At 46.6% G+C, this 144,179-nt stretch overlaps 2 protein-coding genes across 2 annotated transcripts; one reads left to right on the top strand and one right to left on the bottom strand.

Moving 5' to 3' along the window:
- The first annotated feature begins 38,993 nt into the window (after positions 1-38,993).
- LOC131272633 (hemicentin-2) lies at positions 38,994-103,150 on the top strand. Its single transcript, XM_058274451.1, has 15 exons — positions 38,994-39,351; positions 65,638-65,673; positions 69,021-69,371; positions 69,641-69,751; positions 75,041-75,253; positions 75,479-75,648; positions 75,837-75,972; positions 78,686-78,822; positions 82,698-82,836; positions 87,330-87,629; positions 88,212-88,414; positions 89,235-89,412; positions 91,666-91,876; positions 95,113-95,276; positions 101,738-103,150. Exons 1-15 carry the CDS (start codon positions 38,994-38,996, stop codon positions 101,797-101,799), a joined length of 2,769 nt encoding a protein of 922 aa, XP_058130434.1. The 3' UTR covers positions 101,800-103,150.
- Positions 103,151-112,692: 9,542 nt separating this feature from the next.
- On the bottom strand, positions 112,693-131,243 carry LOC131272623 (uncharacterized). Its single transcript, XM_058274440.1, has 7 exons — positions 130,872-131,243; positions 121,323-121,581; positions 120,678-120,990; positions 117,559-120,600; positions 115,126-115,405; positions 113,404-113,524; positions 112,693-113,261 (listed from the first exon to the last, which is right to left on the bottom strand). Exons 1-7 carry the CDS (start codon positions 131,241-131,243, stop codon positions 112,693-112,695), a joined length of 4,956 nt encoding a protein of 1,651 aa, XP_058130423.1.
- Between the last annotated feature and the right edge of the window lie 12,936 nt (positions 131,244-144,179).

Genomic DNA, 144,179 nt, shown 5'->3' with positions numbered 1-144,179 from the left:
AAACTTCAAAGTATTTCTTGTTCAAAATATACTGTGGCATACATATACTGTGTTATCCGAAAGTCAAACAAAATATCTGATTTGTCAGCAAACGTGTTTGATTGCGGTAAAATTATCGTTTGACGCATGGGAAAATGTTGTGGAAAAATAAATTACCCATTCTGATGTATTGTTTATTTACCGACGGGGAAGCGTTCGCTGTGCGAGCTTCCGAGATAGGAAACGGACAATTTTCCACCCCATAGAAACCTGTCAGCTCGCATTCCCGTCCGGCGGCCTACCGAGGCGAAGAAGTTTCCCGCCCCCGGGGAAAAACCCCCCTTCAAAGCCTTCAAGGTGCCGTTCGTTTGCCACACATCGGTTTTTCCTCTTTCGACCGCTCGGTTGGGTTATTTTGAAGTGCGCTAACGTTGGCCATGGAAAACCGAAAACTGCTGGCCCTTCTGTTTGATGTTTTTGGAACACACATCGTACGGGTCGAAGTCGTTCTCGAACGTGACATACTAAGTATCCGTGTGTATGTGGTTTTTTTGCTGGTGAAAAAGAGAATCATTTATTGGAGCATTTGATCGTGAACGTTATTGGAAATATGATACAGGCGATGAAGGGCGCATCGAGGCCACAACGTAGCAATGGTGGAAACCGCTGCTGTCACGCGTACGAAATGCGTTTACGGGGCAGGGTCAGTCGGACATCGCTCGCCACTTTATTCGACCGCCGCTTCCCGCCATCCTCGCGGGGTGAATTCGGCTGGGGAAAACTAGCACCCTTAACCTCCTCCACCGTCCGGTGCTCCAGAGCTCAACCCCGCTAAGTCGCTAGCAAGTGGATAATAATAATTTGCACCGCGTCGCGTCGAACCGCAGTCCAATAAATACATCGCCGGTGGGATAATTTCGTAGCGTTTCGTGGCGAAAGGCGCTTGATTATGATGATTATTTTTATACACTCCAAACCCCGCAAGGCCACTCCCGCGTGACGCGCCTGTTTGCGTAGCGTTTTGCCCCTCTAGTTTGTCTTCCCTTTTCCTTCGTTTTCCTCCTCTCTCCGCCAACACAAGGATAGGCCTACAAAATGGAGTTTATTTACAGCAGACCCATCGGACGGAGAAAGGGAACCAGTTGGCCGCGATCGGGTGCGGGTAGAACCTGCGAAATCGGAATGGGATATAGTGCAACAAAATATGGGACGGCCCGTAATAGCGTGGGCCTGTATTAGAAAGGCTCGCGCTGGCCGGCACGAAGGCTGAAGGGCGGCAAGTGTAAACAATGGTGTGCGGCTTATTTGATTATAATTATGGCAGTGCAAATAAAGATTGATTGAATGATTAATTGTGTTTGTACAACTTAACCTCCCACACCTTCCGCCGGTTCCCCCTTCCTGCTTCCCCTTCCTGTAGCGTCGGGGTTCGATGGGCGATGGGTGGGGCAAGCTTTCCGGTCAAACGAGTAACGCGTAACTGCTCGCCGAACGATTTTCGCTAATTTTGCTTCCTGCCTTCGATGAGCTGAAGTTATGGCGGCCCGCGGGACGGCGAGGGGCAGCTACCGGGGACTTTAAGCCCCTTTCCGCCGGTAGGGATTGGAACAGATCACGAATGGTTCAACTTTCTTTCCCCGTGATAATCCACGCAACGGTCTTAAACACACCTCAACGGGTTTGCACCCTCGCCCTGAGGGTGGTCCGCCATATTTCTCAGATCATTAGCCCAATTAGCCGTAATTATGCGTCGGAAGCGAACACAGCTCAATTAAGAGACCATTTAACGTTCTTTGCGGCCGTCGTAGAATGTGGTGAACGCGTGGTTTTATTAGGATAATAATCAGTTTTCATACCTAACCATTTGCCCATTTCGAATAATTCAAATGATCTTATGAGAAGATAAGGAAAAAATCCTCGCTGCTGTGTCCATGGTTGCAATCGGCTAGGAAAGTTAACTATGATGTTGACCTTTGGGCTGATACTCTTGTCAAGTGTTACAGCTCCATGTCACCGAAAACAAGATTGTTTTCGTTCCAAACTCGCAACGAAATGGAACACCTTTCTTTTTATAGCAAACCGGTGGGACGGGGGCCAAAAAATCCCAACAAAAAACGCGTCAGTTTTCCTGCGCGATGTTTTCCTATTACGCAGCGCACGAAAATGGGAACATAAATTTAAAATATGTTGTCACTCAAGGCGCTAAGCACGGTCAACGGCTTCATTTCGTCATGGAAAACACGCTCCGCAAAGGCGCGCTATTTTTAGTGTGTTATTTCGTTCACCTAGCCGTGAGTGCTTGTTCGTTTCGTAAACTGATCGCATCCATATTTTTTCACGCGATCGACATGGTGCGCTTGACCGTGGCCAAATGCCGCTTGCCCCCGTGCGGCTCACCAGGCCATTTCTCGTTCGTTGGACGCTGACCATAGCATGGATATTTCCACAAGTTTTGTGTATTTTTTTGTGTTTTCAGACGTTTGGACCAATCTCACAGTCACACGTACGGCCATTTTCGACCCCTTTTTTTCCAAACTCTCATGTTTTTAAAATTGAGTTCAGGTATTTTTTTATTTTCTTTTTGAAACGGCCATTTTTTCCCACCACTCCACTACGACTAACTTCCATTTCCACATAAAAATATGCTCACTCACCGAAAATTCCTTTGGGATGGAGCGCAGAAGAAATTCTTTTGCTAGAGAGTAGGACAAAAAAAACACGAATATTTTCAAAACGTTCCCTGGTCTGTGTTTGTGTATCCGTGCGAGCAGCGTGGTAGAAGAAAGCGATTTTCAAAGAAAAAAGAAAATAACATAACGAATAAAGCAAACTCACGAACGCAAACCGCCGGCAGGCAGTTTTTCCCAGGGACCCCAGCTTTCGGACGTTTGTTCGGCACGGGCAAAAAATAAAACAAGAACGCTAGAGATTCAGAAGAAACAAATATCTGCCTGTTCACGTTGTGCATCGTTACGATTCTTTCTGCTCGAAAACTCCAAACATCGAGCTGGCTAGGCTTTGGGCGCAAAAAACAAACAAAAAAACAAAACTGAAACTGTTCTCGCCTTGATTTCGAGAAAAAGGGCGTCCGCAAAAACTGGGCAGGACATTTTAATCCATTTAGAACCCGCCCTCCACCCTCCAGGCGCCTGCCAACGCGCCCGGCCGAGCATTTTATGGGTATGGTTGGTTTTCTTTTGCGTTTTGTTTATTAAATTTCTCTTAAAATAATCAAATTTCGAATCTTTTCGAGCCTCGTTCCATTTGCACCACGGCAAAAAGGGTTTTCCGAACAAGAAAAAGTGGGCCACGGGGAAACAGAAAAGAAAAGCATAAATATGTACGGTAGGAAAACTATTGGCTGACGCTCGGTAGGGCAGCCTTGTACCCGAAGTCTGGCGAAGACCGGTGGACGGAGGCAACCGTTGGCCAGTTGACAAACACCCGGGATAACAAGCAACGATCATTTTACGTTCGGTGTGAACGAGATTTAATTTGAATCCCTGCGGTAGGAAAGCATTTCGCTTCACTGGTTGCTCTGCATCGGCTCGTGAGCACCGCTTTCTTGGGAAAACCCTTTTACCCCGGGGGGAGAGGGTGAAAAAATCCCCATACTGGAGAAACACAAACACATGGGCACACAAAGAATGCTAAGCAAAATGTATACATTCGCATTCCGGTCCACCGGTTGCAGTGGGAGGAGGACTTTATTGTGACCGAACAGCATCCAACCCTCGTCGAGCCGGAGTGGGTCGTTTCGAGATGCTAAACATTCGGTGAAAGCATGAACAACGCAAAAGGCAACCAGTAGCTATTGAGGAAGAGAACTATATAGCACGTGAGGGAGAGGGAAAGTACACATTGTTTGGGCATCGCCTGGATCCCATTCTCGAGGTAGTACACGTGCAGAATGCTACACGAGAATCTGTGGCCCAATTTTACCGGTTGTCGATTTCACTGGCATCCTCCCACTCGCGGGGTGGTGGATGAAAGGAATACGGGTGGGTTTTCTCACACAAAGATATAAAAAAGTAAACCCATCGAATGACCACACCGTAAACCCGGCTTGATGGGAAGGGTTGAAGTGTATTTTAAAATTCATCCATCGTCCGAAAATGACCACGGGTGGGCTCACCGCAAGGCAAGGCGCCTCCACCAAGAGCAACATCAACCGATGCACCACCGGGCAGAATGGGAGGACGTGTCCAAGATTTTAACCACGGGCCCGAAAACCATAAAGCTGTGAAATAAAGAATCTTTCCGGACGGTCTCAGCGCAGGAAGCAATTCCCGAAGGAAGGCTGTCACAAAGGAGATGAAGGAAAAGTATTTGAAAGAAAACTATTTTATTTCTTACTTGGAAAGCACCATTCTCAGACATTTTTACGTTCTATATGACGAACACACAACAAAACAAAGTTTGTTTAGTTGCACTAGATCTGTTCTTTCGAGAAAATGTGAGGGAATGCAAATAAATCGACCGGCAGCGAAACAACTCGTTACGGGTTGTAAATATTAATTTGTTTATAGTACCAGTATTTGGAAGGAAAAGGCAAAATATCCACAAATATTCCACAAACACCGAAATATACCTTTTCCCAGCAAAAGTTTAAGAGAAAAATATTTAAATGATCTTTTCTGAGTCGTTTTGTGTAAAAAAAAACACATGACTAAGAAACGTACCACTTTCTCGGTGGAACATATTTTTCGGAAAGATAAGTTGTAATGCTTTAACATTTAACCAACGACATTTTTGCTGGGGAAAAAGAAAACTTCAAAATAATCTTCGCAATGCAAGTATGTTCATTTACACAGTAGGAAAACATCAAGCTGAAAAGTAGTAATGTAAAATCTACTCAACTCTAGGCAAAAAACCCTGAATCAAAGGTTCTATGCTGCTGCTCGGTGTTGAGCTCAACTTGGAAAAGTCATCTCTTCCCTTGGAACGATGGTAAAAAATCTTCCAAAAATTTCCACCATTTCAGACCAGAACCAAGCAATTCCGTTTCACGATATTGCCACGTTCGGCTAGCAAACTGTTTGGAAGAATTTTCCTCAAATCGTTTCTATTTCTTGTTGCTCGTTTTGTCGGCGAAAGCAATTGCTCGGTGGAAGATTTCCCAGTCTTAACTTTTTTCATCGAGGTGTATTTTTCCGACTTTTTCTTTTTGGATAATTTTTCATCTTTGTTTTTTCGCTGTCCGCTCTTGCAATCCAACGGTGTCCATTTCCCGGGTCAGTTTCCCGGAATGTGCATCGTTTTGTCCGATGTGCATCGTTCGGCGAATTCGGCGCTTCAGTGGTAAGTTTTTAATTTATAAAAGAATGAGCATCTGACCGCCGCACTATTTGCCATTTGGTGTGAGGAACATCCCCCTACCCCCACTCTCCCTGCCCCTCCACAAGGGAAACTAATGGGAAAATGCTCGCCCCGGTTTCAATGCATTGCTCGACCGAAAACAACCGATTTTGGGGCCGAAGAAGCGCTTACGCACAAAGCAAGCAAAAGAGTGGCATGAAATGAAAAGCGTGCAGTAAAGAAAACGGACCAATGATTTCCGCACCACTGACACCGACCGGAAACTTCTCGGAACGGCAGTTGGCATTGCGATGGCCGCCGTTCGTCGGTTTGGAAACGGCTTGCCTAAAGCGCCGGCAAAAGCGAAAGGGCAAATCTGTGGCCGAGCAATTTTGCAACGGTTTTTTGCAGAAAGGGGTTTTGTTTTCCATGTTGCTTCCAGTTTGGGTGTTCGTTGCCTTTCAGTTGGCTGGAAAATTCCTTTCCATCAACCCCAGGCAATCGTAGAAAAATGGCACAACCTTAGTTGTTGGCCAAGCTCAAACTTTCCCTCACGGAGCTGGCGCCGAGTTACGCCGCAGCCCGATTTCCGCGACGGATGGGAACTTTGGGTGACGGATTGGGTCCCCGGTACCGCGTTCGTTTTCGGAGGGGGTCGTTTGGAAAAACACTTTCCGCGCTCTGGGGTTAAGGAAAATGAAACGAAAAATCACAATCAAAGCACACGCGTGTGCCAGCGTCGCTAACCTCGTTTTTCTCGGGCTGGCAAAGCCGGGTAGCTAAAAATAAGCGGCACTCTCATTTTCGACCGTGCCCTTTTCGGGCCGGTCCGGGTGTTGGCCGAGGGTGTTGCGGTGCTCGGTGGAGCTACTGGGTGCAACTTCCATTCCGAGAGTCGTTCCGAGTGTCGCATGATTTTTTTTGTAGGTTGATTTTCGTATTTGAGACTCCCCTTCCTTGAACCGGTTTGGAACCTGCGACCGAAATTCGGACCCGAGAAAAATACAATTTCGGCCCTACTATCGGACCGGCCCCGAGGTAGCGGCAGGAGATGGAACGCATAAAATATTCGCTTGCCGCTTGTTGGAGCTGATGCTCATAACTGGCCACACTGAACCCCCCCGGTCCCTCCATCGAAAGAGGGGATCGGCTGAGGCGGACCGGTTCGTCGTGAGCCAAAAATTTATGATTTCTGTAATGCTATTGCAACGGGGTGGGAGGTGATGGTCCCATTTTGGTCGGTCCACCCGGCTAGGGAAATGGTACCGTCGGTCCGAAGAACGCGCGTCGGTGTGTCCGAACCGAAAACCCCCCCCGGTGATGTCTCATTTAGTGTGTCATTTTATGAAGACGGAAGATGCATGGCCGGCATTCGGGTATGTTTACTTCGCCTTTCAGATGAGAGGTTGCTGCTTCGCATCGCTCCGTGCGTGTGCGTAGCTGGTTGGCGAGTCTTTTTATTTTTACTACAGCAACATCTACGGCGCGCGTGGGCACGTGGTTGGGGTGGAGCTGGCATTTCAAGCGGTTCAGGGGGAGGGGATTGGATGGCCATTTGTACTTTTATGAATATCTTTCCATATCTACCCTACAGTGAGGATCGTCGGCTCGTTTAGTCTGCTGTTTACAGCGACTGTGTATGTTCATTTGGATTGCGGTGAAATTCAATTTCGAACCCTGCTCAACACTGGACAAAAGGCTGCCATTTCGGTTTGTTTTGCATGCTTTTCAGAATACTCTTTTTTTGTTTGGCCGAAAGGTTGTTATGTTTATGCCAATAAAGTTTCAACTAAATCACCCGGATCGGTTGAAAAAGTGATTTCCTAGCTTGTGAATGGTACACTTGAAAAAAATATTAAAAATATTCAACTATGGTTTTGGATAGAAAAAAAAGAATATGAAAAATAAGTAGGAAGGCTTTAAGCATATTAAATAGAAAAAAATAAACTCGGCTACCAACTTGCAGGAAATTTTATCAAATACTATCACAATCATGTTAGTTAAGCAATTTGAACATTTCAAATAACTCAAAGCCATTTCACATAACTTAGATTAGAGAGAGATGTTGTAAGTTTTGTTATTTTTGTACTTTGTTTTGAGCACTGGATAGTTTTAGTTAAATTATATTTTCAAGCAAAATTTTACAAATTTGTACAGATTCATATTTTGAATGGATTTTGATTGTTGTAAGTGATTTAAAATCAATTAAGAATCATCAATTTCTGTATTGCAATGATGTTTAATATGTTTTGAATATAAATTCAAATAAAAGGCCAGCAAATCCAAGAACGCCAATACAGTTATGATTATACGACGCATGTGTTTTGAATTCATAAAATGCGCAGCAATATCAAAGTGTTCTGGGAACGAATATTTCGAATGGAATGGAATAACGATCCGCGTCCTATTTGAGCACTGGAGGATTAAATTTAATTTGGCAGTGAAATATTAGGTCCACCAAAGTGCAACCGCTCGTCGGAAGGAAACGCAACACACGTGTTGCAACTGGTACCGGCTGATTTTACCATCATTTTGTTTGCCAATTTCCGCCAAATACGCGGCTGGAAGTAATGCAATTACAAAATTATAAATGCTTCAGCGAACGAACACGAGCTCAGCCAGCCGGTTGGGGGGAATTCCTTGCAACCCTTCGGAGAGGAGGGTGTCCGTGGGAGGGTGGCAGGACTGCAAGTATTCCACATCGCTCACAGTTCGTGGAACATTCGTGGCGTGGCCACCGATTGCCAAAGACACAAATATATCCGGTTATCCCGTTTTTCGGAGCACCGGGTCCTCTACCAACCCCCTCGCCCCCGAAATGTCCTAGTTCCGGGTGGGTGCCAGCTCGAACCATTCGTGGAAAACCCAAGATCAGCACCAGCGTTCGCCCGATGATGGCGTTCGCCGCAAGTCTGTCGCCAAACGGGCACGATTCATGGACTGCCAAAAGTCGTGGGACAGTTGAGGAAGTGAAGGCAGGGTGATGTGAGTGTGTGTATGTGTGTGTCACGTCGCCACGACATGCACCGTTACGCTTCGGTGGCCGCGAGACGCGAAATCTCCGTGCCGGTCGCAGTTTTCCCGGGAATTTATACGTCTCCTGTTTGCCATAATTCCTCATTTTCATATGGTACTCGGGGCCCGGGCACTTCCGCTTTCCACCGCAGCCGACCGCAACGACCGATTCGTCGCGATTTTCGTCGTGGGCGGCCCGAAATCATTGCCCGGAATGGTGGCAGCGGAAGAATAAAAAAAAAACGGGGTGATCCTCGCACAAGTTCCACGAGCCGTCCTCGCCGACGGCAGAAATGCCAGCCAGTTTTTGAATAATTTCCGCAGCATTCATTTCCTTCCTGTTTTCATAACCGTTCGCTCCATTTGCCGCCGGTTGCCGGATTCAGCCGGTGCTTCCTTCCCGCCGGCAACCCCGTCCCGGTCGCCCGCTTCCCTCGTGCACTTTGTGGAAAATTTACTTTCCGTTCCTCCCAAATGGCCGCTGTTCGAATCGACCGGTAAAGGTGCCAGCTGGCCAGCCCAACCCTCGTGCACCGCCGCCCGTTACCCATTTTCCTTTTCCTTTCCGTTTTCTAGTGCCCACCAAATGTCGCCAGTAAGAGCCCTCCGAACGTTTGGCGCTGGCTTCTTTTTTCTCCATAAATGTTAGATTAGTACATCGCAGGCAATGGCGAAACATTACGTAACACACTCACTAACACACCATCGTTTCGGTGCCCATTCCCGATGCCCAGCATCCCGCAGGAGAAAAGGACGAAGAAGCAGTCGTGTTAAAGCCAGCGCTGCTCGTTGCGAGCGTGAAGAGGGTCAGGAAGCTGAAATACTGAAGTTGACTACGACGACGACGGCGACAAGGACGAACGGTTGTCCATCGCTAGGCGCTCTGGATGACACTCCAGAGTCAATCGCTTTCGCTTGGGTCCCTTCGCCCGGATGGGTCGATTGGCGTGGGGAGAGGGAGAGGGTAGGGCTAGCGAACGCTCCGGAGGGTGTGAGAAAAAGTGAGCAAAAATCCGAAAACCCCCGAACCAACGCCGGATTCCGGGCGCCAAAGGAAATGAGATGGAAATAACCAATTATTCTGTCTTGTTGAACGTGTCCCGGGTGTCGGACGGTTGCCGGCCGGGGTTTCTGTCGGTAGGGCTATATTTTTATTCTCCCATCCCGCCTTCTCCCAAAGGCTTCCGTCTACGCCTTCCTCCGTCCGCTAAGGCGCGAGGAACAGGCGGCTCGCTTAACTCGTCCTGACGTTTCGGTGACTCGCGATGGCGTTGCAAAGTGGTTGTAGAAGGGGAAAAAAAGTGAAGGAGGAAGAAAACAAAGCGAGCAATAGTTACGCCACCCAACCACCGACCCGCCCCCGGCCATGGGGTGGTGGAGCTGTGAGTACATTTTTATTAATTGTAACTCGGTTCCACCAACTCTTCGCCTCCGACGGCTATGTGCAGTACGATGTCCTCAGTCACTTAGCCTACCTCATTATTCTCGTCCATATCTTCATCAGAGTAAAGCTCTGGGCAGTGGACACGAGAAGGAGAGAGAAGAGTGATGGCTAGAGTGGAAAAAAGCCACTAGAGAGAAGAACTAACGTTCCAGCACGATAGTTAGGATCGGGTCAAGTGAAATTTTGATGATATCATTCTGGGTGGATTTTTTGTGGTTTCGCACAAAATTGCCATCCCTCCGAGGCAACTTACTCCAAGGCCCCCTGCTACTGTTTCCCTTTGGCATTGTTGTTTCCCCAAACCCCGCCGCCCCACTTCTCATCGGCTTGAGGTTCATGAATCTTTGTCGCATTTTAACACCCTCTTGAGGCGGGCGAGCGAGTTGAAGCTAAAGTTAACACTACGGTCTCCAGTGAATCAGCTCGTGACTGGGGAATCCTACTGCTTCCTGCTCAATTTGAACACACACGCACACAATGGTGGCATGAGAAACGCACGTCCGGCCACTGGACCGTTTTTTTTTTGCTCTCGAGGGACAGTAATGAACGTGGGACGAAGCGTCATGAGTCATGATGAATCGCTGGAAATCGTTTCCCGGCGTGTGTTATTGTATGTGTGCGTGTGTGTGAAGAATGGGATTCCAAATGGTTTTTTATTCCGCCTTCCGCCTTTTTGTAATGTTCAATTTATGCTTTCATCCCGTTTGGACACTCGATGGACGATGCGCCTTCTTTACGCAGGAACTACGTCACCCGAAGGCTGCAGGATAGCATCCTATCCCCCAGCTTCCCTCAGACCATTGTTTCATTCCGGCGGCCTCTTAATCATTTCGCCATTTCCACCGAACATTGTAAGGTTTCTTGAGGATCTCGAACTTACTGTTCTCTCTTTTTTTTTGTTGCTCTCATCTCATCAGCATTTGCGAAGGCTTTGCGCTCACTCCAAATGCGTTTGCGGAAGGCGACGTGAATGACTCAGCGACAAAACGATGGCGTGACACAGAAAAGTGTCAATCGAAATGTCAATTAGCGTGAAGGAAAAGATTGATGGAAGCGGTTGCCGGTACGACGCGCCAGGATACCGAAGAAAGTAGACGCTTAAATTAAGGGAAAAAAGACAACAATTGGGCCACAAACCGACACAGACAGTGGAAGAAACGAATAAAGCTTTCCTTTCAAATTTTAAAACCTATCGATAATGACAAAAAAAGCAATACGAAACAACTGTCAAAGAACGTACAAAAGATTGAGCCTGATGTTACATATAAGTCATTTGAAGCAGCAGCAGTTGATGGGAACATACCAAAACTTCAGATCATGTGGAGAAAATTGATGAAAATGTTTGCAACAAACTTAAAAAAAAACCAATTAAATTAAAAATTTGATTAAAAAAAACTGAAAATAAATAAAATAGAATACTTAAAAGGAGATTTACACAAATTGTAATACAACTTTCTGGTTTTTGAAATTACAAGCTTCACGAATACTATACACAGAAGACTAGATGTTGAGACACATCTATGTATGATTTGTCCATACTATGAGAATCTGATTTAACTATAGTTAGTAAAAGCGTTAAATGAACATACTTAACGCTTTTACTAACTATAGTTAAATCAGATGAACCTGTTTCCTTCCCATTTATTAGATTAGGTACTAATGTACCATCAGAGATATTGTTCATTCTATGAAAATGAAACGAAAGTATCCTTGTGGAATACAATTAACTAGTGCCAATATTTCAATGTAATTTATTCAATCATATTTTCGAAGATTAACCAGCATTAAATTGATGGGACAATCAAATAATCAATAAATAACATAAACAACATAAACGCACAAACAACAGCAGCACAAACCCCTTCACGGTGAAATCATTAAATTCTTACGGGCAACGTCTTTCAGGGATCCGCCTGGCCTAGAGAGGGAGAGAAAAAGTTTGGACAGAAATCACACGGAAATTAGACATGCGGGACTCGTTCGGACGAATCTTCGGCGAGTGAAACAATTTGCGATAAATTTTGTCGGTGTATTAAATACTTCACCCCCAGCAACAGCCATTGCCAGCGTGACCATCGGCCGTAGCACACCGTTGAGCCGCCGGTGGCCGGTGATCATAAGCTGGCGGAAAATTGGTTGTGCACATGCCTAAGCAAGCCCCAGACCGCAAGGAAACCACAGCATGTTAACGATCGAAAGGCACGCACGCTCGCATCTCCGATCGTTGCGTATCGAATGTGTGCTCCGGGGCAGGTTCGCGCGTGAATATAAATAAATTAACTATACACAAAGGACAAGGCGGAAAAGTTTTCGCCATCGCCGCCGCCTTCGTCGCTCCAAATCCTCGCCTCCGGGGAGGAAAGCTCCACCGAGGCAAAGTTATGCTCGGATGTCCAACCGAGAATCAGTGTCATTTGTTGGGGTTTGCTGCGGGAAATCGGTCCTCCGTGTATGCTGTGCGCTCGATGGTTACGTGCGAGTCGTAAATACATTTTCCAAACCTTGGCCCGCATACACTCGTACAGCTTTCGAACGGGACGGTTACTTCCGTCAGGGCAACACCGGCTAAGGCTAAGTACTTGAAGACTATTTGCTCACCGAATGGAAATACCGTGGATTTTCTAAACCGCCAACCACCGCTGCTTCATCTCAGGCAGCATCCGGAGTGGATGCTGGCAAGACCACCGGAAGCCGTAGATTTAATTTCCCCCACCACCTTGACGGAGACCCTGCCAGCAAGTCGCAGATTTTCGCCGATGATTCCAACTCAATAAAGGAAAAAAAAAACGGAAGAGACAACCGAAAAGATTTCCACGGAGCAGCCGCTTGCAGCGTTTACTGCTCAATATTTTTATTTTCCACGTTTGGTGGCTCCCCAAAGCGGAATGATCCTTCTTATCAACCGAACGCACTCCGCAGGGCGTTTCCGCAGAGGATTTTGAGCCCATAGATTTTCTCTTCACAGACCCGACGACTTTCACGGCGGGACGATCGCAAAGCCTAACGACGACGATATGTGCACATACACGGTACGTGTACGTTTGTGCCCTGGTTTTTCCGCTACCGCTGCGTTTCCTTATGTCCCCCTCCCCCCACGCCACGCACGACGGTAGTGCAAAAGGGTGGTTTGGAGACGGAGAAGCTCTTTATTGGTTTTAGCGAAAGGTAGCGGCCTTTTTCTATTCCAGTTGACTGTTATCCTTTTTTCTCCTTTTCGTGGTATTTTGCTCGTTCTACGTTTCACAAAACAACAGCGCCGGCGTTCGTGGAAAGCGGCAAGATTCGACGGCAGAGCGGGCGCAGAAGGCAGCGTGAGAGCTTTCGCCTCAGATTGCCCTGTTGGGAAAATGGTGAAAAACTTTGCCCGGCTGCAATATTCATCGACATCGGTGAACCGTTCCGAGCCGTTTCCGAGGGGCACATGATTGAGCGAAGTATGAACAAAGAACAATTTTCACCAATTTAACGAATCTCTGCCCCTCCGGCGGGCTCATCTTCTGCCCACCCGCGGAAAGCAAAAGGGGCCGGGAAAAGGCCGGCGGATTACGTACGTACGTGAAGGGCCCCCCGGATGCCAACTGGCAATCATAACCCACAACGCACCGAGCGATAGCACAAGGAAACTCCATTGAACAGCGAGCAAAAAACCGGCTCCCGCACATGATAAAAATATGCTTTAGTACCGGTGGCGTTAAGCGGTGCCGAATGATGGGGCGGGGGAGGGGTGAGTCGATCTTCTTCGGTCTATTTCAAACCCTTCCCCCCCTGCTCCGGGACCATCCGCCCCGGGTTCGACTCCCGTCGGCAGAGCGATATTGGGCAGAGGCGGATGAAAATCAAATGGCAGTGACAATCTCCGGTGGATATTTGCTTCATCTTGTGGCACGACTGAGTTGACGGTTCGCACCGAGGGAAGGGATTAGGAACGTTCATGGTGAAGCCCCGTAACAGCGGTGTGCGAGTTTGGATCAAAAGTGATTTTTTTATATACTTTGATCATAAAATAAGATATTTTTTTTTAACATATTTGTATGCCACGGATGATCCCGTTCAAATGTTGCGTGAAGTATGGAGAGATTTGCCATAAAGCGATAAGTATTATTGTAAAATTATGGACAATTCGTAGGTTGAGATATCTGTGAAGTAGAAAATAGGATTGTAATAACAGTTTCAATAATAATTCTCATAGAAAACCGCTTGACATAGGGTTCAATTGTTTTTAAAAAATAACTCGAAACCTAACATCGAATGGAGAAAATAACATTAAAATAAAGTGCACGTATTCCTTTGCAGTTGGAAATAATGAAACTCGCTTTTGAAACGGTAAAGATCAAAGAAACTTACACGGTATGCGGTTTCATTGCATCGGAAACGAGCCCTGTTGAATTCATACAGAGAAAAGTTCTGCTAATTTAGTTCATCATAAAAATGCAAAGAAAACAAACCCCGCCGAAGGGAAGGCAACGCAAACAGGGTAAACGATGTGAAAGTTTCACCCAAATAAAGAGTTCGGTAAAGGAATCCACAAGCACCCCACTAAAGAAAGCAATACCGTAGGGAAGTAAAATTGTTCCACTTTAAACACATAGGCACTGAACGGTTGGCTTTTGATCCTGTACCCCTGCAGCTGCAGCTGCCTCGGTACGCTCCGCAGCCACAAGTGGCAAAGTGAGCCTGTGGGGGATCGTTTTCACACCGGCTGCAACACATACAACCAAACCTCATTCCTAATTGAAAGCCCTTTCAAATCAGTCCAATGTGGTCGCCCAGGGAAAAGTTGTTTGCTGGGGCCCTTTCCCAGCTCATCCCGTTTACAATCCCGCCTTTCGGTGCCGAGGTATTGCTCCGAATGCTCTGGACACCGTTTACAGAGATGGAGAGGGGACGGGGGGAGGACCTTCTGGTTGAGTAAAGCTTTTCATCCTCCCTGGTTGGTAGGCACAACCATCCGAAAAGTGTGCCTTTTGAATAAAGGATTGAACTTTTTAAACCTACTGTTTGAACTTCTTTACCCGAGTCAACGCCGGTGAGTTGGTCGTTTGGCATACCTCCCTCCATGTAATCCGTTTGCACATGCCACTGAAGCGACTGGAGTGCACAATTAGTGGAATGGAGCAACCCTCCCCCCCGGAAAACCCTTTCTGTTTCATCACTGTAAATTATTTATTCCATCGAAATCTTATTTTTGACCGAAACGACTCGAGAAAAGAGTTCTGGCATGGTTGGCATATGTACTGTACGGAAAACACTCCTCTGAAGATCTGGCGAAGTACGAAGACTCTCGGGCAAAACCACCATCAGGTGGGTAATCTAACCTCATCGTCGTGCGACCGAGGATTTCTCCCGTACCGACAACGAGAAATGATGAAGTCCTCCGTTTGAGCTGGCACACATTCCAGGACCTTCTGACGATGCTGAAAGGAAAGGGCGAGTGAGGCCTTGGATGGGGGTGCTTGTGGTCGTCTTAAATCTTATATGTACATATTAAAACGGTACCATTTCTGCCTCTACAAAAACCCGTTCCAACCCCGCAATATAGGACAATCCTCTGTTCTCGCATAGAGCGCACAGCTTGAGGTTTTCGTTGATTTTGTGCCAAAATATCATCTACAGACGGAATGAACATACACTCGGTCGTTCACGAGCGGGGGAGAACGACAGCACGGGGCGAGCATGCTCCTCGGTAACACATCAGCAAGACTCTGCACAAGTTGTTTACGGAACTGCTTGAGGGTGGAGTGTTTGAATTGGAAGCCCCCGGTAGGGCTTTTCCTTTTAACTTTTCCGAGAACTACTGCTTTGAAAATGGAAGCGTTGATGAGGGGTTATTTTTTAATAGAAGTTTTTAACTTAATTTAATCAAACCATTCATATCGTCTCACTTTTCTGGATAAATATACCGTGAAGTGTGAGGGTAATAAATTGCTAATGAAATATTTTCTTGATAATTTTAAACGGAAGAATCACCTCTAAACGTTCACAAGAGCCTATCGCGCTCATTTTGCCATGTAAACAATGTTTTTGGTTGACCTCCTCTATTTGATTGCAATGGTTTGTAGAGGCACACGTTTTACAAGAACAACCGGGTTTTTTTTTTTTCATTTCGGATGTTGTTCACATCGTTCCATGCCCTACTTCCGCATAGAGGAGGTGTTTTTTGATGCAGCATGTACCAAGCAAAGGATCTGCTTAATATTGCAAACAATTCCAGCAGTCAAGGGTTGCACCTTTTGCATGCCGGGTCGCCCGTCCGAAACACCTCTCATGACCAAGTTTGGTAGGTTGCAGCCGAGTGCACCGGATCGCTTGCTCGGGCATGTTTTATGGTTGCACCACTGTTCGGCAAGATGTTGACGCTCCGGTTGTACGAAGTGCGGAATCTCTCGAGGGTGTGGGATGAAGGATTTGGATACATCTTTCCACCCGTATCTTACCGCAGTACCAAGTGAGGGATGTGTCGGCAGGCTTATATATCTATGTCGTACAAGTGGCCTGACTGATCCTGCTGGTTAAATGATTCTTTATAAAATTATCATTAGATTCGTTACCTTTCTGATGGAAGGAAACTTATGCTTAAGTGCATAGCTTTCGACATTATGTTTTGCTCTTGTCCGTTATCGTTTGCGAAACGAGTGTCAGCAAGTGACAAAACACAGAAGTTTCTTGTTTCTGTTTGATGTAACATCAGGAGTAGGCAGCAAGACCACCTCGCTAGCTCTTTATTAAGCTTCACCGTTGTGTTACGGCCGTCGTCAGCCGGCAAGATAAGATGACGGATAGAAAAGGTGACGATAATGGCAGAGTAGTTGCCGTGTACCGGCAGGTGTTCCATTTGAAAATTATTGCCACATGACAAATTATGGTGCCATTATCAAGTGACGGTGGCAAGCCCGGGGAACCAGGGCGGACCGATGCAGAACCATTGGGTGTACCGGCGGCCGCCCGGTACGTCATTTGTCATAATGCGCCCGATGTTATCACGTTCAACATCGCTTTCCTTAAATCACTACTAATTTCATTAGAGCTTCCAATCGCACCCGAGCATCCCTGTGTCCATGGTGTCCCTTGGTTCCGGGGCGATCCGTATCGCTCGCACTCCCCACTCCGCGGAACCGGACAGGACGATGGACCGATATCACCAGTATCCTCACCGAAACTGTAGCATTTCATCTCAGCTCCGCAGTCTTGCGCTTTCTCTTGGAGGGACGTGTCCCAACCATCGGTGACCGCAAGGCTCACCGACCTCACTCGCCCCGTGCGTTCCCCCTATTCCGTGACGGAGTGCTGCAAGCATGATTTATGATCATTTCCTGGCCGGTGGGGGAAGGCGAAAAGCTAGCGCGTGCGGGACCGACGGTGTGCGCCGTGTTTTGTGGCTTCCTGCGAGTTCATGTGGCCTTATGGCCGTCATCATCTGTAATGATGGTACCGATCGCCGTTTCAGCCCACTGTCAGTGTGTCGTATCATGGCTGATTCATATCACGAAAAATTGCTCAATTTTGTGTGTCCCTGTGTGTGTGTGTGTGTGAGCGAGTGGTATTATGCTTACTGCGTTGTTTCTTTTTGGGATTCTTTTTTCTTTTCGTCCCTTTTCATTCAAACTTTTCGCGTTTTTCTTTCGGACAAGCTTTCCCCTTCGGTGTCCAATGGCTGCCAGTTGGCTTGTTTGTTTTTCCTTCTGCGCTTCCGAGCATCCACTGTCAATATTTGCAGTAGGACATTCTCTTCTCTTCATCTTTTTTTTATTCTTATCCTACCGAAATATGATTCTCCTCATCCACGAGAAAAATACACGCATACACACACGGGTGGGATACCATGTTTTTCCGAGATCACACTTCAAAGTGCTGGTGAGTGTATCACGGTCGGTGGACCGGAGACGGGGTAGTGGGGTACCGACTGCTTGGATTACATTATGTTTGGCTTTATCGGTGCGGCGACCGCAGCGTTGTTTTTCTTCCTCGAATGTTGCCAGTGAAAGTTCGTCAGCCTGCTTGTTGCCAGGGGTAACAAGGGATGATGATCTCTGCTGAAATCCAAGCTGGGCCTTTTTCCACTTTTCCCTTCCTCGTTCTTGGGGGGAAAATTTTTCCGCCGGACCACGACATAAAGCGGGTGCTTTATGGGGTATCCCTGTTCGATGCCACCTTTAATGTGCTTGGTGTATCTTTTTAAAGTACTAACTAGCTCCGTTCCCTTCCGGTGGGGTTGGAAAAACCCGGTCGGTTCGCTTTTTTTCTCCTGTTTGCCCTATGTTGTTGTCTCCTTTGTATTCCCGAACCACTTACTTCCATTCCGGCAAAAAAGGGCACCCTTTCCTCTCATCCCCTTCCGGCGAATGACTTCATGCCGCCGGGCAAGGACGCCTGGGTGAGAGAAAAACAATAATTGGCCATCGTAAAAATGATCTAGGGGAGCTTTGCTTTCAATTTTTGGCCTTTTACACCACTGTCCCGAACGCTTTTCCCTTTGGAACGTGCAGTTAGCGGAAGCGGATGAATATGAACCTTTTCAACCCGCCCCCCTGGGGGGGTTGTCGATGCTGCACGGAGGGACTTTTAGCGTCGCCCAATTGAGATTGAGGCCCGCGGGGAACTTAATTAAATTGACGGAAGCTCGTCTGGTTAGGCGAAATGGAGAAAGACTGGCTGGGGAGCCTTTTTCAAGATAATGGTCCTGCCACGATCCTGCGCGGAGGGATTTTGGGGTGGGTCAGTCGATGGCCCTTCACCCTCCCAAGCAAGTTTCAGCACCGCAGATTGTATGATTCTCACACTCACACGCGTTTTTTTTCCTATCCTTTCCGCATCTCTTCATTTCAGGTCAGTAAATTATGCAACATCCCCAACGGCGTACGCTTCTCGGATGGCCACATTATCTGCCGGATGCGGCTCTATACGGTATGAATGGTACCTCAGCTTGTTTTCACCCCTCCCCAGCATTGCATCGCATCGTATGCGTCCCAGCCTGTCATTGCGGAGCCAGGGGGAGCCAGAAAATTTAATACCCTGCACCATCAGCATGGTATTAACCAAGATTATCCGGCCGATCAAACCGCGGAGGCATCATTACATCATCATTGCAACCGCATTCGCGTATTAAAAGAGGTCTGATTTGCGATATGATGAATGTTGCATCATTGCGCAAGGTTTGTTTTATCCGGGGCTTTCGATATACTCGCTTGGTTGGTTGGTTGGTTGGGTTTACGTTAATGTGGTTAGCATCTGCTTTTAATTATGCAATACTTTAAAACCTTGCCATCAGAAGAGATGTTCTTTAATGTACGAATTTATTTTAAGTTAAAGTTTCTATCGTGCAGCTCTTAAACTAATAGTTCGGAAAATATCAAATACATTTTTCATTAAACTTCTATTGATTCCTATTGTTTCGAAGCAATCATGAATCAATCACGATTCTCGCCGCGCGACACGAGAGTACAATCGATTTTCCCCCTTCGGATCGTTAGCGCTGCAGTTTCCGCGTAACTAGCGCACATTCCCAGCGTCGATCAATTAAAAACGATTTCACGCCCGGTGATCACTCGTCCGGATGGACTTTCCGGCAACGAAATCAACCGTCCAACCATGGGACGGCCGGCCGTGGTGGAACCCACTCGGGCCGAGTGATTTATGGGCGGCAGCGGCATCCATCAACAAGTTTCTGCTGTGTCCGTCCTTCGTGCCGCCGAGAGTGTCCACGGTCGAGTGTCCTCGGATTTATGGGTATCGCAGTCGGAATTGATTTTTTTCCCAAGGACGGCTCAGTTTTTCCATTCTTCGGTTCCGATTGTCACAAATGTTCCGGTCCGGTGACAGTAAAAAGCTTGAACGGTGAGATGGGTGGAAACAGGAAGGCGAAATAAAACACACACACTCACGAAAACCCCTTGTAACGATACGGTCGTGTCCGGGTGGAAATGTCGATAGGAAGTGAAATTCGTACTTCCAAATGCATTAATGTGAAACGTCGGTCCCAGATCCCGACCGCAACCAGATCTCGTGGGAGCGGTAGGCTTGGGCAGGAGAGGAAAAACACAGGAACGAAATGAAACACGCGCAAAATAAATAACACGCACCTGGGCCGGTCGGGTGTGTGATGCTGCAGATAGCATTTCATTTAGAATGACTATTTTTAACACGAACATGCCAACTGGTGGCTGGCTTATCTTTTGCTACCACAAGGATTCACATTTTTTTTTTATACACTCACTCTTCCTCCCCCACCTCTTTTTGCTGTCTTTTTCACACCGTGTCAGAAGGTGTTAGTCGCGTGTGGTTTGTGAGTTTCAATTCGATAAATGGAACGTGCCCACCGACTCGGTCGGACATGGGACAGGTTACACAGATAGTTGAACATTGCCAGCTCTGTCGAAGTCGATGAGGTTTATGGGACATAATTTATGCCGCAATTTAAGGCTTATCGTTTGGTTCGCGAGCATAACTATTGCAAATCTAATGAAATATGCTCTATAAAACAGTTGTCAAGTAAACAGACAAAATCGAAAAAAGTAAAGTATGGAATTCTTAGTGAAAGCTCGAAACATACTTCCATCCATAGCTGACAATGCATTAGTTAAAACAGTGGAAAAATAAGGATCTCGACGGAACTTGCCAAGACAACCGGTTGTCAGCTTGTATTATAACCTAGATTTCTTACATGAGTTTTATTGAAAATAACCGAGCGCCAGCGAGCGTTACCATTTTCCCAACATTTTTTTTTTTGTCATTTCCATCACTGTTCATGTTAATATTTTCCTGAACCAATAACAAAGCGGAAACGAAATTGGTTGCATCCCATTTTTACAACTGTCACCCGGCAGAAGAAACATTTCCTACAAGAAAAACAACAGAAAGGGGGGGAAACAACAAGCTGCGACTGGTAGAGTTGTTGGATTTATGATGTTTTATGACTGCGCTTTACTTAACCAAACCGTTCCTGTCCTTTCCTTCCTCCCTCCCGGTCTCGCTTAACCGGCAGCAGCTGGCTGAGTTGTGGCCAGTTTCGGAAATAAATCTATTTTTATTCACAAATGATGATCGCTTCGCCGCTACGCCGTTTCCCAACCGGACGCCGACGTTTCCCAGGCGCTTCGTTCGCAGCATTCAAAATGGCATTACCTTGACCGATGCCGGGGCTGCAAAGGGGCGCCATTTTGCTTTCTTTCCGGGCTGTTACTATTGCCATTCGTTATTTTTGCTATCGGAAAGTTTGCCAGAGAGCAATAGAAAAAGTTGCAGTTTTAGTGTTGCCTTCGTACTCTCCGCTTTTTTTTTCGTCAACTCGCCTTGAAGGAAGGTTTTTCGGTTACCCTACCGGTTGGCTCGCGCATTTTCTTGTTCCAGCCATATATTTTTTACCACCAACCGAACCTCGCACAAAGTTTTGCATCTTTCGGCACGTTTCGCTCCGGCGCTCCGTCTTCCTTGCTAGGGCGTGTGAAAGAAAAGTTGTTTTTTTCGTCCCCGAAAATCCTCTGCTTAAGATAACGCGAAGCTACCGCTTGCAGGCTTTCCCCGGCGTTAAATTATAGGCTCCATTATCGGCCGCCAAAAAACTTTTGGCACCTTGAAAGTGCCACCGCCGTTGCGAAGGCTAGAAAACTTAATTAATTTTTCGCTTTGCGGTAGTTCGCGAGTGCCTGTCAAGGGCTGTTAATTGTCGTCAAAGTGAGTCAAGCCCGAGTTAAGATTTCTCCCACTGTGTAAGCATGGCAAAAATGGTTATCCAACGGCATGTCCTGCAGGAGCGGTGTACACCAGCAATCTTGCTGAACGAATAAACTTTTATGACGTGATAAGGTTGTCTCGAAAGGGTAAGCAGGATCTAATCGAGATATAAATTGCCATCGAAACCGATGTTGAACAAGGTGTTGCAGTGGCACACCAAGTTGAAAAGCTACAAAATACCCGCCTGTCATCGTAGCACTTTAATGGAGCAGTTCAGTACAGGGCAGCGTGTCGGATGCTACCGTTTTGCTGCCGTGTTGCATCCATTCTTTCCAGCCGTTGGTCAGTCCAGATCAATAATATCCTGCCAGAGAGTCTATTGCCTGCCGGAGGTCGTTTAGTAGTTGGTTCGAGTTTGTTCCCTACGTTGTACGGTGCATAGGGTGTGACAGTGTAAGGAAGGATGCATTCTCAATTCTGGTCCGCTTTGTCCAGTGCAAGAAACTGTGAGCTGGATCGGCCCGGGCAACTGCCATAAGGCCGTTGGGAGTTTGCTTGTTTACGAGTAGTTCAAGTTTTAAACCCTTAAAACACAGCAAGCAAACAGTGGAAGAGGTCTTCAGCAATATTTTTATCTGACACTGACTTAATGGCGAAAGAGGTTGGGTTACGATATATTTCAGGAAAATATAAAACATTTCGATTAACATTTAAGACGTAGCATCAATCAACTCGCAATAGTTTAGATTTTCCGATTATAACTCTACCACAAAATGTAAGGAAATCCAAAAAAAGTTGGACAACCTGCGACATAAACTAAACACTACGATACACGACCCAACTGGACATTATTCCCTTTTGTGGTTTACTTTTTTGGCACATCAGCACTTCAACCGACACCGGGGCCCATCTTTAGTGGTTTCCGTAGCCCTAGAGGCGCTTATCCTCGAACTACAACGGTGCACTTGTTATTTCATTTCATTTCCGCTCTCCAGAGGGAAACGAAACGAACCGTGACCACACCCTCCCCTAACCAGGCATCCTCGGGGGAAGAAAATGTTGTCCTTTTTCTCCGCCCGGGATGTCAAAAGTGCAAAGGATCTACGGCTAGTCACGTTCATGATTTTTCGCTGGCCACATGCCACATCCGCAAAACCGAAGGCGAAAAATCCTTTCCACAAGTGCAAGCAGAGGGAAGAGAGGGAGGGAGAGGAGAGTGAGGGCGAAGTGGTGAGTTTTCTCCTGCACTGAAGAGGACGGCTGCTGACGGAGAAGGGATTACTGGTAGAAGGCATCAGGTGAAGAGTAAGTGCCTCTCAACTCTCAAGGATCCGTAGCCTCGTACCAATGACAGCTTCGAATGCTGGATGCAGGACCGGTAGACAATGAGGAAGTACCTTCTCCCGACGTCTTCCACGTCGTTCCTAGCCTTCCGTTTCAACAGAACGAGCTTTGGCTTAGTTCGCCATGGAAAAGAGTTCTGAAGATTGTGCTCTTAAAAATTCATCTCCGCCAAACGACGGCCAAACCGCCCGGTGATTGTGTGGGTGTTTGCCTCCTGCCATCGTGTAGGTCATGCAAGAAATCGTCCCGATATGGCCACTTACCGTCCACCGTGCGCCCAGCATCGGGTGTATTGGGCTTTAATGTTGGATCTCGTTCGTGGGCGATGAATTAAATGGAAAACCGGAAGCTTGGCGATAAAAGATTTCCACGGCACGTGCTTTGTGCGTTCGGTGCGTCTGGGAAACAGTGAAATTCAAAGCAAACGAAAAGATTACCGGCAAGCAGGGACCGCCGGTTCTGAGGCAAACAAGTTTTCGGCACCCGATCCCGCTTTTCCCTTCGAACCAGAATGACACGGGCAGAATAAACAGTCCGCACTTTAAGCTTGATCCTTAGGGAAAGATTACAGCTGAAGTGTTTGTTGCCAATATCACCTCTGTCTGTTGCTCCAGAAAACTTGATGGATGTGCAAAACTCTCCGCAAGGAAGTGCCTTGACATTCCCGTATTGGAAAATGTAGCACATTACCGATGCGTTGCTTTTCCTTCGGGCTTTGGGGAATGAAAGGGAAATCATTGCTTTGGTGTATGGAGAGGGAGGTTGTTTGGAAAGCAAACACCCGACGTGTTGTTGTCTTGAAGAAAACATGTTAATTTACCAGCATGCCCGGTGTCGGGCTGCCGAGGCATGTGTGAAAATGTGCGAATCGTTTGCGACTGCTGCCGGGTTACGATCCGAGGCAAGATTCATTCCGAAGGATTAGGTCCATAATGCTGTGAGAGGATTATGCAAATTGCCTTTTAATAAATAAATTTCATCTGTCCATCCAACCATCCATCCATCCCGGGCCGATGTCTGAAGTACGCTCCCGGAGCAGCTGCTCGAACCGATTGCAAAGTTACAATGACCACCGTCGTGCAGTGAGCTTTTTCCATGCTCGGGAAGAGTCGAACTTAAAACATTGTACCCCAAAATGTGGAGAGGGTAGGTGAAGGAAAGGGAGGAAATTGGTCAGTGTGAGGGGTGGCTTAAGTAAAAATTTAATTGAAAATCCATTCGCCGATGCGTTCCGAAAGATAAAAGGCTTTCGGGGCTATATCTGAACGCTGCTCAATGCAGTCCACAATCTGCTTCCCCCCCCCCCCCCCCAAGCCCTCTTCACCCCTTTTGAGTTCCTTTTTGTGTTGGCATTTGTTTTGCTTCGTTGAACCACCGGAATGGCTTTCAAGGGGATAGTAGCAAATCGGTTCCACTTCCACCAGAAACACATATTCATAATCAGATTTGAAGATTTCATTGCAATCAAACCCCGGCCTACCCGAATCCCTCGTGGGTGGGGTACATGAGTTGGTATCCGGAAGTTCTGAGAGCTGCTGATAGGTTTGGATGGAATTTTCGATTGTAATCAGCACAAGGCCGGGGACGTGTAGTACGTCCGACATGCGTCGTCCTCAGGGCAATCGTTGTGGATCCTTTCGTTTTCGACAAGGATTAGTATGGAAGTCTATTTTTCTGTGCCTTCAGGGACACATGCCCCGAACGCAATCACGTTGAGTAAGAACTTATATTTTTCCTATGAAAATCATTCCATTACTCCCTGCTGTCGAACGAGATGTATGCAAAAATTGATGGAATACATCCGTACGCTGTGGTCTTAAATGGAAACCTTCGAAAAAAAACTCTTTGATTGAAGTGGAGTATAAATTAATGCTTAGCTATTTCCAACCAACGCCATGATTATGATAACAGGAAATCGGCAGAACTCGTGGGGAGGAAAAGGACACAACGGGCATAAATGTGCTAACCCCGATTGGCTAGCATCGATTTGTGTGTCGGAAATCATTTTCAGGCACAGAAAAATGGCCCAGACAGACATAAGGAGTTCACGGGGGGAGGAGCGAAAAACAAGGAATATATTAAATCCTTTATGATAATGAAAATGTCCCTAGCATAAAACTTCGATACATTCGATAATGTGAGTTTCCCATTCCGTTCGATCGGCTCTTCCCGGCTGGTTCCGATCGACTAATCTACTCCGGTACGATCGATTGCGGCTTGTGTGTTCGTATGTGTGTCTGCATGGCTTATGAGTAAAAGTTGCGCAGTCTTTGAAATTGTTTCCAGTTCGCCTGGTTGGGCTTTCCGAGGCACTTTCTTTCGCTTGCGGCAACGGCTACGAGCGTTCGGTTCGGGTTTGCCTGAAATGGGTTGGTAGGGTTTTGAAAAGTTTTGACCCCTTCTGCTCGGACTCGGTGGAGTCTGCTGTGTTGTTGGCGAAGACTTTCTGATTATTTCCGGCCTATCGATCCGATCGGAACGCAGTGTGGGTGAACCGGAGCCGACGGCCCGTAGTCGGTCAGCGGTCGATGACAGCAAGCAGGCATCGCATAAGTTTCTGCTTCTGGACGTCGCTCCCCCAAAGGAGTGCAGGGCGGTGAGGTCGGCAGGAAACCATGCGGATGCACCATCCAGGGACATGAAAGCCAAAACCGATACAAGGGAAAAGCATTTATAAGACGGAGATAATTCAATTTCAAAACTTAATTTATCTAACAACCACCAGTCGCAGCAGTCGTCGTCGGAACTGTCCTCGTCATCCTTATTGAAGACTTTTGGGGGAGTTCGAGCGAATTGATTGGGTAAGGAATCGATTCGAAAAGGAGCCATTCGGTCGCCCACTGTTCGGTGCTGCCTTCCACACTAATCTACCGTAGTGTTTTGGCTCGGTTCAACATTGGCGTTAGCGTCGGTGCGGCGTTCACACGACTCCAGTTTGGTCGGGTGGCAACATTTGTTTTCTAGTACCAACATGCAAGCAACATGCTGCGACACGGGTGGCGCCTAATGAATAGAGTGCCAAAAAGCCCCCGAGTGTTCCAATAAGCTAGTCAATTGAATCGCTGGCGGATGCTTCGGTCGGGCGATTAGTGCACAATGGGGATTGAGACAATCGATAGCATCTTTAAGCGGCTGTGCTAACGGGTCGCTTGCGGAGGAATATGTTCGAATTGTAGGCCGCTCGTTGAATATTGATGTGTTGCAAACCGATTAAACAATTCCGCCCGGATGAACTATTCAACAGCAAGACAATGAATAGTGCAATTAGCAATGAGTTACGTTAGTTTACAAAGATGGCTTCCCGATGTAAAATGGTAATTAATGTTTTATAATTTTAATTGTGCAATGGAATTTGAATGTGAAAAATAAATTCCTACAATGTTCGCTACAGAAGAATGGAATAGAAAACAAGTATTTGTTCGCCATTTAATTAAATTCATGCGATGTTCTCATTTGTATTGTACAAACATTGGTTATATTGTTTTCTATTAGCTTGCTAAAATATGCTTTTGCGGAAATAAATTCAAAAGCCATATTTGTACCAGTAATTGATGTATTCGCTAAAAACATAATAATAGAGCTAGTGAGAGGACCACATGTCGATAGATATCATGCAAATATAGGGCATTTTTGTGCCAAACGAAAAATGTTTGCATTGTGTTTTGATGGAAGAACAATGGAAAAATTTACCTCCAATTATGTTTTTTCTTATATTTCATGGTGCTCAAAAAACATACGGAACGTGCGGTTGTACCTTGTACGCCGTCTAAAATAATTCACAGCACGATCAAATCCACTCCAGGCCAACAATGGACCGTTCCGGTAGCAAGCGAGAAAACTCGGTACATTTACCGGTCGGTCGGTTGCATAAAAGGTCCTCTACAACCAAAGACCACCCGTCCACCCGGCGACCGGTCCGAGCGCTGGCTAGTTAACGGATGGAACAAGTTTTAAGGCTGAAATTGAAGCCGGAAATGAAGTAGCTGTCAACGCCTCAACGTCGCCCATTCAGAGAACGGTTGACGTTTACGCGGAACGGTGCGCTTCTCGATTGTGGGCGCCACACAGAAAGACAAAGCGTTCACCCGGCGGTGGGGGGTGTTGCGAAGGGGCGGTGGTGGCCAAGGTGGTGGATTTCTTCTCGAGGTCAAAGTTGTCCACATGTCACACGCCCCATGGCGGGGGTTTCGTTTGACGCTCAAGAGGGCTTGCGCGAGCGAGACGCAGAGTGAAGGTGATCGCCCCGGGGTGTCTCCACAATCCGTTCGCCGAACGCTCGATAACGTTCTGCACTAGGCGATCAACTGCAGAGCCCGAAACGGCCGATAAGCTGCCGGTTATTTGAAGCGGCTTGCCTGAACCAGCCTTTACCGGAAGCCCAATCAGCGAAGCCGCGGCCCGGGCGACTTCATCAGGCGAAGGTGAGCCTGATTTACAACGCCAGTCTCGTCCGAGAGCAATTTATCAGAGGATTTAGCTGCACGGAAGCGGTGCGTGACACGGTATGCCGGCGTGAATGGCATGGCGTGGCGTTGACGACGTGCCCCGAAAGCGCCCCCATTCAAACCAGAAATCGCCGGTTCTGGCGGAAAGGACTTCTTTTGCTGATTTGAAAACAAAAAGCAATATCGAATACGTTCTACACCTCCAACGTCGAGGGCAGGGAAAGTGCGCCGAAAGTGGGTGGATGGGTGGGTGAGTAGGTCATGAAACTTCTCCGGAATTTGCCGATAAATAATAAATCGTTCGCGTACTCGAGCGGAACACCGGAGGGGAGTATCATTGACGCGCTACAAAGCTGTCATGCGTCAGCTCGGGAAGCAAAGGCAGACCCGTTTGACATTACGGCAGGACGTGGCTTAGAAATCGGTACCAATCAACCCCCACACACACATACACATGCGTACTCCCTTGCGCCCCCCCAACTAGAGTTCCGGACGGTTTTCTACGCGAACAGGACGCTTCCAGAGCGATGTAGACAAGTGATGGGAAAGCAATCACGCTCATAATGACGCGTAATGATATAATATGAAAATGTAATTACGTCAGATCTGTCAATTTATTTTGATTAATGCGACGACTGGTACGTCGGCGTACATAGTCTCCAGCGTAACATGGAAGCGGCCCACTTTCGCATCCGTGCATTAAAGCGAATTTGTCCGAGCGCTTTGGTGAAGCGTCATGTATCAATCCCATTCTTTGCTGCTGTCGATATCCTTGTCCTTCGCGTTGGATTGAGATAGAAGTCTAAAATCTGAATCAATACACACACTTGCTGCCTACACACTGTCTTGGGTAAATAACATTACGCGCTACCCTTGGGGCGTTGTTCTCCCATATCGAGCGAATTGCTCGTTTGTTGAACCTGCCGCCCATTAGCTCCCTCTGCGTCTTGGGAGGAAAACGATACGTTCGTCTACTGATCCATGCCGTCGGTTGATTGATTCGAGTTTCTGACAGCATTCAGGGCGGATAATGAAGTGTAGGTTACAGATGTGCCACTCCGGTAGACAATGGCGTCGCGTGGTGAGGATGTGCATTATATGGTGCGGACTTTAGGATCCCTATCGTCGACCATCAAATAATATTAATTGCATGACATTAACTCGGTGGAGCAAGGGAAATTAATTCACGGGCAGAATAAGTTCGACTGTTTGCATACAGAGATTTTATTTAGAATTTCATTTTGTATTTTGCATCACCATTTTTTCATTGCAAAAGACATGTAATAATATTTATACCAAAACCAAAATTAATGGTTCTAAGAAATGTTCTTCCCTTTCTAAATCTGATCTGATATTACATGCAACGTTTATTTCATTAGTATTTTGTTTCTAGACCATTTTCATTTGCATCCCCAAGAAAGAATTAAAAACTCTAATAGGCAACTTAAGTACGCTTAAAGTCAACGCTTACCCGTGCTTCATGTGGTCGCTGGAAAAGGGTGGAGTACGAGATTCCTCCTTTTTTTTCCTGTGGTCTATTAATTAAAATTGTCAGACAAGACACAGATGCACACGCACCCGGTATCCGGTGGGATTATTAACAGTGCTACATTCTGTTCGTGGCCTCGCAAACACTGTCGTGCTCTTGTAACACTATCGTTTCTGCCACGGGGAAACAGAAAACGTTCACCTACGTTCAGGGCTAATAGGAATGCTCTCCAGCCGTGGGTCGGGGGCAGGGGGTGGGTGGCGAGTGAGCAAAAGCGCGCGAAGTGCGCTATTCCCCGAAGCAATTTCTGGTCCGTTTCAAATTCAATTTTTAATTAAAATTAGAACACGAGGTATGCGGCATCAGCATCGCGCGACCAGCATGCATCCATGCACCAGTTGCATGGAAACCATGGAAACATATGCTGGGGCATATTTTGTGCTCCACTGTCCGCCCGGTGCAAGGGTGAGACCGGCAACCCGCAAAGCAGTGGAGCGGCCTGGGATCGCCAGGCGGGAAAAATATGTTTCCCATGCGCTACTAGCCACCAGTCGAGATGTTATTACAAAATGCAGCCGCTTAAGGATCAACCCTTGCATTTGTGAATGATGAAAGCGCTGTGCGAGATGCAGCAGGCAAGGGCCCTAGCAGAGGCGGGTTCAACTCGACCATTGCCATGGCACATCTGCTAACCGGAGGGATCGTTGCAGTAAAATGAAACCATAATTATGACGTGTCAACTAGATAGAAAGCAAAAAAGTAGCTCGAAGTGGAAACGCAAAAACCAAAGTAAAACTGGACTCCAATTGTTGATGCCATGGGTAGCGCTCGCCACCGGTTTCCTACCTTACTCCCGAGCGATTGTCAAAGGAAAACCTCTCTAGTGGTCGCTTTTAATTTGCAACCAACGTGCCTGCATCAACTTCCTCTTTTTCAAGTGTTTGCTGATTATTTTGCAACGCAATGCCTTTGAGCAAGGTAATTTTTGCCACCACTGCGTACAATTTATTTTGCGTCCGGAGATTTTCTCGAAAGGTACGTGTATCATAATACTGAAACATTATACTTTTATGCACTTTCATCTTTCATGGATAACATAGGAAAGTAGATCAGAGGCGCTACCATTGGAAAACCAAACTGGTTGATAAACGAGAAGTTTAATCATATGGTTGATATAAATAAAGGCAATTGATTTTTTTTTGTCAGTGTCAATCAAATTATCTGAAATTATTAATTAATGAAGACGGTTGAACTAAAATAAATCATTTTGTGTTCACCAATGGAAAATTTATATTTGTATATTATCGATATCCAAATTTAATTACGAATAACTGTTCTTATTTACATGTACATAGGAATAAATGTACATAGGTTGTTCAATACTTGCAACAGACGGATTCTCATAGTTGGGACATTTTATTATACAGTGGTTCGCGTGCGAATCCCACAAGGATGAAGGACCAAAGAGAAAAATATGCTTCCATCTGTCCTACTCAACATTTTTTCGCCCGAGCGAAAGTGCTTTGAAAAATGGCAGCGACAATAATGATTTTTTTTCTCCCCCGCAATATTCGTAACCAACGAGTACCGTTTGATGAAAATCATAATGAAAAGTCCACAGCGCCACTACGGTGGAAATCAAGGTGTGTGTGTGTGGCAATGACGGTGTCGATCAATTTATTTATTCGATTTCATTTGATAGTTTAAATTAATGAATACGCTTCGACAGCTACGGCGAGGTGTGACGTTTCGCCCCCGGAACGTGAAACATGAAACGTTACATGGCCATCCATCCAGTCATCGTTCAATGGGTTTAAAAAACAAACAAAAAAATCCACTTCCACGTGTGACAGCACGGGATTGCACGATTGTTAATATGCCCCGACAGCGGCTCGTCATTCGTTCATCGTTGTTGCTTTGATTCAATGTGGCAAAATCAAGGCTCGGAAATGATGAATATGTGCCACGTTTGGTAATTGAATAAAACGCTGTGGGTTGTTTGGTTTTGCAAGGATTGATTCATTCAATAAACAATGCTATCGATTATGAGGGCAATTTGAAAAATTTGATTTTTACCATTGTTTGATAAATGGCACTAGTTCATTTAATGACAGGCGTTAAAATTTTATTTGCATGCTACTGGTATTGCACTCGATCGTTCAAACGTTCTTTTTCATACGAGCGTTGAAGCGTTCTCCGTCCGTCCGTTGAACATCCGGTTGTATAATCCGATCGGATTGGCGTTTGGCCACCACACCCCCTCGTCTCGTAGCAACAGCAACAGCATGGGTGCATAAACAATGACAAAATTGAAACAAAAAGTAATTAACATGAGTGTGTGGGAAAGCGGTTCCGCGGTAGCCGTCGCGTGCAAGGGGTGTCGGTTTGGTGTGTCATGAATGTATATTACTTCTGATGACGCCCCGGCACATGGCCGTCAGATGTGGGATCGGTGCGCACTTGAAGTTCTCCGTGTCCGCGTCCGTGTCGTGTTTTCGTGCGCCGCCCAACATATGGCCAGATGGTATTCGACATTCCCCAGCTTGATCGAGCGTCGACGGGTTGGTTGCGGCACCGGGAAGGTTACCATGGCTTCCAGCTAATAATATATGCTCGCACCCTGACGCTGGTGGGACAACATGCCACCCGAAAGAACAAAGAGCTGGAGCGTTGAGAAGCCATCCGAACTGTCGTCAGCGAGCAGCCGAATCCATCAACCGTTCTCTTACTGATCACAATTCTCACGATGATCCATTACCGTGGCGTTTGCGTCTGGGTGTGTGTTTTTTTTTGTGTCCGTCTCGGTTCGTTTTAGGATCGACGGAATGTCCTACTGGTTACCTCTAAGGGCTGTCTTGTATTTTTCTTCACCCCAGAGTAGCCACCCTTTGTCTGCCTCGCCGAGAGGGCAATCTATAAAAAAATTGGGTTACTTTGATATTTGCTCCTGAAATGACGACCCGGCAAGTTTTACGATAGTAGTTCGTTTTCCTTCCAGACCGCCTGCAGATGATCGGTACGGTTTCGTTACGGTTGGTAAGTTTGATGGCCCAGTCTGGCCGACGTTCGTTAAAGTGAATTGAACGGAGTACGGGACGGCTTCTTAAAGCATAGTTTCGATGACAGTCGGTTTGCCGAACCTGGTGTTAACCTTCATCGTGACCTTACCTTGAAGATGTACTTTCTTTTTTTTCTTTCTGAGGCAGTATTAGGGTAGTGATGCTTTGTTACCAAGCATCAATCTCAATTTAAAACGGATACGCAAAATGAGATCAACAAAATCGATCGTATCACACTTGAAATGAGGCGCGTAAAATGAAGCATCGGGAAATGTACGCCAGCCCGTGCCACACGAACCGTCCGGAATGGATGTGTTTAATTAATTTTTATTTATCATCAACACTTGCGGCCGTTGCGCCCGAGATGACTGAGTGGCTCCAGCGCCGGGGATGCAAATATGACGTCTGACGGATTGCAAGTGAGCGTTCAACTGCAACTGGTTGGGAAGCGGGCGGGGTGCAGCCGTGAAGTGGTGAATCGATACTCAATTGAATTGTTGCTGACCGATGAGGTCCACGCGGTGGTTCGAGATTGAACCGGCTACTTAAGTCCGGCCTCAAGGGGGGGAAGGGGGAGGGAAAAATACAACCACGCCAAAGCCTCGGGCTGATTGGTGAAATATTGTTTTGACACATGGCGCACCGGGCAACGCATTGGCGAGAGGCGTGAAGTCACCGGCCCAGATACATTAATCACAATTTATGTGCAGCATAAATGGCAAGTGGCGCACCGAGTGTCCGGAGTGGGGGCCTGGGGAAAGGCCCTGGCGAGGGGCAGACTGCGTCCACCAGTCTTCGTTAACTCAATTATTGTCTTCCGCACGCTGGCCAGCGGGCTCCGGTAGGTCCCGCGTGGCTGAAATAATTAAGTCGACAGCTTCTCGGAAGCCCGCTGACGACTGGTGAGAGCCCTCGTGCGGTGCCTTTTCATTATCTGTAGCTGGAAGCTGGAAGCTGTCCACTTTGAGTGAGAGTGCGCCGCATCTTCTTATCAGCGTCGAGCGCTAGTGAAGGATGAAGCTGTGAAGGATTTGCAAACTAGAATTATGACAACTGCATTCATCGACTGAATAGGTCATGTTCTTTGATCTTCACACCCGTTTATTTAAATGTAATAAATAAACGCGACTAACGAGGAATGCAGCTCTCCGGTATTGCGAAACCTTCGCGAAAAGTCCCGATTAACTACGAGTGTGAGGATGATCAAAAGCAGGCCTTTTAAAAGTCGTATATCATTGTCAATCAGTCCAATCCAAGACCCGGCCATCGTCTTGCATTTGTGCGTGCCAAATCAACCGCTAAAACGCGTCCAATCTTAATGCAGCAACCATTCTCTTGACACCCTAGATCCCGTTTTACGTGCCCGGGTGGAGAAATCATTCCGATGTCCCGATGTTTCCTCCGCTTGCGCGAGTGCAAGGGCGCTGCGAACCTGAGCCCGGTTAAGCGGTGCAGCATAAATCCGCTGCATCCGCTGCATTTGCAGGGTTTTGTCGATAATTTACTGAGCGGTCGAGGACTCTAGTGCGGGGCCAGCCGAGGATGCGGGGACTCGCGTCTTGCGGCATCATTTGTCACGACGTACGAAACCGTCGCATGGATGAAAATTTGCGATGCATTTCCTTATTGCATTTCAAATGGCTCAAAGGCTACCGTCGATCGTTGGTGGTTAGAGCGGAGAAACCCCGCATCGAATTGAACCGATGGCGGGAGGAAGAGAAGGACGGAACGTGTGAGTGAGTGAGTGAGTGGGAAAGCGATGGAGATCTGGGAGCCAACGGTAACGGCAAAGATGGATTGATATTAGGGCAAGATCCGGTATGCAGCGTGGAGTGAATGCATTTCCAGCTCACTCGACGAAGCAAAAGTCCGCCCGGTTTCGCACCATCGTGCCTTGGTGGAGCGCTGCCGAGACACCAACACCATGCGCTGGCGTTGAAATGTCCACCGCATTCGCTTGTCACACGCTGTTTGCGATCGGATCAACGCTATTTGCTAATTAAGAACTTGCTTCCGTCGAAATGCGTTTGACGAAATGCGGAATGGAGCAACGGTTTGGAGATGAAAGGGGTGCTAAAATTAGATATGACCCGGAATCCGGAAGGAAAGTGTTCGGTGGACAGCTTGAGGAAGCTATTTAGCTGGAAAGATGCGTGGCTACATACAAACAACCATAAATAAACGCATTACTTTTAAATTACGTTTATGAAAATAAAAATTTAAGATTTTATATTTATTTGTAGGATTAAAAGTAGTGTTGTGCTTTCTGAATCCTCAGGTGAGATTTATTCGTATGAATCCTTCACCTTGGATTCATTTAGATTGATTCATGAATCTTTAGGGTTTCGAATCTTCAAACGTCGATGAATCTTACTAAACCTTAATGAATGTTCACGAATCTTTCATAGATCTTTACCTATTTTTTTATTTTTTAGTTTACTGTTCTTTTAACATTAATGAATCTTTAAATGAGAGATTCATGAACCACTTAAACGATGCAAAAAGTCATTCAGATTCTTGAACCTGAATCGGAATTACACAACTTTAGTTTAAAGGCATTTTGAATCGTACTTGAATGATTTGTTTATTTGTTTTGTTCAGTATGATCGCCGCAAATCATTAAAAAAATTGATTCCATACTTATTCATTTCTTCTGAACGTTTATGCAAAAGTTTTTCACCAGTAACTCCTGGAATAAGAATTTTCCCTATGTTCAGGAAAACGTTGGAAAGGTCAAACGGGAACTGTTTTCCAATACACCGAACAAATGAGTGTTTCCGAATAATCGTTAGGTTGGTAAGGACAGCGAGTTCGAGGTATTTTCTAATGGTTCACCGTAAACGCCCAACTCAACATCCGTGTTCGACTGAATTTCCATCCCAAACCTGGATTTCACTCTCGCTCGCCAGCGCTCGTTCGTCTCCGTCGTTGCCAATTAAAATTTGACAGCAAGACAAATTGTGCAGAGTGAACAATTCCAGCACTCGTCCGCCTTCCAGCTCCCTGTCCAGGCATCCCGGTGAAAAGGGTACTTCAGGGATTACGCGCCAGGGATGGTCTATTTCTTTTCGTGTTCGGATGTTTTTTTACATCCGCAAGGGAAGGTTTCGAAGCAACCAAAAATGAAAAAAAAAACTATCCAAAGCTCAGAGGGCCAACGCCAACATTCATTTCCGCTCGGACGGCTAGCATGGTGAAGCGAATGCGATGAAAAGTCGCCGGCGTACCTTTTGCCTAAATTAACTTTTGTTCGTTAAAAAGCTCGAACCGAAGTTTCATCGGCCGGAAATGAGTCTTTGATTACAATTTTTCCAATCAGATTGAAAACCAGGGGTTGGCAAGGAAAATCTGGGCAAATATAGCAAAAAAGACACCGAAAGGAAGGAAAATGAAAATGCAAATAAAGAAAAGATACCAGCCGCCGGTGGACAAGTTGCTTCGTGCTCGTTTCCCAACTCGCTAATCAGTGTTGACTCGTGCCGAGCCGTGAGGTGAAATAAGAGATGAAATAAATTCATGGCTTCGGAAATTCGGTTTCCGAACGGTCGGTAACAAATTACGCCGGTACGGCAAAAGGGGGCATTAAAATTACAAGTATTCGAAAGAAATGCCAAACGAAAGGGTTCTGTAATTAATCTGCTGACGTGCAGCCAAGCCAGTAGCTGGAAGCGGGTGGTATGTTTTTCCCAGCCCCTAAACGGGCCAGCTATTTCGAGTGAATGGCATTCTTCTGCGGGATTACGTTTCGATTCCGGGCAACGCTTGTTATTTTTCGCCGCATTGCCGGGTACGGGGGCGAGTTTTAATTATGTATTCCGCTTCGGTTGAGTTCATGCCGCTTTAACAAGGATCACACGGTGCTAATCAAATCGGGGAAAATAGGGAAATGAGGAGGGCAGTGGGTCTACCGGTGCCAGGACAGCTTTTGTTTAAGTGTCAAGTTACGAGATGGAAACTTTATTTGCTTTAGGAAAGAGAATACTTTTCTTGCAGAAAGTTCGTTGTATGTATATTGAAAATTAGGTCCTTTGACAGGATTTCCTAATTTTTACATTTTTGATTCCCTACGTCGTAGCATCCTTTGCGCAGGAATCCCATCAGGATGTTTGGGAATTAGTTTTAACGTCACGTTTCCAGGTCTGACGCGTGTCTATGATGCTCTCGCGATAGTCTTCACAAGGGTAGGGCTCCCGATTCTAATACTCAACAACAACCGAAGCACACAGACGCCCAAAGCACACAAACACCCGCAGCAATGCGTGGGAAAACTTTTGCGAGAAACGTTCACCTACACCATCTTTCGTCAATGAAGCTCATCAGCATTCAAAACAAAAACCATCATTATCCACCAAAAAAGCTGGAAATGGTATTTTCCGGCACCATTCCGGCACCAATCGATATTGATCCCTTTGCCATGGGAAAATTGGTGCCGAAACCGAAAGCCTACGAGCGTGGGAAGTTCGTGCAAAATCGAAACACCCGCCCGACCTTCCCCACCACTTCCCCACGTGCGAGAGCGAAGGAGTGGAGCAAGAAAATCCTTGAAAAAGGGTCCCATTGAAGCGGCCCGCGGGCACGCCCGGGGGTTTACGGGACAGGCTCCGCCGATATGATAGCGCAGGATTCGCTTGGTTTGCAAAACAGTGGGCAAAGTTGAGAGCAAAAAACTAAAGGGATATAACTTTGTTCCCTAATAGAGTGTCGGCATTTGCACAGCGGACGTTTATTTTCTCTCCGTTCCTTCTGTGAACCGTTTTTTTTTTAGGTGCATACTCACGGCGTATTATAGGCCCCACCGTTTCGCTAGCTGGGAATGTAATTTCTCCACTCACCGTAAATCATAGTGCGCTGGAAAGTGGGTCAACCCACGTCAGCCGGACCCGGGGTTAGGACCTAACGCGAGACATGAGCGGATTTCGCCCCATCCGAAGCCGCCCGGCGGCTAGGCGCCTATGCGAGCCGCTACTGGCGCCGGCTAAATGAGGACAAAATGTTAAATGAATCAAATTTACACCAATTATGCGGCCATCATCATTCGTCACCGTGGAACCCCGGTGGTGGAAGGTGTTGGAAGCTGGCAGAAGGTGCGCTTAGTCACAGGAACAGTGTGGGATGATAACGCGCGAGCCCGTGCCACGGTTTGTTTAGCTCAGCGGTCCAACGATCTGTCACATTTTAAAGAATTTAATAGAGCGTGGCTACATCTGGAAATAACAAGAGGTTTTCACGCACTTTCATAATAAAAATAAAGGTTGGCTTCATTACAAAAACAAAAGGAATAACATTTAAAGTTTGGAAATTGCACCGAATAGAATGGATGAATCCATTTGCGTAAATATAAGCGCTCATTAAATAAATGTCTTTGGGGGTGCCCATGGCGCAGTGGTAGCGCCAGGAAACACCACGCCTCAGATGCGGAATCGAATCTCGAGTCTGGCACTCTCCGGTATTACGAACGACTAACCACAAATCCAATAGTATAATCATCTTTCGGTCACAGAAACTCTCTTCGGAGAGAGGCCTTGTTCCCACCAATGCATGTCGTACTTGCGACCAAGCAGGTTGTGTACTTAAACTCCAACCAATCGGGAATAATTTCTCAATTGGAATGATGTTCCAACATTTCTACGGACTGAATCAATATTTCCAACCAAGTGCGATGCTCTTTTTGGTCCACCGTTTTAACTCGAGTGCGGTTGGCATTAAATTTCGGAGAGAACTCAAGCGCCCGACTAGTATCAATAACATCCGACTAAATTCACCCCGGAATCGGGTATCATTCACCGCGATCGGAATGCTGTTCCTTGGCCGACCAGCCACTTTTCTCCCTTTCCATTGGCCCCCTTTCCCTTCCGTGGAACGCTCGGTTCGGTTTAATTTGTTTTTGATGATTTTGTGGCTGTAAACAGTGACCGTGCTATTACCACAGTAGCCAAACAACCATCGCGCTCGGCGGATGGCCAGGAATAGTTGTATTTATTTACCCACCTCCTCCTCCGGCAGACCCACCGTTTAACCTGTCGCGTGACGTGCCGTAGTGTGTTGTGTCCATATCGTGATTGTTACCCATTTACATCCTCCCCTCCCAACGCCGGGGTTTCCAGCTAAACCTTCGGGCACCCGACGAGCCCGATGACTAATCGTGACAACCAGCTGAGTGTCAATCAGCGCCCAGCTAATGGTTTCCCTGTTGTTTTTCGTTTCCGCTTACCTGTGTTTTTTTTTTTCTTGTCCCTTTTTTTACAGAAATGAGTCACCGTGCGGGACGGCGGAAGTCCTCCCAGGACGAGGCCTAACAATCGAACGCTCCCGGTGCACCTGAAACGGCGTTGGAGTGGCAGCAATCAAAAGTGTTTGTGTGATTATGTGTGTTTGAAACGTTAAGAAGTGCTGAAGGAAAAACGGAAAACTCAACGTCATCAAGCGAAGGGTCTTCGGCTGAAAATGGCAGCTGGCGGCAGCGGTCCCTTTAATGAGCGTGAATGAGCCACATCCCTCGGCCTGTCGAGCGACGGACGGATAAAAAGTGTTCCGCACCGAGTCCCCCTATTCCCCTTTCGCCATCCCCTTGCACCGCGTGATCGTGCGTGATCGAGAAGCGTGAGTCGCGCGAGATTCGACCACCGTGGACGATCGCGTCGTTTTCCGCCTGATCTCTGGCCGGGGTCGGGCCCCAAAATGGGGCCACCGGTAACAGTGGCAGCTGTTCCGACTTTATGGTGCACGACGTCGTCCCGCGACCACCGTTCCCGCTTCCGCCGCCGTTGTGAGCGCGGAGCTGCGCACGGCGACGAAGGTGCCACGGTAGTGTCCGGGGTGCGGCTCTGAGTGCCTGTTCCGAGGGGACGAATGCGATTCGTTCCAGGAAGGCGGAGAAAAAACGGCGACACACCGAATCCCGCTGGGAGTGACGATTCCCAGGAAGTGTTTCCCCGTCACGCGCTCGCGGCGTTGATCGTATAAATAAAATTAAAGCATTATCAAAGCGAGCGAAACGCGACGCTCGTAAAAGACGTGGGTCGTGGTGTTCGGGTCATTTTTTTTCTGTTTCTGGTGTCTTCAACTCGCGTGCGTTTTTGATGCCGCCGAAAGTGGCCAGGAAGGAGAATTAGTGTTTCGAAACTCGAAAGATCAAAGCGTGTTACGTGTTTGAAACCGAACCAAACCAGGGTCGCCACGCACCTCGGTAGTGTGTGAGTTGTTTTATTCTATCAGTGTCTGTGAGGTGAAGTGTTTTGTTAAAAATAGTTAAAATGGCGCAATCCGATCAGGATGCAGCCACGGGAGGTTCGTTAAGATCCGACCCATCGCGGGCGACGATGTATCGATGTCACAAGCGGCTCGATTTACAGCAGCAGCACCACAAATGCTTAAGCTACCGAAGAACGTTGGGGCCGGTGGGGCCGGTGGGCCGGCGGCGACGAAGCGTGCTGTCTTCCAGTGTCGAGCCAACCAGCCGGAGCAGCTCCGGACGGAATGTCCTTGCTACGATCGGCCCGCTTCCGCGACGACCCGTCACCCAGCAGCTGCTCTGGACCGTCGTTTTCTTCCTCTGCGCTGGACTGTGCACCAAAACCGGATGTGACGATACGGAGCAGTTCCAGAAAAACAGTGAGTATTTTTAGCCGTCCGTTCGAAATATCGTTTCCTTTTTTTTTCTTGTCCAATTTATTTTTCTCTGCCGTCGGAATGGGTTTGTGAAAAATAATTGTAAGCTACTCGATGCAAACCTCCTCCCAGCGCTGGAACATTTTTTTCCTCGAAGCGAAACGTTTTCCACGAAGCTATGTGAGGAATTTCCAATGACTTCCAATGACACTGGCGACGGCATCGGGTTCGATGATGGTATTCCGTTATAATCGGAAAATTGAATCCCCCCGGGAATGCGATCTCGGATCAAGCTGGCGTCGATTTTATTTTCCCCATTTACCCTTGCCGGGGCTGAAGAAACGGCGGACGATTTATGGGATCGATTGAAATGCACATTTCCCCGCATCATCCCACTCCGAATCGGAATGTGCGTGTGTCGCGTGGGTCCCGTTACGCCGGGCGGGAAGGTTTTCCACCCAACGCTTTGAAATTTAAATACAAACCCGTCGCCAGTACGGTTCACGGGTTGCCTCGTTTTCGTGTAAGGGAATACTCTGAGGAGTCGTCTCCGGTGTTGGGTGACAGGAGACCCCACCCAAGCCTAGGTAACGGAATTCCATTTTCCTCCTCACCACACCCGCCCGGTGACACGGGACGGAGTTTTTTGGAGCTTTCAATTAAATCGAAAACCCCCCTCTCAGCCGCACAGTATCCAATTGCGAATGTGATGCTTTTCGGCATCAGTCAGACTCAAGCCCGCCGCAGCTGTCGCCCCAAGGTGACGAAAACAAACCAACGTTCGAGTGCGAAAAAAGGGAAAACCGAAGTGAGGAAAAACAGATAGAAAAAAAGGAAGATATCTATATATATAAAACCTTCGAGATGTCGTGCGGTAAGGACGCATAGTTAATGAAACCAGCGCCACCAGCCTGTCACTCCGGGGCGACATGTGCCAATGGCGTTGTCATTATTTGATTGATTTGACTACCACAGATTTCGGCCTCCGCCGGGGATTGTTCCGTTTTCAATAACCCGCCAGCTGCGGGGTGGAAGGAGCATCCGAGGAGAGGGGTTTTTTTGTCCCCAGGAATCAATTTGTTTGGAAAAGTACAAGAAATGTTCCGTTGAAGCTTTCACTCCTTTCCTGAGGTTGAATGGAAGAGAAGCAATCTGAAAAGGAATGGAAAAGAATTTCTCTTTTCGATCGATGCCTTCAATGTCCAAAGGATGTAGGTTAATCGAATAGGGATTTCAAAGGTGTTGCCAACTAATCTATTTATGTTTTTTTCTCCCATGTATGTCCCATATGTGGCCATAAAGATGTTAACTAACCGATACATGGATACAAATTTAACGGAAGCTAGATTGAAACCAATTTATAAATGAATAAACGAAATTTGTGAGAATCGTCCATGAACGAAGTTGAGGAAAATGGTTTCATTTTCAATGCCACTAATGACCACGGTTCTTGATTCGGATTGTGTGTTTACCCACTGTGCACCGCGGCGATGACACATTGCGCAAAGGATTCGCGCTCGCCATTTCTGACAGCTGTCAACACCAGACCAACGACAGAAGCGATATGGAAATGCATGATCCATTCAAAACCATGCCACGAAAACGAAGCGGAACGCAAAAAAAATGATACCACTCCCCGAAGGTGAACAATCAATAGCTCTAAATTGCGGTCAAAATTGCTACCACCAAGTGCCACGCTACCCGAAAATGGTTCCACCACGCGGCACATAAATATATGTAGTGCTCACGTTCCGCACGCCCAAAGTTGGCCCTCCATAACTTCGAGGGCCGACCGAGGTATATGTGACGTACGGGCGCATAAATCGTTCTGGGTTGCTATTTTCGAACCAGGCAACTTCCACAACAATTTAATGAGTTTTGCTCTTCGGCGTGCGCTCGGTACGGTTGCGCGGGGTCCCTTTTCGTACGGACAAAGTCGTCTTTCTATGCTGCTGTTGCTGCCCCGTTCCCTTACCCAGCATCCTCAATGCAATGCGCGTCTTCAAAGGCAGTTTCGGTTTTAAATTTTCTCAAGATGCCCCTCGCAGCCCGTGCAGCCCGTGCAAGACAAGGGAGTAAACAGTAAATCTTGGCAGCTACCAAATGTTGCGCTACGGTGCCGGTTTGCCCGGTTGCTGGCCGAACTTCGGGCGCACAGGGAAAGTTGTATGATTTATGCCAACATATGCCGCGGGCGTGCAAATCTTAACATTGAAATATTTTCCCGATGCACGGTGCTTACTCGTGCTAAATATGGTGGCCCCTTGTGTTGGCCTTTTGAAGGTTTGCTGTAGCTGCTGGGTTTTTCCGCTATTTTTTTTTTTTTAACCAGGGGACATCTGTCCTGGCTTAGGTCGACGAAGCAACTAGCTGGTGCTTGGTAGGGGGAGGTGGAGTTGGGAAAAATGAACTAAAACAAGCCAAGCGGTGAGGGCGTCGGCCAGAAACGGCGACCAACGACGCCGAAGGGCTTAAATTAGTGTGCCAAGTGAAGTAGAGCAGCACTTTCAAAACTGCCTACGCTGGATGTTTGTGCGAGGGAGGGGTGTGGAAAACTCCTCGTCGGTTGTGGGAGGCGTTTTGACTTTTCACTTGATCTACTTAGCGAACTGCGGGCGTTTTGGTGTCGGGTCGTGTGATCTATTTTGCACCGGGCTGTGGGCCCTTGAAAAACGTTGTAGAACGAGCATCACAATATGCTACCGTGAGTGAGCATTGTTTCTAGAAATAAATCACTACGCAAGATGCCTCTGTACATTTTCTTGTTTCTTGCACTGACTGGAGATTTACGCCCTGTTTATCGGTCTGTTTCACCAACTCGCGACGACCGAATGTTGACCAAAGCCACCAATTCCGTCGCTTGTAATAGACCCCGTCACCCCTGACCACGACCTGATTGAACGTAAATAGCACGGAAAACCATCTTTCATCTTGCGCACCGACGTGGCAGCATCTCAAACGGCGGGATCCAGTTCGATTGAGGAACGGATTTCAAACAGCGCTACTTATCATAAACAATCTCCATTTAAAGTGATTGGTTTCGGGGCAGTGGTACGTCCCGCATCTGCCACTGCTACGATTTCGCGCACGTGCTTCCCGCGATGGGATGATGGAAAGCTTTCCACCAACCGACCCCCCGGCACACAAGTCACCCCGGAGCGCGTTGCTATTGATGTGTTTGCCGAAGCCGCCCGGCGGAAAGCAGGCTGTTGCTCATTGAAGGACCAAAGTTTGCCCACTGTGGTTTCCACGAGCAACTATGGTGAGCATAATTTTCCTCGGTTACCACGGCGTCCCGGGGAAAGGAACCACGGCAGCGGGGAACGGGGGGGGCGAAATGGGATAGAGAACATCAAAAAACGAGCGTAAACAAAAAACAGATTTTCACAACCAACCCGAGCGACCCGAGGGTGGCACTGGGAAGCCCAAGCCGAAATGGAGGGGGAAAAGTTTTCCAGAAAGGCTTTCCACCGGCGTAGCAACAGCACTCGCGTTCCGGTAAAAAACCGCAGAACGCTGGCTTAAATAATGAATGTTGGTGGTTCGGGAGCCGCGCGCGGCCGATCGTATCGCGAGTTTATACTTGCCGCCTTTATTTGGCAGTTTTTCAAAACGTTCTGCACGGTTTTTTTTTTCAGTTTTTCTTGTATTTTCATCGGGCTGCTCAAGGGAAAGCCCCCTCCCTTATTTTTCCCATGATATGGGCAAGATTTTCTCCCCCACATTTTCGAGTGAATATATCTACCGTGCTCGGCGGTTTGGCGGGTGGTTTTGAGTGAGCTTGTTTAGTGAGTTCGGGTTCGGGTGGAAAGTGAGTTGGCCAACGAAAGTAAAAAAAAGGGTGGCGCTTTTATGCCGATGGTGGCCGATGCGGTGGTTTCCCTTGTGCATCCCCAAATGCACGGATCGGCCAGCTTGTTCTATGAATTTTACATTATATATTGTTGTTGCCGAGAGTTTACGACATGATACTCATAATAATATCTCCCCCGGCGTGTGAGCGCGGACATGGCGAGGAAAAGGGTTAGAAAGGGGGGATTTACACTTGTTGCAACATTTGCGTAAACTGGTGAAGTGTCGAATTACCGCCACAAAGTTTTATTCACCAGCGAAGGAGTGTGTTGTTTCAATGCTGCAGTTAAACATTTTGCAATTTGTTGAATTTAATTTTACAAAAAGCGCTTCATTCACTATAATATTCTCGTGCGTACAAGGTAAATAAACTTAATGGTCGATATTGAAATCGAGTCGAAATAGAACTATCTCGATTCTACAAAAGACGTCCCCATAAATTCTACAACCTAACAAAAATATGAAAACTCTGCACACCATCGTAAATGTGAAAAATGGAAAAATCAACTTATCGCCAAATTCCCTAAGCCTTTTTTGCTCATAAATTTCGCTTCCAAAGCATTACAGGGGCAGCACCCGGGGGCGAATAGCAGAGTCTGCAGTTTGCAACGCACCCAGCCATGAACTGCATCCATGAACCGGCGTGACCAGATGGCTCCGCCACCGCACGGTGCTAGATAATAGTCCCGGTGGATTCATCGTTCCATCGTGCACCGAAAGCGTCTGATATTACGGTTCCTCCAGTTTGCATTCGACGGTTGTCGGTGCACACTTGCACCAGCACAGATCAATACACATTTGGCATAAAACCCCGTCCGAGTTGATTATGAAATAGAGCCTTGCTGGAGGTCAGAAGGTGGTAAAGTATGTCGCGCCACGACCAGCTGCTCGGCAACGGATTGCTGATGTTCGATCGGCGCGTCCACCAGTTGCGATCTATGCATTATGGTGAACTGTCGTTGGCGATGGATTTCGCCCGAATGCAGCTTGCATCGGGGCGCCGGAGGGCCATAAATCTCTATTATTCATATTATTCTGCCCGAGCATAAAAATGTGTCGGCCCGGAAAAGTGAATCTCCAGCGCGCGAAACCGTATGTTTGACTCGCCGATAGCGGGACGCTGATCGGGAAAGTACGCATCGGTGAAGACATTTTTATGGTTAAAACCACTCCCGGTTGGAAATAAATTTATGATTGAACCCTGAGAGAGTGCGGTTTGTGATGTGCAACGTGTGAGCCGTGTCTTCTATGCGTTGGTTCGAAAATGTGCAATAGCTCGGTGGAAATTCGTTGTGCGAAACGTCATCTCCAACTATTGGCGCAAACTGGTAAATTTTAATCTTTTAGCCCAACTTCACTAGCTAGAAACCAAGCATCACACACCATACAATAAATTGACAATGCTTGCAGTGGACAATACATTCATTGTGTACTTTTATGATTTATTCATTCCGATGAGAACGATGCATTTCCTGCATTTCTTTTTTATTGCTTAGCACTAGGTATGACATCACACGTTATGCTGTGGGAAATGTTGGCAATTTCCGGAATTAATTTCTAACCTTGGGAACGTTAGGTGGAACTGCACGCACATGCACAAACACACACCCAGGCACACTTGGCGGTAAGAACCACAGCCCAGAAGCCAACGGATACGCACGACGTTAACGAGCGTGCGCCCGCCACATTCAGCGGCATACATTAGTTATGAGTTCGTTCGGGCCGGGCACCTAAGCGCACGGTGTAAGTTCCGAACTTCATGACTTATGCACAGCCATATTCATGCGCTTTGTCAAGCATTGTATCGACTCCGGCCCGGTCGGCCCGTGGTGAATGTATATGGCGAATAGCTTCACGTCAATCCATTAGCCTTCATTAGGCCGACGGTTAATTGCCACGAGTTGCTGCCGCCATTTTGCTTCCACTTTCGTCCGCTCGGGAATTTGGGGGGTTTGGGAAAAGTGCCGGGGTTTCCTCGGGAGTTCGGAATCGCCTGTACCTTCGGCGGGAATGTTCTTTGGTGGGAAAAAAGAAACCAGCTCGCTCGAAAGCTTCGCACGAGTATCTGGAAAACTCGCATAAAGACAGGGAAATCCCCCCCCCCCCCTCCACCCACCTCCCCCTTTCCGTTTCCCTAAATGCCAAAGGGAAATATTTGCTCCAGCTGCCCCCATTTACAAAGCCCAGCCTGCTCAGATCAAACGCAATTTGGGTTTCTAGGTGGCGTTTTTTTGTTTCGCTTTCCTCCTTCTAGCATCCAAGATGTTTCCCGGGGCCTTTCCCGAGAGCTTATTTTGCACACATCGGCCGGGCCGGGAATGGCCCGCCCGACCATTACCCGGGGCCTTGGGCAAACTTTGAAGGCATTTCATGGGCCACTCGTTACGCCATATTCAAAGCGATAAGAAACAGGACCAAACTAAACAAGTTGCCTGGCAAATACGGGGGTTTGTTTTCCACACATGGATTAAATTAAATCTCCCTGGGCATCAGCCTTTCGGTGTTTGGTACGGACGGAAGCTAAACTCACACACACACACACTCTCTCTCTTGGGGCAGCGAACCGAAATAATAGAGTTACTTGGCACCGTAGTAGATACTGCCCCGTTTCCTGGTGGAGAACTAAGCTGTACTTTCGCTGGGCCGAGTATAGGGCGCATGGGGTTCGTAGTGTGTTGACCGACCAGGCTACCCCGCTACACTACATCCTCCGGTTTGCCCGACGACCCTAAAACTTTGATCTCAGCCCTTACCATAATTAAATAGACTTCTTCTGAAACGAACATTTTTCTCACATCCTTTCTCCACCGGCTTCAACTAAATCTCCCACGGTTGGCCGGCCGGTACACAGTGCAGAAGTAAAATATTGGAGGCATTTTAATTACTGCGGTTTTTGGGCGGCCCAGAGTTCCGTCTGTTGCGAGTGTCTCGGAATCGTTTCTCAGATACTTTGAGGTTGGTCGGAGGGTGAGCAAATTTATCTAACCGACATGTGAAAAGTTTGCACCAAGATTTGCAACCGTCCAGTGTCAAAGGGAACCACAAGCGGGTCGGAGGGACAAGTGAGGTTGGCCATTCTGATTACAGGACGGCTTGACCACCCACCCAAAGCCGCTGTATGCAAGTACAGTATTTATTCTTTTAATTGTTTTTAGCACACGATCTTAGGAAGGAAGTTGAAATACTAGACCTAAAAACCAGATTAAATGCAAAAAGGCAGATTTATTTATGGTTTCATCAGGTGTGTCTCGTCAAAGATGTACGTCTCGGTCCTTGGGTGAAGGAAAATGTCCTACATCTATGTTATTCACATATTGAAAAGAGTATTCATTACGAATGTGATCCTATCAAACAATCAAAAGCTTGGTATCTAGTCTAGTTTTATCTCAAACTGGCTTCAGTTATATGTTTACTGAAGGAAAGATCAAATTTAAAGAAACCTATACTATATCTACAGACTCACACACTTTAAATATCTACTTAGTGTACAGTGCAATATTCTAAGAACGAGAAGCAATTCAGCTCATCATTAAAATAGGATGTGAAGTTCTACTTTTCCGGCAAAAGTCATCATCAGTCCCTGTGACGTGCTCCTTTTGTATGCATTCGTGTTATTAACAGCGTTTCTGTTAAACTGCAAACAGTTTCAAGCTGGGGAAACGAGGTGGAAACATGACCGGAGATACACGTCAGCTACAGGACCTCTCCGTCGAAGAAGATCAAAATGAAACATTTTACATTGTTTCTCCCCAACACTTTAATCCGCCTGGTTTTGGTTCGGTCAGCTCACCGGTTGTACGGTACGTTGTGTTCGGGTTGGGTTCGCCGAAGCTTAGTTTGTTGCATTCAAAAGTTCATCATGGGCACTGGAGGTGGTGGTTGTGGGTGCACACCTCCCCGGTGTTTCCCTGCCACTAACCGGCCAAGCATCTCCAGGAACATACTGAAGAAGTGGTTTTGCGAACCGGTGAAACCCGGTCTGCAATTACATCCGTCGCTTGTTGTGTGCGACCCTCCGAGTTTGCCATCCAGCGTCTCTGTTTCACCGGTGCGCAGCCCACATGCATCATGCTGAAAAGAATTCCGCTTCAACGTGTGTGTGATGCGTTTCCGGTGCTGGTGATGATGGTGCTGCTTTGCAAGACGCTCGGAAAAGTGGCCGAGACATGCCGCTCCCACCGGTTGGAGAAGCCAGTACCGACATCAAAAAGTACCAGGCCCCAAGGTTCGGTTCGTTACGGTGAAACAAAAATCAAGACACACCACCATCGACGAGCCAAACCCCACATGCCGAGAGTCCTGGCGGAAGGAAGCGGCTTCGCTATGCAACATGTGACTTAACTCTCATTTCAAAGACTTTTCCCCCAAACCCATCCCTGCCGCGCCGGCTCGGCAACACTCCATTAGCAAGGATGGTGTTCCCACTCCCCCTCCACTACCTCTTAACCTCCATCAGCTCTTGTTCAGGGTTTGGGAAAGCGGTTGTGGTGAAAAGGGAGCCACTTGGAGCGATTTTTCACGACGCTTAACGAGGCTCTAACGCACGCGCTGGCAGGTGGTAAGATGAAGCGTGTTGACGTCCTCCCGCCGCACCGGCAGGGCTTTTCACTTCAAAACGGAATTGAGTGGGTAACCGGAAGGATGACGGCGGGGTGGGGATGAAAAAAGAAACGAATACTCCACCCTTGGTATGCGACAGAAGGGGCGGCTCGTGGAAAAAAAATACTCCACGAAGAAAAAAGCAAGCAAACACGAGCACATAAACTAAATTGTTTGTGAAAATTACACGACCGTTTTGTTTAGCTTCACTTTCTGCCCACTTTTCATTTGGCATGTTTTTTCCTTCGGCCTTTGTTTCGCCTTCCTTCGCGCTGTGCGGCGTTGAACTTTTTGTTTTAAAGAAGCCGTAGTCGATTCGGCTCGGGTGTGGCCTTCAAGCGGCTCGAATTTTCATCGCCTGTCAGAAGAAAAAAAACTGGATGGATGTAGGATAAAGCAAAGAGAAAACCCCCTCGCAAGGTGGAGGAACGGTTTTCGGAAACATCTCCCAAGGCTAACCCGAATAGCTTCCCCGCGTTGTAGCTTCGGAATTTCCGCGATGGGTGCTGATTTCAAGGGTAAGACAGAACGTAGAAATGAAACACACCATCAAAGCCATAGACGCCATGTTTACGTTATTTTTCGCAATTCCTTCTGGTTGAAGAACACTTGCTTCGGTAACGCTTGACCTGCCATGTAAAGATCGTTTTTGTGGCAACTTTAGACTTGAATCAACTCCGCATGTTATTTATAAAAGTCATTTACTTTTTAGGGCTAATTTTTATTGATTTTAAATGATACAAAATATTATTTTACTTTCATTCTTTTTTGTTCGTCTGGTTGAAAATTAAAATTCAAAGGAAAATTATGAGATAAATTTTCAAATAAATGAATGGTTTGATCCTTGAATGCTTCAAAACGACATTCAATTCACCAAAACGTTTTCTTGTGGTTGAAATATTGAGCAGAACAAAAAAAAAACTAATAGTTCGACCACAAATCGACTTCAAACGTGTTTGTGTCTGGCAGCTTTATTTTCCTCCAATGCAGAAATAAAAAGGCCAATCGCTAAGAAGCGTAGCAATATTGTTGGAGTGAGAGAGAGACTGGAAAATTAGCCTCAGAAGCTAGTGTCGCTGCTGGTAGGGAAAAATCCGGAAAGTTTGTAACGCTGTCCCTTGCCAAACCCTGCGGGAGATGCGGGCAAAGGGCAAAGAACCCGGTGCCAGAAGCAAATGGGAAAACTTCTCCAACTGCAGGGCAGAAAAATGCGCCCACTGTTTCAGGGGCGGGGCGGGCAAACTTGGGTCAATTTTCCAATCCCGAACAGAACGGACACCGGCATCCGTGAGGATTTGCGTTGAGCGGCCCCCAAAGGAAGCGCAATGTGTCGACAGTTTCCATCGAGCCGGAGCGGATACTATTGGCATTTGGCGGGTGGAAACCCCGTTCACCCCTACCCAGGGTGGGGTCGTGTGAAAAATCGTGCACGTGGTTCGCTCACGCCAACGAAAGAGTGCATTGGGGGCAGGGATCACGTTGTTCGGGAATTATGTGCTCTCCTGCGGGATAGGGATTGAATCAGGGAGCGGCAACATCAGCGACAGCAACCACAGACACCGGTTTGCCTGCGAAGAATCTTCGTCCCTCTCAAACCCCCCCTCCCTCGCGGCACTCATAAGGGTCACACCATTCACACACAGAAACTCCTTCGCTCGCAATGGCGTCGGATTTCGTCCGTGAACGGAAATGTTAAAATTCTTCCGCGCTCTCTAAACCGCTAACGATGGGTTAGGGCTTCGGAGGAAAAGTTTTTCCCGGCAACCTTTCCTGGCCCTGCTGGAGGCTAAGCTAACCGACCTTTTGCAGGCCACCACTTGCGGTGCTTCGCTCACTGCTGGTGGCATTTAAATGCTGTGAGTTGTATTCGTTAAGCTTCGGAAACTTTTCCATGTTCCTGTGGATAAAAAGAAAAGCAAATTAACTAGCCTAATAAAGAGATGAAGGATTGGGGATACAAGGGTTGGTAATAATTTTAATGAAACGGTATTGAATATATCTTGAAACAGTAAGAAATAAAAAAATAAATTGATTAATGATTTCGTTAATAAAAATAAATAAACATTGAAATAAAAATAAAATCCTCTCCAGTTCGGTTAACTTCTTGTGGCAACTTCTAAAGCAAGGCAACATTCGCAACTCCGGCTTGATGCGATTAAACTGTGACACGTACCGCCCGAAATGGAAGCGCACTGCGTCCTGCTCTGAAATCCACCAGGATAATCTCGTTTCCAGTCCGCCTCGGACATTCCATTCCGGTGGCTTAAACCAGCAGTGGTTTACATTATATCGCACAGCAATGCAACCCATCGATGATGGGTTTTGCTCGGTGCAGACGACGTTCTGCCACCACCTCAGCGGAGTGTTTAAGCACGGCGGATTTTATAGCGAGCTTGCCGAAAAACGCAGACCCGACCCATTTTCCACCAGCAAAAGTCATTGCCGTCTGCAGCGCGCCATTGTTTTTGTGTCCGGGCGTAACAAAGAAGCTACTATCAAAAAGGAAAAACCACTGGATGCTTGGTTTTCACCCTCCACAGGGGTTTAGTTCTCATCCCCCTCCGCTCTTCACTCTCCATCACCGAACCAAAGTGGCCGGAGGTTTTCTTGCGCTTTTCTCCGGAACCCCACAGCACAACCCATGAATATGACTTGGCAGAAACTCATCGCAAAAGCTATAATTGAACTTATAAAACCGCTCCGCTCCGGAGCGGGAAGACCGCCGGTGTCGAGCGGAGGAGGAGTCACGCTGACCAGCCTGGATGCTTGTGTGGCCAGCGTCGCAGATGCGATGCTCCGGACGATGATGCTCCAGCTTTAAGAGTGCGCACACTTGGGTACTTTTGTTTTAATAGCCATTGCCGATGGATCGGAGATTTTCCATCGATTACACCGGCTCCAGAGGGAGCTGGAGGGAGGAGACTGCCGTACGATGTAAGCATTTTCAAGTGATTTTAATTGACTCCCCGTGTGGATCGGGGGGCGGGATTGAGTTTTATGAACTCTTGAAGGGATCTTGAGATTCCGTTTCAGTTAGTGGAGCTTCTTGGCCGGAGTTGTGGTTTGCTCAAATATTCCTTCTTGTGTATGTGTGTGTGTGAGAGAGAGGTTGCTTTGATAAAAATACAATCTTTTAATGAGCGTCCAACAGCCTCCGGACTTTGGTTATTTATTGTTTCTGCTACACTCGCAGATGCCACGGAATGCTATCCGGAAACCCCTCAGGGGGCCTCGTTGCGATGTGGGCTGTTTTGTCTCAAGATCTGCAACTTTTCGGACGCTGTAACCCCGCTGTAAGAGTCGTCTCGGCACTGATTGGGTGTGCGGCCGCGACCTTTCGCAGATAGCGGCAGCCAACAACGGAAGCCCCGGAAGGGGCCCAACTTTCGAGTGAGCCAACGGTTTGTGGCAAAAAGTTCAAAAGTGACCCGATCCTGCCCGCGCGGTGGGCGGTGACGGCATAAAACAGCCCATAACGTCCAGAAGCATCTTCGTCCAGGAAACTCATGGGGGGGGAGGGGGGACTTTTGGCGTCCAGATCCCGATAACGAGGAGCTACGGCGTCGTGCTGGCCGCGTTGGGTGCTAAACATTTCGCTTCCGGGCGCTAAAAGCGAGCCGAAAGTAACGGCGGCCACAATGTAAATCAGTAGCCCCGATGCGGGGTGCGTAAAGAATGATAAAAAATAATTACGCCATTCGCCGTACGCTGGAGTCATTACTTTTGGTTGAGCCACGCGCGCGCCCGCGCGAGGAAAGTAGGAGGAAGCTAAAATAAAACAGCAACCGCATAGCGGATCATTTTTCCTCCCCTTTTCCCTTTGCCAGTTTTTTTCCTACTTTACTGTTGCTTGCGTATTGTTGTGCAGGTTTTTCCAACTTTCCACGGGAGGGAGGCAAAACACAAAAGCAGATCGTGTTGTGCGCGCCATGTCAAACGCGGGCGGAAACTTTCGCTACAACAAATCGCGTGTTCTGGATTCGCAGTTGTTAATTAAACACCGGCGCCGTGCGGCAAACACAGCGCTGCGGGCGGAGGACCCTAGAGTGTCATAATATTCATAATACGACTGTTACTCTCCCGGCCGCACCCTTGCCTTGGCTGCCTTTTTATCAAGGGATCGGGTGGGACGGCATCGAATGGACCGGGGAGAACTTTATTGTGGACCAGAATGGTTTTTTGTTTGACACTCAAATAATGATGATGGTAATGCAACTTTTATACGAAAAGCGCTAGAAATCTTTTGTATGATGGTCAGCCTTTCGATAGCGGTGCGTTAATTTGTTTGGAAATTTACGATAATGCCGTTGTAAACATTTTAAAACAAAAAGCTCTTAGAAACATTTTGTAGCTCGCTATAGAAGAACAGTAATGCTCGAATTTGTTTTTTGAAAAGAAACTTATTTAAAGGACTAAATAACAATTATGTTCCTATAGCCTAAAGTTACTCGAGGAAAACATCCTTCCATAGAATGAAAAAAATGAATAACCCACCAGCTTCTCTAACTTTCCGTTCAAATATTCGAACAGCTTCCGAACAGCACCATCGAACAAGTTGAGCACGAAAACTCCTTCTGAAAAGCATAATCTCGCTTACAAATAACCTTCCCTTCAGTGTACACACTTTGCACAAAGGGATGAAATGCGGCAAGTGGAAATCCTTTGACGTCCATCTCTCCGTCGGGGTTTTTCCCTTTGAAGATGGCGGATGTGCGCCGTACAATAGTGCAGCGGCGTACAGCATGTAGCAAATCGGAAACTAAGCCACGTTAAGGCTCATAGTGTACAGTTTACGTTTTTTTTTTTTAGTTGTGTTACCGAGTGAGTTTTGCAGAATACGAAAGTTTGGTAAACTCTCCTACAGTATCGCAGTACAATACAGCGCTGGTGCTGGTGGAGAAAACTTTTCAACATTCACCGTGCAAAGTGTGGCCCGGGCTGTTACAGGAAGCGTTAAGTTTATTTTTTTGCATATCCGGTGGTTGGGGGAAAAAATTTGTCTCGGTTTACGATGCACGAAAATTTGTCAGAAGGTTCGGGTTTTTTATTAATATTAATAGCTCATGGTTAGTGTTTTTCAGTATTCCAAAGAAGCTAATAAACAAGTGCATATACTAAGTGAAAAAATGAGACATGATGTCAAATAACTCTGATACTGACAAATTTTGTTTAAGATTATTTCACATATAGTAATCAAGATCCATATGACATGTTTCTGAAAAATCTTGATTAATTTAAAGCAAACGTTTGATCTTGAACAAAATTCCCAAAATGTTACGTGGTGTCAATCATAGTGCAACGCAAGAAGCAGGATCTAAGATCTTACACTTTTACACAGCATCGCACCGAGCAGCAAACATGATCCAAGGAAATCTTCGAGGCGTAGAAGCGGTTGGCAATGGATGGTCTGAAATCTTTACAAAACATTCCAAACTACGTGACGAGGAACAGGAAACATGTAAATCCCACACCGCACACAATTTCGCCCCGATAGCGCGCACATAGCTTCGAGCTGGCCTGGGAATGTGGCGATCGCATTTCGGGGCACACATACACTACACTGAGTGTACTATCCCGCTTGGCTCAAGGGAAGAAAAAAGTTCTGATCGCTCGAAAAGGGTTAGTGAAAGAAGGAATTTGTGCGGAAAAAGTTATTTTCCCAACCCGTCCTCGGAACTCACAACACGAAGTCCTCTTCTCCGGAGCTTTGGTATAAACATGATTTGCACGGAATGACAAAGCTTTTACCTCTCGGTTGCATCTTTTTGGTGTGTGTGTGTTTTTTTTTTTAGTTTCGTTTCTTCCTTTCCCTTGTCGTGAACGTGCAGCCGATTTTCCGGTGGCACCAAAGTTGTACATGTTGATCTTGCTAGTTATTAGTTTGCCCCCGGGCTGGTGTTAACGAGTTTGCTGAAAACTTTCGTGTGCACGGATGAAATTATTCACTGCTTTTGCGAGCGGGGGAAGTGGTTATGTTTCGGGGGTCCTGGCCGAGTTTTCGAGTGTCATTGGAGTTGGAGTTCCACTTCGTACATCCTTCCGATCGCCTTAGTGCTCCGGCGCCCTGCGGAAGAGTTCTATTGGTTTTTGGTTTTAATTATTTTAGTTCAGACCGAACGAAACAGATGGTGGTGCGGGAAAGTTTACTTGCTTAGCACCTTGGCGTAGATGTACGGGAAAAGTAAGTAAATGGAAAATAATTGATTATCTCACCATTTTACTGGAGTAAAAAAGCCAAACAGTCCTCCTGATAAACGACCAAGCAGGACACATTAACTGTCTTAATTTAGATATAAATGAAAACAAACACACTGCAGGATCAACACGTCCGCATAAGCCCGAGGCAGGACAAACATAAAGAGTTACACCCCGCAAGCGATTCGTTTTCATTTGTAAGAATAATGCCCGACGTCAGTGCGTTCCACGTCATGGTGCCCTTTCCGTTTGATCTCAAACGCCAACCCGAGGCAGAGTCATTGCAGACTGCACAAAAACCGCCGCCCGTTTTCCCACACTCGTCCGAAGTGGAAACCCGTTGCCGACAAACGGTTCACTCTTCGGCCTGCAAAACATGTGTCGGGGGCAAGATAAAAAATAAAAAAACAAACAAACGGATATAAACTCGAAACACTGGAAACATGCACCTTTCGGTCCTTTCGGTTCGTTCCGGTGCGTAGTTGTTTGGATGGGAAACCCGTTTTTCTTCACGCGCCGTTGTTGTATGATCGCATTCTATGTGTGGCACCACCATTTCTTTTGCGTATGGTTTCACTCGGAACGGACGTGATTCACCTTCCGGTGTTCCGGGTTCACCGTACGACCAGGAATCTGGCCACTCGCCATAACCGGCAGAGGGCCCCGGTACGATCGAGTGCAATGCCGGGTGACCTTTTCCCAATCGCTACCCTTTGGGGCAATATTTCAGGGCCGTTTTTCTATTACACCAAAGTGCTTCTTTTTGTGCTCGCTTGAAATGAAACTAGCCCTTTTCGTATGCCGTGCTTTGAATGGTTTTTGATTTTCATTAAACTCGTAGCAGAAAAGCAAAACAGTTCCTTTCATGGAGAAGAAGAAAGAAGCTACAAGAGTCGCATTGGTTTTTCTTCCCGGAGCAGTGAACGGTTCAATTGCGAAGTCGGCATCGGGCGGTAGTAAACATTGGCTAGCAGAAAGCATAAACAACCTCCGGCCTCTCCGGGAAACTGGTCTTCCCAAAACCCAAGGGCCCCCCGTCTCGAAAGACTCGAGTGCAAAAAACAGTAACAGGCGGGAAAGAAGCAAAACACAAAAAAAGGATAATGCAAAATATGCGGACGGAATCGACGCTGCACCGCGTGCTCGCAGGAAGCAGAACATTAAATTTATATTTATAGACGTCACAAATGTCCGCCCGACCTTCGCATTCGCCTGCTCCACTTCGGATGCATTTTTGCAGCACGTTGCCATTAGCAACACACGCTCGTACGGTACTCGTACCGTCGCTGGGTGTAAGCTAAATTGTCGTCGGCCCAGTTGCAGCGAGTTCGGAACGGGCCTGAGTGCGGAGACACCTATACACACATGGTAATAAAACGGGGCCCGATAAAAGTGCCATCTTACGCCGTGGAGTGCGCTCCTTCACCCGAGGTAAAGGTGGGGAAGGGCGGGCGGCGGGTATGAGGGGGTATTGAAGATGTTTATTTTAATGCACTGCAACATCCAACCAAGTCATATGCTTCTCAGTGATGGTTTTGAAGAGAACCATGTAACGCATATACGAAACATATTTTTCAACTGTTTATACTTAAAGTTTCACATTAATTCCGTTTGTCTTTAATGTAAATGTATCTTTTTAATAGTTTTAACAACGATAAGCTAAAACCGAGCGTTCAAAACGGTAGTTACTGTCATAAGTCACAAGTTCTTCGCAGTGAGGCATAAAATCGAAGGAAATTAATTAACGAAGAAAATTAAAGTCTTATAAATATGACCATAATCATTTTTAATGTTTAACCTCTCCAGCGTGAAGCATACAACAATCAACAAGGCTTGAAAACGGTTGTCGGGAACGACGGAGCAAGTATGTCACATAAATGGTTAGCACCCGGCTGGACGTACTGCCTCGAGGACAGCCCCAAGGTTACTTTGAAAACTTTTCCACCGTATGTTCCGAGATTGAAAGGGCCTCGTGAAAACACCGTACGGTCAGGCGCCCGGAATCGATCGTTACGGGAAGCCTTGATGGAATCACTATTTTCCACCGTGCGCCACGTGTGCCGTCCGAGGGGCCAGACGTCCGTTGGAAGATGTTTCAGTTGAGGCTGAGCTGGCGATAAAATTTTAATGACGTCGGAAATCAGCAAAGTGTGTCTAATATTTATAGGATCAAGGTACATTGAATTAACGACACCGGGAGGCCTTTCGGTGAGCAGCCGGGAGCACTAACAGTGCAAAACAGTGCTCCAGCATCTCTTTTGAGGAAGAATCTTTCGGTAGAAAATTAAATTGCTCAGCAAAGATGGCCCCGTCTGCTGGGAGAAGTACCAATCTCCAGTAGGCTTCCAACAGCAATCAATTGCATCAATGAGTTCGGCACTCGGGTTTTAACATTCGCTCGTAAACCGTGTTTTGCTTGGACTGGCGTTCCGTTTTCGCCCCGGTCGGGAAAACAGTACCATCCAGTGGTGCCAGGTTAAACCCGGGCCAGAGCGTTTTCATGATTTGTTTGCCCAAAATTTTACTACTGCGTACCCATTCAACTATCAAGTGTTTCGATCTTACCATTGTAGCACCGAAGTAAGAGTATTCCACCACAAACATTCAAAGCCCGCCCGGCCTTGAGGGTGGGAGGTTTTCAGTTGCACCAACACGTCCCGCTGATTACGGGAAAAGTTAAGGGAATTTTCCGCCTTCCAGCCACTCCCTTCGAGCCTCGTTTAGTTGCACTCGCCTCGGTATTTAATCGATTCCTTTCACACCGAGCCGAAACTCCAAATCTCATTAAGCGCGTAAAACTTTCCGTAAATAGATAGTTTGGGTTTCGGTACAGTTTTTTGGCACCGAAGTGGAATGCAAAACCAAGCGTACAAATTAAATGACTTTTTTTTCCTGTGCAAAACCCAACTCGGATGGGATGGTTTACTTTAGTTTCGAGTGACCACCATAATACGGTAAGGTACTAAAGAAAGTGGAACAGAGAGATAGCAATAAAATTAAATCGTTATATACAAAATCAATTCAGTGAAATTTCGTTCGAAAAATTTTAAAGAACTTACGTGCTGTAACGTAAACAAATATTTGACCTTAAGCTACATTGCTACCAAGGACGGTTGCCACTTGTTTGGCTCATCATTAGAAACCGTTTATTCTAATTACAATTACGGCTCGAAATGCCACTCAGAATGTATATGTGGCTTCGTGGGGACAAGACACGATGTGGTTTGATATTCCCTGCGGTCACCTTTTCCCACCGCGTAGGATCGGCTCCAAATGCCATCGATGCACACGAACAGTTCTTCGGTGGAATAAAAAAAAAAGAGGGCTAGTAAACAAAAACCCTCTTGCGCGACACAAATAAATGGAAAATAGTATTCACGTTTTTCTCGTTCACTGCGTAGCGCACGAAGTAAAAAATGGAACGCGTTTTGTGGGAGGAAAAGTTCACCGTGCCGTGCGGAGGTGATGATGGACAAAAAATAAAAACAGCCAGCGGGGAAAAGACGTAGTGGTGCGGGGCGCTACCGAAAAGCATCCTAGCTTGCCAGCGGTGCACCCAGTGTGTGTGTGTGCTGCCAACTATCTCATCACACTATCGGTAACTATTTACATAATAAGAGCCTCGAATCAGCATGAGACGGCAAAGAATACGTCTATGCAAATTGAATTAGTTCCGATGCTATAATATGGCACCCTTGCGACAGGCGACTTGAATTTCTGAAAAGGCTGCTGCCAACCGACCCCGGGAAGCGTGTGAAGCACGTGAGCGAGAGCACATGTGCGAGACAGATGGATTGGCGGCGTGGTCCTGTCCGTTTGCGGAAGGCGCACAAACTATACACATTGGCAACCACAGGCCAAACCAGTAAACGAACGAACGAACGAACGAACGAACGGACGGAACGTGTCACGGCGTCGGCTGAAGGATAGGGTAATAAAAGAAGAGAAAAAAAAGGAAACTGTTTCCTTAACCACAGGCAGACAACCGAAGGATGGTGTCAGCCTTCTTTGCCATATCCCTCCGCGGATGGCGAAGACGATGAAACCGAGCTGGAACGCAAACCGGAAGCTGGGCGAGAACAGAAAGAACGGCGAACCGTGAAACGTGAAACTCACCGTGCCGTTTCGGGCTTCACATGCACGTCGCAAAGAATGAAAGCTTGGATGCATTTGCTTAAAAAAGTCACGTCTTTCCAGCAGACGGCGACCAGAGAGCGCTGAATCCTGGCGCTGAAGGAACCGTAAAGAAAATAACGAGATCGGCCCAACTCCAGCCAACCGGAAGCCCGCCCGGGAAGGTGTTTGCGGGGGGTGGCAGCTCCATGTTTTTCCTCCTTCATGCAACCCGACCGAAGGACTCGGGGAAGAAAACTGTCAGGCTGCTTCGTTACGATGCGTTTTCCGGTTTGCCCCGCAGCCACGGGGAACGTCAAACGAGCTCCGGACGGAACTGGGTTACTTAATTTTTGCGCCGCTGGAGCTTGGCGAGCAGTAAGTAACGCCTCGCCTCATCGCATTATATGCATATACACAGCATGAGGTGAAAAGTGGGGGATAATTAGCATAGCGCTCTGTAACTGCTTCATTCTACCGGGGTCCACTGTTTTCCTAAGCCCCCGGCGACGAATGGGTGCTAATTTTTATGGATTTTCGAGTGCCACCTAGAGCATTTGAAGTTTGATTTTCTTTCGCGAATCTTCCAATATAAACTATTTAAAACATTTGAGTTTTTTGTTAATTGAGCAGAAACGAGTATGTTTCATTTTTTTCCAAAGTGGTTGAGTGGAAAACAGGATGTGTTTGCAATGTATAAACAGGTTTCAAACTGTACATCCGTAATGTCTTACCCGTCGAAACAACAGCAAACTGTCGTTCCTTATCTCACAACGGTTGACAGTAACAATCTGGAAGGATTCCAAAGGCAACCAATATTTAATGTTTTCTTCCTTTGCCCTTTCAGCACATTACGCGTTGAAGAATAATGTTTTATTTTGTTTCTCGGAATTGATAAACAATTTCTCCATTGCGCTACTTTGAAAGATAAATCATTTGTCGAACGTTGCCGCTGAAAAATGGAGCATTGAGTTGTCAGAAGACAACTTGTTTTTTCGAGAAGGCCAGACTTCTTTCCTTTGTACTGGATAGGTTTTGTTTTATTTTCCAGTCCAAAGATTGCAGATGGTTTGGACGGCGCAGACTTACACGGTAGGGTAGAGCTGCCCGACAGCTGCTGCCTGATTCGATACCGTGAAGTTCACTGAATTTCGTTACCCTCCCCTCTCCGTCATCCCGCACCGCGGCCTACCCGAATTATTCACCGGCAAAACACGCCCTGCCCTAGGCTGGCCGAACCTTCATCAAACAAAATTGACAAGTCATTTAAATTGGCATCACCGGTGTGGAAATGTTCTTCCCAAAAGTTGAAGGATCCTTTGAATGGATGCGATGGCCGGTGGGCATACCGGCATGAGTCCGATTGATCCTGGGCGTTTCTACCATGGTTCGGCTGAGGGTTATGAATTTTTATGCATTCAGTGTTGATGTTGACGGGCTTCAAGGCTTTCTTAAGTAAAATGAAGTGAATAAATTCATGATCTTCACGGAGCGGTAGCCTTGAGCAGATAATTATAAATAGCTTATCTGAATCGACGTTTAAGCTGGAGTAGAAATTCAGCAGCTTTTTCTCCAACAGAGATCTGTTCTATCAATTGGAACTAATTTGTTTCTTTATGAATATTTAATAGTTAAACAACGGAAGTAAATTTCTGTTACTTCAAATTGATGCTGTTAACTACATCACCTGAAAAACGCTCCCTACAGTACGTCTTTGACTTTTCAGCAGCGAAACAAAATGTCGTAACATCTGTTCGCTTTCAGCGCTTCTACGGCGCGGTAGAACCGTTTCATTCAAGTGCTAAATGGAAGCGTTTTTTCCCTCGTTGTCTAATTTTAGGTTTTAAAAACGACGTCGACTAAATCGCACCCTAGTGATCGTTAGAATCTTCTCCGCACCACACCCACCCGCGACTGATCGTGCGGTGTTGAAAGGTTGCGTCGGTGTGTCTCCACGCGATGCACTGGATACCTTGTTGGTCACCGCTGGCGTTTTGACGCAGAACGGAGATCCGCTTCGAGCCACGCCACCGTGCGCCGGCCCCGTGCCCCGAATGCTAGTTTTCTTAATTGAACTGAGAAAATAAATATCCAAATCGTGCTCGTTTCGTTAGCGCAAATCGATGGAGGAGGAAGGGGAAGAGGAGTAGAGTCGAGAAAAACCAATAAAGCTATCCCGGTGGGTGGCATTTGGAGGAAAATGGTAGTAAGTCACAGCGCCTTTTTCGTTTTAGCGTTCGAAATAGATAGAGTGACCGAGCTAAAGATCATGTTGTTTATGGCGATTCAGAAAAGGAAAACTAAGGAAGAAATGTTGTTCGAGAGTGCAAGCCAATGATCATAAATTTAGCTTTCAGTTTTTATGTTAAAAAAACTAACCTAAAACTAAAATACAACGTCGCTCTATTTCCAATTTTCCCTTTCAAAAAGGTATCTATTTGGCCTTTAATTACCTTTAAAAAGTCTTTTATTGCATAAATCCCATATCTCACCTTTAATAATCAAATCTCTTCTTGCAACGAAACATCATTCGCACCATTGTTGTCCAAAAATAAACCGATGCTCTTGCTCACAGCATCTTCACTGGAGGAAGGAAAACAAATTTGCTTGATTTATAAACAAACCCGGGTGTAATAAAAGTCACATCATGTCCATCGATCGACGGGCAGATCGTTCTGCAGATTGATGAACCTTAAGATCGCATGTTTCAATAACACGCTCTGTAAACATCCGAGTCCAGTTCGCCGTACTGTTTTTCTTCCCTTCCCAGCCTATTAGATCATCTTATCCCTGGTCGGTAGGGAAGAAAATTCCCATCTGCACCGATTCGGTCCAGGAAGGTTAGCTTGGAAAGGCCTCCCCCCTAGAAACCTAGCACACTCGGAAGTCCTTCACATGCCCGCCGGGCTTGTTTACCCTCATGCAGATGGTCGGCCGAAGCCGCAGAGAATCTGTTGTGAATGGAGAAAGATTAATCTCGGGCCTTTCATCAATCAGATAATCTTAACTCTCAATTAATATTTGTGTTGTGGTGTATTTATAAGGCACAGGCCTGAGGCCCCCGGAGAAGGCGAGGAGACGCACGGGCCCCTCGTCCTACGTCAAGGGAAGTGAAAGTCCGTTTGGAAAAAAGAGGTATTCAATGACGGACAGATAGAGCAAGGGCGAGTGTTTGTGAGCGCTATTAATACGCGGGCTGTTGATAAAAAAAAAATACCCCAAAAGTGACCAAAGTAAGGCAACATCTCACGACTAGTTGAACCGGATGACTTTTTTCTCCGCACGCGAAACGAACGCTGCTTGGGCGGCAAGTAACTTGTTTACGTTTGGCAAATGTTTCCTTTTTCCGCCAATGAAAGAGCGCACGGAGGGTGAGAAAAATTTATAGCTCTTGGGAAAATAAAATCGTTTTATTCTTCCCTCGAGCCGCCGCAAGAGGGTCTGCAGAGGGTCCGGGCGGCACTTGAAGCCCCAAAACACCGTGTTCGGTCAGCCGGAAAGCGTCTCCGCTTGGAAAGGAAGCGTCACTTGTGCCCGAAAGCCGCTCGATGCGGGATAGGAAATCCGGTGCGGCGCTCCGAACACTAGCACTAGCTGGAAAAGTTGTTTATTTCACATTCGACGATTTTTATCGATAACTTAATTTAACTTCTCTGATTGAATTCATCAGGGAGTGGTGAGCGCGAGGGGCGAGAGATTCAAAGGACGAGGAAAATCTGCCCACCTACTACAGGATGCTTGGTTCGATTGCTTACCCTGTTCCGACTTTACCGGATGGGTGCAAAACCGATGGCTTGGCCTGAAAGGAAGGCTACCAAAGGAAGGAAAAAAAAACGACGTCAAATTCTTTTCTCCCAAAATGAACCCTGAATGGATGAAAAATAACTTTCCGTAAAAAAGTAAAAACTAAGCTGACTTCGCAGAAGCCAAATGCCAACTTCGCCGGACGGAGCAGAAGGAAGGCAAAGTTACCACTTGGAAACTCAATTTCAGGCTCAACAGCCTGATCGCGCCCAGGGAATAGTAGTTTGGTGTCGTGTCCAGTCCGGGTACTGGTCACCGGTACGCTGAACTCCGACTGAATGTGTGTGTATTTTTTTTTGACTCCCCCAGTTTGGTCTTCCCAAACAAGAAATGTACCAATAACTTTTTCCGGGTGGGGGTGATTTTTCCTTTTTTTTGCACCCTCGAAACAACTTGTTTTGTGCATACAAACATATCAACACCAGTGCACTGAAGAGGCGAACACGGGGCGACAAGCTGGATTCGATAGCAAATCCCGACAGCCGGAAATAAATAAATCAATTTACCCCGGAAGCTGGCAAATACCGAACGCAAGCAAAACTTTTCCGCACCAGTTTGGGACATGTTTGTCTCCGGCTGTACGCTGGCTTGGCAAACTGAATGGCGGGCCAAAATACTTCAAGTTGCTGGCGACGGGGCGACAGGTTCCCTCGAAAACACATCTTATCGAACGCCTCTGCATAGACAAGACATTGCAATGTTGTGCATAATTCAAAGAAGCAAATAATAATCCTTGTTTTATTCGTAAAAGGAGTCGTTAGGAAGAATTTATGTTCCTCCCAATGGGAACAAAAGCTTAAGAGTGAGTAATTATACCAACCATGAATCCTTTGCTCGGAAGTGGAAAAGATTACACCTGCACTCGATGTCGATGGAAAAGATTACACCTACACACAATACCAGGTTCAACGTACGTAAGACAATACCGATGCAGTTGTCGAACGGTGACAAACAGTTTGCTGCACCTGCAACGCTTCGAGCGACATCAAAGGATAGACGATGGTTGTAATGCTCTCACGACAATGACGAACAAGCCGATCGTGCCGACACAAACAGCACAACAATACAAGAAGAAAACACATTTGCTACTAAACATTGTAGTAATACCGGATGATGATGTCTTCAGTCACGTTCGAGGAAAACAAAACCAGAACTCGTTGGCTGCACCTTCGTATAATCGTAATGAATATTTGAATAGGTTTTTTTTCCATTTTACCCTGTTTTACACCCCTGTGCCCGGTTCTGTAGTACTTTCACGCTTCACGGCCATTGTCTAAGTCTATAACCGTTAAAGCTTAAAACGATCCGAAGAAAAGACTAAACTATACCCATGAAATATGAAACTCTAGTAAACAAGAATCAAATAAAGCGTAATCTATTCAGTGATAATGATGCCGACATAAGGCACCTTACTTTTTTCTACATCTCGTTGTAGAATGATTTTGTATATTAGTTCGTTTTCTGACGCACGAAATTTGTAGAGCGTTGTGAAAAATTCCATCAAATGCTTATTACTACCATAACAGTTGGATATTAAAATGAAATGGTTCAGGCAATTTGTTCATTTAATCCCAATTCAAGGTATGGACATTTACAACATGCTTTTTGAAAAATGAAGTATGTTAGTTTTTTGGTAACAATAAAAATTGTACTATTGATTAAATGAAAATTTAGTAGACGGACACATCATTAAGTAATACGCTGTTTGATTTAACAATCCGTCTAGACTGAAATTAACCCGCTAACAAAATGCTCCTCTAGAGAAGACTCCATACGCCATTTCCAGTGAATCGCATAAGACGGATAACGCTGTGGTGCTTTTCACCAGCACCAGCAAGTAAATGAAAACCATCCCGCCTTTATTAACCACATAAATATGTCTGGTGTTCCGTGGCGAGGTTTCATCGCGCTCTCATTTTCCTCGCTGCAAGAGACAACGCGATACCTACAGCGTCGTGGTCGTTCGTTGGGGGCACATTTTCCTTATGGAAATCCATTCCCCACCACTAGTTGACAGTACGTTTCCGGTCGCGACAGAGTGTCAAATGGTTTTCTCCGTATGCGGCCAACGCCGTGTATTTGTGTGTGCAGCCATTTTCACAGCGTACGGTACGGTCTTCCCGCCTTTGTCCTTCCGACGGCTTCTCTGCCACCATCGTCGGCGCAATCATCGTCTTCGTAGGGTGCTATTTTAGATTGAATTTTGCGCACAGCGGTACGTTTGTCCAACGCTGCCATCTTCCCAACCAGCTGCAGATGCGATGCGCCCTCAGTGATTTGCGAGTTGATCTCTGGCCGGAATTTTCCAGAGACTTGCCTAATGAAGGTAGACCAATCTTCCGTCGCATTTTGTACTTGTTTTTACAGTTCTTTTTCAAATGATGACTGAGATGCACGAGACAGTCTAAATTGAAGCCATGTCGAACCAAATATAACGCAGTTTTGTATTTTTCTTCTTTCTTCCCCAGGTAAGTGTGCCACCGACGCCGGAGTAAACCTGGAAATGACTGTGCATGGCAGAGGAAATGTTTACAATCCAACCATACTCTAATAACACCAATTTCTTAAAAACTCAAAGCACATACATGCACTCTAACAAGTTATTTGGTTGAAAGCTATTGGATGATTTATTACAGAGACTTTTGTTAACAATCATATGTTTTTATTATTTTCTTGTATATACCTTAACTTATTTCATTCTGATGAAGACAATATATAATTTACTTTACTACACAAAATAAAACTTTTTGTTTGTAAACATAAATAACTCACTTTCGATTGAATATCGATATGGATTATTTTGTTTGAAGAAAATCCCAATAAAGAGAATACATAAAACATTTGTTGTTTTATCTTCCCAAGTGAGCTAATACATCAATCCTTTTCGTGGTTTACAAAACATTGCTGCAAATTGTTATTCACATCTCAAGACGTCAGTTTTGGTTCCATTTTTAGGCTATATTATTATCTTCTTTTTTGTTCGATGCCAGAGTGACATTCTTTGCTTGCAAAAGTCCACGAACTGGTAAGGAAGTCATGTGCCAAAAACATGTGCAAGCAACATGTGCCTAAAGTATGTTACCCGTGCGCTGTCTTGTCAACGTACGGTCTGGAACGTAGCGCTGATTTCCTCGAATCAGCAAGGTTATTTCCTACGATTTCTTCGGAAGAACGATGTTCGTTATTTTCAGTGCGTTCAGATTTATCAACCGTCAGACAAAGTCACTGCAGAAAATCTTAAGATTAGAATTTCAGCTGTGCCGGGGGCACATTTATTTGATACGTTGCTGTTAGCATGCGCTTACCATGTTCTTTTCGGAATGCAAGTTCGTGTATCATGACGAGACGAGAAATAAATTTTAACTTGGTTTCCAATTCAACTCTATAACATTCGCCTATCATTTCGAAGAAACGAGATTGTTTATATCTGGGTTGAAATAAATCTATTATTCCTATTTTTGTTGTTGTTTTGTTATGATGGTATGATTTATTTAAAGTTCCAGTATTGCAAATCACCTTAATTTAACAAATATTTAAAAAAAAAACACCACACAACATGAAAAACTCAACACTTGCATTCTCCCTCATTGTACATATAACATGGAGGCAAATCGCCTACGGGGCATCAGGATTTCCTGCATCATTTCCGGGAAATGTATTTCTATCGGTAGCAAAATCAAATGTCGGTACAGTTTTACTTTGATGTTTATGTTTTCTCGTCTGCAGGAAAATTTTCACCAACAACCGCAACGGTCGATACCAGTATGTAACTGTTTTTGCGTCAAACCATGGAAAGATTAATCTCGCTCGCTCTTTATCCCTTGTACTAGTTCCATGTTGCAATTATTCTAGTAGTAGCAATGTTGCAAAAAGTTTCTTCACTATACTATGAACTGACGTAGTTTGCATTTGGAAAAAAATTCATAGTCTTTCATAGTATTATTTTAGTATGCTGATCATTGATTTAACATTTGACTTACTTGCTCATAAATGTAGTAGTTGGTTTTACCGTTCTTCCCATTGTATATTTTAATTATCTTCAAAAGTTTACCTATACAGGTCTCCTATCTCTTAAACAGATCATATCCATATCATAAAAAGTCACGTAAAAATTAAACATTTTGCATGCTCTTGTATACTTTTCGAATCATTCTTTCAAGTAACTATGAAAATGTTTATTTAAAAGTTTTCTTTCATAAATGAAACATGTGTTTAAAAGGGATTTTTCCGAAACACAGCTGAAACTCGTTCAAATTAAATCCAAAACTGTAAGCAAACCACTTTCCATCTCCACGTAATCTCCACGTTGATAAAGTACACAAACTGCGCTCCAACTGGTCGGGCCCATGTAGGTCATGCAGAATTATTTGCCATGCTTAAGGGATGCATATCGCTCACTCTCGAAACGGAGTTGGTTGATTTTTGCGCCCCAGATGTACCTAAAGCCGCTAGACAAACACTCTTCATCGTCTTACGGAGTGTACCAGTGTCGGCGTAACCAAAAAAGGATTCTTGCATGCAGGCGTCGCAGAGGATGGAGTCATGGGGCGGAGAGAGGATATAAAAAAGCAATGTGTTCCAGCTCCGGGGAACGAGTACATGATCGAGTCGAATCCCAGTGCCAGTGTTGTCGGGCATTTTTTTCTACTGTTCCACCGGTACGCTTGAGCAGCTTTTCTACGTTCAACATAATCTTCTAATCCTTTTTAACATTCAACCAAAATAAGCTCCCACAATATGCTGTTACTGCTGTGATTTTATCCTTGTTCTCCCCGTTGCAGAAAATCCCATCGTCCACGTGGACTTTTTTGGCACATTTGTTCGAGTTTTTTGAGCCACGTTTTCGGAAACCCACGCGATGGTCCTTCTGTGCATGGTACTTAGGTGACGGTTTTTCATCAGTTTAACTCCCTGTCAGAGCCCATCCGTACGCCCGGGCGATGACGCTTGGGCTCAAGTCAACCCCGGCGGCCGACTGCACTTGGAGCTCACGGGCTAGAACGGCGCGGCCCCGAAAAGATGAAGCTTTCCCCGGGATAAATAACAACAATTTTACGCTCATGCTGGCACCGGTTCTGTTTTGCACCGGACTTTGGTCGCTTGGTGAGGGAAAGATGTGAGCGGCTCGTTTTTGTTTTCGTTTTTGCTTTCGCTGCTTGTGCAGCCTCTGTTTTCCACATGCCATCGTCAATTTTACACACCGCCAATTCGGTAGCTTGTAATTTACACACCCGTATGCTCAGGTGGGCCCGCTGAGCGACGACTCCCGTGGGCAAGCTGTCCTGCCGCACGACCGAACCGTATGCCGGCATCAAGCTTGTTGGGATTTATGTTTTACGAGCCTTTCGGGATAATGAGCAAAGTGGCTAGCCTCCCTCCCAGCCGGTTTCGCATGGGGCTTTTCCGTAAGCTCGTGCCGAAGGCGATGGGTGGAGCCGATGGTTGGGTACCTTGACCGAAAAAAAAACAGCAAAACAAAACCAAAAGGGAAAACCTCAAACCCGAGCGGTTCACCGACAAACAGGTGTGCGAAGGAGATTAAAAATTAATGAACCGGACTTTGGGACTAGCTCGGCCACAAGTACATCTACACGTGCCTACACGCAGGGAAAATCCCAATCACGTGGACCATTTACCGGGTGTGGCCGGGGGAAAGGAAAAGTGGTTTAGTTTTGATACGATAATGTGGGACACACACGCAAACTCACTCACCATCAACACACAGGTGGCTGGTCCGGTAGCATGTGCCGTGGCCGGGTAACTGCGTTTGCAATTATTTGCATTATTTAGTGGATTTCGGGGTTAGATACGGTTGCGCCAAAATTGCAGTGTCTCGAGTTTCCCCTCAAAACCTCGAGGAGGATTAGGAGGGATGTGAGCGCGGGAGTGCGGCCTGATATTGGCCACTATCGCAACTTACAGCTAATGCGTTTCCTCGTGAACCGGGCGATGTGGGCGCACGCTGCGAAAGGCTCCAGTTAATAATTAATGCTGGAAGGATGTGGTGGCGGACGGGATTATTCCAGCCAAGCATTACGTCTGATACTCCGCTGAGTGGCTGGTTGAGGGTCGGTAATGCTTCGAATTATATTTATTGCAGGTCCTTCACCAGCTTTCTTGGGCCGTCTGTGGCCGCTTTCATGTTCTTTGTTTCGGGCGTATTCATTACAATGTTTCATAATCCAAACAATGGATTCCTTTTTCTTTTCGGAAGTTGTATTAGAATGATAAAGACCTTTGAGTCTACAGATTTCTTTGTTTTTGAAAGTCTTTGGATCTTTGGTGAATGAAGGGTTGGAAGAGTTTCATACATAACGAAGATTAATTTTAATTATTTACTTAAACTCTGTAAATGTAAATACTTATACATGTGTAGAAAAATATCCTTAATGCATGACAGCAACCAAAGACTTTTAATAACACAATCTAAAACTATTTCAATGGCGCATTGCATTTAGGTGGTTTTTGTTGGAATACATTTAATTGCGTCTATGAATCAATTTATTATTAAAATAAGGAGCTGATTGTTTAATATGATTTCAAGAAATATTCAGTTTGTGTACGTAAACTAACTTAATTTTGATATTTTCAATTAATTCTGCTTCTTATGAATTGCATGTTGAAAAGTTTAGGTAAAAAAGGCAAATATTTGCTTACAGATTCAATACCAGTCACAGTTATTGCACACAGCTTGTGATTTATTGGTTTTTATTGGACCGTTCATCTGTTTTGTTCTCAAAATGTTTAAAAATTTGATTTTGCTTGGAAAGTTAAACAGTTTTTTGTTCTTGCGCAGTCAAAACAATTTTCCTTTTCATTATTCTTGTTTTCAAAGTTCATAAGCCTGCCGTTTTCTAATGTTATTTACTAGTACTGTACTACATATTCACCGCATGCTGTGAATTTGTTTTGCTTGTTGTTGTTAAAATAAAATTTTCCTAAAATCGAAAACATTTGCTGCCTTTATGCTCGTTGGATTTCTATTCGTTTGCATTGCTTGTTGAAATTGGCCCCGTGTTCAAAATTCTAATATTTCTGTTCCTCCTTCCATGTTCCACTTCACCGTACCACACCTTCACCCGATCGCTCGTCTTTCTTCCCTCCCGCAGTTCCAGCGCGCAACGTGTGGGCAGCGATTGATCACGATGCGGAGCTGCCGTGCAACATCACGGCACCGTCGGCGCAGGATGCCGTCAAGCTGGTCCTCTGGTTTAAGGATTCCACCGGCATCCCGCTGTACAGCTTGGACTCCCGCAGCGGCGTCCCGATTACCGCCGCCCAGCACTCGACCATCGCCAACGATCTCGGCCAGCGGTTGTTTTTCTCCGTCGGCGCGACGCCCAGCGAAGCCCGCCTGCAGATTCGCAACATCAAACCGTCCGACGGTGGCGTCTACCGGTGCCGGGTGGACTATTTCGATTCGCCCACGCGCAACTACCGAGTCAATTTGACGCTAGCCGGTAAGCGAACCTCATCGAACACCGGGCGCCTCCATCGGAGGTTGTTCCAGAAATGGCCTTGCTCAAATTGTCCCACGTAAATACGTACCAGCCTATATTGGATTTGCTAGAAATATTCGCTACACATTCATCGCTTCGAGCGGTGATTTTAAAACAACAGCAAACCATATTGACTGGTACCGGGAATTTGCGAGCATTTTTCCAATTTCCCAGCATGCCCGTGTCGATGAAATGTTAATACTTCCATTTCGTGTGAACTCGCTTTTCAGTTCCACCGGAGGAGCCAAGGATATTCGACACACAGGGCAAGGAGATTTCTACCGTTGCCGGACCGTTTCGAGAGGGACATGAGCTTTTCTTATCGTGCCAGGTATCCGGAGGTACGTATACAACTAATTTCGCAATAAATTCCCCCCCCCCCCCCCCCCCCCCCACCGTCGCTCCTTTCCTTTTGTTCCGGATTGCAATTGGACTTTGTGTGAGTTTTGAAATCGATGCTAATATGAGCTCCCATTTTTATCCATCTGAAACTTTTCGCACCCGAGTATCATCTCCATGACGTTCTCCTGAAAAATAGCCCACTTTCCCGGAAATGTTCCTTCGAAACCGTAAAGTTGGACCCTTTATGGTGTCTCTTTTCATTAAAATGCCATTGCAAACTCCTACCAGCGTAGATCCCGTCCGTAAGGCACCGGACCAGACGGGAGATTCATTTCAATCCATTTGTAGGCAGGACCTGCTCATTGAACCCGTTTCCACACGATGGATCATACACATATTGCATATGAATATTTATATCGACGTACGTACGACCCACTGGACCAGGGTTCCGGGAAGGAAACCCGTCGAAGTTGTCTCGCAAAACATCCCCCTTGTAATAAATAACCTACCTATAGGACATTAGCCGGTAGGGATGAAGTTTTTCTTTGTTTTACGCTTTCCATTTCCCGAAACTGGTTGGCGCTGCGAACGGGGATGATGATGGTTTCGGACCCCGGCTAGGTACTATTTTCTTGGTGAACAAAGCAGGCCGGGAACCATAAGGAGCGCTGGAGGCATGCACCAGTGCGCTAGAGTGGAAAACTCAGTTTTTATGGCGCACGAAAGGTAGTAGCTCTTGATGGCTTGTTTAGTGCTCACCGGAACGGAAGTGAGATCCCCAGAGCTCGATACATCACCATGGCTGCGCCGGCTCATCCGGGCGCACCTTTTTGCCAAAGGGATAAGGAATTCTGCATAATTTCGATTAATTTACACCCGAATAAAACCCTCCCGCCTCGGACGATCCGTTGCGATGCGCCGCCGTGTTTTTTTATTCCTGTTTTTGCTTTACTGCCCGAACAATCCAGATCACTCCGGCATTGATAAGAAAACGAATTACCATCAATCCCGGTGCGAGCGGACAGGTTTGCAGCAATCGATCAGCTCGCAACCTTCCGGGCAGCCGGAATAGATGACGTAGCCATAAAACGGCCAGAAAAATCGAAATCGTGCAACAACACGTCCTTTCCCATTTTTATTCTTCCACATGACTGTCAGCTTCCTTCTGGTGGGCTCTATCACTCTCCTGCTCTCGCTTCCACTGTGGCTTTGCTCGATGGGGTGTCTTTCACAGGTATCGCAAGCCGGAAAACTGGATCACGTCTCACGCCGGGTTGTGTCGCAAAAAAAAAGTCGTCCGTTTGCACGGACGTAATGTGCCCGTGCTATCAAATGTTTTGTTTCCTCTCCGACGGAAAGCGAATGGATGGACACACTTGAGTCTTTTTTTCTGCCTGCCTCGCTTCTGCCCCCTTGCCATCGATTACTGAGCCAACGGACCAGAAACGGCAACACAAACGTCAATTGAACACATACCATGCGATCCTCGTGCCGACCGTCGAGTGCAGGGCCATATGTCCTCGGTTTTGGGTACCGTTTCGTACACGGATCCGGCCGGGAGACGCTCAGATTTTCTATCGGGTGTGTATCACCCAATTCGAGCGCCAGGTATCATCACGCTTCGTCCCCCCCGAAGTCGGCGCCAGCTCACCGTTTTTCGTCCGTCAGGCTCGAGTATCCTTGAGTGCGGGGCGCTTCGTTTGTCGTGCGGGCGAGAAATGCCTGTCAACAATTGACGCTCGCCCGTTGGTCCGGTGGCTTTGCGCGCCAGTGTTTGCCCGATTTTCCCCGCCTTTATCATCGTCCCCACCCCTTGCTTTCTTTCTGCGGCACCTTTCATTTTTATCCTGCACGTTCCGTGCTCCATTTTATGACAGCCGACAACGGATACTACATCCTCCCGGGAGACTAAACCAAAAGCCGTCCGAAACGGTACGGTCCTGCTCATCCTTCCGATCTTGGTCTAACTCTTTCGCAACGCTCTTCTCCTTCCCCCCCCCTCCCCCCACCTTCCCCACGCTTACACACACGTGCTGAAAGGAAGCTCGGAATAAAATAAAAATAAATAAATTCTCGTAACGGTGCAGCTTCCTGTGGCGCACGATGGTGCCACTGAAGCTCGAATCGGTGGTGGTGATGGTGATGATGCTAGTGTTGATGATGTTGATGATGTAGAAACCTTGCCTTGAGTGGATAGCCCGTAGCCGCTGCACGGTCGTAAAATGTAACAAAACATTTTCCCACCCCGGCTGGAGCGGAGCGCACGTTTCCCGGCCTGGGTGCGAGGCTGATCGAAAGTAAACTGTTTGCATTCGAATTTAGGGCAAAGATTGGCGAGGAAAATCCGTAGTTTTTCGCTCGCATGCACTGACGGTACAATCAATTTCAAGGTTGGTGGGAGCTGGATGATTTCTTTGTTTGCCTGCCTTTGGTTCTTTTTCGCAATGTGGGTTAACCATTGCAACACACATCGACCCCGATCGGTAGGTTGTTGGCCCTGGATTTGAGGTGGTATGCAAAAAGAAAGCAAGATGGGGTTCTCATTCGGTTTTTGAATTCATTTTCAAACGATAGGCTCAAGCGGTTTCAAGAAAGGGGCGTATTTTTGATTGCCCAAAGCTTACCTCCACTTGGATAAAGTCATTTCGGTAGGATTTATTTACCGGCTTTGACCAGGAACTTCGAGAAGTGTAGGATTTTTGAATCACATCAATTCTATTTTGGAAAATCAATTAGTTTTACTAAATTTAGTTTTATAACGAAAGAAGAATACTTCAAACAAAACATGAAAATTGTACTGCAAACCTACCTGATGGATCGGACAAAAACTTAAATTGACCCTTTGAGCATTAAAATATGTTTGTGTAACCGAAATACGTCAATCAACCGCTTAATTGAAAATCGCTCCCTGGAAAGCTTTTCGATCACTCAAAAACATTTGCGTTTTATTAAAATGTCCAATGTGTAATACGATCACTACATACTGTTTGACATGTAAAATATTGTCAGCTATATCAAATTTTAAAGCTTGAAGTAGAGTAGAGAACATGAACATGTTATTCTCTAAACACATCGATTTAAGTCACATCAATGTTCTTTCGCCATTTATTTAGACTGAGCATTAAATTTAAGCTTCATTTTGCAAATAATTGTAAGCCACGGTTGTTTTGTTTATGTACACGTGCTGCTTTAACGATGTATTGAAGATGCTTGTCTTTTTTGTTGACTTTGCATAGCATCGTGTTGTTTTAGTAATTCATCTTCAGCAATTCAAGGAATTTATGTAATATGTCATTTCATAACACATGAAAAAACGTACCACACAACTTAAATAGAATTCGATTTCGATTTGCAGAACTCGAAATTTCCATTACCATGGATACACATTTCTACACACTGAGCATTTCCCGAACGAATTGCAATCGTTCAAAAAACGGTGGAATGAGGGACGGAAAATAAAATCAATTTAATTTAAAACGTTACCAAGGTCACCACTTGCTTCAAAAACAGCGCGCCCCCAACGCTCCCGCATCCAAACACGACGGTCGATTGAGGCAGCTTCTCGTAACCACAGTTTTCCGTTTAGCAACAAAAATTTAATAGACCGCCTTCGCCATCAGCACCCCCGTCCCGTGCAGCAAATCTGCATGAAAATGACTGCGGTGCAAAAGGATGTTACTTCTAAATTGTTGCTGGCATTGAAGGTTGCATCATAAAAAGGCATCATTTCGGGCGCCAATGGAGAAGACGAGTCAAAGCTAGCGTCTCGCTGTGTGTATGTTTGGATGGGTGTCTGTAGGCCACCGTCGCGTCTCTCTCTCTCTCTTTCGTTCGGCAACTGGGCCACATTCCGACACGGTTTGTAGGAGTCCCCGGTTAACACATTCCGCCGCACGTTCCGCACAAATCCACCGAACCGAAAACGTGCCGAGTGAAACATTCTGTTTCTCTTTGCGCCGTCCCGCCTGCGGAAACCAAGCGGAAGCTGATAAACTTGATGCACGAACTTATTTCTCTAAGTTTTCCTCATCATTGAAGGGCTTTTTTATTACCGCCGCTGCTCGTCCCTGTAAATAGGCTTATTATTTATTTAGATGCGCACGCGGTAGGAGAACGGAAATGGTGGAAGCACTCGCAGGAAGTGCTTATGTATATATGACCGTGTGCGTGTTTGTGCGGGTATGTGTGTATGTGAGTTTCTGCATGTTCGCGTTGAAACAACGGTTTCAGTTGTTCGGAACTACTTTTACTCGTGCCCCCGTTCGCGTGGGCGGAAAGTTCCCTATGACGGAAAATGGAGTGTATGAGTGAAAAACACTTTATATTCATGGTCGAGTGGTGCCTTCACGTGCTTGGTTTAACATCCCAAGGGTTCCTGTCATTTTTCCACTCAACCCTCGTTCTTTGAAACACACAGCGTCTTCGTGCATTTAGTGGGAGTTTGTCAACAGTTACAAAAGCTTTACCCTCTGCCGAAAGTGTGAGACATAGACAGAAGCAAATGAAATGCGTTGTTGAACCTAGGATAGGCCAGAGCAATCTGGATATTGTAGAAGTTTCATTTTTATCTTAGACGAAATGGTTGAGGGGTGATAAAATGAGTTCGGTTTTTTCATTTTCTGTTTTGAAATTGAGCAGATTTGAGTAATTGCTAAAAGTAGCTGCTTTAAATCACTACAAGATAAAAATAAGATTCTATTTCGTGAAAAAACTTTTGAGTGCAATTTTCTTCCAAGAACCATTTCATTTCTTGCTATTCCTACTGACTTGTTAGATCCTGAATAACCTCATCCTTTTAGAAGCAAATAAATGTTCATTTTGATAACTAGCTTGACGCACTTTCGATGCTTGGTTAAGAAGGGAATGAGAAAAGAATTATGGTTTAACTCTTTGCTTGAGAGTTATGTTTTAATTTAATCGTTACAATAACGACATATTTAAAATGGTTGATATTTCATCGATTTCCACGTGTTGTATAAGCCTTGTTGTATAACTATGGTGGATACACCTTGACAACTATGTACATGCTTCCTTCTTTTGTATTTGTGAAACTGAAGTTCAACAGAAAAATTTGAATAATTTTATCAAAAATACTAATTTTCAACAATACCTGCGCGTAAACTTAATGTGTGGAAAGTTTCAAAACCGACGGTTCAGTATTGATTGAGTTTTTAGTGTACACAAAACTCCATACATGAAAGCTTTTTCTATGAAGCGAATTTTTGTGTATCTCTCGAAGTTCATCTGGAACAATATAAATAATGCTTATATTCTCTCGCCTTTTTAAGGTCGTCCCCCGCCGAGGGTAACGTGGTGGCGCGATGGCGTGGAGATCTCCAACACCAGTCACCCATCCGCCGTCGAAGGCACCTCGGCCATGGTTAATCAACTATTTATCCACACCGTCACGAGGGACTACTTCGGCTCGAAGCTGCAGTGCCGCGCCGCGGGTTCCAAGCTGATCCCGGCGGTATCGAAAGAAGTTGCCATCCAGGTTCACCGTAAGTATTAATGTATATCCTTTCCTCCCACCCCCGGAAAGCCCGCCGGTACACATTCGCAGTAAAGCTCGCAGTGTTCTCGGTACTCGGCTTAAATTCTGGCATGCTCGAACGAACCCGGATTGAGGTTTGCAGTACCGTATTGAGAGGGGAAGGAAATAGATCGACGAAAATCGATACGGCAATGAAACATATTGATCCCGAGCTCTTATATCAACGTTCCAGTGAAACCGTTGCGCGTGAAAATCGTAACGCCAAACGAACTGCTGACGGCTGGCCGGCCGGTTCCGATGCGATGCGAGGCGTGGGGTTCCTATCCGGCGGCGAAAATCGTCTGGCTGCTCGACGGCGAGCCGCTCCGCAGTGCCGACATCACGACCCACACGGACAGCAACGTAAGTAGACTGTCATCCTGCCGATTGTATGCCCGCAGGCCATCGAAGCGCGCTGGGTTGCGAGCAAAGTGTTAGTTTAACTAACGGCCAGCCCCAAGTCCTGATCCCAGGGCTCAATGATCGGGTCGACCGTCGCGTTGTAATCGTGAGAAAATGGAACGCTGTTAATTTTCCTTCTCCCCGCGCAGGACGGCAATCTGACCTCGAGCATACTGAACCTCCGCGTGACGGCCGGCAACGACGGGGCGGAGCTGACGTGCCGGGCATCGAACGCGTGGTTTTCCGGCGGTGGCATCGACGACAAGCGCATCATAAGCGTCGCATGTAAGTACTACGATCCCGTTTGCCTCGGCCCTCGCCCTTGCGGTGGCCGGGAATGCACTTTAGAATGAGTTACGGTTGGCATGGCAGACAGCAGATGAAAACCACCGGGAAGCCATCCGCTCTGGCGAGGTGATGAAATCTTTAACGACTTCCGTAAATACCGACTCGCGGGCTTTAATTTATGGCGACCGTGCGTCGGTAAGGGAGATCCTTTGGTCCGTTGAAAAAGACTCAAAAATGGAAGGACCTTTGCCCTTCCACTACCGCAGCAGTGCTTCTCAACGTTCGTATCGTTTCGTTTAATGGGACAGAAAGAAGGGGCGGAAAGTGATTCGCTTTCCCGAGAGTCGTCCGGTTTCTGCCTCAACAACTCATCATTCAAAACAACGTGAGTCTCGTGGCCAACATCGCCTCCCCCCTCCCCCCCCTGTGCTGCAACCCATGGAAAACGCATCCTAGATGCCGGAGAAAAGCCGCAGTGGCGGATGAAAAATAGTAGCATGTTACGATTTATCACTTGCGAAACTTTGCCGCCCGGGCGTTGGCGCTGGCGACGGTCGCCACACCGCCATATGACGATCCTGCCCAGATAAGACGCCCGGGGGACGTGCCGGGAAACCTTGTCGTGCCGGGAGGGGGTAACTTACGACCGACCATTATTGCAACTCAGCAAACCGAAGAAATTGTGCAGCGCAATGCCGGTTTTGATCGAGCCAGCTGGTTTTCACGCAAGCCGAGGAAAAACCGGCCCCGACCATGGAAAACGATACAGTGCTCGAGCCACCGCAGTGCTGATTGTGCACTGAGTGTGTGTTTGTGTGTGTGTTCCTCGAAGCTAATGGTTTTGCAGCGCTGACCTTTTGCGGTTGCACATTGATTTATGAACGGACGCGATGGTTGGCGAACGGTGATGAGCTTTAATCATGTCATGAATGTGGTTCACTTTTTATCACGCGCCTTGTTTTCACTTCGCTGGAACGTAGAAAAACTAAATCGGGCGATCTGGCATACAACGCACTAACACACGTACGCGCGAGCTCTCTGCTAGCTCAATAAAACGATTAAAATTCGATTTTATTAAATTTTCCCACATTAAACGGGCTTATGGCTAAAACTGAAATTAATGTAATTTATTTGCACGGCCGCAACTCCATTTTGGCCGCCAATCGCCAACTCCACCGATCCTTTCCGACCCCGGCCCGTGCCTTGTGAAATAGTTCCGGCCAGAAATTGCATTCGGCGCTGTTTATTTTCCGCCCGATAAACGTTTTACTTTTCCTCACCCTGACGCGGTGCATCCGGAAATGCCCGCCCGAACGCTGCGCTCGATGCACCATAATTTAGCGGATTTCTATTACGTGCCCCAATAAACCCCCCCACCGTCCTAGCCCCCCAGCTCCCGGGGAAGGGACAGCGGAGGACCTTCGACAGTGCCCATTATGAAGGGTAACCTTGTCAGGATCGGGCGACCACCACGGAGTGACGGCACCCACGGCGTATCAATATTTTACGGGACATGTTCCATTTTCGGTGAATATTCACTCAACCATAAACTGCTGCCGGCGTCGCTACCCACTTCGCGCAATAGTTAATTATTTTCGGTGTATTTGTTTGATATCCCGCTGCGAGCCCGAGACTCCGGGAGACCGGGCCGATGGGGTTTTTTGTGTGCACCGGCAGTAAGCCATTTGAAAAGCGGTTAGCCCGGGAAAGCCTGTGAGTGGTCGGTGCGGTTGTGTGGCTGCGTGTCCTAGCTAAAGCAACGAAAAGATCAGCTTCAGCCGGGTTGCGCTTTTTTTGTTTTTGGGGTTCGTACAAACAGTCGGGGACTCGTTTGTGCTAGATTTTCAGGAATCGTTTCATTCGTGGAAGGTTAAACCATGTTGACTGCGGATGAAAAATTACTGTAATCATAAAAATTCCAGCAAAATTTTATTTACAGAATGTGGCTGTACGTTTTCACCGAAAAATCTCGTTTCATACAAAGTTCCAGGAGTGACACTCATTTTGGACGAATCAGAGATAATAATTTCCGACAAACGATGGCGTCGTTTTGAGCACGACTGTAAAATCCCAAACCAATGTCTATGGTTCTGGATTTTGTGTGAAATTATTACGATCAATCGTGTCACAAAAACGGGACTATTAAGGTGACATTATTTTCCGCGCACGGTCCGAGCCGCGTGGGTTTTCGCTATCAGCAGCTAGACCAATTCCGTTCGCAACCGTATGGTCGTATTCGCCACCCTTTTTCGCAAATCATATCCCGCTGGCGGTGGGAAGCACTAAAGCGAATCCCATTACGACGCCAGCCCGATGCAATCGAGCCCAAGCACGCGTGTCCTTTAATCATCTGACGAATGGGGCGTGTGCAATGGAACGATAAATTCAATTTTATAGTTTCCTCTGCGACGACCGCTACTGCTGATGCTGAACTGGACGGGCTTCCACGCCGGTTCACGGGCGCAACCGAAAGCGACCTCACTATGGAGCTTGGAGTTGGTGCACCGGAAGCAGGGGAAAATCAGCTGAACCGAACCAAAATGGCCTAGAGTCGGTGGAAACCACCGTCGCACGGTGCGTGGAGGCAACTATCTATGGCGTGCCGAGGGACAGTTCGGCGGAAGTGACTTCTACCAGTGAGCGTATAGAACGGAAGAATATTAACCCTTCAACTGTGCTCGCATCGGGCTGTTTCTTATTTTTCCCGTAGATGAACCCGTCGTGTCGGTGCATCTGGCCAACGAGGACCCGAGCCGAGTGATAACGCGCTCCGAGGGAGAAAACGTGACGCTGAAATGCCGAGCGGACGCGAGACCACCGGTGACTTCCTTTTCCTGGTACAAAAACGTAAGTATTAATACATTTCATCTCCATTAGTTTCTGCGTTAGGTGCGGAACTTACTGCTAGGCGCCACGAGCCCAGGGTACGCTCAATTAGCTGGGGTCAAACCGGAAGCCACTTCAAAAATATGGAGTGCACGCCAAGAACGGCATGCACCTTCATTAGCTCCGCACCGGGCGGAAAGTCATAAGGACATTGGATGCTTAGTGAGCGGAAACCCACAGCAACTTCACTTCCCGTGACATAACATACAATGCCAGCCCTACATACGTACACACACACATACACCTAGAGGATGTGAAAACCTGGATCTCGAAAGGATCCACAATCAACTCAAGGATCATGTGAACGGTTGCCGTTGCCTTAGCTATCATAGAGTGGTTTTGCGTTCGCGATGATCCGGGATGACCCGGACGTTGTTGTACCGATGCTCGTTCGCACCAATTACGTCTACAATGCTGCAAGCAAGCAGGCAAGGTCCGGATGACACCCGGAGCCCGGTAGGTTTCCGGCACGTAATTAAATCATTAATCCCTTATTTCAAACAAATTAATCTTATTACCTTCCTCCCAATCCTTCAGAAATAATTAGTTTTACTGCCCTTTGCACCTTACCGGGCTTCGAGGCGGGCAACATCTCACACCCATCCTCGCACTAACCTGGACTGCTCTTTAGTGTAGGCAGCTAATTTTCTTTATTTTCTTTTCATTTTCTTTCGTTACCAAACCTGCCTTGCGAAAAGAAGCGCACATTCGTACGCCGGCTTATCCTGCAGGAGGTCCATTTGATTTTGATCGATTTTTATTCACTATATCTGTTCGGTGGCCACACCGAGAAGATGACCGTAATTTTTACTCCCCGCCTTATTGCGACAGGCCAACGGTGAATGTTATCTAATTAGAGGAAAGCCGGTAATAATTCAATTTACGTTAAATGTGCTGCCGAGCGGGTGTAAAAACCGGAATCTCACCATTCAGTAGCTTTTTAAAGCTTTAATGACTTTGCTGTAGGTTTTAGATTGTAATGAAATGAAACTTACGTTGGTTTCGCTTGCTTTAGTTTCACAGTCGTGTTTGTAAATGTCCAAAGTCATAAATTGGATTTGATTTTATTCCCGCTACAACCTAAGATTTCCAATAATCCTTACTTTTCGTAGGATTAAATTCTTTTGTTTTCCGATAAAGCTCTGCAAAACATCTGCTCAAATGATTTCACCATCTCCTCCGTTACGTCAAATGGGCTGCCAACTCATAAAAATTCATGGCAACCTCTGATGGCGATGACCAGACACAATTTAATTATATCATCCGAATTTGACACTCATCACGGGGCGTCATTCTTCACTCCTTTGATGAACTGGCACCTAGTGCTAGTGACAGCACGGGTTCTGGCTGCTCCGGGTGGTGACCTATTTTCATCCAACCTGTCGGAAATAAGACCCCAGTAAGATCCGCCGACAGAAGCGTCGCCTCCGTCGTACCGTTTCTGCAAGACAGTACCGCGCCCGGAGGGAAGTTTTGTAATCACTTCTAGTTCCAGCGAATCAGTGCGGGTGACAGACGGCTCAGCACTGGTCGATATACACGTATTTCTTCCCGGAGGGTGTGTGCGTTGAGCATCCGTCAAGGGCCTTCAAATGCTGGCGAACGCTAGCCAAGACTTAGCATTTGCTGAGTCTATTTTTTGTCAACTTTGTGTCGTAAAGTTGTGCACCCTCCGGCCGCAGTTCCAATAAGTCGTACGTACCGGGTTTTGCTTGGGAAAAGCGAGCGGTGGTTGTTTTCCGGGAATCAACGTTCTGGTCAACCTTCGCCGGCGCTTTGCGAAGGCTGCCGGATTGCTTTTCGATTCGGCAAAGCATCGGATATCCGCGGACCGCCCCCCTCGGGCCGTCCATTGACGTAATTTAAACTTGCCGACCGGTCGGGTTTCCCTTCTTTTATGTGTATGTGAGCTCGACCGACCCTTCGTGCCGGTTTTAAACGAATTCCTAAGATGTGTAACTTTTGGGATCGATTGGGGAAAACGCGGGCACCCGGGGCGAGCGTGGTGGTGGTGGTCGGTCGCTGGAACAGGATCAAATAGATGACAGACATTTCGATGGCAAAGCGAAGATAAAACTAATTAATTTTCCCAGTGATTGTTGGATGTCTCCACACCCGCACGCCCGGCGTCATCCGTGCGGTGCGCAAGGGCTTCACTTGGCACGGCTTTCGGTCGTAACCCTCCGGCTTTACCATCCCTTGGCGAAGGTCGGTGGTGGCGATGGCGGTGGCGTGGGTGTCAAACGGAATTGTTATTAGCCGTGTTCGAATGGCAAGGATGAGAACGACGTACGCTTTTCTGCGAACTCTTCATGTCGCCAGTCGCCCTACCCGGCATCCAAACGCCCCAACATGGTCTGTTTGATCAAAGACCGACCGACTTTCTGGCAAAAGTTAAGTGAAACCAAATAGCTAAAGTTGGGGAGATTTTTGGTTTGCCTTTTTTCTATCTCGTCCACCATTTCGATTGCAATCATTCCAACTGAGTACTACCAGCACGTTTCGCAGCACGAAGTGACCAGAATATCGCTTGAAGTTTACCGATTAATAGGAGTGACGGTTTGTGAAGTCAATCTTCGGTAATCGGCTGTTTGTGTTTTCGTGGGAGGGCAAACTGTTTTTCGCTCTGGTTTTTGCTGGTTTCAACGGTACTGAAGGCATTTAGGGGAAAGAATTACTTTTTCAAATACTATGTTGTCATCACCAATGACTTTTTGAGTGTTGAATTAATGGTTTTGCTTTTCAAACATTTTGGATTAATTCAAACATTTTCATCTTTTCAATTGAAACGCTTAGCATGCAATCCTTAAAAAAAACAGATGCATTCTGTTTGAACATTTGCAACAATCTATCTAAACCCAGTGTTGAGCCAGAGTTATGCAAGTCTATCAGCCGATTGACAACTGGCAACCCCGCCAACCGACGTAACGAGTGTAATCCAGCGCAGACGTGAGGATAAATTGGCCGGAATTGGAGCCTCGCCCTTGGCTTGGTGGAGCATTTTCCTTTCCACTTATCCCTTTTCTGAGGTTGAGCGCTTGCAACTGGCTGCTCGAACCGAACCGATGGCTCAACACGCAATCGGGGTTTGCAAGCGTACGAACTTGACAGTTCAATTATACCTCGATTTTTTACCTCATCCAAGCACCGCGACCTTCGCCACCGAACATAGTCCTGGTACGCTGCGCTTTCGTTCCCAAGGTCCTCTCCCGCTCGTCGCTAACATGGCTGCCTCCCTCTTGTCCGTCTCGTCCTCACCGCGTGGAAAGTGTTCTTACAAGTCCTCCCAGTTGCTTGTCCGTAACGACCTTCAGCAGTGCGCGACACCTTCCAAAGTGCCGGGTGCACTTATCGGCGAACCGAAAAAGAAACCACGTCGAAAGGACGCACGACCGAGCGCGCGAACAAGCACATTTTCATCCAAACATGGCAGCTAAAGATTTGTAACAAATGTTCATCTATCGCAACGAGATCTATCATTAGCCCGGTTCGTCCGGAGATCGATCGGAGTTTGTCGCTCGGGAGTTGGAGACCGCACTGTCCTCGGAAACCGCGCCCCATATCGGCTTCAGCTGGAAGACGGTGGCGAACGGCGCTAATGATGCGCTCTTGTTTCCGCAGAAACCCGCAATGTCACGGAGCACTGGCCCGAGTGCTTTCGCCTTTTACCAACATACTTATTTTATCATCATCCGCTCGGGTGTCGTACTCACGCCATTGTCGCCGCTCATCGCCGTTCCTCGTCGTCGTCGTCTACGGACGCATCTTGGAATGTTTTTCACCATTTGCTACATGTTTTCCTTTTCTCGTTCTTTCTTTCCATCGCCCCGCAACAGAACATGAGGATGTCCGGTGAAAATGGGGAAACCTTGTACTTGACTCAGCTGGAGCGGGAAAGTGCCGGCTCGTATGCCTGTGCCGCATCCAACACGGAAGGGGAAACACGCAGCTCATCGTTGACGCTCAAGATACAGTGTAAGTAAACCCGACTCTTCGTGTCTATTTCAACTAAGAATATAGCCAGTCGAGTATGTTTCAACAGAATTAAAAAACAGACGCCTTATTTTCCTACTTAAACAACTTTACACAGCAAAATTTTTACATGACAAGATAAATTGAATTTCAAGAAAACAGTTTTCATTAAATTACGATAGTTCATGCCCTTGCTTCCTTCAACATGAAGATTTTCGGTAGAAAATTTAGAGAAAAAAAAATAAACACAAACCATGTAGCAAAATTTCCACGTATTACTATTGTGCCTTTCAAAGCTGCATGTTTTGATTTTTAATAATTTGTCTAATCATTGAAAACAACGGATATCCACTATTTTATACTGCAACCCCCTCGTTTCAGTGAAATTAAAATGCATTTTTATTGCGCTGCGTAAACCACACCGTACATTTATTAATTCTGTTGCCCTTTCTTTCCAAATTGGTTGCTATAACTAACAACATTTTCATCGTACCTTTTTTTGGCCGAACCAGTCCGCTGCCGAGGGTGAACCTGCAATCTCGCATGCTGCATTTACTCATCGTAATTATGGTGGTCGTATTTTCCGCCAACGACCATTACCATAATTGAAAAACCATGAAAATTTAACGCTCTCTCCATCTGTGTTCGTGTTTGGTGTGTGTTTTGTGTCCTTCATTTGGCCCCGGAAGCTTCCCACGTAGATAGATAAATGTCCACCGTGTTGAGAGGGGAAGGTGAAAAAACAAAGAAATTTAAAAAAACACAACCATCCGTCCAATAAATGTTCGATGGTCGATAACCTCGGTCAACGGTCGAGCGTAGGTTGGCCCGGCAAAAAAAAAATACTACTCCCCCGGGGTCGGAGATCCTCCAATCCTGCCCGTGGTTGGAATATGATGCCGCTTTTATAATCGAGGCCTATTTAAATGTAAATTGGCCGAGGGGCACTGGACGGTGTGTGTATGTGTGTGTGAGAGAGAGAGAGTTCGGTGCAAAGGAGGAAACGTGGCTAGAAAATACATAATTGATTCATGATAAAAGATCACCCGGCTTCAGTGTTTCCGTGGTGTTGCGCTAGCCACCATCTGCGACGGCGTCTATAACGTGTTGGGATAGAAACGCCACCGATAAGCGAACGAGCACGAAAATGAACGTCGATGAAGGGCCGGGCTTTAAAGCAGCTCCCATCGGAGTCGGATACAAATGACACCCCGATGGGTTGGGATTTTATAGTGCCACCATCGCTGTAAAAACGGACGCCGCGCCGGTCTGCTATAAGATATTCAGTGGACCTCTTTAGGGTGGCTTTCACGCAAAGTAGCGGACCGAACGGATGACGGTGGGGAGAAAACTTTAAGCTGTGCTCTTGCCCGACCGTGAGTGGATTTTGTCTATTCGATACACTGCTTGGGAGCGGATACAAATCACCGGGGTAACCATCAACAGAGTCATTTATTTACCTGTGATTATTTACCTAAGCAAACAGTGGTTCTCAAATCCGCTTAATAAATAATTCCACCGACATATCAATCGAGCGTGTTGATTTTGATGTAGGAAAATAATCAAACAGTTATGCTTTCAAGGGAAATAAGCGGTAACAAGATTAGTCTCTAGATCTATACACTACGCCAGCATTCCCCAATAATCCTTCGCCCCGTTCGACCGCTTTCGAATCAGTTATTGGGGCAGCTAAAGTACAGTGCACACATCATAGAGATAATTGAATAAAATGGACCCAAGCATAAAGAATAACAAACGATAATCATCGAACGGGGACCACGCAGAGAGCCAAGCGATGTTGCTAGTCATGTGCTATCAGTAACGTATCAGCACCGCATCGACGATATTCCGGAAGGAGGGGGGTGGTGGAGCAGCGGGCCCGGCTGTCCCCTAGCCCCCCGCACATGAATCAGGACCAAAATGGCCACTCGGAAATGGCTGCGCTAGCCTGGAAGAAGGCAAACAAAGGCGCAGCGAATTCCCGGCGGCGATAATCAGGACCAGTTCCGCCAGCGCTCTTTCACCGGTTCCGTGAGAAATGCTCCCTCCCCCACCCCCCTCGTTGTGCCTTCTCCTTACCGTTAGCCTGAGGGGCTTTGTGTGGTACTTAGTTGCTTATTCGTTAGCGAGATTCCTTCCTGAAGGCACCGTTCCACCCGAACGAGGCTCCTGTTGAGCCTGAGCCACGGACGTTTTCGCTCTTTGTCCGTAGGCGTTTTATCCTTTCCGCCGTGCACGGGACGCGGGTCGGATAAAGGAGAGATAATAATATTTCCGTTTCGGAAGGTTTTTCCCATTTTTCCGTCTACGATGGCGAAAGACGTCTCCGTCTTTTATGTACCCCCGGGCTCGCTTTTAGTGTTTGGCTTTTGTACAATTTTGGGAGTTGGTACTTTTTTGTTACTCTCTTTCTCCTCTCTCTCTCTCTCTCTCTCTCTCTCTCTCTCTCTCTCTCTCTCTCTCTCTCTCTCTCTCTTTCTCTCTTCTTTCTTATCAAACGAATTTAGAGATTGTTGCCACCTCCAAGATACAACCACTTTGAGCCCTGTTTCATGACTGGAGTTAAATATTTAGGGGGTTTCCATGTTTTCATTCTACATACGCACTAAATGTACAAACAAGTGGGAAAATGTGCAAAAAGCGTTATCCCATTTGAAGGGCATTAATAGATGCGGCTTGAGCCCGCACCTTGGCTCTTTAAAGCCGAAAGCTTCAATTAGAAAAACCCCTTGCTAGCTCCTGTACTTTTTCTTTCCCCGCACGTCGCCACCACCGTCGTGTCGCTTACCGGAGGTGAGAGCATAAATGGTTAATATTTTGACCCGAAAGTTACCGGGCTTACTTCTGTTTGCCTTAGTGCACGCTCGGCATGCGGGACGATCCCACCGGAGGTTGCCCGGTAATGCAGAGAAGGATGGTGGTTTGGATGGAGATGCAAAACTTGGTCCTACCGGGGCTGGTGACGGTTGGGAAAGAAAGGGATGGAATTAACAATTCTGAATAATGAATGAACGGAGACGGGTGAAAAGATTTCCCACCGCTTCTGTGCCCCGTCCCTGGGTATGTTGGTCCGCAAAGACTTGCCGCAGTCCTGTGTGGGTTTCTTATCGGGCACACTAACCTCCGTGTCCGCCGGGTTCGGTCGCATTCAGCGTAATCGCAACAATACACCGAAAAGCGGATACGAGCGAGAGCGTTTCCGCTAAAGAGGATACTTTGTTTTGTTTTTGTTTCGTAAATTCAAACAATTCGCGCACGCTGTACGAGTTCGGGCAAAGGAGTTCCTGTGTGCTTGTTGGTACTTTCCAGAAATTGGAGCACGCCATGCTTGAAATTTAAAATGTTAAGGGACGAGGTTTTTTATTCGGTTGTTTTGTTCTCTTTCTTTTGTTGAATTTAGTAGAGCATCTCATCTAATGGAAGGCAAAGTATGTGTGTCATCATCATTTAGTTTAACTTACTTTTTTATATCTAAAATATACTCCGATGTAATTGTAGTATACTCAGTGTATCATTTCAACATCGACAAAACGATTGAGATCCCTAAGATCCATTCAAATTATTGCTGTTTTTTAAACATTTTCTAGAACTAATGATGTTAGCAAGCAAGAACTTAGTGACTTAGCTGCAAACAAGCTTTCTGTCAACGCTGCTTGGTCGTTCGAAACGACATCTTGCCTTATTTTGTACAACATTCCGTTCTACACACGCACCGGGCAGCACATGAGAAAAGCTAACGTTTAGAAAGAGAAAAAGAAAAATGCTCGTTTCACAACTCTTCAGCAATCTCATAACCAACCGTGCCAGCATCTCATGCACCCCGTAACTACTCCGAGTATATCCAGGCCACCGAAGGCGGCAAGAAAGGATAGTTTTTCGTAAAAGGACCTGAATACAATGTGTGTACAAGGCTCAGGCGCCTCCTTGCACACGGAGTACACTACGCAACAAGCATACCAACGACCGGCTCAAAAGTCGTCCATTTTTGCAATATGGCCGCCCAGGGAACGACTTAATGCTGATCCTTGGTCGTCGGGTTCCCGGTATTCTGGCGTACGGAAAAGGCATTTCACTTTTCTGCTCCGGAGATTCCTTTCGGCAAAGCCAGGCCCTATTCATTTGGGTGACGCACGGTTTTGAAAGGATGCATATGGTAGTGAAGCGACCAGGCATTCGAGAGTTTGAATGAAGTGTATGCATTTTCCTCTCTATATATCGACGAAAAAGAAAAGAATGACAGAAAAACGGCCACCGATTGTGTCTTATCTGCTCAGCAGACAGTTGTGAAGGCAAGGAAGATACAATTCTAGCGATTCTTTAAAGTTCATGAAACCTAAGGAAGCCATGCACGCAACTGTCATTACTATCGGCAACGTTTTGTGAAAGATTGTAGTAAAATGTATGTAATTGTTCCAATTTTCCATCACAGTGCTTCATTGTGCGACACAAGTAATCAATGTTCTTTTGCGTTTTCGTTTTTTTTTTCTTTATTCCAGTTGCACCCCGCTGCAAACCGGGCACCGAGCAAACGTCGGTGGGATCGCTGAACATGCACTCGCTGCACGTCAAGTGCGAGGTGGAAGCGGATCCACCGGACGGCGTACGCTTCAGCTGGACGTACAACAACACGCGAAATGTGTCACCGGTGCTGAACTCGCGCATCAGCTCCCACGGCCTCGTTAGCACCATGACCCACCTGCCCCAGTCGGACTCGGAGCTGGTGACACTGGCCTGCTGGGCGATCAACAATGTCGGCCGCCAGACGGTGCCCTGTCTGATACATATTTTACCCGCAAGTACGTTTTTCCAGTGTGTTTTTCAATCGCCTCTCGATGCGCAGCACTGAACGGCTACCGACTCCCGGAACCGAGGAACCAATAGGACCGCCGACGGACACTGCAGTTCCGTGTTCCACCTGGAATGGATGGGTTTGGCGCGCAGGCTATCGCTGATATAAAAAAAAAAAGACGAACCGCAGTGGTTCCATAAATGAGAAGTGCCAAATCAAATAACGCCATCGTGTGCGTTGTTTGGGGGAGGGCGCAAAACTCAACAAAAAAGGCGAATATCCCTCCTCATTACTGGTTGGAAGTTGGAGCTCGGACGGCTTGTTCCTAGGTTCCGGAAAGAAGTTCGTCGTTCAAGTGCTGCCAGCGCTCAAGGTTGGCCGTTGCCCGGTTACTACCCGGCCCAAATATGGTCCCCTTTCACGGCGTTTAATTAAAAATGCTGATGTTCACGTTCTTCCATTCGCGCTCCCATCGCTGCCCTATCTGCCCGGCGGCCATCTGTGGACTCATTTCCGCCCGCCGCTGATGATGTCGACGACGACAACGACGACAACGACGACGTTTCCCGCCCCCAATCGGAACACGCAGAGATTCCGGATACGCCTCGGAACTGCGAGCTGCACAACGACACCGTGCCGGAGGTGGTGTGCCAGGCGGGCAGCGACGGTGGCCTAATGCAGTCGTTTCTGCTCGAGGTCGTCGGTGGCTCGGCCCCGCTGGCCTACAATCTGGACTTCACCCGGGGCCCACCGACGGAGATCGATAATGAAATTTCCACCATGAACGATCAGGTAATGGCATTTGTTTGTTCGCATCCATCCCGACCCGGACGTTGGCAACGTGCTGTTTCTCTGTTTGTGCGATTGTACGCGCATATGTGTGTGTTTCTGTGTGCTGGTTCGTTTCCGGTGCCTGGAGGTGATTTCGCAGCGAACCATAGGCACCATCGGCGAAAGAATGTGCACTCTGAACTGCGGGAAATCGAACCGAAAAGTTGGAATGCCGTTGGAAATGAAGTTGCGACTTGTTGTAGGTTATTCATGCACAGATTTAGGGCGCACTCGCCACTCCCTTATGACGTCAACGGAAGCAGTGATAGGAAAAATGGCTAGAAAGATATCAACTGTATCTCGTAATTTCAAAAAATACTTTTTCAACGCTGAGAAACATTCTGAAACATTCCTTCAAAAAATCAACTGGAAACTTCAATCCAGACAGTTTTCATATTCGAAGCGAAATGAAAATTTTTAATTGAAGTATTTTATATCCATGCTCTTATAATTTCTAAGATACCGTAAACATAATTTCGTGGATGATGTTGTCTCGGTCGGTTCGAGAACGCTCCATCCGAGTGCTCCATCGTTCCCTTCGAGGCGTAACTAGAAATCCTTCCCAATGTGAACCGCAGGGCAACCGGTGTATGGTGCATGATTCATGAGTGTGCCGATCCGAACCGAACCGTACCATTACCATGTTACCGGCGTGGAGCCAACGTCCGTATCACTTACACCCCTGCCCGCCACCCAGCGGCGCACGCAACAACAAGCATGTCGGAAAATGCCAGCAATTAAAACTTAATCCTGCACTCTCGTTTATTATTTTCGTCCGCAGGCCACATTAGCGCCATTATTCCGAATCCAGGAGCAGATACCACAGTTTAAATTGCACAGCTTAGAACCGGGACGTGACTATCAGCTGCTGGTGTACGCCGTCAACGCAAAGGGCAAGAGTGATCCACCGTTCGTTATCGATAAGGTGCGCGTCGGTTCGGCGCTCGTACCACCGTACGGTAAGTTCAGCGCTAGCGGTCGGCTCACCGGCTCCGCAACGGACACGATCCGGATGGGTTTTTCCGGAAACTACTTCAATTAGATTCGTGCTCGCTAATGCATCCGGCGTACCGTTTGCCGTAGGCTTCCGTTTCCTCGAGACGACACAAATTCCAGTTACAAAGCTCGCCCAGTTTTGCACGAGACGAGCATCGATAGCACGTTGGAAAACAGTTAACTTTGTCGTTTACATGAGATTTTAATAATAGAAATGGTGTGATTTAGAGATCCTAATAGTAATATGTTCTTTAAGATAAATAGAAAGACATCTGTTTAAAACTTCCAATTAAAATGTTGCATTAATGACACCATCCCTTCAAAATACTTCATAGTCCTTAACAAATTTAATGCCATTACCAAACTTTAAAAACCGGAAGGTATATTAGCAAACAAAAGCATCGTCAAATCCACCCGAGTTGCAAACTCCCGAGCCCTGAAGCTACTAAAAAAGTGAAACGTAATCATGCTGAAACATATGATCTCCGATTTGTGTGTATTCAAATGGCACGAATCACAGGGATCACGGAGCGGTCGTCTCGCCGAGCTAATGCAATGTTTCTGTCACATCCGGGCTACGCTATCAGGAAAAAAAGGCACGCGAAAGAGTGACCGTGCGAGGAGGGGGAAGGATTTAATTTCATTCTTGCCACACATGCCATTGTGCATCCGTGAGGCCGTTTATTCACACATGGGAACTAGCAACGGGAGTTTTCCCGGGACCGGGATGGATCGGCCGTTCCGTGAATGTCCTCTTCTATTTTTTCTTCTTTTGGTTTGCGCTTTTCGACGTTCGCGCGGTAGTTTTCCCAGGCTTTTTTCCACCCTTGTGTGTGACTTTTCCAGCATCATTCTCATCCGTTTCCGGGTTCCGGTTCGTTCGGTGGGTTTTCCCGGCCCGGCGGCTGCTAACCGCTGAACTGAGTGTGAATGATTTTTCTACTCTATTTTCACCAATCCTCCCTTCCAACCCATCTCTCTTCCCCCCTCCTCCGTCATTCGAGCTCGTCGGCATCGGAAACGGAAAGCATCTGATGGAAGAAAAATGTTGATCATGTTTTGCTTTCACTGCTTTAGTTGGGCTTAGGTGGTTTCTCCTATTTTCCTCTATCTGACCCTCACGCCTTCGTTTTCCTTTTTAACTTTTCTTTTTTTTTTTGTTTGAATGATTGCGAAGGTTGAATGGAAACATGTACACATTCATCGCAACGCGAACCGTGTGGAGCCCGGTTTTGAAAGGTTTTCCGGGGAAATTTTCTCCGGCCTTGGCCCGGCATCGGTTGGAGAATGCAAACCCAGGTTTTGCATACGCACCTAACCCCACCCACCGCACACCCACCCCCGTGGGCCGGGCCGTCACCGATAGCATCCGTCGATTGTTCGCGTGCTTGACTGAAGGAATCAATTTCAGGCCAATCCTCTCCGGCGGCGGCTGTTGGGTGGGTGGGTGGATGGAAAAAGGTTTTACGGGCTGAGGGAAAGACGGTTGACGCATAACGAAGAGCGCCGAAACAAGGAAGCACGCCGAAAGTGTGCAAGGGCATTTCTTCGGCCCCAATCGATCGCTCACGGTATAAAATAACCATCAATCTTATGTTTTCATTTGTGAGCGAAACTCATGACAGGCCGACCCGGCCATGCTGCTGGCCCGTGACCGGTGGGAATGGCCCCGTTCGGGGATAGGGGAGGGGATTTAAGGCAAAACCCGTTCTTGCCGCTTTCTTCCATGTGTATGGTTTGTGGTGATAGAACAGGTTGATTCTATGTATGTTGCGATAAGGAGCAGCTTTTATATCCCGAGCACATTCGAGCAGGGTTTATGAAGTGATTGAGTAATGGATAGATTAAGCGAGAAGGCATAATCCTTCCGTAACGCGGCAGATGGATGGGATCCGGAGTTTATTTTTTGTCAAAATGTGAACGAATCATGATACAAATTGTTGTTCGATTGGGATTGAGTTGGTTTTATTTTCGAAAGCGACGAAGCAAAAACGAGAGCAGAGTAATAAAGACGATCGACTAAGTGGAAACTTTTTCTCATAAAGAAAATTGCCCAAAACTCATAACTCCAATGACTGCAGATAGGAACATAATGATTGAACATTATACATACATTATTTTAATAGATCCAAATAACCGTCTATTCATGGATGCAGTAAAACTAAAAGGCAATGTTTGTCGACTTCTTTCCATCTCTTCCCCTTCATTCTGCGCAGTGGACGAAACCATCATCTCGGAGGACCCGACGCCGGCGGAAACGTCCCACCAGGACAAGCAGAAGCAGCAGTCGCAGATGGTCATGTTTGCCGCAGTAGCGGCCGCCGTAGGTGTCATCATAACCTCAATTATCGTCGCCGGCTTCGTGGCGATATGCCGGCTGAAACGACCGAAGCCACCCGAGCCGCAGGAAGTCCGGAAGCGAATGCGGTAAGCGAAGCCCGGTAACCATTTCTGGTTGTTGGTGGTTGGCGAAAAAGAAACCTGTTTTCTATGAAACATTTTTGTTAGTTGCACATCCGACACGGCCAAGTGTCCCGTAGCGTCGGCGCGGCAAGGTTGTCATATGTGTTTCCAACAAACGTTACCACGAGCGTGGGGCAATTCGGCGTGGAGTGGCCATACCCGGGTTGCGCTTGCCTGGAGAGCTTGTCCGGATGTGCATTGAGCCCGGTTTTTCGGCCGGATGATGGCAAAATGGCACTCAGCTCACGATGAAGGAGGACCCTCCCGCTGGGATGCACTGAATCGCTCCGTATGGCTTTGACAAGTGCGGCCCGTGATGGCATGCTGATGCCCAGCGGACGGTTCGACCTCGAGCGCAGCAGCACATAGTAAACCTCAAAGCCATAATCAAGTTAATCATTCTATTCTAGTCGTGCCGTTTGGGCACTGCATACTGATGGCCATTGCCGGATTTTGGGGACTGTACGGATGCTCGATGTGTACGAGTGTGTTGAAGCGTCCTGCGGTATGACATTTAATCCGTTCGTCGATGGTTTCGTTTTATGTGACATTTCGAGTAGGTTTAATTTAACAAGCTTAATTTGGGATGCTATCTAGACAATGGACCAATTAAAAACGAATTCTTCTGTTCGAAAGCAAAATTTTCTCCAACAAAATGGCTGCTTGTCACCGAATAGGAAACGTTGACATTTTTTACCATGGAAAGGTCTGAGAAATTTGCGTACATAAAACACACTAAACAGTTCCTAGAATTTTCAATAGGAACTTTTCGAATGAAAATAGAATATGAAAAGGTAAGAACGATACATCTGAATTATCAGAACTGAGTTTTGATGAAGAAAATGTATTCAAACGTCACCATTCTCCTGTTTTTGTTGGGGTTAAAATGAAAAGATTGATTCATCAACGTATATTTGAGTCATCGGCTCAAAGAATTCATGTAAAAGAGGAATTTTCGCAGAATGGTTTGAGTATAATGGACATATCTGGATAAGCCAAAGTACTGTACTGCACATTTAAAAACATAGAGATAATGAAAAATCTATTATCCTTTTTTAGCATTTTACAAAGAACACTTTTTCAGTTGGAAAACGACTGAAAATCTACTTTATTTAAGAGTAAAACATTAAATTCTTATTGTCGCATGATATCGCATGAAATTAGCCAAATAAAAAACAATTTAATGCAAAAAATAGAAGTAAATTTTAGTTGAATCTAAATTTCAATACTATTTTTGGTTTGATCTTGATTGAAATTTTATGACTTTTAAATGAAAAAATGTTTGGTATATATAATATGTTTGTATTAGGAGCTTCAAATTATAGCCGCGTGGGCCCTCTAAAATGCTTAAACCGCCTCTGACTAAAAGTGTTTTTATTGAAACTTTCCAAAACGCATGTCGAGGACATTAAGAGCTGTTTAAATAACGAGGAGCGAAAGCAGTAAGCTAAGGGAACAACCATTACTACGCTACAAAACAAATAATTGATTTTCGGTAATTTTCATAACTACACCATAAGGTCCAGAATGCCCGTTCACCATATTTTACATCGGAACCAAACGCAATTTATCGTGCCGGCAAATTGTTACGGCCGGTTGAATGATTTTAAATTTTCCCCACCATTTTGTTGGTCAATCATTTATGCCACCGTCGAACGGACCGAATCGGTACATTCGATTGTGTGCGGCGATAACAAGCTCCAAAACAATCATTTCCATCGTATCGTTGCAAAACCGGATGGTGAAACGGAGGCTCTGCTCCGGTCGGACGCAAATTCCAATCGTTTTCCTTCGCCTTCGTCCCTCGTCCCGTGCAAAAGGTGACCTGACGTCCCTGGTGATGGTGTTGGTCCTTTTTGCCCTTTTGCTTTCCGGCTCCGGTTTCTGGACCGCTTTTTTTATTCGTTCGTTTCATTTGAATGATTCGAAATCGGAAACAGATCCACCCGGTCAGTGGCACGAACTCGTGGCGGGTGGCAGAAATAATGATATGCGTCATTTTTCCGTCTTCACTAATCCCGAGGGTTAATGATGCTACGGCGCGAACGATCGGGTCGGCGGCGGACGGGGGCCGACGGTCGAAACGAGCAGTTTTCTCCGGTCCCTGGCAGCTCGTTCGTTGGGTTTGCGCGTTTCGGCGAATAAATCCCCTCGCTGCCTGGTCAGCTTCCTTCCCTACCGGCGCCGAAGAAGACGTCGAGCGGACGCATTTCCCGGGCGCCATTAGGCTGTCTGACGAAGGGCCGGCCGAAAACCGAATGCCTGCAGAGTTTTCACGCCGGGCGCAAAACGAAGGCCCTCGTTCGAAGGGGCCGGAGAAGAAAAGTGCTTTCGGCAAAACGGAATCCCTCCCGATGGCCCACGGTGCCTTCCTCGCTCGTCCGGCCCGTGCTTCGATTTCCTCGGGGATGGCGTGGGCATCGTCTTGCTCGATGGTTTTTGCCTCTCTGCAGAGCTTTTGCTGCAGTGAGCGGCACCGTTCCGGGGACAAATGACTTAGATTGTTTAAATTGATAACGTAATTTCTGTGACTTTATGGTTCAATGGTTCAATTGGAGCAAGTCAACGGGAAAGCTCCAGAGACTCGCCCTTTGAGCCGCTTCGATGCCTGGGAATGGGAAACACCGACCAGCTCCCGAAGAAAGTCTCCGTCTCGCTCGTTCTCTTGCGCTGGTTGCGGAAGAAAATGAATTGCTGACGCTGAGCCGTATCGATTCGATCCGGTGACGCTTCAACCCCACCCTCCTCCCACCGGTTTGGGGAATAATTATTGCACCGTTTCGGAGCGATCCTTTGGGCGTGTGACTTTTGATGGATCTGTTAATAACAGCCAACCTTCTCATGCAGCCACGCAAAAGGACCCTCCGTTCGACTCCGACACGGATGCGGGAATAATTACAAGCGATTCTGCAATTAGTCGCAGTGGGCATAAAAGTGATAAGCAAACGCCAGCCTGCGCCCCAGGGAAAATGCGAGCGCTTCATCGTAACCGGCTCGGCATGGCAGAAGAATGACACTCCAGTAGGTGTTGTCTATAAGGATGCCTCGACATGAAAGCGTAAATGGAACCGTTCGCTACGAAACAAACGAGAGCCAGTATCGGGCATCGGTGTTGACGATTGCTGGCAACTTTCTCGCCTGCCGTTTTTCTCGTACCATTTGCCCCACCGCCTCTTCTAACACTCCTCTTCTCCTTCCAGACCTGCCAGAACCGATGTGCCATCGATGTACGCCGAGGACGATGTATTCGATGATGAGTATCAGCGCCAGCTGGATGTACGCTGCAGCCGTGCCTCGTCCACCATTAGGAGTAGTCGTTACGTATCGGAAGGATTTGTACAGTATTCACAACCTAGTCTTAACGGTAAGTAGTGAGCGCCGGGTGGTGTCCCCTCGGGAGAAGATTTATTTCGCTGACGATGCTCCCAGATCGTGCTTGATGCAAAACGATTCGGAGTGTTCTTCCAGCGGGAAAGTGTATCGATGTTCGCAGGATGCCATTGAAACGACTTGCAAAAAACATTGAGCACGGTTTTTTTTCTACACGGATTTTGTTTGTTTTTTTCACTATGGATTTTCATTTGTTTATACGTTTCATATTGTCTCGATGCAGTGGGAAAATGTTCTCTTAAGCGGTTGAAAAAAAACAAAAACATCCCCTTAACCTATCGTTTTTCTGTTTCTTCTTCACTGACAGTGCATTTTATAAACTAAATAATAATAACTCATTTGTTTTGGAACGATCAGGAAATTGGTTTGAGATACTCCTGTAAGCGAAAAAAAGACTTTGATGCTCTGATAATGATACTTCTTGGCTCGTTTTGTTGGAGAAATAATAAAATACTCCTGTTTCATAGCAAATATTTTCGTGCCAAAGGAGAAACCTCTTTTTACTAACATTTAATTTTGGTGTCACATCCCGGTCAGTTTTTATTTAAGCAATAAAAACCAACCGAACCGAGCTGTTTTCATTGTCCTCTACAGACTTGCGTCACGACGCGTGCAATAATATCGTCTTCGAATAGGGCATTAGTCACAAAATAACGCCCAACCCAGTCAAATAAGCATTGACAGTGTAACGTTGAATTGGGCCATTCAATGTTTGCTACATAAATAATGTATCGAACGGGGGGTTAACCCCACCCGGCTTACGCAGCGACCCGTTCGATCCGACAAATCATAAGCGAACCGATCCATTATTTAAAAGGAACTCAATCCCACGTTGATTACCGAAAGCCGGTCGCCTTCGCCGCTGTTACCGGAGGGGTGGCCATTAAGGGGTCGCAGCGTGTGCTGTAGCAAATGGGTTTTCCACCCATAGCGGGAGGCGCCCGGATTGAGCGGCCGGACGTGTGGCGTTCGTTATGCAGATGCTCGAAAGTACCCAATTTTCCTGGAAACATAATCCCGCTGCCTACATCATCTTGGAGCACCGGTGTATTCTTCCCGGCCCCCCGGCCGACCTCGGATCCCCCGTTCCACGGTTCGTCGGGCTTTTCGTTGGATTCTTAATCGCTCCCAGAAAGCAGCGATTTTATTTTTCGGGGTTTTCTTTTTTTTTCTCCTCGGCTCAGCATTTTTCCTATCTTCTTAACAACACGATACGATACGTTCCTTCCAGCTTGGGGCATGATGGTGGGCACGGACGGTTTTTCCAACACTCGTTTGGGTGCCGTTTGGTTAGCATTGTCAGAACATTTCCCGATCCGTAGACATTTCTGCCCTCGAAAGCCCCGATGATGAATGTGAGTTTTCACTTGTAGGGAAATTTCTGCCTCCTCCCCCACCGGCTTTCGACTGCCTGAAGGGATTCCCGCACTCATTCTATTCCCACCCGATGGGTGAAGGCGTGTATGTGTGTATGTGTGTGTGTGCGGTTGATGCTCGATCCTATTAATGTGCCGCTTTTCCTTCGATTCAATCAATGACGATTGTATCATATATCAACAAGATGAATGAGGCGATAAACAACCCGTGATGGTATCATCTCAACTGCCCTTGGCTTCCACCAACACTCCCACTCGGTTGCCTCTCGCTTCCCACACCCCGAATACAGCCCCGACATTTTCCTCCGGACCGCATTAGCATCAAATCAAATTCGAATGCTCCTACTCGTAGGTTTGGTGATCCTACAAATGTGAGAATCTTTCGCCCGAAAGATCCGGGTATCCCAGGGAGGGGGGAGGGGGGTCGAGCGCGGGGTAAAACTTCTTGAAATGATGGCTCGTTACCTTCCGACGGCCGTCAGATGGGAACCTTTTTCCGCCCGGAAGCAACCCGTCAGGCATCAACTCTTTAATTTTCTTCGACTCCGGACGCCGCCTGTCGGTGTTCATTTTCCATTTGGAACCCAAATTTTTCCCCCTCGATCCCGGCTCTTGGTGCCCACCCGCCCAATGCCGTGGTCGGTTGTGCTAATGTTGGGTTTGGTGTGAGTTTCCCAGTGGCAGATTCCCACGTCCTCTGCCTCCCGTTCAGCGATCCACTTCGTCTTCCTTTTGTTTCGTTCCGACAGCCCTTTTTCCACGAGAAGGAAAGATAACGGACCGTTCTCAACGGTTTTGCGGATGGGATAAAAATGTTTCCTTCCATGCCAACCGACGTTACTGGCCGGTCGCAAGACATAGGAAACCCTAGTCGGAGCAAATGGAATTCAGATTTGCCATCTCATTTTACTTAATTTCACCTGCATTACTCGTGCCCCTCCGCCATCCGAGGGCAGCATCCATCCGTTCGGTCTTTCAACGCGTTCGCGTCGACTCACTTTTCCTTCTCGACCGCCCGGGAGGTGAACAATGCGAGGAACAAAACAAGAAAAAAAACACCTCAACTCCCACACGTGCACCCACAAACAAAACCGAACACCTCTCCGTCCATCATGCGCGCCCGGCGACGCTTGGACCACAAAAGTACGCAAATTCGATTACGTGATGATGATAATCCAAATCAATAAATAAATGAGATTCTCGTGCCCAGCGCGCGTCGGCGTTCGCCGGGTCCGGATGGACGGACGGACGGACGGTTCGAGCCAACAACCTGTCAGGTGTTCTTTTTCCCTCCCATGCCAATCCCCGGCGTGGCCAAACTATGCCCGGCCGGTGCCATTAGTGTGGTCGGTCGACACCTGCCGCCGCCTCGTCGACCTTCACCGTTCACCTGAAACCGCCCAGCGCCAGAGACGAGCTTTTTTCCGCCCCTTCTCACCGGTGGGTGGCGGTGGCAAAATTATGCGACGGCAGCCCAGAGAGCGATAGACACGATCGATATTGGGAATGTTGGTGTTGGCACTAGATGGCGAGGGGCGTGGGCCGGACCGGGTCGTGCCGGGTGTGATTTGCAATCACGGGAATACTTTATGTCAGCTTTCGCCGGCACAGTGACGCGTGAGTGGGAATAAATGTTTCGGCGCGTTTAACCGAACGTCGGGAAAAGAATTTTAATAATATTCAACGTTTGCTGGTATCGACAGAACAGTTGGATTATGTGACGAAAATAAATAAACATTTGGCTAGATGCAATGGACATTCCATGCATAGATGTGACGGTTTGAAGAACCTTCAATTTCTATCAACTCGTTACGAAGCATTAATACGCACGCAAGTATCTGAAGCACTATGTAATAGATGGCTTTCAGACAACTTCCATCTTACGTACTTCATTCGTTTAATGCAAATAATCTCAATTAAGATTTCTTTAATAGTTGGAAAGAGATTCGTTTCTGTCATCTGTCTAAATTCTTATGGCTTGATATTCCATGGAATGTGACCTTTCCTCGACTGTCTGCAAGGTATTTCATATTGAAAAAGCATTAGGCTAAGCATGTGATTTTGAAATGATGTTTTAGCTGAGTAGCTTGTTTTGATGCGCACATCTTAATATTCCGCATAAAATATTATCTACCACTTAAGCTGATTAGTAGACCTAAAATGCACATAGTATACCGTTTTTTACCGAATTCAAGTCATACAGAAGCAAATCGATTTCGACCGATATTTCTTAGAAGTGTTTCAAATAAAGTTTTGGCAGAAAGTTTGAAAGCATAACTTAAGCATAAAGAGTAAAACACATACCCAAGTCTTTCCTACATCCCATTTTAACCGAGTGTCACTGGAGCGTCAAGCTTGTATTTAATATAGGTTGACGCAATAAAACCAGCCTAAGAGTTGGGGGAGTTTCATTCTTTGAAATCCTGTGGATGCGAGGCTTCACGTTGCAAATATCAAATGACATGGAAATTAAATTAAAACTTAAATAATATATAAAATTATTCGGTTTTCAATCAATTTCCAATATAAACCTCAAGGATCATTTTAATTGATAAAACTGACTGTTTGTTCTACCAATGGAGACGCATGGTCATTTATGATGTTTGATTACTACCGGCTGGATGGAGGCGCCCAGTGCTTTATCGCTGTTCTGTGTACGGAATAGTTTGGATTTATGATCATTGCACAACGCTCCTATACTTTGAAGTGCAGCTGTAGTAAAATATTTGACATGATTAATTTTCAAAGCCCACCTCCAGCCGACCGTTATTATCCCCCACTCGGCGCTCCCGGACACAAAACTGACGGGCCGGGCTCAACGCTTCCGACCGGAGGCAACATTAATCAAAAGGACATCAGAAAGTACGTTCCATCCGCATCAAATGATTGCTCCGTCATGCCGGCAACTGGACCGGCTTACCCGTTCGTCGACCGGCACCCGAATTCCACCGATGTTCCCTGCGGGCGAGCTAGACGACACATAATCTTGTCTGGTTCGTAAACACTCGGAGAAATCACATCAAATAATCTTATGCACGTAGATTGCTGGCAAAGCACAAACACCCGCCGGTTTGTTTATCTGTGCGCACTCCGCAAAGCTTCGCCGGCTTCGGTCCCATGTGGGAAACCCTGTTCGTTGAACGCCCACCGTACCACTCGCCACGATTGGGCACGGTGTTGTTTGTGGTGATGGTGGACGTCGTGATCGGCACGACGGTGTATGGAAATAGAAAAATTGATGAGCTTCCAAAATCTTTCACGCCCGGCCCGAAAGACGCTCGGTGTTGCGGTAAAGTCGCGCATTCGCAATCAGGACCGACCGGCTCTTGATGCTGTGTCAATGTGTTCGGTGCTACGTCCAGTGTTCCGGCCAGACGGCGAGCAGAAACCCAATCAAACAACGGAATCCTAAACAAATTCCCACACTTTGCCGCTCCGGCGTGGCGTGGGATCGTATCGATGCGGGACAGACGGTCACGATACGGAGCACAGTCGTGGCCTGGGCCGAAGTTGGAAGTGGAATTCCCTTGGCAATGCTTTGGGTTGCCGCTAGAGTGGATAAAAGTACGCAGCATGTATTTTTTAGTTGTTTCATAAAATACAAAAATTAGAATAAAACCGTTTTATAAAACATTCTACTCCTTAGTTTTCCTCTTCGTTATACAAACTTCTCGTGCTACATTTCTTTCGATCTATAACTCAATATTATGTTCAATTTTCATTTCAACACCTACACATGGTAAACAAATTCTAGCCAGCTATAACATACACTACCGAATCCAAACATTTCATTTTTTCCCCCCTCCCAACCCAACCGGACAAAACAAACGAGCCGGAGAAATCTGATGCCCTTGGGTTGCTGTTTTAATATGGCCGAAAATGAACCAGTGCGCCACACCGGTAGCCGTAGACCCTTCGCCGAACAACAACAACGTTTGTGCAAAAGAGGAGAACAAAAAAACAGACGATAGAATAACCACAAACAGCACCAGAAAGCCGTAATCAGGTTCGAACCGGCGTCCGGCTGTCGATGAAGGAAGGAATGAAAATGCCCACCAATTGAGGAAGGGACATAGCGAGAGAGAGAGTGGAAGGGGGAGCAAGAAAGGGAGTGAAAGAGAGGGGCAGTCCCTGGGGCTGCATATGCAAATATGTAATGTGTTTGTTAGATGATTTGAAGCCAAGCCGGAACCGATGGGGCCCGGTTTTCGTTCGTTTTGAGTGCGAAGAACGTCGGCTGGAAGTGCCAGAATCCATTTGCTAGCACACATACACACACAAACATACACTTTCCTTTCACGCTTAGCATCCCTCCGACCTTGTAGCCACCCTCCCCCCAGGAAAGCTCGACACAGCTGCAGTGCTCTACCGCGGTTGTCCATCAGGAACGGAAACGGAGTGCTTTTCCTCGAGCAAATGGCTAGAACTTGCTCCATCATCATCTTGATGCCGGTACTGGAGAGCTTTGTTGTAGCCGCTCCCTCGTCATTCGGTTGGGGTTTTGTACTACAGTAGACTCGTTTATGCTCGTCACTCGACAACAATCGGAACCTTCACACCAACCGAAGCATCTTTAAGTGTTGAAGAATTTTTCGTTTTTGGTTTCATCCAAGAGAATGACGGTAATTTGTGTTTGTCCAAACAATGGAGTGAAACAGGCAGAGATTGCATTGGTGGGCAATCTGTTTAATAAACGGCTTTCTCAGGTTGATTAATTATTAAATGTGCTTGAAAAAGAATTAATAAATGCGTTTTAAGTTTCATTGAATTGAAAAGGGAAAACGGTAAATTAATAAAAGTTACGCTCACCTAAATCAATCCTTAGAAAGCAAGTCGTTTCATGGTACAAATCCCACGGAATGTGAAACTATCGGTTGTTTCCATTATCCCCGATTGTCTCTCACTTGAGCGACCTAAATATAATTTCCTCTTTCTTTCCATCTTTCACTTTCACCCTTCCGTTGGCTTGTGTGCTCCGTTCGTTTATTGTTTCCCTTTCGGTTTGTTTTGTGATTTCTTTCGTTGCATCGTTGCGTTATAATTTCAGTTTATATTGCAGATCCCGACCTGATACTGCCCCGCGGCGGAGACATCGAGTTCACCACCCTATCAGCGGCTTAACAGCGACTTTCGGTCCCGCAGACGGCGATGGTAGACGGCGGGACACCAAGGAACGAACCGGCGGCGGCCACCGGCATCATGCTAGCGCCCGAGCCCGGCATAATTCCAGCGCATATACATACTGGTACATAGTCGAATAGTGAAAATAAATCTTAAGCGATGCCATAGGGCAGTGCGGGCGTACTTTTTAAAAAGGGATACTCAATCCGTTGCCCCCAACCGGATACTGGACCGGTGTGGAGTTGGTGGGCTCCGAGGGCAGATAGGCCGTAAAACATACAAATCAAAAGTAGTTAAAGCATACCAAATTAATTATCAAGTCAGAAAGCGCGTTGCGACTGTTGGGAGAGTTGGGTTGAGACGAGCGGTAATGTTTTTAGCGTTATCCGGGTTGGGATGGGAAACCACCCGCCCCGGGTTTGGTGCAATTTCAAGTGATTGTGCGAACGATCACGATTCCATTGTACACTACAAGCAGAGTTTATTAGCCAGAGGCAAAATGGGTTAGGAAACGAAAGAGAATGTTTTATTTTATCTAACGTACTAACGTAATCTCATCAAGATGACCTGGAATTAAAACACATACATACACATTAATAAACACTCGTCCAAGAGTGTTTGTCCGTTATTGTGTTTAAGGTAATTGTAAAAAGTTCAAAGTTTAGAGCTAGTGAATAAAATAATCTAATTACCATTTAAAAACAACATGAAAACAAAAAATCAAACAAACAAAGAAGAAGTGGATACAAACGTAAGCAAGCATAGCAAGCATGAAAGAACGGGCGGACTAGCCATCCGCCCGGCCAGAATAGGAATTTATAGGTGTACGAAAAGCGCTCACGATGCCGTCGAATTTGAATGTAACAAGGCGACAGGATTTGTGTACAAGCTCATTTTGAGAAAATCAACTATCGCTCCCCAAGTGTTTAATGCATGCATCGAAGGGTTGCAAAATTTTAATTTTAAAACAAAACCAAACCGCTGACACGGATAATTTCACGCTGCGTGCAACGTCGCTAGGAGCTCACACCTTCTCGCACGTGAGCGACGGTGGAAAGATAGTTTTTCTAGAAAAATAAACTTTTGTGGAGTCGAAATGTGCAAAAAAGAACAAACAAGCAGCCCACTGACACGTACGCATCTGTCAGTACAATAATCTACCAAACTAAAACGTTTAGCAAAATGCAACAAAACAGAAGGGTGTAAAGCCGAGCAGGAGAGGATCAGAGACAAAAACCAACCAGGAAAAAAACAAAGTGAAAAACAAAATCCATTACAAAACGACACTCGACTTCTCGATGGAACAAAACGAACTAACAATCAAACGAATAAAGGAAAACCAAAACAGAAAAGTAACTTCGTTTCATGAACGTACGGTCGTGTAGCGTTTGCTTTGTCTTGATCGAGGGTACTTAGTTCTTAGCATGGTAAGTATTTATTTCAATGGCAGAAAAGCATAGTTTCAATACCACATACGTTGGGCGAGGGTGTTAGAACCACCCAAAAACCACGTGTCAAACCACGTCTCCGGGAATGGAAAACATCCGGCCCAACGTCCATCTTTTGCCCCGTGAAGAGTGGGGAGGGAAGGAAAACTTTGGCCATTTCGAGCGTTCCGGTCGATGCGGCATCCCTTACTCGTCACTTCCCGACGCACGGGAGCAGAGTATTAAAATGCAAAACACTTGTTTAGGAGACTAATCTCGAATCGTGTTTTTATATTTGGGACGCAAATAAATATACTGGCTACGGCAAACACCCCCGGGTGGTGGGAGTGCGGTGGCACCGGGGTTCCAGGGTCGTTTGCTGACGACGGACCCTTGGGGTCACCCTGGGTCGCCCATGGAGGTGGGTAAAAGGTTAAAAGTCCTGATCGTTATTGTTTGCCCGCTAACAAGAGTTCCGTTACGGTTGGATACCCGTGGCTGACACTTGTGCCTGCGCCGGCCGGGTTTCCAATTTCCCGGAGAAAATCCCTCCGGTGGTGTACGAACCATCGTAAAGGTGAGCGTCGTAATGTTTTTCCTCCACTGCTTTCCCTCTCCCACTTTTCTCCAGTCGTTTGTAAAGCCGAAACAAGCCGGATGGTGACCAAGTGTTTCCTGTGGTGCGGGTTGGAGGAGTTTTTGCTGACATCGAGCCGAAGTGCCGGCTAACTCCGAGGAGTGAAATTTATCACTTTCTCCTCGTTTTGGTGGTTGTTGTTTTTTCCCTCTTAACCTCCTTCTCCCAAGCATGCCGTTTCCTGGGAAAATCTGCACTTAAGTGCAGGGTAGAAGGAACCGAGCAAACAAAACACGGCATAAAAAATTATATACAACTAGAGGTCCGTTCGGGGTTGAGCGGGCAAGGGACGGGGAGGCGAAACCTTGTTTGAATCATGCTGTGGAAATTATTCTTTCCACTCGCGTCGGTCCGAACCGTTTCACCGAAGGCCCGCAGCCGCGATGGGTCGTGTAAGAAACGGTTGTCCGTTTGTGCTGAAATTAGCAAAATTAAAATGTGACAATTACTCGACCGGGCGTTTGCTTGCATCGCCGGTTATCCCCGGGTACAATCTCATCCCGGCCGAACCATTTGTTCTTCCACTAAAAATGTTAGAGTGCAGGGAAAAGTATGGCCCGGGAGAGGAAAAAAGAAAAGGGAAATTTACGAAATGTAATATCACATCCAAGCGGGAAGCGCCATTAAAACTATGCTTTTCATCTGGAGCCCAAATTTGTAGGGTAAAAAAAGGCCAACGAAAACGACTCCTGCTGATACATCGTACCACTACTCCCTGCTACCTTTGGCACTCCAAAGGTCCAGTCGACACCGGTGCGCACGTTTTGTAATTGCACTTTTACGGCAATCGTGCCGGATGAAGCGAAAGCGAGCGAACCAACAAATGACGCGGAAAATGGCGTCCCTCCTTCTCGCTGGCGTTCGGGGATGGAAATATTAGCACGTACATTAAAAGAAGTATAACTTTTCACTAAAAGGTACACTTGCTACCTACTTTATGTAAAGTCCTCGGTCTCGGGATTATCCTGTCCACCCATTGCTCAGTTCATATCGGGAAACCCCAGTGTACCGAAACTGGACCGGTAGAGAATAGACACAGCACATTTTAAGCACTATTCGGCATGGTCAACAAAACGGGTTGAAGACCACTGGAACAACTCCACAACAAGCCAAAATTGCCACCCAAAGGCAAACGGAAGCATGCAGAGGTACGGAAGAAAAATCACTCTGACACGACTGTTTGCACTGTTAAAACACCTTAATCGTTCTTTTCTGTTTGGAAAGGCGCTTGCAATCATAGCTCCACCGGCAGAAGTCAGTCCACCCAGTAGGGTGGTAATGAAACGAAACTGTCGTCCGTCGTGACAAGATGGCTAGGTAATGAACGCTATGAAAGAATGGCTCGACACATCCTGGTACCAAGTGGAGTATGTATATTCAAATATTTTTTCCGTCAAACATGACTGCACTTCCGCTTAGTAATAATGGGATCATTTGCAATACAAAATGTTTGGGATTATTGAAATGAACTGATTCAGGTTATGGGAAAATATACTCCGTACCAAGGAATCTTTGCCCAGTGCGTGAATGAAGCAGCAAATATGCAATCAGATCATCTTTGATAAAGCAGATAAGGCAATTCTCGATTTATTAAAATCCTTTGTCAAGCGCTCTTTCATCCCATAATTAATCTGATGTATTAAATTTCGAAGAATACGAAATTAATTCATTCAAATTCAACGACCCCATTTGTTTCAGTGATTCTTTCCAGTGAGCTGAATGTTTGTCCTGGAATTTACAAGCCGTTCGGCTATGAAAATTGTGAAAAAAAAACTGAGAAAAATGTATAAAAATTATGGCAACTCGCTAAAAACATTTGATTGTTCATTTGAAGCTTAACTGCAGAAACATAACAACGATGTTATGGGAACATAGGACATATTACTAAACTTCCGTTGATTTTGCTGGTCTGGGTAAATATCATGGATGGGATTTTAAGCATAAAATGTACTCTGTTTCAATATGTTGTCATTGAAAAGGGCGTGATGTTCAAAATGCATGCTTCTTTACAGGATTTACTAAAGTATGACCTTCATCGAAAAGAAGAAAATTAACTCATTGTTAAAAAAAGATTATATTAAATTTAACGAGACCGAACCCTCCGCTACACGCAAGGACCGACTATCAACAAGTCTAGTGTGTAATTAAGGGTGAGTAATTAAGGGTGAGATAACAGATTGTTTCTAACAATCTAACCCCTACAACTTTAAGGTTGCCGACCCCAGGTCCGTTCAAACCGGTTGACATTCTCCAAACTAATCGAATCCTAATACGGTCATAGGAAAACTTTTGCATACTAACCAAGGCAAGCCTAATGGCTTGCAGGAAAACGGTGAAAATTATCCACCAAACAGAAACTACACGTGGAACAATATTTTCCTCTCGAATGAGAGCACTGTTTGCTTCCCACTTGCAACCAACGCATGCAACTTAATCCTGCCGCTTCGAGGTACTTGCATCTGTTTGCTGTGCAAGCGTGTTTGTGTTTTTCGTAGAACGAAACTGTTATCCTGTTTGCTAGTTGAGAACTTTTTTGCACCCGGTTGGCAGCGCGATTTTTCTCTCTTTATTTTCTTCCCCCGCGGTATGTTTTGTTATGTTTTGTTTCGGTTTTCCTTTCCGCTTTTTGGTGATGGATTGAGAGAAAAACACTCCCACAACACGAACCCAAGGTGGGTTGCGTGGAGGTGTTTTCTTCTCCAGCCTCGTTGCCGACAGTACGATCAACTCGAAGAACAACTCGACGTTGGCGCCGGTGGAAAGTCTTTGAGTATTGCTTCCAAACTTAAACTTTTGAAGTGAAAACGTTCGAGGCAGGAGCCGCGCCAGGCAATGGAAACCGTAACGTCGTGTTGGGGAAGCAGGGAACGAACTTTCTCACAGCTTGCAGAACATTTGTCCTTGTGGTCCGCTCGGTCGGACGTGGTACCGAAAGTGCCGAGCACTTGGGCCGCTTCTTGGTGCGCTGGTGTGCGCTTACCGGACGGAACGGGAAAACCCGGAAACAGCATCTCAAGTGTGCCGTCACTCAGCCGGCAGCATTGTTTACTCGCCCAGGAACTCGCCCGGTACGACGACGGGGATGGTGCCTTGTGCGAAAACTGCTAAACGATGGTCCACTGAGCGGAAACTTATATGCACACATACACACAGATATACACACCAACAAGCGAAAGGTACGGGCAAACGTACAGCGCACCGTGCGATCGATCGATTGCCGACCGGGGAACGAAACATGGCCACGTCTCTAAGCTGAAGGAAAATGTGCTCCATTTTAAGCAAAAACAACGAAACAACTATTTTTCACTTTTGCTCCCGCCATAAGAGCGCGCTTCAATAAGGAGAATGACGAAAAGTGTGTGAACAGTATTGGAGAGAAAAGTAGCATTTCATTTATTGGTGGGAAATATTTTCCCCATGAAACTAACACACATGAAAACTGAACTTTCTCCAATTGATGAATTTCTATTATAAAAAGAAAAAACCTACCAAACTTTATGCCAAAAAAGTGATCATTTATATGATCAAACTAAAAACATACCACCATCCGCAAATATTCCTTACTGATCTGTACAAATGAACTCAAGCCGAATACTACCAGGCGTTCTTGTTTAGAGTTGCTCCTCGACCAATCTGAAACACACACACAAACATCCACACACCCACCAAACGGACCATTCGAACGTATGGAACGAAAACACTCATGTTCGGTCGAGAGAAAAATTATGTTTCCCTCCGCATTACCGGTCAAGATTAAGGCTGTTATTATGATGATGATTTTTAAAAGCACTTGCTCACATTCACGGTTCCGTTAGAGGGTGTTCATCGTTTTCGCAGAATGGGTTGGCAAACTTTGATAAAAGATGCAACGAAACCGTACGATTTCACAGCCAAAGTTTAACCAACTTGGGGTGAACAGAAACTGAACCTGGTTGCCTGTAGTTGAGAAAATGTGTGGAAATTTGATATGTTTGGTTCAATAGGAGAGAATCACACAAATTTATAAAGTTATAGTTTATGCAAAAGTTTGGTAAAACGTTGTCAGTTAAAAAAAGCTGTTCATTTTATTTGCTATGGTTTTTTTTTTAACTACAATTACCATAAAAGTGCCGCATATTTTCGAACAACTTCTATCACAATTTCGTTCGAGTACAAGGTTTTATGAAATAACTTCCACGAACAAATTGAAAAAAGGAATGCACCATACCAGAAGTTTATGCTCAATGTGCCACCATTGCTGGCCTCATAATCCAAAAGGCTACCCAGCGTCGAGGGGTGAAAGCTAGAAAGCCATTATCAAAATGAACAGATAGTGCACATAAACAACGAAACTGTGCTATAAAGTTGGCTGAAGTTTTGTAATTCACAAAATCGTTTTTATCCTCCGCCCTTCTCCTCTGCCAGTTCCTGCTCCACGGTCACGCCGTTGTTTGGCCTTCATTCTGCATCGTTCAGATGCAGTTAGGAGTTTTTTCGTTGCTTTTCATTTGTTTCAGTCGATTAATTTGAAAACACTGCTGCACTAGGAACGGTGAAGGAATTTATTTCAGCTTTCAGGCCTCCGAAGGACGAAATATGAATTAGGAAGGTAGAATTGGTTCCGAATGGTTGCCCACAAATATCTATGAAATTGCAATAGGGGTGATGATGTCGCGCTAATGAGTATGGATGCATCCTCACGCTACCAAACGAGAAGAAAACAATTTTCTTCCAGTTTTTAGCATCGAAAAGTGTTTTCTTATTGTTGAACAAAGAATTTTATAATGAGGTTGACCCATGGAAATAAGGTAACTAAAATCTAAATTATAATTGATATGAAGTAACTCTCTCACTCTCTACTAACTGTTGAACTGTAAATTCAGCCATAAGAAATATTTCAAACAGTGAGGATATAGTTTTTGAAAAATTTGTTTTCAAAGTTTTTGTATTATCTTCTCATAGAAGGTGAATTTTGTTGATCTCACCGAGGTAGAAACAATACAGAACATGATTCCTATTTTAAACCAATACCTACAAGTCCTATTACTTTTGCATATTTGTTGTTCCTATTTGATTTTGCATTCAGATCCGTACCTGTATATATTTTCAATTGCTTTTATATATTTTATCCAAGTAAAGATTGCTACATGAAACTCATAGAGGTAAACAACGACTACGGATTGAAGCAAATGAAAGTGTTTGCTTGTGATACATTATAACATACATATTTTCTATTCTATTGATGACCCATAACTTTCATTTATTAAAAAAATCTTATTATTTCATAGCTTCACGAAACTAGTTAGCGAAAATAAGACATTTTGGTTTGTTTTTTGTAAGAAAAATCCTCCTCCTGAGAAAAATTCATGATCTTGAGCAGCATGTTGATTTTTGAAATATTCACATTCTTTAATTTAAATTGGTTTCCAAATGTATGTTTTTGCACAGCACCTGAAACGTGTTCACTTAGCTAATTGTACAGTTTTGAAAGTAAAAAATCCTCCAAAATTTCATAGCTATGTCTAAAGAGCGCCTTGTCGTAATTTCCATGCTTTATATTTTCTAAGAAACAAAGCCTTTATACATGATTATAATCTATCAGCATCTAATTAAACCGTACTTTTGTTGCCCTTCCCACTTCGGTTGCAGTAAAAGAGCAGTCGTGCACCATCACATTGCACAAATGAGCATTGACTCAAGTAAACACTCGGGTGTTGCGGTTCTTGATTCCTAAAACGCGTGCGCCCTCCAGAGGCATTCATTTTATCGTCTCAAAATGAGTCTCCCGATTGCACCTTACGGTGCCAAAGGAACGAGAAGGATACTGGTAACGAAGATCCTGGCCCACTGTAACACTGGTAACGTCATCATCCAACACTAATCGCCTCCCAACCACACCGCCACCGACGTCGTCATCGTTGCCGTCGCAATCGTTGTCGTTGTTGTCGTGCATTTTCCAACGAATTACAGATTAACTTTGTAATGCGCTGGCTCTTTGCATTTTACTGTCGGTTGGCGTTGGCATGTCCGCAAGCATCCCGTAGTGCGATGGCTGTTGCCTATTATTTCCGTGCCGGCTCCGTTTTCGGTTGCCTGCGGAAACCTTGCACACTAAGCCACAAGCAATGGCGGTCTCGAATGGGCTCGGCTCCCCGCAAAGCGACGCTTCAGCTTCAGTCCGCTTGCCAACCGTAATCGGTTCAATCTTTTCGGCTGTTCGAGGGTCCTCTCGTTTTGGGAGCTATCAGACTCGACGTCCCATTCGACTCGAGCTCGTCGCCAGACCTTCGGAGAGTTTATCGACCGAACGTAAGGCCGCTACCCGGGAGCTTCCCGCATGGGATCACCAGGATATCCAAAGGAAAACCGACGAATGAAATTTGATACCCCATTGTCTACCAGCTGATGATTGGCCTTGGAGGAAAGAGAGGGACAGTGGTGCGGGGGTGGGAGGGAGAATACGTTGCGTTCTGCCTGCTGGAAAACCCCGGGCAAACCCATCACGATGGCTTAATAAACACAACGATTTCGGTACATTATGGTTCCAATCTTCTATTTATTTACAACACAGCTACAAGGTTTGTTTATTGGATTCCTAAACGACGATAGTAAACAAAATAGTTGATACTCTCTGTCCCTAAGCCCCATTATCGTTCCGTCGTTGGCCGGTGATCCCCGGCAGTAGCGCAAACAGTAACGTAGTACAACTTTTAACCGCCCGTTTCTTTCTCCCTCTTCGCCATTCTCTCCCGTTTTCTCGTCCCGTCTCTGTATTGCTTGTCCTTATCAATTATTCTAAGCCATGCGAATGCTTGCACATTTTCCTACTACATCTCATAATGGTATAACTTTATAATTTAAATATTTTCTAACTTATTGCTACGGCTCCATGTTCCACCCATCCGTCCACCCGGGATCCACCGAGCAAACCGCTACCGATCCACCGTTCAGCCATCATACCCATCAGCCATAGGAAACTGTTGGCAACCTTGCCGCGTTTGTGAAAAGGATGCGCCATCAATTAACAACACTTAGCAGCAGCAGAAAACACTAGCACCATGTATTACAACCAGCATCAGCAACAGCAACAGCAACAGCAACAGTAGCAGGAACAACAGAAACGCTCGGCTTCGGCGAGGCGGAAGTGCGCTTCCGGAAGTACTAGCAGCACCGGTATTCATTATTAAACTCTAGTAACGAACGCTTGGAGTAATGGAAAATTTATTTCACGGCACAATATAGGGAGGAGAGAGTTTTAGAACTGGATACAAACTGGCGCATATTGCGCGGGTATGGAGTGTTTCAAGGGGTGGAAAGTGGACTGATCATTCCAGAAAAGTTTTCCCCTTGTTTAGTTCATCACATTGTCGGTACACTCGATGCTAGGGCGAGCGGTTTTACGTTGGTTTAAAAGTATGAAAGAAGAGACAAAACGGAATGAGCTAAAAATGGAATTCCTTGAACGGTTCTGCCTTAAACAGAATCGAGGGGACACAGACAATTAGCTTCGGAAAAAGATAAGTTGCTACAAAAGCAATGCTTCGTATTCGTTGTTGTAGGTTCGTACATTTATTTGCCGGTTGCTTAAAAATCTAACCTCATTAAAAAATCCCATTGATATACTGCCACACTTCAAACCGGAATTACATCGTCATATGATGATGGAAGACAAACTGTGGCAATTTTAATTGTTTCCATGGCATTAATCTGTACTTTCTGGTCCCTGATTTTGATCCGAAATTTCTACCCTTTAACTTGGTACCAGTTCTCAGCGGTATACCCAACCCATGCAAACATAGTTCACTGCATCAAACAACAAACCAGCACAGTGGAGGTTCTGGTAGTATTGCGGAAATCATGGGAATCGGAAACATCAATCCAATTAGTAAGGACATCTCTTTGGGCTTTGTTTTGTTCATCCCAGCAAACGGGAAAGCAAGGATAACGATCCGGCATTCACCGGTCGATGACTTGGAAAGCCGATAAGAATGGTGAAAGTTGTTGTGAGAAAGTAGTCACCCCCCTCGAAAGGGGTTAAAGAGAAAGGGAAAATCCGTTCCGCTTCGACCACATCAGTTGGTAATGGCGTGTTCCAGAGTAGTGTGGAAAAATAAAATTACACCTCAACCAAGGTCCAACATTGACCTCCAGGGCCAGGGGTTTGGCTTCCCGTGGCCCATTTTTTATTGCGATCGGATATGCAAATGGCCGCCCCGTAATTAGAGGCGATTTAGGTCAAGGACATCGGCATGAAGCATCCGGAAACGCACGCTCCCGGAACGGAAGCGGGTTCGTTCCTTCATCCCGGAGCAAACGCATAAGTGAACCCATTAGTGGCCGACTGGTCAACGGACTCACCAAGGACGTCAATCGGTTAGACGTGTTCAAGGTGAAAGGATAATTCATACTCCGAAACAACCTCAACAGAAAAAGAGAAAACAAGAGAGTGGAAAAGGCGATACCAACGAATGTACGAACCTACAGACGAACCGAACGCACACCATATTTCTCAACGGTACCAAAGTACGCATACGATCCAGGGGTGGGAAATTCAAGTGAAACAGTGGGGGGGAGTGGAGAATGAAACGCAACGCAACATTCATTTAGTTTGTTGGATGGATTTCTGGTATTTTTCTTTTAGCATTTCTTCCGAAGGTTTTTCTTTAATGTCGAACAAATTATGCGCCACACCCTTGGAGGAGGTACGCGAAAAAAGACGGCTCCGTATATGTACACACGATCAAGCACGAGCCAAACCTGGCCGAGTAGGAGCACGAGCCCGGTCCCGGGTGCGAGGAAGGCAACCCCGACGGCTCGACAGTGCACGCCCGTTGGGATGCGGTATCGATGCTACAAGGCGCCTCCCCGGGACCCGGCGGCGACTCGCTGTTGCTCTACTGCGGGAAGGGAATAGGGCTGCGATGGAGACTGTGGGTGCTCCTGCTGCTGTTGCTGCCGAAGAACCGTGGCTGAAGGTTGTTGATGTTGCTGTTGGTGCTGCTGCTGCTGATGTTGTTGCTGTCGAGCGCGCGGGGACTGAGCGCTATCTTGGGCATCTGGATCGGACGGTTGGTGCTCGCCGTGGGACTGAGGCTGGTGGGCGGCTGCTCGGGCGGATCCTGCGGAGAGAGTGGGAGGAACAGGTGGAACGGGTGGTGGATCACCGTCAGACGTGCCGTTCGGGTTGAGGGTAAACGTTACGTAGTATCGCTTATTGCTATCGAGCTTCTCGGATGGCAGTGTAATGACCTGCTTACTGTTACCGTGCGTCAGCTCCAGGGCGACCTTTCCTCCGGCGCAGCTGCGGTCGGTGGGGTGCGTGAGGATTTTCGGCAGGAAGAAGCTACCCACCCCCGAGCTGCTGGATTTGTACGGGCCAAATCCGAGCTTCGGTATCGTGTGATGGTTCATCATCGGTACTATCGGGCGGAACCGGGAACGGTAGGTAAGTGTTACAATTAGTGCTCGCGTTATCTCCCGCCCGCGACCAGATGCCGCCGGCTGACAAGTGGACCGATAGGACAGGCAGACAGACAGATGGTCGGTCCCGTCAGTACTTACTGTATGCAGCGCAGGGGATTCCCGTGTAGGCGTGGGTCGCATGAAGACATCGGTGCGTTTTGGTAGTGCAGTTGAGGGCGCGCTCGTAGCGGCTCACGTCCGGGCTGAGTCTGCGTTCGGCCTGCGAAGGATAACGCGGTATTAACCGACAGGTGGATGTATCGTGCAATCAGCAAACATTGTGATCCCATTAGATAAATGTAAAACGAAACACTTTGGATAGAGAACGACTACAGCAAACCTACATTAAACATCTTTTGGAATGTTATTTAATGATCAAATTCAAATAATCATCATTTACAACTCTTTGTTTTTTTCTCCCATGTAACAAATTCTGTAGTATCTGGTTTAGGAAAAGGAACCTACGTGTGCGTGTTTCACTTTTAAGGTAAAGGATTGTATGGAATCCTAACAAAACTACTACTGTTTCACTGACATGTGTTTTTTTAATTAGTCGTGCCTTTTGTAAGAAAAACAATTTACGTAGGAAGAAAGCAGCTCCGTTAAAGAATCTGTGAACAAAGTTTCTTTTTAGAGCATGGTATCCTCTCTCACAAACATATCCAACTGAATGAAAAGTTTTACGAACAGTTTAATATGTTGAATTTTTGAATCAGATCGTTTAACACTTAAACTTTGCTCCTCAGCGTCATCTTGTGACGCGTTGATCGGTCTGCAGGCGATCCAGCCTTGATTGCTATTTGAAATATTAACTAGCCCATCACCTAAGTGTAAACGCTTGACGATACACCATCGTAAAGACGTACCGAAAGCAGAACCAACAAACACGGCACGCCATCGGGGGCAACCGTGCGAGGTCTTCGACACTAGGAATTTACGTTTCCTACGTGCTTTCGTGCTACGTATGTCGGGCTGGATCTTTCCCAGTTTAAGACACTTTCTCTATCTTTATGTTTACATCCAAGCGATTCGCTAAAGTGTAACGGATTTATTTACTCTTTCTACGAAAGCACACGTAATGGACCATTATGACGTTTTGTCGGCGCCGGAGCGGTGGCGCAACTATCGGATGCACTGCGAAAACCCGACGGCTTGGGACGAAAATAAACTTTTATGACGTTAACCGGAGGAGTTCCAGGGAATGCTGTGACGATTGATGTTTGAGTGTCGCTTTTTAGTTTAGCACAGAAGGGGGGGGCGGCGGGGGGGGGGGGGTGAAAAGCGAAGGAATTTAACGCAGCGGACGGATACCAGTGACCTGCCGGAGGAGGAATGAACCGTCAAATCTCGTCAGCGTTACGATGTAATTATGGCGTCTGACCTGCGGAATCTCTGCATAAATCACCAACGCATACAACGCTCGATACATTGGTGAAATAAAAACGAAAAATGATGCATAATTTTTTAAAGAAAGTGAAACTGACAAAACCGTGTATTAATTTTATGTTGTCTTGTCAACTTTATGACATATCTGTATTGTATACTTCTGGAGTTTTGACCAAATTTAAGTTAATAAATAGACATAAAAATGGAGAGTAAAATGCTATTCGTTTGGGATAAAATTGGTTAAAAATGGTTCAAGAAAATTAAGTTCTAGATAAGAAAATATTATAAAGTTGACATTCATCTCAAAACCAACAACCAACACATCCCATAGATCATCACAAAATCAAATATAGTTTCGAGAAAAACACATGCTAACCTACTCCTAGCAAATATGTTACCTTCGCATGAACTGGACGGATGCGCCAAATGACTCACCTCATCGTAAACCTCCGAGATGTTCTGGAAATTGTACGTCTCCTTCTTCTGCAGGCTCTTGAGCGTGTCGTACAGGAACAGCTCGAAGTTCCGGAACGAGTACTCCGTGTACGGGTAGCGCTTCAGCGTGCTGCCCGTCTCGTACCCGAGCTCGATCGTCGACTTGTGGTAGTCGTCCACGGCCCGCTTCACCAGCACCGATTCGTTCACTTTCGTCGACCGAATTTGCAAACTTTTCAGTTCTAACAAGTGTTGGAAAATCTTTCTTTCCATATAATATCTGGGAATTAGAGCGGGCAGTATGGGGTTCGATTGATAGTAATGTTCCTCGGCTTGAAGTTTTGTTTTTGTTATGGAGAGGGTTTTGTTTTTCAAAACATAAGTTTTTAGCATTACGCTGCTCCTCGAATAGGTTGTGTGTGTGTTTTTTTTAAACTTTTGCTTTGTTTTTTTGTGAATCGCTTCATCGTAGCTTGTTTGTTCAATAAAACAAAAATATAGTAAGGAGAAAAAAAGTGACTCGTGGCGATTGTAAGCAAATTTGATTAGCATCGATTTGCAGTTCGTTCAGTCGGTTTTGGCAAAACAAAGGCACAAACATGACACAACAGGAAAAAACGTGTTGGAAAATGTACGTGGATGGTTTACAGCTTTGTTTGCTTCTCCCGTAAGCCCTGCGAAGCCCTGCGAGGTCGATCGGTGAACCAGCAAGGATGTGAGCAAATCATCGGAAAATAAAAATAAATTCAAAGGGAACAGAAAACACCAACATTTCGACACGGAAAACGTAAAACAAATGTACATCGTGGCAGCGGAACGATGCTGTTTTGGAAAGCGGATGTAGTAGATGTAAAAACAGTTAAAAATGGAAGATAAACAATGGTTCAAAAATTGCACCAGCAGCATGATCACGATGATGGCAAAGGAGGTCATTGGGTGGAGGCGCATGGTGCTTTGGATTGGGATTTGTGTGGAAGACTGGAGTCCAATACCTTCAGTACAGAAAATGGTACAATAACATTTTGGTTCTAAAGATTTTGCTCAAATCCATGATTTTTCACACAAAGTTTTCCTCTTCACTTTTCTCGCCGCTAACGCTTTTGTGTGCTCTTTGTTGCTTTTCGGTAGCAGGAGGTTGTTTATACTTTTCGGCATATATTTCTACTTTCGAAGTGATTTTTGCATTCTTTTGCATCCTAATTTATGACAAACAAACACACACAAATACACAGATGCACACGAACACGTTTATGTGCTCAACTAGGTTAACTTCTCGATTAGAAAGTCCATAGGGTGGTTCAGTGGCTGGATTCACTTCGGTGGGTTTTTGTTTCGTTATCAAGTTACGCCCTTCCATCCCCTGACTCTTAGGGTACTATCACACATGAAATTACTATTTTCTACCACTCGTTGCCATCTAGCACACTTTTTGCCCGCAAAATCACACAAACGCAGTTATAGATGGTGCCTCTTACCTATGGATTATCAACGTAGACGTTGTTGGTTCTAAAACTACAATCGGTTCCAACAAGAAACCCCTAAAGTCACACCTGTCTACACTTGGAAACCACAACATATGCTACGGTTACATGGGAGCTTCTATGGAAAATACGAGTTGGATTGAGTACATTTGACTACAAACTTTGAATTTTTCCAGATTAAATCTTCCATAGAATGTTAATTATAAAAATTATTTTCACATTATTTTGAGGGGCTCAATGTGTTCCTTTTAAATAGTTCACTTTCATTTCTTGTATTACTAAACTTTAAAATTTCACCAGGATTATGTTGATTAGAGGAGCTACCGATGTGAATAGGTAAAATATGTCTTCTAGAGTAGTTTGTAGTAGCCATTGCTTTTGCTCCAGCGTCTGCTAGGATATTAAGAGTTTGTGTCCTTTTTTTCGTTATCTCTTACAGGACGACGGCCAACGATGCAGATGGGTCTGAGTACGTGTTTTCTGTTCACAGTTGTGTTTTTTTTAGTGTATGTCACTCTGTTTTCGGTTTTCTTACAGTTTACGAGCAACTCATCTTCATACTTTATCATTCTTTTTATCTGAAACAACAATACGGGGGAGGGGTTCGGCTTCAGAGTTAGGTCTTTCGAGTGGCACGAGACTAGTTAAGGGTAGGTTACGGGACGCGGGGAACCATTTGGCAAGGATCGGGGTGGGAAAAGTATTTTCTTTTGCGAAACACATTCACACACTACGGTTCACATGCAACCATCGCAGCCATTCGTCGCACAATTCACAGATCACAATCACTCACAGGGATCTAAGAGCGGTGAGTATGTGGATGATCTATGTGGGTTCGTGTGTGTATGTGTGTGTGTGTTTGTGTGATCGTTCACACCGAGGCTACCGGCGGCTAAAAAAGACTACGGCTACTAAACGCCACTTCGAGGCGTACCGTGCACTCGCTGCTTACCTGCGGATATTCCTGTGGATCGACTGCTGGACGGTGGTCATGTTGACGGCGCTCTTGTCACCCGGCTTCCGTCCTTCCGGTCGCGAACTAACCGCACGCTCCTCCACCATCGTGAACGCCGAGCGACGTGGCAGTGTGGCCGTGTGCGTTGGCCGCTCGAAGATAGTTGGCCTACTGCGAACCGCTTGCGGACTCGGCTCGAATCCCGAATCCTGATCCTTGCTGCTTTGTTGTTCCTGTTCGTCCTCCTTTAGGCGAGGTTTTTTCTTGATTTTCTTCATTTGCTTCTTCTTTTCGTCTTGCTCGGTGGCCGACCCGCCACCGTCCTCTAGGCTGACGAAGAACCCTCGCGTCTGATCGACCTTCTCCTGGTCGAGCAACGGAGCTGGTTCCGCTGGTCGCTCCTCTTCCACGCTCTCCATCTTCGATTCCATGGAGCGGCGCAGTTTTGGACGCTCCCTTGGCTGCTCTGTAGTTTGCACCTTCTCCTCTTCTTTGGAGGACGAAAGTTCTACCGCTAGCACGGGAGGAACTACTTCCACCTCTTTCTCTGGAACTGGCTCTTCAAACGCCTTCGTAACTGATTCCTCCACCACCGAGAGTGGTTCCGTTTCGTCGCTCGATTTCGTTGGAGTGCTTTCGGTCGACTCCTCTGGGGTACCTTTATCTTCCCGCTCCTCCTGCTGTGCCATCTCCACCGGTGGCGGTTGCTCGTTTTTTGTATCGTGTGGCTCTTCGCGCTCCTCGATCGGTGGCTCTTCTGGTTCGATCAGAGGTGGCAACGATTCCTCAGCGATCATGGACTCATCGTCGCCTACTGTATGTCTATCTTCGGTCGCCTCTATCAACGTTTCTTGGTGTGGCAGTGATTCTGGTTCCGGTGGTTCCGGATCGGGGTGAGTTATCGGTTCTGGTTGAGGTGGTTCCGGAGCTGGTTCCGGAGGCTGCTCCTCTTGCACTAAAGGGGGCGTCGGCGGTGGTGGGGGTGGTAACGGTGGTTCTTCCACCTTTGATCCCTTTCCCTTTACGATCTCCCGCTCGGAGGAGTCGGATTTGGATCGGCTTTTGCTATCGCTCTTGGCGGACTTGAGCTTTGAGCGATCCTTAGCGCGGGATGTGGTGGAGGCTGCCTGCTGCTGCACCGCCATTACCTCCGGCGCCGGCTCGTCACGCACTTCCTCGATCGTCTCCGTGGCTGGCTTCCCCTGTACCCCACCCTTCCCAATGGCGGATCGCTCTTCCGGCTCGCTGAGTCCCTCGACGTCGGATCGGGTCCGCTGCTCGATCGTGTACGTCGCGTCCGTCGCCGCTCCGTCGTCCTCAGTCGACTTCGCCATAGAACCCACTTCCGGTGGTTGAGCTGGTGGCACCGGTGATGGTGGCGGAGGCTGATGGACTTGCGCCTCCGTGACCACCTCCACCGAACCGCCCCGGGTTTCCTCGTCACTGGGTGATTCGGACTTTTTTGGAGCCTTCGCCGTTTTGGACTTTTTGCCCGCTCCCACTTTGCTCTTTTTCTTCTTCGTCACGCTCGAGTCGGACGACTTACCCTCACTCTTGGTGTCCGACTCCTTGCGAATGTTGAACTCGGCACGCGGAGGCGACCGCGGGGACATGGGATCTTCGTAATAATCCCCACCTCCAGACGGGTCGTATGTTCCACCACCGCCGCTACCACCGGCACCATACTGGGCCATCTGACCCGCCGGAAGCCCAAGATGGGTACCCCGTCCGTTCCGCTCCGAGCTAAATTTCAAGCCCCCGGGAGCCGCTCGCCCATTCTCCCCAGTGGAGTCGTTTTCCGACGAGCCGCTGTGGATCTGCTTCAAGATTATCTTCCCGCACCGTTCGCCAGGCTTTCGCGGCCCGGGTTCCTTCTTCTCGGCGTACTTAAACTCGTACTCCTTCTGCGTGTCCGGCTTCTCCTCCCGGTCGCGTTCACGCTCGCGGTCTTTATGCCGGTCGCGCGAGTGCGTCCGCTTGGAAGAACACTTCCGGTAGCACTTGTGTCTACGGCGTACGTGTCGGCAGCAATCGCCTCCACCGTGACCCCCCGAGGACGATCCGCTGGAGCCGGTACTAGCCGTCGACGAACAGCTACTGCCACGTCGCCCATGTCTCCCGTGCGACCGATGCAGCTCGGCGTTGCTCCGCGACCGGCTTATGTCGTTCGCACCCTCCCTGTACAGGTAGACTGTGTCGCTGCAGCTGCTGGTGCGACGTCCCCGCGGCTGACTGGAACCTTTCCGCTTGTGGCGGCTCTTTCGGTGCGTCCGCTCGTCTGCCGTTTCGCTCTCCGAGTTCGAGTTCAGATAGACGATGTAGCGCTTCGAGGTCTTCAGATCGATCAGCTCTTCCTTCTCGGTCAGCTTCAGCGGCTCCACGCGGTCAATGTCGGGCAGGATTTTCTGCTGCCGCCCGGAAAGGCGCAGCTTGTTCGCAGGCAGGCCACCCTGCATCTGTAGGTACTTCGCCGTCGACCGGTAGCCCTTGGCTAGTGCATAGTCCAGGGGCGTCAGCGGGGCACTCTTGGAGGACGGTCGATACAGCAGGTTCACATCGGCCCCGAGCTCCAGCAGCAGCTTGCACAGGTCCACGTTGTCGTGCCCGGCGGCAATATGCAGCAAGGTGCGGCCATCGTTGCTGGTCGTGTTGATGTGCTTCGGTTTCATCTGGATCAACCACTGGACGAGCTGGCGGCGACCGGAGGAGGCCGCATCGTGCACCGGCAGATCGCCCTTGGCGTTCCGCAGCCACAGGTTGCCCTTCTTCGCGTGCAGAATCTTCACCGTCTCCATCTGGCCCTTGGCGCAACCACAGTGTGCCGGTGTGCGGCCCTTCCGATCCTGCCGGTTCGGGTCGGCGTCCAGTTTGAGCAGCAGCGACGTGGCATCGGCATGCCCGAGCGTGACCGCGTAGTGCAGCGCGGTACACCCGTTGGAATCGATCTGATCCGTGTGGGCGCCGCACAGATTGATCAGACTATCGATACACTCCGTGTGTCCCCGGGAGGCGGCACAGTGGAGCGCCGTCAAGCCATCCCTGTACAAAGAAGAAAGAAAACCAATAACCGATCTCCAAAACCACACCGAAAATGTCAACCCGATTCGCGCACTTACTTGTCGGCACTTTCGACGTGAGCGCCGGCTTTTATCAAAGCCAGCACAGCCTTGGCCGAGCCCGCGGAGGCGGCCCACAGGAGCGGCTGTCGGCCATCCTTGTCCTCTACTTCTACCGTAGTGTCGGGATGGTTGAGCAGCGTGTTCAGGATCTCCAGCGCCAGCTTCGCCGAAGCGCGGGCCGTCTTGCCCTCGTAGTTGGCGCCGCACATCTGCGCCGCATAGTGGAGCGGGCTGCCACCGTTGATGTCCGGCGTCGACACATCCGCACCGGCCGCCAAAACCGCCCGCAATGCATCCACTTCACCGCACACTGTTCGGAGGTATGGACAAAAAAAGGGCGATTATGGAATCAACTCAGAACTAACCGGAACTTTCGAAGAACAGCCAACCGCGAAGGGGAACTAAACCAAAACAAAACGCGGCCTAAACAAGGCGAACGATATCGATTAAACACCGGCCGTCGTTACTTGGCACCCGGCGCTTTTTGGGTGCCTTCAATTACTGCGCCTTTCGGGTTTCTAATTGATATTGAAACGCGAATGTAGGAAGTAATGTTGGTACGCAACTCTTCACTACACGACGGTGTAGTTTCCAAGGCTCCTTCGGATGAAAAGCACTAATGACACACCGGCCAACACTTACCGGTAGCCCAGTGTACGACCGAGTGGCCCTCGTTGTCGAGCGCGTTCACATCGGCCCCGTTGGCCAGCAGCAGGTTGACCAGCTGCAGATTTCCCTGTATCACGGCCAGGTGCAGCGGCGTGAAGCCGTCCTCGTCGGCCGCCTCGATCAGCTCCGGTGCCACCATGGCGACGCTGGCGGCCGCCGCAATGTCCTGCGCGCTGCTGCAATAGTGTAAGGCACTTTTGTTGCTTCGATCTCGTCGATGGACGGCACTAGGCTGAAGCAGGGAGAAACCAAGGGAGAGACTTACCATTAGCGAAACGTTTGTTGTTGATGATGGCCCAAAAGGGAAGAACATTAAATTTCCCCCATTCGCCCGCTACAGAGTGTGGGCGAATGAAGCCCGAGGTTATAGCGTTACTTTTCTCCCGCACGAGCATATGAACAGCCCACAAACAGCGTTTGGAATGGTTTTTGGCACTGGTTTGTTTTCCAACTGGTTATCTAAGCGGACACCGAACCGCTTCAAAGCGGCTCGTTACCAGACGGCTCTCGTGTTTGAGTTCGGAAATCAATCCTCATCGATAATACGGACAACGGCGCTCTTCACAGTTGCTTGCAACTCCGAGCAACCGCACGGTTGTCGTACGGTCGAACCACCACGTTGCGCTCCATGCCGGAGTCCGTCGTAAACTACTGCGATGGTTGGATTTTCCTGGCGAACTTCACTTCCGTCAAGGTGAAACACCGCGAACAGGCGAACGAAAGGGTCACGGGACGTTGGTTTGTGTGTGTGTTGTGTGGCCTGGAAACCGAAACGCCAACGTGAGGGTGCCTCAACACTGTGCGCTTCCATGCAACCGTCGCCATTGACTACAAACCGTTGGCTGGGTTGAGCAACCAGCGTCAAAAATGGAAAGGTTTGCGTCAAAACAATACCAAAACACAACAAACCTAGTCTGCCTCTAGACCCTGGCCAGACATCGTAAACGTTCGCGTTGTGGGCGATTGTCTGTCGCATGTGCTTGGAAGTGATAAAAACAAAAGCAAAGCCGGTGATATGTTCGTGCATGTCATTAGGTAAACGCATCAGTTTTCGGCATAGGCATGCAAGCCTGGATACGTTTTCCCGCCTTTGCGAAGGAAGGTTGAGGGTGGTTTTATGTAAAGGAAATTATTTGAATATTTTCCACGTGGGTTCATGATGAAGAAATCTGTCTTTTAAGTATCAACAAGTCACCATGAAAATATAATCATCAACATCATTTTTTGATAAATTATTAGTTTATTGTGATGTTCATTATGAAATTTATAATCTCATAATTGTAATTTATTATGTTAATAAAAAGGAAGAAATGTAAGTAATCTACTACTTAGAGCATTTTTGGAACCCAGCAATAGTACTCCACATAAAATACCCACTTTCCTACGTTTTTACTTCTCAAATTTGTGGAAAACTACATAGTTTGTTCCCTTTTTAATCAAAAGGCTAAATCAATTTGCAATTATACGATCAAAGGATAGCGTTAAAAGTTTAATTAAAGTTGGAAGCAGTGAACATCATGAAAAAACATTCTAATTTGTATCCCTTGACAAGGATGTTTTTGAGAAAATATATAAATACATGTATTTCTACTATAAATTAAGTTTTTCTCCTCAAAAATATTACACTCAACGTATAAAATGATATGACCCTCCGCTTCGGTAACCAGAAAATCAAAATCAAAAATATGAATATGAAAATATTGCAAAAATAGCCCATCAATAAAGAATTCAATTATGTATTGATCTACTTTTATAGTCACATTGAAATTTCATCCGATTTTTCATCTCCTTTCATTTGGGCGTTTATATCCTTTTCAAAGATTAAAAACACAATCCCATATGCCTAACGTGCAATTTTGACTTTTCACTAATGCAAAAATCGTTTCACCCTCCTTCACGTCGAAAACCTTGCCATCGTCTAACCTTCAACTGTCGTACCGTCAATGGCACCGGGGGATCCTGAAAGCGGCGGTGACTCAACAAATCGAAACGACCGGGCGGATGTCGTCGGAACATTCCTGCACGAAATGGAGGCGGACGAACCAAAAAAATAAAAAAGAAACATAACTACACCAACAACCACTCCGAAGTGACGTCCCGGCGCTCGGTTGCGCTATGAGTTGCCGTGAATTATTAACCTTCACGCGCGCGCCGCGCCAACCAAGGCTAAGGCAAGGGAGTGTGGTGAAGGTTGTTTTCCACGCCGAATGCCTGCAGTCGACGTTCGCGGGTTCGTCCAAACCCCAAATCGGGTGGCTGCCTGGCGCAACGATACCGCGATTGGCTTCGATCAATTGCAGCTTTTGCATCGGCATGCGCGAGTGTGTGTGTGTGTGTGCGAGTATGTGCGGGTTCTTCCGTTCAGGATGGTGCCCGCACTCGAAAGCGGGTTTGGAAGCGGATTTTCCCGCGCGCTCGCGACGAGCGGGTTGTGGGTAGCAAATCATGCGAGTAGCATGCACCACCGCTCATTGATTCGAACGCGAAAGACGGAGGTGCTATTGAACCTTCACCCTGTCATACCTTTACACACAACATTGGCCGCCAATGCCAAACGAATCTTTCTCGATGGTTTGGCTATATGGTGGACGGCCTTTTCGAGGGCCCTCTTCATGCAGTCATGGCAATGGCGGATTATCCGGACCAAGCGCAACGTGTGCAGGTGAGTGGTGTCTAAACGATGCGCCGATGCCAATTACAGAACAGACTCGCCCGGGAATGCCAGGGCCCTTGAGCGGTTGTACCGGGCTGAATGGATGAAAAATTTACGTTAAGTAATTGGCCGATCTGAGGTTAAGTGGTGCACTGGAGCGATTGATTTTTAACGAAACAGATCGTTTGCAGAGATCGATTATTTGAAAATGAAAACATAAATTCCAATACATGATAAGCTGATTGCAATTGTTTAATCCTCAGAATTCAACTTTTAAGGATCAATTAGATGAAATTATAGACGCCAAAATCTTTGCTAAACGTATATTCTTAAATTCAAAAGACTGGTTACATAAACAAATAGACACGATGATTATTCTGTGCACGATTGAAAAGATTGCTAACTAAAGATTATTCAAGACATTATAAAAACATAACGAAATGTTGAACTCTCTTTCAGATCACTTTTTGAAGCATATTAATTCGTTCTCAATATAACCAAGACCGATGGTTGGCTTTCCTGATGACGAATGAACTCAACTGTTGATTTACAACAAGAAAAACTATTTACGACCAACTGAACCATCACCGGAAGCTTTTACCAGCATAAATGAGTCCCTTTTGTCCGGACCCAATGGTGCCAACGTGCCGGTAATGTGCGGCCGAAAACTTGCCGAAAGCAAACGCCATCTCAATGGGGATTGCCTTGTCAACTGGCTCATTCATCCTTGTTTACCATCAACAAGAGACCGATTATGCTGGACAGCCTATAATTCAATATGTCTTCGGCGGGCCGCCACCCAAAAGCCGGTGGTCCGGTTGATCGTTGGGGCCAAGTCACCCTGGGGGTGAACGGGGACGGGGTTGGTTGGTGAGCAACCGCTTGCTATACAGGCCACGCAACGCTATATCGAACACCACTGCAGGGGCGTCTTGACGAAGGCCGTTTGCGGATGTGTCTCACAATGGACGCAACGTTTCCTTCTGGTTTGCTGGCGGGCAATAAATAAATCGCCCTCCTCTTCCCATCCCCTCCCCCACCATTCGACTTACAAAAGGAAAACGTGGTGGATCAAGCCCCACCCTCCTTGGCCATGATATCTCAGGGGGGGATAACCGAGATTTCGTTTGCTTACTTCCCACCAGAAAGCCTCGAGGCGGAAGCTAAATCCGTCCCAAGTGTTGCTGCATTTGTGGACAATCTTTCCACGTTGGGCATCGGGCAAGAGTCGCCACGAGCAACGGCATGTTGGCTTAAGATGTGACATGAACGATGGGGAACGGGAAGAAAATAGATCCTTCACACAATCAATTCGACGGTCATAATTTAGTTCGACAAACGCCCCGTCCCAGGGAAAAGAATTCTATTAAAAAATAAGGTGTTATCAATGCAAACAGATTTTCTTGTACTCCAAATTTTTTTCAAAAAACTTTTCCATTCCGTTGTTCCCTTGTTTTGTGTCCAATGGTAAACTGCTGGTGTTCGCGTCCACCGATAAGAAGATGGAAAGCGTCTAGAATATCCTAAGCTAAGCGTAAGCATCAGCCATAAATCGACCACTGCTAAATAGAAAGTGCGAACGACCGATTTCCCACGTAAACTCATATCGAAAAAGAGAGCCCTCGGGTGGAATCAAATTTTTCGAAATAAAACGATCAGATTACTCACTGCAAAACACCGACGAACGAGTAAAGGACACACTCGGCCGGCGAAACACAAAAGCAGCCGCTTTTTTGCCAGCCACCATCTTTTCCTCGTAACTCCTTAACGCTTGAATGGGAGAGAAAATTGAAAATTCTTCTGCCTTCGCCATGGGCCAAGCGTCGTGGAAGCTTCTCGAAGTCGAAAATAGATAAAATCCCATCAATGTCACCCAGCACTAGGGGTCAACCAAATGGTGCCCCCGAGGGAGCTCGGAACTTTCGGCCCACATGTAGGGAAACACACACACACACACACACACACACACTCACACACACACACACACACACACACACACACACACAAAGGGTGTTTGGGTATGTGCGGGTGTGTGTTTGAGTTGTTTTGAAGTCAGCCGAACGAACCGGATACAGCATTGGTCATGGCTCGAGGGCAGCGGGAGGCTCACAAGAGTCTAACAAGTGGTCAAACCAGCCGTGATGGTTGGCTGGCAGAACATATTGGGATGGGATTTCGGCCTCCCAGTCTCCCACTCTCCCACTCACCCGACTTGAGCCGCCCCGGGGTGGGGCTGGCATTGACCATGGGAAGATAACATGCCCAGAGCGACCATTTTCCGGAGCCAAACAACGGGTACGATCCACCGGACCGGAGTGCCAATGGCCAACTTACGCTTCCCAGCCCAGGCAAACCGTGTCAGTTTCGGAGCGTCGGTTTCGTTTTCGTGTACGGTTGCAGATTAAATGGAGGTTGAAGGAATTTGCGGTACCCATTGAGACGCCATTCTGGGTTCCCCATCGCTGCCCAGGTTTTGGGGCACCTTCGACAGTTCCCTTGGCGTGGCTCGCTGCGACCGACGAACACGTGTCGCTGCTTTGCTTGCAGCCCACATTACCTCCCCCTGAATCCACCCTTTTGGCAGCTCTTTGCCCAACCGTCGTCTCTCCGTAGGGAAACCGACCCGAAACAGGGCTTGTTTTGTCAAGCTCCTAAACCAATTGACATAATGGGTTCCCGGACGTTGTCGGAATGCTACAGCTAGTTCCTGGTCGGGCATTCGAAGGCCCGTGAGTAGCCAAACCCATCTTCCGGCGAACACGACACACGGGGAACCTGTGCAACAAAGCATCCAGCACCGATTAGCCTGGCCACCGGGTTCAATGGTGGTGTGCCGAAAATGGACTCCGACTCCGTTCTGCCGGTGGAGTGTACTTTCGTCAAAAAGATCCGCCCTTACCGCAAACAATACGAACGTGCAATTCGGATACGGTGAGGGTGGAAAAAGAAAGCAAACAGCATTGGTAAGAAACTATAAGAAAAAGCGTTCGCCCCTTTGACCAGAAACGAACACCGTACTTCTGCTGAATTCTGCATGACCTTCGGTTGGTCTGCGACGAAGTTCGAGACTACAAATTAGATCTAAACTCATAATTGATGAAAGTGTCCTATCCTAAGCAGAGATATCTTTCCTTTCCCGGTAATCCTATGCATGTAATGTATTGGTTTGTAAGACGACCGGTTGAAGCCGCAGAGCTATGTAGGTTGCGTCGAGATCTAATGGGCATCAGGGACGGCAACTATTTTTAGTAACAGAACAATTTACCTTGTGACGATGGTTTTTAAACGGATTGAAGTTTATTTCAAGATGTAAGAAGAGGTTTCAAGAGGAACGTAAAACGTAATTGAACCAGAAAAATGTACTTCTAGGACATAAAACAGAAGCACCATTTAAAAACACATTTTTGCTTACAAATACTTTAACGTCTAACATAGAGTTGCTAGTATAATTAAAAGTATATTAAGAATTCCGCTTACAATCAAACTGATTTGATGCAAAATATTGTTTGACAAGTTTTTTTAACTAACTACCTAACTCAAAAAAGATAACTTCGTTCTGATGGAATATTACCTTTTGTTCATATTATTTTTAGAATTTTTATTAACACCATTAGACAACATTATCTTTTTTTAGAAAAAAAGAAAAACAGATACATTCACATTTATCAAATACATATACAGTGATATCCAACTGTGTGAACTGTTTGAAGCAGATCTTAAATCACAGGTAAAGCTTGATCATCATGTGATGCAGTTTTCATCGATTCAATTTCAAAAGCTACCCAAATATGAAAAAAGCTGTACAAACATAAGCTTGATAGCATGAAAAACCCATGCGAAGCCGTATCAAAGGGGTACTAGCAATTGGCTCAAGGACTTGCGAGGATTGCCATCGCTTCCTCTTGGAGCATTACATTTGAATGCGAGTTGACTTGCCGGAACCAAGAGTGCCGTTTTCGGAAATCATACTCAATGGCAATGAGGTTCGATGACGACAAAAAATAACCTCTTCTCCTTTATCGATACATTCTTCCACCCATCCTTCTCGCAAGGTTAGTCGTGGTTCGTACTTTTCCAAAGATTATCGATAAAATTCGCTACACACTCTGCGGCATCATAACGCTTTCCCGGTGGGAAAGGTACCGAGCGGCCGGCATGTAACGTGAAGCTTGCATAGACGAGTGGCTGCACTCATCGCCATCGATACGGCGTTGGTTTCGGTTCTCTGATCAGTACCCCGTACCGACCCTATAGGCAATGCGAAGATGCATCATCGATGGTGCTTGCCGTCGTGAGTAGAAAGGTTTTCCGCTTCCGGCGCTCCCGCATTCGAACGAAGCCGAGGATTACGTTTGCATTCCAGAAGTCATCCACTCGTGCAATATCGCCACAATGCCGACGTTGTCGGAGGATAAGCAGGCCCTCGGTAAACAGCTGCAAGCACCCGGAAGCTAAACGGTAAACGATGTTTGATGTAATCTTTCCATTTGTTGACGCTCATACACACACCCACACGCAAACATGAGTAGATGGTAGCGGAAGAGCTTCAAAGGAAACGTTCGCCTCGCCAGTACAGGCAAGTCATGGAGCAGTTCAGATCGTATGATGTGTGCAAGATGGCAAATCATAAACATTATCGTTACAGGGTCGTTTACGACACGGCGGAGGTTGGGGAATCATCTTCGATAAACGAAGCTTACCAGTGATGCACAATCAACGCATTAAATCTGAATGCAATCAGCTAGTAGAATTTTCGAAATGACTAACTCTCTGTTACGATTGATCGAAATATATGATAGGGATTGATTCAACAAGTGTTTACTGAAAATTCGCATATGAATTAAACACATGCACAAAGAGAATCTTACGTTCATATTCTGATAAATTTTAAATTCGAAATTAGATGTGGTTGCACCATCGAGTACTTCATGTGCATTGTTTCAGAATCATTGCTTCATCACTAAATTACTCGTGAGCTATCTTCAATTGAATTTGATTATTTTTTATCTTTTAAATCCATTCTTTCAAACAGAACTTTTTTGTCTTTGCCTTAAGATCTAAAATTCACTTCCCAAAAAAAAACGTTATATTCAACTGCACAGATGTCCTTCCGGCTTCAAATCAAGAGATTAATGTATCACGGTTCAATTATAATTGAATTAGATGACGAAAAAAAAAGGAAAAATTTATCCCCTATATCTCCTTGGCAGTTTGTTTCCGATACAAGGGAACTTTTGAAAGTATCCTGGGCTGCTCTTAGCAGCATACTAGGCGAACCGGATAGCAAAACGCGTTCAAATAGCTGCCAAATCCATCTGCACGCCACCGTTTGTGACATAACGCGCGGTGACGCACCACAACAGGTACCCCCCGCATTCGGTCCACGAACCCAAAGCGACCAAGGACGCGGCCCAGCAAGGCATGGTAGATGGCAAAGAGATGGGAGAAGAAAAAAACTGGGACAATCTAATCACATTTGATTTCACTTCTATTTCGTGTTTCGCGGGAGTATGCTTTAGAAAACACGAATCCATTTATTCAATTTAAACATCTTTTTTTAATCCACGATGCTGTAGAAATCACTTTATCTTTGCTTCACATGAATGATGCGACATTATCTCCAACCTAAGCTCGTTTTCTTAGTCATAATTTCATGACATCTGCTCGCTACCAATCCGGCCCCACCGCCGGCGAGTGTGGTCCCTTATAAGATTCGTTACGATGTCCTTGTCGAGCGTTATTCTTAGAAGATACAATGAACCATATTTGGGCTCCGCTTAGCCCAGCGTGCCCTAGTAATTTTTTTATTCCTACCAGTGCTAAGGGCAAATGGCTTTTTCTTTAGCTGTTTCAACGAAGTCACGCTGCCGAAGACGGTTTACCATCGCCGCTCCGTAGTTCGGTTGAAAATTGGTATTGAAAATGGCAAAAATGGTCCTTAGCGAATTATTTATTACCTCTAAAACGTTCCGGCGGAAAAGCGAACTGTCTGTGGTGCTGGGATAGTCCTACAAAAAATTAATAGAAAAACACTCTTTTTGTACAACAAGCTACACGTAAGCAAAACATTTGCAGACGGAATAGTGAATAGATGAACGAACAACTGGGCGCCTCCATCAGAGCCGGTGCTATTCATGTTTTCTTTAGTTAAAAGACCCATAGACCCAAAAAGTTCAAGACAGATGAGCAGAAACAAAAACAATTCAACATACTTTTTCCAAGCATCCGGTCGCACCCCAGCTCCCTTCCCAAATGTTGCCATTATCCAACCCACCAAGACCATGTACACCGAACGGCGTTCAAGAGGGGAGAATGAAAAAGTCTCCCTCTAAAATAATACTGCTTCGAGCTGTGCTCCACTTCGATGAAGTGTCACCGAGCAGCTCTTCAGTCCTTCCCATAGGCAGAGGATTTGGCGAAGGTCATCGTCGAAACTCGGCAGCGTCGAACATACCAACGGCATCCCACGTAAAACGCGATACTGCGGGAATTTGGGGGGATCAGGCCGGGAAAACTGATTACGAAAGCTAGATTGATGATAGCGTTTGCTCAGCAACTGTTGTGCGCAAGTGATTTAATGGCTATTTCATTTATTAAAGTAAGTCGAACACACTGCCGCGGCAATTGTTCCGGAGCGCCATTATGGCCATTCAATCCGGATTATCAACCTAGTGGCCTAGCTACCGTGGTGGAACAGGCGCCCGTGGAGTGGTTTTTAATAAAAGGACAGCGAAATGGACCACCGGAACTTGATGGATAGCGGAAGCTGAACAAACGCGAACGGTCAGGTGAAGGTGGGAGAGCATTGGGGGCGGAAGAATGTTTGAAACCAACACACGGAAATGACATCGGGAAAACAGGAATCTCACCTTTTGTCGCAGCTCCTTCAATATATCACCCGTAAGACCCTGCTGGCAGGCGTACATCAGCGAGGTACATCCTTCGGATAAGCGTTGCTCGCCAGCATCGGGCGCCCGCTTGGGGGCGCCTTCCTTTGTGGGCGACCTTGCGCCCGCCGGGCTCACCTTCACCCGTCGCGGGGGGGAAAGCGGGGGAAGCGCAAAGGTGACGGCTGTCTTGGCTGGCTCCGGAGAGCCGGGCGAGGGCGACGGGGGCTCGACCGTCACCACTAGCACCTCCTGGTCGCCCTGCTCCTTGAACTTGACCGAGTGTTTGGTGGACTTTTTCCTCCTCCCCTTTACAGGTGGCGTCCGGCGGTGGGGCTCACTGTGCGGCTCCATTGATCCCCCCTCAGCGCACCGACACTTTTGCTCATCTTTTTCACGCACACAGGGGCCGGCCTGCGCGGCACGGAAGCACGATGCACACCCTCCGTTGGGACACGACTTGGCCGAAGCGGGTGCAACCTACCCATTGAGGACGCTCGAAGGGAAAGTTCAGCGAGAAACCGATTATCTAATTGCACTGGAATTCGTGAGCCACGCTAGCCCGTATCTTATCGACACATATACATTTTTACAGTTTTCCACGATGGTGCAAAGTTAAATGGGCCACTAATTTCTAGTCGACGAAAATATACAAAACTTACAGTAAAACATTATGGATATTTAAAAAAAAAATATCTATAGCAGATCTAAGATTTGCAACCTTATGATCAACATCACATCAACTTAAGATTTTTTCATCAATTCACTACACTGAAGCAAGCAAGCTACAACTATCACAGTTTTTAATTTAACTTGTCTATCATCGATCATAATTGTTAATAATTGTCGTTAGCCAAAAGCTCAATATTAAATCTACACTGTCTTTTAAATTCTTACTAACATCTAAACAGTGAATGCTTACGAGAAAAACCCACCCTGCATCGCGCGGACGCATCAATCAACCAAGCGAATGCTTGCTCCACGCAACGGCTTGACATTGATTGTTGCAAGCTGATACGACTCGTAATTAATACGCCTTGAGCCAAACTGCTCCGGCATGAAATGTTATCTCAAGAACTTGCAGTGCACCGTGTCCGAGTCTGTGCTCCATCCATCCTGCGACTCCCAGGGGACTTCCCGGAGTAGCCGGCAAACGGCTTAACTCAGCGCGTTCTCCAGTCGATTACCTTCGGATTTAATTTATCATCATTATCGCTGGCGATCAGATAATAATTTAACCTCCCACTTGCCTTCCGTACAGCGCCGTAAGAAAAACGGGGGAAGACCACCCGGTCGTACGGTAACGGTGAACGCATTTTCCATTTACTGCAGCACGCGAACCGGCGAAGTAATCGATGGATTTGTGCTGATGACAGCAATAGCAGCACCAAACCGAGGCACCCTATGCGGTCATCGGTTGAAATATGCTACACTTTCGGTGCTCCACATTCCCGCCGGAGGCCAAGTCGTTTCGTCAAAGTGTTCGCCGTTCCCGGAGCGCTCGGGTGGCTCCGCAATAAATGGACGCTGTGTTTGCACGTGTTCTACATAAATATTGATTCTGCTGGACCATCACCGGAGCACTGATTAAGAAAAGGAAGCCAAGGCTAAGCGAGCTTCGCGCGCGCTCGGCCTTCCGATGCACCCGATAGGTGGCGAGAGCCATCAAGATGCGAACACCGACCTGGTGGACCGGTGTGTACCGGCAATTAACCTATATTCGAGTGGGCCATTCAACAGTGGTGTGCAGTGTGGTGGGCGAGGTTTTCCGGGCCACCCCAAATCGAGGGCCCGAGTGATCCACCCAAAATCGGGGCCCAGTTCATTATGCAGGGTGGGGGGGTCCTAAGTGTGTGTATAGCAGGTCAGCTCCGGTATCGGCACCGGATGCGCACGGCACGTAACTCGACCCTGGTGCTGTGCGATAAATCAGCATGGGACCAACACTAATGTTGCTGCTGTTGCTGCCGGAACTGTTGCGAACCCGCCCATGCACCGTACCGGGAAAACGGTACTTCGCACGGGATGGCCCAACTCTCAGCTGCGGCCTCTCCCGTCGCTGTTCCGGACATCACGAGTTCCGGTACCCACAGTCGACCACGGCTGGAAGGCTTTTAATGCATAGGGATACCACCGAATGTGGCCACAACCACCGGACGGGCCTGGCAAAGATCACAAACGACCATCGACTCACCATCGGTGGACCATCGGTGCGGTAAAGGCACTACATCACCAGTCATATTTGGTATCATTGGTAGTAATCGATAAAATACATTAATTAATCGATGGACGGATTATGGGTGAACTAGCTTCGAAGCTTCGACTTCGGTCACTTTACTTCCGTTCCCACGCCAGACATCACAGTTCAGCCACTTAGGCCAACGACTCGCTGCAGTCACGTCGCCCGATTTGGTGTCACTTGAAGTAAGGCGCTTGGCGGAAGATCCAAAGTGGCGCAAGCTTTGATTTTGTGCCCGTTTCTCTAACCACGCCGCCTCATCTTTGACTCGGGTAACGCCAAGCACGCCGAAGCAACATTGAGTACACGCCGGAAGTAAATAGAACTAGTTCTTGATGAGTATCCGGCCGTACGGGGAAGCACTGCAACTGGAACATTATCTCGACCGTCAGCAAATTAAGGACGATCGGAAGTGGTCCAGCTATAGGGTGACCGTCAGCAACGACCGGCACTTTGTTATCGATCACAATTAGCAAACAATTTTGACCACCTCCAACACCGGACCAAAAGTCGGCCACTTCTGTAAGCAACAGCAATGGCTGGCTGGTTGCACCCTTTCCCTGAAGGACCCTGTGACAGCAAGAAGTCGTGTGCACCCTTGAAGATGGGCAATGTTGCTCAGTGATTGTGAAGTATACGACTACGAACGTGGTTTAGTAACGCAAACATTCGATAAACGTTTTGATTTGTTTGAAAAATCGCGGTATTTATTTCTATTTCGTCTTTACAGTGTTAAAAAGGGGCCACTTTCCTTTGCACGCTTATTTTTATATTTTCCACCGTTTGCCTCTCAAAATGATCGTTTGATCATCTTTTTTGCATCTTGATTGGGCCAAAAGTTCTAAAATTAATTAAATAATTAAAATAATTAAATAACCATGACTAGTGAACACCTTAACTGCTGAAACCCTACTTGCCATCATGTTAGTTTACGTTGTCACGTTTCTACTAAGTGTGTTTACAATTTTAAAATCACACAACAAACCAAGTTTGTTTTTTCCTAATCAATTTCTATTGTGGTTTTATTTAAATAAAACCGATTTTTATATTAACCACTGGACAAGTAATATTTGAGTTTTGAGTTTATGATCAATCAGCATCAATAATTTCCTGTCCTCTGGTGATAAGTTAATTTTTCTCCCGCTTATGCTACTTAGGTATAAGCTAAGTTTTGCTTCCCACCATTCCCACGGCGTACTGATGAATAATTCTTTTAAGTTCACAACAGCTGAGCAACAGTCAACCCAACGGATAACTTTTGCATAACTTCCATCCTGTCCATAGTGACGACGTGTTCATCGCGTGCAGAATGGGAGTGGGAAATAGTTTCACGCAAACTTTAGTCGAACAAATTATTTTCCCTCAACCTGTCTTCTTCGCTGATCGGAGGTAAAGCCAAAAAAAAAAGGTTTATTCCCTCTAGCACGGTCTACTGTGACAAAAGTTTGCAAAATCAGCAAGTCATTCTTGGGGTAGAGAGGATCATGGAGAAAGAGGACATGAAAAGTAGGAACAATAAGCGGAAACGAGATGGTAAATGGACAAGCGAGTCAATTATTAAATTCCAAGTGCACTGATAATCAATCGACCCATTTCGCGGAAGTATGGCGAAAAATGTAGTTCATCAAGCAGTAACCGGAAATGAATAAATCCGCTCTGCTATCGGCATTTCCTATCGATACGCTGTGCTCCCCTCCACGCCAACGCCTCACTCCGCCAACCGACCGTACCGATTTTGCAAGCAAATAAGTGGAGAGTACTTTTCCGTGGCAGCGTTCGTGAATGCGCTACGTACATTAAACGCAAATCGTTTTTGCTTCCACTGGAAACAGTTCCTCGGAACAGAGATGAAAGCTAAAAACCCTGAAGAACGGGACCGTCTATGCTTTCACTTTTTTTTTTGTTATTTTTTAACCTGTATGCAATAGCTACCGATACAAACACTATGAATCTTTAATAAATTCCAATTATTTCCCTCTCAGCACATTCTTCACCGGAAGGCACATCTCCTCCCTATCGAGAACGGGAGGCGGAAAATGCTTCCCGATACCGGTGAACCTAGACCGTTTAAGATTGCTCGGGGAACCATAAAAGAGGGAGCCGAACAAATTGTATAGATAAGATAGGGTGAAAAAAGTTGTTGCAACAAAACTGCGCTAGCTCGGAAGGTGAAAATATTGATTTAAAAAAAATGCTACAGAAGAAGCGTTCCACCGTTTTGCGTATTCATGCACTTACCCGTAAACTATTTTACAAGTACTCTGTTGCAAAATTGCGCGAATACTTGGAGCTTATGAAGCACTCAATCGAGAGCAGCTTGTACCCGAGTGCTTTCGTGACGCTAGAGTGGAACGGTACGGTTGGATTTTTTAATCCTTAAAAGTGCATCATTGTACTCAAACAGCGCTGTTTATGGATGCATAACACCTCTGCAATATGTCTGTATTAACATTTAACAACAAAAATACATGAAATTGAGCGCTTTACGCCATTTACGCAGCTTTTGACCTTTTTTTGAGGCAATTCTCGCTGCCTAAGGCGTTATATTTCCGAATCCGAAAGAACGTGACATTATCGTGACCCATACCTAGATGAACCGGTTTTCTTATCAAAAGAGGTATATTCTTTGTTGCATCCCGATGTAACACAAATAATTTATACAGAGTGATAAATGCAAAATTGAAATGCACCCCTAAAGGTTTCCCCACAGGTAAATGTGGAATTTGCAAAACGAGACGCTTCTACACAAACAGAATATTTACTCCCAGCAGAACGTGCATTTGACAGTGGCTGTGATACACCAACATACCACACCGGCATCCATCTTCTACGAGCTGCATTCTCTGCTGCCATCCTCAAGTGCAAAGTGCATCAAACAGCTGACGGTCCCAGCGTTTCTGATGCTGACCGAACGGAGTCGTTGGCTGCCTGGTCAGCCATTAATAAAGTTTATTTAATCACATCCTGACCAACCCGGAGCACATTTTGCTAGTTTGTTTGAATTTCATTATACGATGGGGTTTTGAAACTGCTATTTAATTTAATTAGTCCTGGCAGGACGTCGCAGCAATGCGGCAAGCTTTCGATCCTGGTCGTTGATTTTGCGGAACCGTACGTCCACCAAAAGATGCGTCGGCAGTGCCACGGATGTCATAAGCCAATTGACCATGGTGTGTATGTGTTTGGGCGCGTCTGTCTAAGCTTCGGTTGTTTGCAGAAAGGTTTTCAATCACTCACACATACTTTTAACAAACTTTTGTAGTATAAGATTGCCAATTTTATTTTTACAGTTATTTAAGTGTGAAAATTTAATTTAATGTCACTTCAATCGGAGATTGTAATCAAACGAACGTCGCGGACAGTCGCAGTAACGAGGTCCCTAGTTGTACAAATCAAATTCCTTGCCCTAAACCCGGCGCAACAAATCCCATTAAGATCGTTTGCCAGTTATGAATACGAGTTTTTCTTCGAAATATATATTTTTTTCACGATATTCAAGAGCACTAACGAAACGATAGTAGCCCTCGGAACGTTCCAGGGGCGGCGTAAATAATGAATAATTTATTTTACTTGAAGCCGAGACATCGCGAGAAAACAAGATGATGAATATTTTCCACCTCCCTTGGCAATTTGACGTATTTTGTCTGCTGCTCCAATTTGGGGCATATTTCCCTACCCCACCTTCACCCGACCACCATTCGCCTACCTTGAGCACCTTTTCCTTTCCGCCCGGAACGTGGCTTTAATATTTTGATGTTTTTTTTTATTTGTACATGTCCCTCCCGCCCTCCAGACTATTTTGTTCAATTTTGCAACGCATCGAGCCACAAGGAAGGAAAATTTGTATAGCAAATGGCGCGGGGAAGGGGGCTTAGAAAATGCGAGGGATAAAAGTTTTGTCATTTTCATTGAAAAGTTAGGTCCTTTGGTGGTGCGCGTGCCCATTTCCTGCCGGAGTGCTGTACGGTGGAGCTATTTATTTCGTGACGGACAGGACTCGTTGCTGATATGGGCCCGATTGGTGCGGTCTGGTGCTGCGCAATGTGAGTTTGCAGGGGCTTACCGTTGAGCACTCCAATGTTGATCAACGCAGAAAATATGTATGAACAGTTCTCAAAAGCGTCCCGGTGTGGTGATTAATTACCCATGTACACTCTCGCAGCAATGCATACGTGAAAGTATTCACTGCTGGTATCTGCTACAACGAGCTGGGTGCTTCTGATAAATCAAACCATTGATAATATGTGAATCGATTCGGTGCCCCGACCAGCAGCATAAGATTTACTAAAGCTCCAGGAAACCGGGTTAGAAAGTTGGCGATCCGTTGTTCGAGCATACGCAAAGCACATGTGCGAAAGTTTTCCCCGTTGGTTTGGGAAGTAATACGGCCGGCAAAGGTGCGCACGGCAGACAGAGTTAGGAACGTGCAGGAACGCTTGCAAGATTCCACCGTACCCAATATTGAATCGTACATTTGTTGCCACCATCCTCCCCCTAAGGGCATGTGCACATGATTGGGCACTTGGGATGTATTATACATGCTTTGTACAGACGTTTCTGTAATTATCGGATTGCCACGGTGTTCGGAGCCGAAGCGAGAGGGTAAATAAATCGCTTGAGGAAGCAACCGATGTAGCTGGTACTCGTTAACATGGAAATTAGCCCACAGTCACCTTAAGTAATTTGATCGTGATTTATGGGCACCGGTGTATCGTTTTTCACGCGAAAAATATATTACTAGACACTATATTCACAGTTGGCTTCCATAGGTACATTTATTCATGAGGTGGATGATGATTACATACATCTGGGAGAAGTGGAAAAATAGTCCTAAATTGTACAAACTTAGAGCAATTTCTTTACGTGAATGAAAATTATTTACAACTTTCTTTAAGCGATTTTTCCACTACAAAGGGTGAGATCTAACATAAATTCAACAGTTACATTTTTTGCCAAATATTTATCCCCAGGGAAAGTGTAATTTTATAAAAAAAAAAAGAATTACACCTTCAATGGATTAAGCGGGACTGTGTCCTTACGACGCGGCACACGACTTTTGCCGGCATCAACCAGAAATTTGTTGCGCATTTGGTGTGAACTTTACAATTCCGAACCGAAAGTGTTCGGCTCGTTATTCATGCCATATTCCAGCGCTGCTCCACAAAGCGAATCGAATTCGAATATGTTTGATTGTCTGTTCGGTGAGGGTATGGTTGATTTGCTTTCGTGCAGAACATACACACCGAACCGTATTCCGGCTCGCATCGAGCTCCCAGAAACAATCTGAAACGCTCCGGTGCCGATATTGCGCTGAGGTTTTCCTTCTCACAACGGATTGTTTTCTTCCCTTTAGTTTCCTTTGGTTGCTTTTTTTCCGTTGGCGCTTGCTTCGTTCGTTTACTTCTGCTGCTGTTTATATTCAACTGGGAAAAGGACGCATTTGTACGGTGTCGATTCGATATTCCGGAATTTCGGCATCACGACAAATTGCCATAAAACCTGCAGGAGGGTACCATTTTTTTTTTCGCCTTTGCTTCCTCATCGGTTGTACCACCACCTGGATGGGTTTTTGTTTTTCCCCGTACCGAGCACGAGAGCCATACTTTGGAAGAAAATATTAAGGTTGCTTCGATTGGACGGCGGCAAGGATACCGGCTGCCTGCTTTACTTTCTTTTCCCTTCACACTTTCGACAGCTCGGTACGGTAGCAGAAAGCTGCCGAAGAATTTTGCACCCAGCCCCGCACACGGACGGAAAACCCGGACAAGCGTGATGATTGTGTTTGAATCAATTTTCCCAGCAAATTGTTAACAACCACCGCACACAGCAGACCGTGTTTTGGGTGAAGCATGAAACGGACGAAAAGTGCGAAAGAGAGCCCGAGAAACAGTGGGCAATACAGCCCCGGAGAAAGAGGAAATAAATCAAATTTCCCCAGCAGCAGCATTTCGTCGATGGAGCACTGAAAGGCAGGAAGGATGCCCACCCGGCGTCCGGCGCGCGCGAAGGATAATCAAAGAACCGGTGCGCAAATTGCAAATTGAGAAAAATGCTCCGCACTCCGTCATCCGCAGCAAAGAAAGCAGCGGTGGAGGCCATTAAAGCGGATCTAGAATCGAAACCAGTGGCCTAGATACATTTCGGTGCTGAGGGGGAAAGTAGCGGTGGTCGGTCAGCGGCCGTTGGTGCTTGTAAGGCAATTGTAAGTGGTGGTTGTGTTGGTGGTGAACTAGCGAATTATAATCGTGGAGGTGGCGGTGGTTGTTGTGATGACCGAAAGACTTGCCTGGCTCACCTTCCCGGGCACACTTTCCCTAGCACCACTACCCTGGACGATTCGAAAGGAGAGAAAATGGTAAAGCAAAACAGTATAATTTTTGTATATCTTAAAGGGGTCAGATAACAGGCACCAATCAGTGGACTCGCAAACGCACGAAAACTTTGCCCCTCTATTACAAACTACAACAAACGCCGAGGGGAAAACTGTGCCACCCAGTTGGCCAGTAATTGGGTCAGTCGTGCTTCCATTCCGGGAGCTACCTGGATCACTTGGCGCCCAATCGATCGATTGGCGGTTTCGAGGAAGAGGAGAAATAAAAACTAACGTTCACAAAAGCACGCCGCGTATGAACATTTCACTGGCACACACTTTTTTAGGGGTTTTCCGGAAGACACTTTTCCCGATCACTAAAGTCAACATGGAGGAAGAAAACTGAAACAAGGATCATTTTTAAACCAAAGGATTCCAATTCACGAACCCGATTTCCCACGGCACAAAGCACTGGTTTATCATAACTACGATTGGATGTTGTCTTAAAAATGCCATGGCCTACGCATCGGAAAACAGCGGCTTCGCTGAGCGAACCTTTCATAAAACTTCTTCGCGTTCAAACTAAACTCTGAAATCCACCGAAGACAGGCGTCTCGATACGCGAATCCGTTTTTAAGAGCACGATCTACGCAAGAACACAATACCAAGTCTTGGTGCCGCCAGGAACCGGATCTGAGCCGCGTTCACCACGCGACCGGAACCGCCTCGAGACTCGCAAGCACGTGCTCGCAAACCACGCTGCTGCGGTCCGAAAGTGAAATCCACCCGTCGTCTAGTGGAGTAAACTTTTAACTGACACCATTCGCCGCCGAAGTTCAGTCAGCAACCAAGCGCTAAGACCACCACGCCAGGCCGGAAGCTTCCCCATCCGCCTTCGGCCCCCTTTTTCGGGGGGGTTGGAAATTTTCCAACGCCTCGTACGGCTGTGGTGGTAACGGACCCACAAGCCGCGCTCGGTCCTACGGTTCCGCTGGCCGAGTGTTTGTAGACACCCGTGTGATCCTGCTGCCACTACTACTACTACTACCAACCACTGGTAGTACCTTCCGACCTGCTGAACTTAACCTGTCCTCCCTCCCTTTTGGGCCCCTCCAGCCAGAACTCTGCCCCCGCGAAGGTGGCTCCTCGACGACCTCGAGACCAACTATAGACAGGATTGATTAAACCACCCGATGGGTGGGGCGCAAGCAGGATGGCACGATTGGACCCTCTATGGCAAGAAATTGGGGCTCGATCACACACACACACCCCCTCCCCCTTTTGTAAGGAAGTGAAGTGAAAAAAAGTATGCACTATTTTTCCTCAATGGCGGTGAAGCCCGATAGTCTTGGTGAGTTCTGACACCTGAAACAAAAAAAAACGAATGGGGAAACTCGTCGAACTCCATCGATAGGAGCCCGCCATCGAGGACGGGGCCCGTCAGCACCATCGTCTCAGCCCGTCATCGATGAAACAGAAAACCACCGGAAGCCTGTGCCATTGGTTTGGCGTGTTCAAGGGGAACACTCTCGGGTAGCGGAAAAGTTGCTGCTCGAACTCCAAACTCGGCACGCCGTCGCGGCAAAGCCCAGGCCTCGAAAGTACCTTCCGACGGACTGTTTCCTCGATTCATGGTTTTTTCCCACTTTTTTTTTTGTTTTTGCTTCACTTCCTTACGCTCGTGCTTCGGCTGGGGTAATCCATACGAACCGGATTCCCGTTGTAACCCCGGCTTTACTTTGCAAGCAAACTTTGACGCAGGTGACAGGATTGACAAGTGCGTGAGTATTTTATTTTATTTTTTATTCCTCCCTGTTTGTTGCTTCAACAGCACGTCTACCGCCTGGTGGGAGGGGGGTTAAAGGAGGGAAAACTTTACCAGACAAAGGCTGGAACGACAGGGGTAGCGAAATTCCGGGTAAAACTACCCCAGCGAAGGAAAGTTTCGCCAACGAACGCTACTGCTCATTTAGCGTACGCGTGGCGGGAGGAAAATATTTGCATAATCTCTTTCGCAACACCCGGTCGCACGGAGCATTCCGATGGTTTTCCGAAAAGGGCTTTCGCAGTTCCGTCGGCGTTTGCGAAGGAAACACCTCTTGCAGGTGTTTGCGCCCGAAATGGGCACGTGAAGCCAGCGTGTGTGAAACCAAGTTGGTCGAAACGGCGTGCAAATATGCTCATGAAAATTACTTCAACGTAGTGTAAATTGCAGTTTAATGCAGCCCCTGTGTGGCTTTTGCTTTAAACACACACACACAAATACACGCACACACACAAAAGATGGAAAAACGTTCCGGCCCTTTTCGGAAGTGGAAAAGCAGAAGCTTTCCTTCCAGCGCCCGCTACGGTAGTGTTGGTAGGACATGCCCCGGGTTTGGATTTCGGGACGCGCTAAAACGCGGTCACTTGCGCGTCAGTTTGTTGGTCAGCTGTGGCCAAACACTGGTCGCCTGGTAACCCGGAACCGGACGCACGGGGGTTTACACCACAGACGGTGCCACAGTGTGCGTGCGGTTGGGGAAATCTCAAAAGCTAAGGAAAACAATACACTGACCATGAAATGGTCACCACTGGAAAAGCCCTTAGCCTTTGTCCGGCTGCTTGTGCACACGCTGGGTTTGTGCACCTTCAAACCCATACACGCTTAACGGGCGATGAACGCTTAATGGAGTTCGTGAAGGTGACAGAAAATAGAATAAATTATTCTACCGTCTATGGACGAACGGTTCGTAATGGCAACTGTGGATAAATATAGTAACATGACACTGACGCGAACGAATAACTCTGCCCCATTGCTAAAGGTGAGTTGCAGATTTAAGTTTTCACTCCAAGCAAGGATTCTTGTACCGCAAAGGTCAACAATCTTAGCCAACTATTTTTTGCAATGACATCACCCACAGCACTTACGAGTTGCATTTAATTTTATTTGATTGATCCTTAATTTTAGACTCAAATGAACAAAACCACTGTTGATATAGAAGCACATAAACGGCCCTATTTAATAAAATTAATATCAGAAAAATTACATCTCGTACAATAAAAATCAATAGCAGTCAACAATTCGTTACTTTCATTAACTTCTGATCGATCCAAAAGGTCGAGTACCAAATGATTCAATCCATAATTGAAATGCTATTTTATATATTCAATTTCTTCATTACATTTCTTTAGAATATATACAAGTATTTTCTCAGATCGGAAACATTTTCCCCAGAATCCTTTCCGGCCATTTAATTTCTTTTTTCAATTCAGAAAATTTCCGAAAATTATAATAAAACTCACTCGTAACTGAAACGACATCAAATTAACTCCGGCATCCTTTAATTTTCCACTTCATGCGACGTCGGTGCCGAAACTGGCAAACAATAATGATAATCAATTGCTGCTTTAATTGCTTTCCGGGTGGTTTGGTGCACCGGAAAACGTGTTGCACTTACTCGACCCTTACCGGCTCGGTTTGCAGTTGTCAGTGCAGCCATTCACCGGAGCTAAAGCATAATTTGCTGCTCATGACTATAAATTGAATTTTCGTAACGGGTTGTGAAATTTCATTGTAATATTGAATGGAAACAATTAAAAAAAATTATCACTTGAACAATGGGGAGCGAAACATAGTGGCTCGGTTGTTTCGTGTAACTGACTAAAACCGTAATTTTTCCGTAAGCCGTAAAAAACTGATAAACATCATCTTTAAATTTGAAAATTATTGTGAACTGAACTTTTAAAGAAATAAAACATTATTTCTAGCGTTTCAAAGCTGTACAACTTGTATGGGCACATTGTCAATACATTTAATTTTTAAACTATTCAAATTCATGCATAACGAACATGACTTAAGTGCAATACCTTATAAGTGCAGTATATTATTTTCCAAACTGACATTGGATTGCAGTCTTCAACTCATATTACAACAATATATTGCATTCTGATTCCTTGCCGCATCTGAAAGCCCATCAATGGTGTATGTGAAACCTTTTCGGGGGTCTATTTAATTTCATTCAATATTTTCCGACCCGGTTCGGCTAGCCATACGGTGGCCCAATTTCATGCTCAATCTGGAGTCTGCTGTACTCATCCGAGGCGTCCATTGCTATCCGAATCGGAATGCCACATTTGATAAATATTTCAGTATGCAGAATGGAATGGGGGGTGAGGGTGGGTCTTTGGGTACCATTGCTCGGATGCCAAAAACGGTTCTACAATTCCGATGCTACCGATCGGTACAAAACCTAACCCCAGCCCGCCCGGTGTGTGAGTGAAATATGTTACAAGACTGCCCATTAATCTCTCTTCAGTATGGCGAATGTGACGGTCACTCCAACAGGCCCAATTCCTTGACAGACGGACCGCTTCCCAAACGTTGCTATGCTCTATGTCCATCTGAATGCTCTATCTTTCCTTCACACTCGCCTGCACAAACCTCCCATCCGGCGTTCGAACGAAACCCCTAAATTATACGGGGACGAAACATGAAGTCAATATTTAACGAACGATAAAATAAATATCCGATCGCAGAGATTCAACAGTGTCCACCGCAACGGCCCCCTCCCCCCTCTTTCCTACGGTCGCTACGAGTGCTTCGGACGGGCAAAAATTGCCCGGCAATGGGCAAACGCTGGCGGTTAGATTGTTTCTCCCGTCCGGTCTGTTGGGGTAACCCACGGAAATCGGGCTTGTGTTTCCTTCGGACACTCCCGTACACCGAACCCCAACGCGGAATCGGGTTGAGGTCGAACGG

The sequence above is a fragment of the Anopheles coustani genome, chromosome 3 (assembly GCF_943734705.1).
Source record: "Anopheles coustani chromosome 3, idAnoCousDA_361_x.2, whole genome shotgun sequence".
NCBI lineage: Eukaryota > Metazoa > Arthropoda > Insecta > Diptera > Culicidae > Anopheles > Anopheles coustani.
The sequence above is the reverse complement of the archived record's forward strand: the minus strand, read 5'-3'. Positions and strand labels throughout refer to the sequence as shown.

Coding starts and splice junctions, on each gene's coding strand:
- LOC131272633 (XM_058274451.1), top strand. CDS start 38,994: ATGGCGCAATCCGATCAGGATGCAGCCACGGGAGGTTCGTTAAGATCC. Junction 75,649..75,836: donor CGACCCACACGGACAGCAAC/GTAAGTAGACTG, acceptor CTCCCCGCGCAG/GACGGCAATCTGACCTCGAG. Junction 89,413..91,665: donor GGCGCTCGTACCACCGTACG/GTAAGTTCAGCG, acceptor CATTCTGCGCAG/TGGACGAAACCATCATCTCG.
- LOC131272623 (XM_058274440.1), bottom strand. CDS start 131,243: ATGGAGCCGCACAGTGAGCCCCACCGCCGGACGCCACCTGTAAAGGGG. Junction 120,991..121,322: donor GGTCGTACACTGGGCTACCG/GTAAGTGTTGGC, acceptor ACCTCCGAACAG/TGTGCGGTGAAGTGGATGCA. Junction 113,262..113,403: donor AATCCCCTGCGCTGCATACA/GTAAGTACTGAC, acceptor TCCGCCCGATAG/TACCGATGATGAACCATCAC.